The following is a 144,179-nucleotide window of genomic DNA, read 5'->3' as shown; positions in this document are numbered from 1 at the left end:
CGTCTGTTTCCGTGGCAGGAAGTAAAGGGCGGGGAGGGGAGGCTCACTTAACGTTCCCGGGTCTGTGGTGTGGGGGCCACCGCGTCAAACGCTCTCACACGTACACCCCTCTCCTCTCAGGACTCCTCAGTGTCCCAGCGCTAAGCTGTGCTCCTCTCTCCCACAGCAGCTTTTTAAAGGCAGCGCTAAGCCACGTCATGGAGCCCGGGCCGCCCCCCGGAGAGAGGTGCACGCCGGCCTTTTTACAGGCGCCCCGGGGCGAAAACGCGAGCAGCCATCAGTCAGCTCCTCGGACACGCCCCCAGCTCCACACTCAGGAGCTTCACAGCGTTTTTTTTCACTCAGGTGCGTTATTACCTGGATCAGTGTCAAAACAGAGCTGCTGCAATGGATGATGAATGTAAAAAAAGTTCCCAGCACCAAACTGCGGCCAAAAAAACAATGTCCGGTTTTGACAGGATGGTGTTTGTGTCGTATTTATTCATGCTTATGCCAGCTGAAATGCGTTGAGGCCTAATTGTTTAAAAGTACATCTTAGGAACAAACATGTTTGGAACAAACATTCATCCCTCACATATAAAGTACAAATATGTTATCTGTTAAGTGATCACTGTGTTCTAGAATTCCTGGCTAATTCAATTCCTCTTTGCTCTGTAGTTGGTGACACTGGTGCCTCATGTCACACCAGGTCTAAAATCATATTCATGTCCGGTAACCAGCAGGACATTCTCACTGAGTCCATGAATCACCCATAATGATGTGTGATTGCCTTACTGCCAGTGTAAGGAGACTTCGACTGTAGTGCTATTTAAAACAAGCTGACCACCCATCAGCCTCCTTACCACGTAGCTGAGAGGCAGACAATGCCTCTCTCCAGAGCCAGAAATAAAACCCAGAATTAAAAAAATTGCAGGATTATTCATTGCAGGTACATGTTCATTTGCTCTTAAATTCCCATTGGCTGTTTCACGATTTTATACTTCCATTCTTCTGGCTAAGGACCTGGATGACAAATTGCAGCTTTATCAGATAACTGGCATTTCTACATTTCCCTTTAACACCTTACACCTGATAAAAGCATGCCCTTATCTCCTGCCATCTAAACAGCAGGTATCTCCACGGCCACAATTAGCCGGGCTCTGTTCAGCGATAACCTGTCCTTCTGTGGCTCGGGTTTGGGGCAGTGTAATTCTGGTGTCTGCGCCGGGACCACGTCATAAATCTACCCCCAATGCCCCACAGGACAAGAACAGACAAGGGCCGCGACTTCAAAGCCGAGGAAAAGGAACACAAATATTTTACAATTATCACCTGTGATGGCTGTTGGTTCATGCGTTCAGCCCCCCGCGCCTAACCCCCTCCCCCCACGCCACCGGCAAGCAGAGGAGAGCGGAACTGTTTGTCCAAATTAATGGATTACAATATGGGCTAAATAATAGGAAACTTTCTAGGTATGATTTAGTGGGACCAGCCATCCCTCTTCCAGGTGCCACTTATCTCTTTAAGATCTGTCATTTTCTCCAAAATTCTTGCGCCCATTTTTTTTTTTTCCTCATCTTTGACCGCTTCGGTTTGTTTGCCAGCGCATGTCAAGGTTTAAGGGTTCCCGTGGAAACAATGCTTTGGCATGGGGCCCGAGCAAATCTTCACTTTTCACATCAGCTGGGATGCTTCAAATGGCATCTCCATGATAAAGTTTCCACAAAGAACAATAACAAGCAGAATGTCAGAATAAACAGTGAACCGAGATTAGATTTTTCCTTAACACTAGCATAAATAGCTTAGATTTTACATTAGTCCTTTATACAGCTCATTGTTCACATTGGCCACTCAGAAAAAGTACCTTGCTGAACAGTAAAGCACTAGAATATCCCCTAGGCTTAGAACTTGCAACCACCTGGCTACAAGTGTAGTTCCCAACGTTCAAAAGCACATTGGCACACATTCCCCATCCTGTCTCAGGAGCCAAATGACAGAGCCTCCTGTTTGCCATCCATAGTAGTGCCTTTACAACTGCTTTATTTGGCTTTACAGTGGTGCTGGGTATGTGACTCACGGTAAATATAGCACTATTCGGGTTAACACGGATCTCAGTGCATTTGAGTACAGTTCACTCACAAAAAAGAAACTCATTTTCTTTATGTCTTACGGTATTTTTCATCTTTTTTTCACTTCCACGGCACTGTTATTACAGCGGGGGATTACTGCTTTCAGGAACTTTTAAAAACAAAATTTACAGCCCGACTCCAAAGGACATGGCTCCGAGCCATCTTCGGAAATAACCCGCAATCCTGGAGACAGAGGTTAAACCATTACCTGGCAAAGCGCTGCTCCTATCAGGGCCGTTGCTGCCCCACCTGAGGTGACAGCCACAGTTGGATAGCAGAGAGGGACCCCGCAGCCAGGCCAGAGTTCGCCCCTGCTGATGCTATCAGTCAAATGGTGACCATGTCATCACTGTCACAGGGTGAAGGAGCGGTCATGGAGGACTTTGCTTCCTTCCTGTCCCAGCTTTACAGCCCTCCATATAGCGGGGCTCAGTGCAGGCACAGTCATGAGGTGTTCCTTCCAATTATTTCCCATTGAGAGAACATAAAGTCACATTGAAAAAGGGAAAAATGTGGTTGTTATGTTAACAACAATGCTCACCGCAGATTTGGAAGATATTGTGTGTGTGTGGGTGCATATTGGAGGTGGGGAGGTCCTATTTTCTGCATCACCATTCAAGTTAGCATTTTTCACCTTACTCTTTTAAATCAGGTTTATGGCACAGTGACTAATCCTCAATTCAAGATCAATATGTCCAGTAGCCTTGTGTTTCCCTTGTGTATATGCCATTCATTCAAAATGAGATTTTAGCCCAGATTTTAGACTGCAGTGCATTTAAAACCTGACATCCAGAAACACTAAGCCCAACCGACCCAAAATTCTATAATGTAATTACAGGCCCAAACAGGGTCCCATTGGGTCCAGGTTGGGTTGCAGGGATTTACTCCAAACCTATTCAACCTGTGCAAGTGTCAATCCCAGCAGTAGCACAGAAGCCAATGATCTCTGTTGCACAGCTCTATCCAAACAACCACTCAGCCTGCCACACCTAAAAACCCAGGCCTCTCAGACTGGCAAAGTCTGTCAGCTCTGTGACTCACCCACGCCAGAGGGGGGGTGACATCATTCTTGCCAGCACCAGCTCAACATTTCTCAGCAATCCCTGATCACCTGTCGCAGGTGCAGCGTGTCAGGAGGGTGACAGGAGGGCCACCTGTCGATGTGACTGGGTGGCACAGCTGGGAGCAGAGCTAGACCTGTGGCTACCACCCAGAAGGTTGAAGGGTCAAGCCCCAGATGAGTCAACCTGAACCAGATGATGGCACCCTTGAATAAGATCAGCAAAGAACAAAGAAGTTAATGCTGGCTTTAGAAGTAGGTTGGAATAAAAGTCAGAAATGATGAGATATCTCATTTCTTGATAAGATATAATGCACTAACACTGATCACGATCTTTATGTTTTGGAGCATGTTCTGCACTTCATCTCTCCATCTTTGACCAAACTGGTTTTCAGCACTTCCAAAACTCTTTCAAAATGCAAAAATGTGCAGAATTCACACACTTCAGCAGCACGTGTCGGTTGGAGCATCTCCCGTGTGCTGCATAGGACAGCGTATCACAGCGGGTCGACGCAAATCAGAAATAAGGTGTTTTCCACATTCTAGCACGGCAGTAAAAGACAAATGGCTTTTGGCTGATGGGAAAAAAAGTTGTTTAAGCGAACATTACAACACCGCTCTCTGCGTTTTTGTAACGCAATTAGAATGTAATTTGTAGGCTGTCTAAACACAGGGCCCTGCATTCCGTCACAGCGTTTTCTCTCTATAATTTGAAATTAGCTGTAAAACACATAACCTTCGCATGCTAATTGCAGGTTGTCTTTTTTTGAGGGGAAAAGGTGGAGGGGGCAGCAAAAAATATATAGTTTGAAATAATGTGAGCTTTCCCAGAGGAAGGACAAACAGGTACTGAACGCTCCTGCTCACTGCTCACCCCACTGAAAGTAATTTTTTGTTTTCGTGTGCAGAAGCAACAACGGAGACAGTATTTGACGCTGCCTAAAGTAGTCAGTGACAATGGCCATCAGTCCCCAGAACCCCTGACAGTGAGAGGGAGAGAACTGATTCAGAACAGGGAATTATTACTGCGCTTATGTTGCGATAGATCATTTCTGACTAGACTACTTAATTTTAATTTGCCTGCCATTGATATCCTTAATCAAACAGCAAAGTTGTCAATTTGGAAGAAAGAAAGACACAAAGAACAGGCTCCTAGGGTTTGGGATTGTTGACCTCCTGGAACACCGGCCCATTACAAAAAATAATTGAGAATATATTGAGAATATATTTCAGAGAACTTAAAATATATACTTTAAAAACTACTCTTAAAATATGCAAATTATTTCCCTTTTGGTATATTGTGATATAGTTCTGCTGTGCATTAATGTATTTGCAATATATTTTTGAGCAGAACAAACTGAGTTTGCCTGCTATGAACTTATTGACCAGGTGGCTGACTTTATCTCTGTTTGGGATGTTGGGGGATGTCTTCTCCAGGATAAGAGACTGCAGTGAACTGCGTTCAATACTTACCCCTCTCTGTGTGGAGGGCAGCTAACGTTCCACTGACACATTTTAATTGACTGTTATGTCCCTGGGATGAGGGTCAAGCTTGACGGTTGGTTTTAAATTAATAAGTATATTGACTTTTTTGATTTGTAGTGTCTAATTTTGACTTGTACCAATAAAAAGAAATGAGTTAAAAAGAATAGCACAATTAAATGTCATCCATTCATACACCAGGGTTCAGAGTGCACTGAAGTAATCCAGATTCAAAACTCTTTCGTGCAGTGGCAGTGCCCCGACTGGGAATCAACCCTACAACCATCTGGTTAGCCATCACGCCACACTGCCGTGCCAGACACAATCAGCATTTTCTGATTGTCAAAGTTTCAGATCATCTCTACCCAGCCCAGTTATTGTCCCTCACCTCTGGTCCCTGTCCCATTCTCTCTGGCCCCAGTCTACCCTACATCCCAAAAGCAAGCCAAACCAGGCTGATCCAAGCCATGACAGAGCATCAGGGGAAAGGGAGGGCCCTTGGCCAGCATGCCTGTGTAATTGTCTGTGCTGAAAGGTCTTTTCCTTGGGCAGGGGGGAGGAGTGGGAGCTGGGCGCCTGTCTGGTGGTCAGGTACGCTAATTGAGGGCTTGGCTCTGAGCGCCTCTAGCGTGGGAACGTTAGGGCCCCTGCACCTCTCTCCCTGTAGTCTGAGAGAGTGGGACACCACAGACAACACCCCCTACACATATACACCCACATTCAGGTTTTCTATAAACTACTGTGCCTCTGAGGTACCACACCTGAAGTCAACTATAACTCGCGGCAGTGTAGCATAGTGGTTAAGGAGCAGGACTCTTAACCAAAAGGTTGCTGGTTCGATCCCCATTGGGACACTGCTGCTGTACCCTTGAGCAAGGTATTTAACCCATACTTGTCTCAGTAAATATCCAGCTGTATAAATGGATAACATTGTAAAGAACTGTAACCTATGTAATTCGCTGTCTGCCAAATGAATAAATGTAAATGTACTTTCAATGATCTGAGAATGCAGGCCAAAAATTATGGAACTGATCTGAGCTGCTGTGCTACACCAGCAATGGAGGTGAGCAAGAAAAACTTGAACTTCAGTAAAACTGACTTCAGCCTCTTAAAGATACACACAGCATTCTTCATTCATTTGAGCACCCAGAACTGCAACTAGTGTTGAATAATTGAAAAATAATATTTGCTAATACATTTGTTACACCTTACAGTTAGGTTGGCACTCACAGTGTAAACCTCACCACATTAAACAATTACAGTAGGTTAACACCAAATGAATCTCTGTTAAAGTACCTGGTTGTCTTTAAGAAGGCCTTTTTTGGACAGAATTTTGTTTTCTGTGTCCCCCTGAGCAGCACAGCACTGTGGCATTGTGGCCAAAGGATTGACCTGTTGAAGGTAAGGTCATAGGTCAAAGGAGGTGCCCTTGAGCAAGACACTTCACACTGGGGTTTAAGTGGATTAGCCACTTAAAAAACATCGTTATATAAATGGCCTCCATGCTGAGAGTCAATTTAGATGAAAGCAGCAGTTAAATGAACGATTAACAGTAATGATAGCTCACCTCGTGAGCCCATTTGAGGCTAGGCGCAAAATTCACGCGATTTTACAACAGGAAGCTTTTGTATGAAGACGTGCATGAAAGTAACGCCTGGGGTTCACGTGCTCGAATTTTCAGCATTTACCGGAGCCGCTGCCACCAGCGATTCCTTCACCTTCCGCAAAACCACAGTCGGATCCGCCGGCCGGGTTCACCGGGAGGTTTCTCATTCACGGTTAATGTTTCATGTGGTTTGGTGCGGGCTGCGTCACTTTTTAGTTTAATTGCCGTGTAATCAGACCAGCGAGGGGCTGTTTGCTCCTCTCTGGCTGTGTAAACGTCCGTGTATGTTGTCCACGACAGGAAGTTTTGATTCGCAACGCCTGCACAGTCTTAGTTTGCACCTGTAATTACCGCGCTGCTACCACACGCTGTTTCTTTTGATTAATTTATAACGGAAAGGATTTCGCATCTTGAGCCCATACCACAGTATTGAGTAACGCGGCCCGGTGAGCAAACAGCCTTCCTCGGCGGGCAGTGATTTATGGCCGGGCTTGGCAGATTTATGGCTGCGCGTAGAAAGCTTCAAGTGTGTAGTTAGAAGCACCCAAGACCCGGTCTTTTGACAGACGGCAAGACACTAGTAATTATCAGTCGCCATGAATAAATCAAGTGCTTTATAGCGCCCTCAGTGACATCGTTGACGGTATAACAATTTTAAAAAGACGGCGAAACCTGCCCGACCACACTTTCCCGAGATGTTTAAATCTCTAGCCCAAGCTCCAATAATGAGTGGTTGTTAGCCGGTGGTTATTAGAGGTCTCTGCCATATTTTATAGATACATATTTCCACGGGGGCAATTAGGGTAATAAGTATGCAGAGAGACACGCGGTCCAGTTTGCCGGCCGCGGCTTTGCAGTGGTATGTTAATACATGTTCTCCATGAAGGGTAAACAGTGGAATTCTCTCACCTCGCTGAAGGCACGTAATTAAAGCGCGTCTCTTCCTCATGCGTCGGATTTTCCTCTGCCTTAATCGATCGTGTTTCAGCGAAATAATACGTGCTGTAAATAATATTTTTGTTGTTATGGAAACATGATGTGCATATAAGTGTATGGGCATTTATCACACAACACTTTTGCTTCTTGCTGTTATTTGTTGCGTATATTTAGTTGTATCAGTTGCTGAGAACCGTACCGGTTACCTCTCTAAAAAGATAAACAGTATGTTGGAGTGTTTTTGTGATTACAGAAGAAATGTCCACATTCATGACAGATAGGAGCTGTTATTGGCGATGTTATGAAGGTGCGTATTCATGGCAAACTGTCACTCACAAACATGCACCATGCATTTTAGTCACAAAATGTCCTGTACTTCACAGTCTGACGAAACATCATGGAATAATCACAGCTTCAGTTAGGCTAGAATTTGGTAATACATCTGCACTGAGACTACAGACGCAAATACACTGGGCATTACCTGCCTGTGGAAACATTAACCCTTACTGTAGCCATTTACTAGCAATGTAAATATTAACTGTAAGTTGATTAGAAGTTCAACCAGCCAGTGAGAATTATTGGTCCAGTTCTGTTTTAAAGTGATAAAACTCACACATAAAACAAAACAGAATGCACTCGTACCTCTTTTGAGAATAGGTGCCCCCAGAGGTAGTACACAATAGACAGTGCCTCTATGATCTATATCCAAAGTTTTGATCCCATCCGTACCATTTCAATAGTGGCTTGTTTTTCATGGCTAGGGATGCTGTGGTTGGTAGTGTGTTTTTGAGAGGTTGTTTACTGATATGTACTTTTAAGAACTGAAGAAAAGTCAATGAAATTTAATATCCATTATTGTACAGAACTGTTTTTAGATTTTTTTTAACGAAAAGAGCTTTATAAATGCTGTATAAATGCATTATTGTATGCATAATAATCACAACAATCATACTACTACTAAATGATGTAGTATGATATGATGACAAGCCATGTCTAAAACCACTGAGTGTGGCATGAACAGGACAGGATGGTGTGTGCCCCAGCATTTACTGTGTAGTACATGCAGAGTATAATGGAACCCAAATAGGTGCTAAAAATAGGCCTAGACACTTTAGCCCATACACTGTAGTTTTCAGTAAGGGTTCAGTGAAAGCAAAGTTCAATAAAGCATAGAGTGAAATGTCTGAAAGTGACAAGAATTGATATGTTTTATAATCTGTATTCCATATGTTGTTTATTTCATTTTATTTATTAAATAAATTGAAAGAAAATTCCAAATAGTTTGGATTTTACATGTCATCACATATTAGCATGTACGTGTCCGACTGTACTCTATATTTAAGCAACCAGTTCCATTTTCAAAGCAGGGCACTGCTGTTGTAACCTTGGGGAAGGCACTTCAGCTGAACTGCCTTCGTAAATACCAAGCTGTATAAATGGATAGCCTGTATAAATGCTAAGCTATGGAAGTTGTGCTGGTTAAGAATGTGTGCTGAGCATGTGCAATGTATGTTCTTATGGTGCTGGATCGGCAGGCTGCCCTGACAGAGGTGAGGGTGAGGTGTTTCCAGTTTTCATTCGGGTTTGTTGTAGGCGAGAACCCCCTCACGTCCTCCCCAGGGTGTGTCATATGCAGCTGAGGGGATAAATGCGTCATTTACTTTCTCAATTGTACAATAAAAAGCTTGAAAATTCCAGAATCAGGAGTTGCCTGGGTTCCCCCAAACTGCATTTTAAGTGGCTGCTATATGATCTTTTTTAATGGGTGAGAAGGCAGGCTGGTAATGTTCCTTTGCACAAATGAAGCTGGCAGCAGTAAATTACCCCAGTGCCTTTCAAGGCACCTTCGCAGAGCACAGTCCTAAAAATTATTATTTGGGAAAATTTCTGGCATGGCTCCATCAAGCCATAAATCTCTCAAAGTGAGCCTACTGTCAGCTCGATATTATATTACAATAGGCCAAGCTATGATTTTCTCTCTCTTTTTTTAATTCACCCAGGTGAAGGTGCTTGGAGGTTGAGGAAAATCTGCCAGTGGAATGAATTAGGTTGGGAAAGCGATAAAGAGGGGATTCAGTCCTTGAGAAGGTTGCTTGATCGAATGAGGTTGCATTATGTCTTGAGTGGCTGGCACATTGGTTTAAAGAGGGAACGTCTTTGACACACTGCAAGATTACAAGCCTGGGGAGCATTGTGGTGTAGTATTAAGGAAGCAGGGCTTTTAACTCAGAGGTTGCTGGTTCAATTCCCATGTGGCCTCCTGCTGTTGTACCCTTGCATATAGCACTTTACCTGAATTTCAGTATAATGCCCAGCTGTGTAAATGGATACCATGTAAAGATGGTAAGATATGTAAGTCACTGAAAATGAGTGTCTGCTAAGCAAATATAATTTTCACCAGTGGTTTCTCCTCCTGCTTATAGTGGCTAAAATAGAGTATCAACCTGTAGACTTTACTGTCATTTTCTTCCATAAACTGGGGGTCTTGTTTCTTGGCTGTCATTACTGGAAATATATTAATAAATTTTACAGTGAGCTACTCAAGTTCTATATTTTATTTTTATTATTGTTTTGAATCAGTGAATACAGATAACAAACAATCTGGAATATGAATTACTGCAGTATAAGTATAAGGCCAAAGCCTCTTTAATTCCTGTTCACTGTCGCATTGCTCAATACTATTCACTGGCTGTATAAAATTGCTGGATAACAGATTCCCTGTCATTATTACTTTGCATGCAAATTTCAGCTGTAAGACTGTTATTCGAGGAAAGAATTACCTTGGCAGATGAGTGAAATATTAACCTTTTCCCCCGTAGCTGGAGTGTAGAGTGGTACCCCTAAACTGAGGAGGACAGGGGAGATGGAGTGAGAAACACCCCTCTTCATGCCTGTGGCGTGGTGGTGAATCCGGCAGGGGTGCCCTGTCGGCACATACCGCCCCAGGCCTGGGGGTCCTTCCCCTGTCTGCTGGCTGGCAGCACAGCTCTGGCAGGGCTCCTTCTGACATCATCCGGACCTGAGGCTTATCCGGTCGGGGAAGGACTGCCCTCCCTCTCTGACTCACACACTGCCACACAGACACACACACACACACGCACATGAGCACAATCACGCACACATACACGCATGCGCGTAAACACATACACACGTGCACACACACACACAAACATCCCCGGGGCTGTCAACACTGTGGGCAATCTCTACCTGTGGAAAGAGAGAGTTGCATGGGCAACACGTGGTGAGTCACTCTCTGATTGGCTCATAGCAGCTCTCTCAATATCTCTCCCACTCTATATACTGTATGTCTCTCTACCTTTGTCCTTCCTGCCGTAGAGAAGCAAAATGGAGAGTCTGCACATGCTCAGTAGCTGCACCCAAGCCTGTGACTAGACTGCATTGCTCCACTTTCACTTCAGGAAAATGTTTTGCATGTCAATATGATCTGCAAGAAATAGATTTTCACAGTATATGTGAAATATGAATGTGGTGTATACGAGAAAATGAACTTAAATTTAACAAAAAATCTTTTTTTCCCCAACTTCCCAGTGAGGCAGCAAATAACTGAATGAATACAGCTTTGAAAACACAGATTCAAAGTTAAAACATACTGTAAGGTATTATCAACTACTATTCTCATGCAGTAACATGATGGTATTGCCACAGTGTTATAGAATTGTGAGATAGCAATGCTATGGTGTTATAGACCTATATTACCACAGTGTTACAGAATTGAGATAAGATCGCCAGTGTTACAGAACTGTGAGATAGCATTGCCATGGTGTTGCAGAACTATAACATTGCTACAGTGTTACCAAAATGTGAGATAACATTCTCAAAGTGCTACACAATTGTGTGATGGCATTGGCATGGTGTTACAGAACTGAGACAACATTGTCATGGTGTTACAGAACTGTGAGATAAAATTACCTTGGTGTTACAGAACTATACATTGCCACAGTTTTAGAGATATGTGATGTCAATATTATTTTTTATTGAATTTTGTTCTTTGTTTGTATACTTCAGACTTGCATGGAAATAAAACTTAAATGTTAATGAAATGTCTTACTTGCTTTCTCACCTATTTTTCCATTGCAGAAACCCTTTGTTTCCTTGTGGAGCTATAACATATGCAATATATTCATTTGGCCATGGGCTTTTAAAAGTTAGTTTTTACAAGATTAGTCTGTCACACTAGAAATGTTCATCATCTTTGATAGAAGATTGATGCCTCAATATTCTTCACTCAACTCAGTATGGCTACTCTCTTGTCTCTGTGTGTTACCTACGTGTCATGTTGGTGAACACATATGGGCAGCGTTTCACTGCAAGACACTTGAAAACAAATTTTAAAATCCAGTGTGTCTGTTTTACAATGTGACTTGTAAACACCATTCTGTGTTATGTTCTGTACAGTCACTTTTCAAAAAGTGAGTTTTTTTTAAACCTGTTCAGTTTTCTGGCATTTTTTGTAAAACAGTATAAAGGAAAAGGAAATCAATACAATGCTTGGTGCTTGGCTTCCAAAAAATAGTAATTTAAACTTCTGGAGTATGAAGTCCGCTTGAGTTCAAAATTTAGATGTTGTAAGTGCCCTCTTAAACATGCCATAAACAGTGCAGCAACACGACCGCGCTGGATGAGTTTTGACGCACCGCATCGTAAATCAGCGTGTGCGGAATCGCCTGCGATTACACACGCCTGTCTGCTGTAATATTTTTCAGGTAGCGCAAGATCCATAAAACAGAAATGCGCTTATCCCCCGGGGCCCTGCCCACAACGCAACTCAGTGCTAAAAAACTGACACAGAGAGCACATGCCAAGGTATCGCACATTAATCACGGAGTCAGTGACGAATAATGACGACTCCAGCTTAGGTTTGGCGCTGAGGCCGTTAAAAATGTCGGGGGGGGGGGGGGGCTTGTTGTTTTTGTGATACATCAGTCTCTATGGTGACGGCAGGCACTGGAATCTCCCAACTGGTGGTGGTGGGGGGTTGTAGTTCGCATGGGCACTCTTTTGTCTCTTCGTAATGAAAACATGGCAATGTGCTGAACACTAATGGTTTAACCTGTGGTATTGTGCTCATTTCAAGTACCAAGAATGGTTGGTAACAACAGCTGCACCCTGTGTGAAGAGGATTCACTGACAAACGATCACATGCGCCTTTGACTATTTAATAAGAAATTTTGCTCAAGTGTTTTGTTTGGCTGTGTGCACAAATTATATTTTAGCTTTTACCTGGTAGCTTTGTAAACATCCAGCCCTAGTTGGATCCAGCCCTACACATAGTTATCTGCACTGAAAATGGGCTGCATAACAGTTTCAGACTGAAAGCAGTTCAAGTGATTGTTGTGCTGTACAGGCGATCTGCCTCTCCACCCATCACTGTCTTACACAGTGAGACAACAATGCATTCCTGCTGCGTGAAATACGGGCTGCTAATAACGCAAGCGCTGACATGGATGCGAGTCTGTCATCGGCGCAAATCACCGTCTTTCCACAGACCTTTCCAAACGGAGCGCCTCGCTCAGGGCAAGTCAGCCTGGCTGCGTCCAGGCTTCAGAGATCCCGCGGTCTAACATTACCGCTGGCCAGCAGCGTGCAATTAAAACACGCTGCCTTTCACTTGGGGAGAACATCACTGGATGCACCGATCGGTGATTTACTCTTCGGCTGACACCAAGGTGAGTGCCTGGCTCTGTCGGGGAAAAAATGCAGAGGCACGTCGTACAGCTCCTCCCACTTACAGTGCAGGAATGCACGGTGGGTCTCCCCCTCCAGTGGGGTCACGTTGCCCGAAATATTTTGAGCTGGAGCTCTGCTTTGCGTGGGAAAGACAGAGGATCATGTTTCAGAGCCAGGCACTTGTGCGTGTTTACAGCAGTGATTTGGATAGCGCTTGGAAGCCTCTGGCATTGGCAACATATTGCCACTAAATACTTTACCCCACTGATTCTCAATCCTGCTCCTAGGGCCCCCCTGTTCAGCACGTTTTCCATCTTTCCCTGCTCTACCTACCTGACTGAACTCATCAGTGGCACTTTTGACTAGCTGAGCATACCTGATTTAATCACTAATTTCAATCAGGTGTGTCTGGAGTAAGGATAGATAGAAGATATGTAGGACAGGGGGGCTCAAGGAGTAGGATTGTGAAACACTGCGTCTACCCAGTAGCTACTCTACCACACTTGTAAGTCGCTTTGGATAAAGGCATCTGCCAAATGAAGAAATGTAAATGTAAATGTAAGATACATTACAAGGTGAAAAGACTAGGAATGTAGTTGCACCCAGAATGAACTGTGTCTCCTTTAGTTCTTGTTTCAGATTCTTAATATTCCCAAGCACTCTCTTCATAGGTCAAGCTTTTCACCAGAATATGTGTCTAAAACACTGATGTGATGCAACAGGGTCCTACTGGCCAGGTGTTCAGAGTCTGGGGAAAAAAAGTCATGCTTTGCAATGCAACACTGCCCCTGGCGGACACTTTGATTTCAGTGCTACCAAAACTAGGTTTATGTGGCTGTAGGCGAGAGATTGACCTCAACTCGAGGACTGTTGCGTACAGTTTTGGAGAACATTATCAGTGTGCTCAGACCATATCAGGATCACATGAAGGGGGCAAAACTAGTTGAAATACAGAGATTTATAGTTTAGAGTTTATAAAAGCTGTGTGGGCCTTACCATGTGGCTAGATGCCTGGGCTTCATTCCTAGGCTGCTATTTCACCCTGCAGTCAGTCCATGTACATCTGTACCCATGCCATCCGTGACCTATGAAAGCCATGAGCCATACCTTGGAGACTGTGTTAGGATTTTTCAGCAATGACATATTTCAGTTAAAGGCCATCATTCCTCTTCCTTCCAGGAGCGCTGGAGCACTTTGAAGGCGCATTCCAGTTTGCCGCAAACCGTAATTACAGGCAGGGCCGCTGTTATGACCCGTAACTATCGCACTAACTCAGGGGTCCAGGTGAGAGGTCTGAAGGCTCGTTCCCACACAAGGAAGAGAGAGGGCTGAACGTCTCAGCCAAAGACACAGCAAAGAGCAGTCACAGAGTGCCCACATGGAGGCCGGCACAGAAATAACACAGATTCACTTAAAAGGGATCAAAGACAGAAACACAGAAACAAAAAAACAGAAACACAGCGGCAACTCATATATCCAACATGTGAGCACACAGTGGTGTTGTAAGGCTTTGAAAAGAATCACCTCGACCTGTTCTTCAAATGGGCCAAGCCGCAGTGACACCACGGAGACTGCATTTGTGGTTTAATATTTAAGATTCTTTTGGAACAATAATAATAATAATGCATTCAATTTATTTAGCATCTTTCATGAATCTGGCGGAATTTTAAATTGTAGGGGGCAGCAGTGACTCAATCATCACTAATGTGTAGCCACCACCTGGGTAATGCATGGCAGCCATTTTGCACTAAAACCCTTGCCACATATCAGCTAAGGTGGAGAGGGAGGGATTGATTCAGCCCATTAAGCTGGGCAATGAGGACACATGTTCATCAAGTGTGTCAAGTGTGAGTAAGAAATGGGTTCTAAGTGCACAAATATTCTTGGAGTGACGTCAATTTGGTCCTGCTCTGACTCCTAAGAGTAAAAGGGATTTATCAACATTCTTTAGACTTAAAAGTACTCCTACCGACAAGTGGCCACATATAAGCAGCGTGCACGCACTCTTCGGGAGAACAAACACGTTTTGCATACATTGCATAAGTCGGTGCTGTTAAAAAGATATCCATCAGACAAGAAGAGTATTTTATTTGTCACCGACCTCGTCAAAGATATGCATTCAATGCGGATTTTCCATTCAACTGCATTCAATGCGGATTTTCTCAACGTAAGGGACGAACTGTGAAATCACTACCGTTCTTTTGCGGCACTTCACATGTCATAGTCTTACTCCCAGCTGAACGCAGGAGTAGGAAGCTTCATAAATATCTCCCATTTTCTACTATGAGGTTGGACTTCAATCACTCCTGAAAGTGCTTTTGGCAGTAGGAGGAGGAGTACCTCTCAGATGCTTGATAACCCCAAATCCAGATTGGGATATTAAATTTCAGCACAGTGTCCACTTCACTGCACGGGGGCATTGGATCTGTCTGTCCTCTACTGCACTGATTCTCAATCCTGCTCCTGGGGGCCCCCTGCTCTGCACGTTTTCCATCTTTCCCTGCTCTACCTACCTGACTGAACTCATCAGTGGCACTTTTGATTAGCTGAGCACACCTGATTTAATCAAGAGCATGCACATTAATTTCAATCAGGTGTGTTTGGAGTAAGGATAGATAGAAGATATGCAGGACAGTGGGCCTCCAGGAGTAGGATTGTGAAACACTGAAAGGCTGGTCTTCCAACACCACTTTCCAGCAATAGCCCATTTGTCCCAAGCAGCCCCTACACACACACACACACACACACCCTGCTGCTTCTCTGCCCGGAGGGACATGACCTTCTAGGACCTTGACACTGTGAGAGTATCCCAGCCAACCGAGCCAGTTCCCATTCTGGTCATCCACAGAAATGTCCCAGGGGTGACTGTGTGCTGTCTACTGTCTACTCTCTACACTTTGACCTTTCCCAGCAGTGACTAATTACAAAACTGGTCCTTCGTGCAGCTTTTCTGCATACTGTTGGGAAACCTCAGTAGTCTTGTAATTGAAAACATTCAAGAAGGTAAACCAAAGTAAACAGAAAACAATTTCTTGATACAATTTCTTTTGTTCTTTTGGAGTGAACTTGTTTGCATTATGTTTGGAGTGAAGTCATATTAGATAATTCCAATGTGCCCTCGGTTGTCGTGTCCCTACCAATGTTGAGACCAAACCTACACCCTTGGGTTTATATTTTGATTAAATGGAGGATCAATGTTCCATTGGAGGAGAATACTAACCCTAAATTAACAGTGCGTTGTGCATTGTAAAAAAAAATGTATACAGAGCTCAAAAGCACTGTCCAATCCACTCAGCATATGTGTATACTCAGTGACAGTACGCAAAGTGACAAGTAGGTTTGAGGTTTTTGGTGCCGTCTTGCAATGCTATGACCTGGCGCGCCCTCTAGTGGTTCAGTTCCTGGACTACAAGGAATTTCTTTTCTCTGTGAATTGTGTGATCTAAGCGTGGCAGAGTAGCTTTCATGGCAATTTGAACAAATTATCCAAATTCCGCCCTGGTATTGCAAAACATAGATATATAAAATGTTTTCAAGTCAGGGCACTTTTGCAAAGATTAATTGTATGCTCATGAGAATACATAAGACTTGGACAGGCAAGGGGATCATGGCTGAATAGGAACTGGGTGAACTGAGAGACTATGTAGTGAGCTAAAGAGCACTACAGATATGTCTTTGAATTTTAATGCTGACCATTGCTTTGTCTACAGGGGTTAGCTTCAGAGAAAAGACGCTGCTTCCCTGGCTTTAACAGGCAGCTGGTGTGGACGGACATGCAATTGCATTGGGCGAGTATGGTTCGACATACAGGGGGTGGGGCTGCTGTTGGACCTGAGGCTGCTTTCACACCTGCAGCCTTTAGTCCGTTTGAATCGAACCGTAGTGCGTTTGACCCGTTGGTTCGGTTCGTTTGCGTAGGTCAGAACGCAGTAATCGCACTCAGAGCCGCACCAAAATAATCGGCCCGAGACCCCCAAAGAGAGGTGGTCTCGATCCGCATCATCTGGCGAACTCCGGTGCGGTCCCACGGGTAAGAAAGCAACCCAAACCAACCAGGACCAAAACTATCCAATAGCTATGGCTGTATATATTGACAATCTGCTTATGCTATTTTATTGCCGGGTACGTTAATTTGGATTGTATATGTGTTTGAAATGTATTTTTAGCTAGCTAGTTCTGATATCCCAAGCTAGCTAAAGTGGCTAATGTATTTTGAGCTTTGCCAGGTAATTTTATATTGTTACCACAATGGGTTCTAGCAATACTGCGATAGCGTAACTGTACTGTGTAGCATTAAAACTATACGATCAATATGGAATATGTGATATGTAAAACTATACGAGCATAAGCTCAATATGTAACATGTAACTATATGGTCATTTTGTGCCCCCTTTCCTTATGCTGGCGACGAGTGTGGAGTCAGAGACGCGTTACATTATGGTACTATATGTAATGACAACCTACGCATGCTGTTTTATTGCCAGTGCTAATTAAACACGTGCTGTGAACCCAACCCATCCTGTCTGCCTGCGATTCCTGCGAGAGTAGCGTCGCATCAACACATTATTTTCCAGCCGCAGCCTCGCCTCATTTTCAAACTGTATCATTTGCCTAAAGTGATTAATGCAAACGATGTAATAAACGATGACCAGGGCCAAGATCAACCCGCGTAGTTGTCTCTCCATTGTGAAATTGGAAAGTGGCCCGTTAATCTATTTCCGGAACATAAACACCAAAGTGACCAATGAGTATGCTCTTCTTTTACAAATTTTGGTCCGTTTAGAAATGCCATGTGAAACCGAACCGAACTTACGTCATTATGCAGCATTGTAACAATTTTTCCCTAGTGCGGACCACAGAAATCGAACTGTAGGTGTGAAAAACGCCCTGAGTGATCTCTAGAGACAAGCCCTCATCCTTCCCCCTCCCAAAAACACATTAGACACTCACCTGTGTGTCTTAAAAGGCAGATACTATTTGCACCCTGGTGTCCATAGTCAACAACGCTACTTACACCCGGGTACACCTAGCCAAAATGGCTATATACACTCAGGTGTTAACCCAGTGTTAACTGTCTACACGTTTTTACAGTAAGGAATAGAACTGCATGGCAAAACAGCAGAGTATTTCTACAAACTGTAGGATATGTAAAAAAAATATTACATATCCAAGCCCATTTGTCCAAATAATGCTGACATTTACCATGATTACATTGTGGCTATCTTTCTAGTCTAAATGGTGTGTTCAACTGAGCTGGTGTTTTTACCGGTTAAGTATTATTTGCATGTAACGATAAACTGCGTTGTGTCTACCGCGCAGTTCAGCCCTGCATCCTGCCCAGACTCGAACCCACTACTCACAGCAGCTCGGATTGGGAGGCGAGTGTATCAGCAACTGAGCTCCAGGCTGCTAGCTTTCTTGCTAGCACGTCTCTTGAATCAATTTCAATTATACAGACATTGGGAAAATAGCCTGGAAAAGTGTATGTTTTTTGTTTACTGTAACCTACCTTGTATTGTTCGCACGTCCCTCCAAATTCGACACAGGTCCGCAAAAGTATGGGAACCACATACCAGCACCGTTGAATTTTGAATTTTCTTTTGGCGCCTGTCGCAGGTATACGATCGGCCATCCACAGCGCCATCTACGGATAGAGATGACGCTATCCACCTACATAATGAAATGACGTGCAACCAGGCACGCAATGTTAGGCTTTTCTGGAGCTGGGTGTAAATAGAAGAATAGCCTTCATTCCACTATTAATACCCAGGGTGCAAATAGACACTCCGTTCTTAAAAATGTTCTTTAATGTGCAGATTGTCCCCTCATACCCATCTCTTCAGTGAATCTGTCCAATGATAGGGGCAGGAGACATCATTTCAGCCACTCAGATTTCAGCAGCTCAGGTCCTATCCCCATCCCCAGCCAGTTCCTCTTTTATCAGTTCACGTGGAATTCTGCTTCCATTTTGGCCCACCCACTTTTCCAGTACTATGTGACACCTACAAATTTCACTAAGTAGTTTGAATATTAAATTCAGTTTTAGCTCGACTCAATGACGGTATCTATCAGGCTCCGTAAACAACTTTGATTGGTCATAACAAACTGAACTTTGTCCACTTTTTAATTCCCCTAGCTTTCAGGAAATTGCTGAGTAAACTGCTAAGAATTGCTGAGAAATTTCTGTATCTGTCAGCTTCCAGGAAATATGTCCAATAGCAATGGTTTTCCATTTCATGCTAAACAAACTGAATTTTACATCCCAAGTTCATAATGTAATTATTAATATGAGTAGGTGAGTAGCTTATTGTGATGCATATACATGAATATGTTTTACCTCTGTAATTTAGAGAATATCAATACTTGATTCATCATGTACCAGGAAATGAACTGAAGCAGAATCCTAAATCTGTTTCAGGTTCCAAAATCAATCAAAATGCATCCAAATTTCTCAATACTGGCACACATTTTAAAAAATCAGAATTGGCTGATGTCACTTCAACAAGCGCAGAATGCTACTGCCAGGATCCTGATCTGAGCAAAGTAATTTGACCGCATTGCACCAGTTCTAGCATTGATCCACTGGCAAACATTAAAATAGTGAATTTATTTCAATCCGCCACCAACAGCCGTTCTGATTAGCTTTGTTCACAAGGGGCTGGCTTTGCTGTTGTCCTAAGAATAGAAAAAGTGAAACCTGGTCCTGGGGCTTTCACACAGCTGAGTCCCCTCTTATAAGGCATCCCACCCAATCGTCCAGGAATTACATGCAGTATACTACAGTAAAACTGTCATTTCTGCCTGGTGCTTTTAGCTGGTTCCTGCTCTCCACAGGGCAGGACAGTTTCTGAACACCTTTATGGCCACAGGTCCTGTGCTTGTATCTTGGATTTTTTATTAGTTGCCATAATTTGTCTCCACTGAGGCTACAGACAGTGGTTATGACCACTTTCTCTCTCCTATCGCGCTCTCTCTCTCTCTCTCTATCTCACACATATGCATTGGGAGCAACAAGAGCACCTGTGTCCCTGCCCTTAGCTACCAAGAGGTCACTGTGAGCAGCATTCATTCTGACTCATTGCATAAGAAGTCTGGGCCATTGCTGGATTGGGGAACCCCTGATATCCCTGCCCCACCCACAGCCCAGCAGAGCCCACCAATGGCCATCCCTCTAGCCCAGTGTTTCTCAACCCTCTCCTGGAGTACCCCCTGCCCTGCATGTTTTAGATCTCTCCCTGCTCCAACACAGCTGATTCAAATGATCAACTCGTTATGAACTCCTGAAGCTGCTTAATAACAAACTGATCATTTAAATCAGCTGTGTTGGAGCAGGGAGAGATCTAAAACATGCAGGACAAGGGGTACTCCAGGAGAGGGTTGAGAAGCACTGCTCTAGTCCATGGCCACTTAAATCACACCTAAAAAGGAATCTGCACATGTGTTTAATATTAATGCCAATGATGATTACCAGTATGTTTCTGCTATACAAAACATTTTAAAATCTACATTTTAATGTGAGTTTCTAAACAAATATGGGAGATCTAATAGAAGTTTTGAATAGATGTTTTGTTTGTCTAGCTTGCTTAATGTTGTTCGCTCACTGAGTGAAAGATTTAATTGTGACCTGCCAGTGGACTGCAAATGAAAATTAGCCTTAGGCTAACTCTGGTACAATGCATCCAATGGTAACATTTATGTTTCATATTGTACATGGTCCCTTATAAATAAAATAAATAAATACATTTTGAAAGAGCTATTTAAATAGGAGGTACATCAGTCACAGAAACAGAAAAATTATGTAATGTGTCAAGGGGAACAGTGTTGCTCATGACCACTTACGCCAAACAAGCAAAAACTGCATCAGGGAAGAGGACCAGTAGAAGTCAAACACCTTCTATGGCCTCCCCAATTACCAGATCCGAACGTCAGTCAACTCTTAGGGGCGGTTGTGGACCACAGAGTGCAGCATAAGTTTACACCTTTATCTCTCAAAGAACTTGAGAGATGGATACTCTCCTTCTTGAGGAATGATGCAAAATCCCACTAGAAATTGTGTAAAACTTTCATAAGAGCATTCCAAGGAGGACTGAAGCTGCTCTGAAGGTAAAGTGCAGTGCAGCCCAACCCCTTATTAGTTAATAAATATTCATATGTTTGATATTATATGATGATGTGTGTTTGTTATCACAAATCCCTGAGCAGACTGTTGAAAAAGTACACCCAAAGTGTTCACTGGAGAATCATCCCGAATGCTGACAAAGGCAGTCAAGAGACTCCTGGAGAACAGTGGGGACAGTACCAATTTGTCAGTGCTTCAATAAAACTATTTATGTATGTGTAAAGCTTTACTAACTTTGAAATAAAAATGTGTTTGCTATAAAATCTTGAGGTTGCTCTGTCCAACATGATGAGTGGTTTATATTTTTGGCTCTTAATATTATCTTAATTGTTTTCAGCATGCACTTCCACAAAATCACATACCATTTAAATCAGATAAAACAGTGTTTAGCAACTGAGATAGGTCTTACTGTATAATTTCTTCTGGTGAAAAAACATCCCTTGCCAAAAAAATCTACTGAACTTCATGTTGACATGTCTATTTAAGGTGCATATTCAATGCTGTCAAGAATTCATCTATGCAATGTGAAGTATGTTGCAACAGGTTTAATAAAGCAAATAGTATCAGCATGACATCCTGGTTTTAACAGGTGTCTTTCACTTGCTCATCACTTATTTTAGAACTTATTTTGCCATGTCTATGTCATGCATCTCTCAAAGTATAGCATCAGTTCAGATTACACCACAGTCAGCATTGTTCATATAGTCTTATAGTTACACAGCTGGGATGACCAACAGTCTGTTTGCCCTGGTTTCAGAGATTCACCCTTTAATGGAAAATCAAGTTGCAACTATATTGATTATAAAATCAAATGTGTTGTTGTTATTCATTCTATTAAGATTTTTTATTTTGACAGTTATTACCATCGTCATTACTGTTGTTCATATGGATGATTTGATTATAAATAGTGAAATGGCTTTTTATTTGTTTTTATTCAAAAAATTTGTTGCAGTTTTGGTGCTTTCCCCATAGTTTAATTAGGTAGGCTGTCTGTACTGTAGTTCCATCTTTCACCACAGGGGGAGGAAATATCTTCAAATCAAAGTTAGCATTTTCCGAACATTCCACTACGAATCACACAAAAGTATTGCTAGAAAAGTCTCATGTGAGATGAACTCGACATCAAAATTTTATCAATTGCATGTCGCAGCTTTGGTGCTTAAAATTTGGAAAAACAACTTGGTCTTCATGTTGCTTCTTTAACTTTTCACAGAAAATGACTTGATTCTTCCTCGCTTGTTCATAATTCTCATGTTCATAATTCAAAAGTACACAGAAAGTCCACAGTCATATTACCTGACGGTTTAGTGGATAATGGTCTCACTACTCTCAAAAAAAAGTCAACACACACACAGTTAACCCTTAGACTTAAGGAACGCTTATCCATATTGGATTGTGCTTTCCAGACGGCTTTAAAAACGCACAAATCACTCTGTTGTCTGTCTACTTGAGGTAAACCTTGTTCAAGCCCATAGCAATGTCATCCGACCTGGAAAACTTTTCTTGCTGCTGTATTGAACATAAAAGCTACTAACAGACTTTGTAGACCTCCCGATTCAAGGTTGTAGTTCTGCTGATTAAACGTTATTGTTTCAGGAAGGAGCACCAAGCAGGAGATAGAGCATACCGGTGAGTCACAAGACTATGAGTCACTATGTGGCATGATACCAACATGAAAAAAAAACTTTCTGCGAAGAAAATTTAATCGCATATTGTACCTACTGGTCATAAGATATAACAATGCAAACCGTTGCAAATTTGACGAAAGTCGACTTTTTGTAAAACGAGAAGGTTTGCGGAGAGGCTTAACACTTTTGTTAACAGGAAGTCTACATGACAGTGGTTTATTGCACAACTTTCTTTACGTTCGGCTGGGTGGCTATCAATGGAGAATTCCGTGTAAGCTTCTGCCTTTTCTCTTGCGCCAAGCTTTCTACTTCGCCTTCCTATAACTGTGCTATGTTGAGATTGTGAAGAGCAGTTCTTACAATTGTTCCGTTCCCCCGTCCAGCCAAAATGCTGATCTCTGAGGGTAATGAAAACAAAACGGGGCCAAAGGATAGTTTCACGGCGGATCGCTGACGTTTATTCTCAGTCTTTACTTGGGAGGCGGTGGAACGTACTAAGTGCGACTGGCGGCGGGGTCGCGGTGGTTTCCCTGAAATCGCCGGCGTTGATTGGGCAGTAGAGCTGTCTCCGCAGTACTCGCTCGGTGCGCCGGAGTGCATGCTGGTTGGAGCCAGAGATTGTCCCTTATTGCACTTCAATGGAGGAACGGCCCAGCGAACGGCCACACGAGAAACGATACCACCATGGAGAAGAGAGGAGCCCGAGTCGAGCCAAAAAATCGCTGAAAAATGAGCCAAGCCAGTGCCACTACCAGAACCAGGAAACGCAGACGAAGAAAACAGGTCGGATTTGTGCACATGACTGTAAAACACTTATGCAGTAGTTAGCGGCGAGGGTGAACGCTGGGGGAATTGCTGTGCTGGAAGTTGTGCCGCTTGATTGGGGCGTGTGTCTCAGCGATGTATGCATGGATCGGTGGCTGGCTGGTTGTCTATGGACATTGACCTTGTGCACCGGTTTCAACCCATTCTATCTCAATTTTCAGTGTATTCCTAGACTATTAAATGTCGTCCGATTGTGTTGTTTGTAATGCATATGCATCTTCCCGGTCATTCACCTGGATGAGTTGAGACAAACATTAGTTTTAATTGACGAAAAGGGGAGTTTGGTACGCTCGCCTCCCAGCAACACAAGCCGGCTCCGCTGGAATGTTCCTGCTTTTGGTTTGCTCACTTGCTATTTCCTGTCCGCCATGTTGCAAGTAAAATCACACAAACTGCTTCTTTAATTAATTGCTAAAATATCTACATTGTTTTCGTCGCACAGAAATTACTTTAGAAATACCGATGATCATCTCAAGTATGGTTGAAACAGCGTCTGGGTTGTATTTTGTCAGCTTGCCACAGTCGCATGTTGTAGGTGGGCCCTGTTGCTCTGAAGCGTGCGTGTCACTGTCATACGAGGAGGGCCCGTTAAGAAAACTATCTAGCTAACGTTAGCTAGCAGTCCAGATCATCGCCACCAGCACGTTTTAGAGTAGTTATCCACTAAACATGTCCTAAACTAGTGTTTTCATGAAATGTCTGCTTGACAACTGTCGTGAGGAACTATATGGTCACGACCGAACTTTGTAGGTGGGTAGTTAGCTGGTTAGCCTGCTAGCCGGTGAAATGAGCAGCCGTGCATATCGCTGGCTGACTAAGCTAGCACACACACTGCTAATGTTGGCAAGCTAACCGCATAGTTTGCTAGTGAGCCAGCCCACCCACACAGAGTGACATTTTTTTGCCAGCAATCTACAAGTATTTTTGATTGTGTTGAAAACATTTATGGTCATACTAAACTGATCAGAATTGACTGAAGATCGTTGGGTGTCATGCCTATTTTTGTTGTAGCTAGCGAGCTATCTTGCTAGCCAAATGCAGGCCAGCCCGGTTTCCTCAGTGACCCACTTAGCCAGTGTCCCCAGTACTCGCTTTGCTAGCTGTCTAGTAGCGACAAATAAGCTAACCGAGTCGCGTCTTCAGGTCTTGTTAGTTACCAGAATTGATCATTTTTGATTTTCCTTTTAGTTGTTAGGACGATGACGCTATGCTTTAGCTAACGTTACGTGTCTAAGTTTAATGTAGTACCGAGACCCCCCTCCTTATAACGTTTTACATAATTCATCGAAACATTATAATTGTTGGTGATAGGTAGCTAATCCAGGTAATTAGACTATAGTGAGTTGCCACTCATTGTTCTGTTGAAGTGTTTGTATTTTTGGGAAAAATCAAGAAATTAACGATTAGTTAGATTAAATTGAGGCAACTTGCAAGCTAGCTAACAGGATTGTAAGATACCGTGTGAAGAATGTGCTGTTGGAGCAGTTCTGACTGGTTAGATTTAGCAACAGAGCAAACTTCACAACTCAAAGGACCAGAGATACTCCACACCATGAAGCAAACAAGCAAGCCTACGCATAGGTACTGGTTTGAAATCATCCTCACATACTACAGCTAAACAATTGAAACGTTTTATCACAAATGTTGACGAAAGATTGATTGAATGAAGCACCCCATTTGTGACACGTCATGCCGCCGAGGTTAAAAATAGGACACGAGGACGACTGCAAGCGGGGGCCTCGAAAAAGCACTCGAGTCGCGTCCCCAAAGCGAGCGCTGCCTCTGATCTCAGATCAGATCGCGCTGAATGACCATCACGTGCTGACCACTGAACCGGGGTCAGTAGGGAGTGCTTTGGCAGAAAGATGTTATTCGTGTAAAATATTTCAATGTGAAACGTTAAAGGTTTGGATTTGCCAGAGGTTGGGTTAGTTTGATGTCCCGCTTAATGTATACATGTATTGCCCAAGTGTTTCTGTATCTAATAATGTAATAATAATGTATCTAATAAGGCAATGCAGTAAAACAATATATAAATGCAGTAAAACAATATATTTACTCGGAAATGTATCCTCTGGTATGGTATGGTATGTATAGAAGCATGCAAACGTTTTGGTATAAACAGTCAACAATATGATCGCCATTCCTCTATTCATGCTTTAATTGAGTGTTATACGTATGGTCAGTAATAAAGGCATATGTCTACTGCCTGGTTGAAATTTAAATATTCTACCTGAATTGTCTGATTGGGACTAGTAGTAGTTCTTGTTTTTTGGAATGTGTTCTTTACAGTGAGTTCTCATCTCTGGATATTTTAATTGTAGTCCAATTCAGCATATTGATGTGGATGTCATGGTATGAGATTTTGACAGAATGATAATCTGGTCTAAAATGATATCTAAAAGTAATCCTAAAAATCACACATCAAATATATGTCATGTTAAATAAATATGATTTTATTTGGTTTCCATTAAATAGTTCACCATATTTAAATACTTAAACTTTTAGTAGTTTAGATTATTATTAGAATTAGATTGTTCAGACTTGAGCTCTTTTGAAAGTATAACACCAGTGCTGTAATGTGTTTAACCCTTGTATATCCCGATCGCTGATCATTTTGTTGAAGCATTTTCCCCCTTAAACGGTATTCTTTCACCCAGACCCAGGTAGGCTGGCCAAGTTAGCATGATGTATAGAAATGTTGTAGGTATGATAACCATAAAAGTCGCACCATGGTACACCGTCAGACCGGTGCACTATGACACAGGGCCATGATGTACTGTGATCTTGGCAGCAGTTCAGCGAGTTCAGGCAGGGTCAAAATGAGGCACACAGAGAGGGGGGGGACTGTGTACTCAGTCTGGGCCACCTGTAACGTGGGGCAGAGAGCTAGCGTAAAGGATAAGGCAGTGAACATTTGTGTGTGACTTTTTGTGTCAGGTCAGTCCTAATAGCTAATAGGCCTTTTTGTGTAATTTAATGTCTGTTGCCATGTTTTTTGCTGCTATATTAATGCACTTTGGAGCTCCTGGGAAAGTGAATCAAAGCCACTTCCCAAAGCTGCAAAGTTAATGAGTGCCTGCCCATTTCTTCTCAGCCTTTGCTCTAACTGTCTTTGTCACGGTGTTCAGGGCGCAGCTGGGTTGGTGCACACAAGTCAATAATGTTTGCTCTAAACTTAACGTCTGGGCGGCCTTTGCACCTTCATTTTAAAACAAATAAGTGATTATGAGAGGCCTCTAGCTTTAGCCCGCTTGTGTTAGCACAGTTTCTGTCCGGGATTCTTTAAAGAGGAGTGAGAGATCAGATATGGGAGTACCTTCAGCCACGCTTGGCCTGTTGCCACCCGACGCCTTCAGACTAAACAACCAGTGTCGCGCCACTCAGCCCCATGGAAACCTTGCCACGTCTCCTGTGACTGGGCTACAGAGCCGCTTCAGGAGCCACAATCTGATTGGGCAGGACGAGCAGCGCCGCACTGTAATGTTTGTTGTGACTTGTTCTGTCTCTTTAAGTATCGGGCATCGTGGCTCACCCTCCTGTTTGCTTGTGCTTTCTCGCTCTTGTCAGGCAATGGAAAAATAAACTGGAGCAGCACGGACAGGGAGAAGGTGCCTTCTGCCAGCGACACGCTCAGCGCCCCCTACCCGGCCAACGGCCATGGCCACAGGTCACAGCTAGACCCCAACTGGAAACTGAAGCAGCCCGGGAAGGTCCACTCCACTCTCTCCAAAGGGGGGGTCAAAAGCGGTCACGCTTTCAAGAACAGCATGGACAGCAGGAATGACCGGCCCTCAGACCTCAGAGCTCACGAGGGCAAGAAGGAGCCGGCGGCACCACTTAATGGCGTGGTGGCCATCAACTCTGGCTTCCTAATCAACGGTTATCCCGGCAAGCCAGCCACCGACAACGATGGCAGTGGCTCTGAGAGCGGCTACGCCACCCCAAAGAAGAGGAAGCCCCAGCGAGGCAGCGTCCGGGGGGCAGAGCCTGCTACCGTGACTCCAGAGGCGGTCACGCACCCGAAGCAGGAGGCAGAGCCCCCCATCCCCGAGCAGGTGGAGAAGGCTGTGAGTCCTTCACAGCTGACCGCGAAAGCTGAGGCTACTCCTGGAGCTGCGCGGGCAAAATCAGTGCCTGGCTCCACGCCGGGCATCCCACCACTGCCACCAATGGGTGAGCCGCAGCGCAAGAACTTGGACAGCAAGGCCACTGCTGCCTTCGGCAAGAAATACGAGGATAGGCCCGGTAAGGCCAAGCTCAACACCTCAATGGCAGCAAAAGAGGACTCGTGGACTTTGTTTAAACCCCCACCTGTCTTTCCTGTGGACAACAGTAGTGCTAAGATCGTGCCCAAGATCAGTTATGCAAGTAAAGTCAAGGAGAACCTCAACAAGGCCTCACAGGCTGCAGGGGAGGCCTCACCCGCCCAGCTCCCCGGGAGGCCACCGCAGGTGCCCATGTCCGCCATGAAGACCATCACCTCCCCGAGCTTCACCAACGGCCCCCTGCTCGGGGAGGGGAACGGCTGCCCGCTCTCTGGGTCCCTCTTCACCGCCGCCAGTACTGTGCCACCGGCCACCTCCCTCTCCGGAGCTGAGAATGTAGCGCCCCCCTTGGAGGAGGGCGGCAGCACCGCTGCAGCTGCCCCCTCTCCTGCGACAGGTGACCCAAGGAAGCACGGCCTTTTCATTTACCCCCATGCCCCATCTTCATCCAATATGCAACCCCCACTCCCCAGCGGGCGCCAAGCCGCTGCCCCCCCGGCTGCCCCAGCCAATCAGAAAGTCCTGGTGGACATCTTCCAGAACCAGTGGGGCCTGTCGTTCATCAACGACCCCAGTGCCGGGCCTGAGGGCGGCACAGGCAGCCGGTGGCCTGCCGGCAAAGGCGTGGTGGCTGAGGTCACCTTCCAGGGGGAATGCCCTGGTGATCACGCGCCACTCCCCAAGCCTCACGAGCTGGACAAACGGACTAGCCCCCAAACCCTTAGCAGTGTTTTAAAAGCGTGCCCGCCGGCAGTGCCGGGCCGGGAGGGCGCGGCCCAGGCCCAGCCTGCATCGCCGGATGGACAGAAGGATGCGGAGGCTGGGAGTCTAGGTGCAATAGTGTTCACTTCCTCTAAGGACCCTGCTGTCGAAGCCCTCCGGGCCTCCCCGACCAATCCCGCGCTAGCTCTCCCCCGAGAGGCCACCTGCCCCAAGGACATGGACAGGAGGTCTAGCTGGGGGTCATTCGATCTGAAAGCTGCTGTAAATTACCACACTAAAGGTAAGCCTGGGCTCCTGTTTACCCAGCGCCGTGCTTGTCAGAATGAGGGCGCTGTGCAGAAAGGTAGCACAGAGGATATCGCAGAGATGTGGAGTGCGAAGGGGGTGGCTATTAACTGTTTAAGACTGCTGCCCTCAAAGTCCCAGGTAGAAGTTGCAGTGTTGCTTGCAGTGGTTAGTTTATATCCAAACCAAGTGTGTTCCAGTGAAGTAATTTTGCTTTCTGTGAGTCACAAACTCACATAGGCCAAGCAGATCTGTTGCTTTGCTAACTGGTCAAAAACTGCTTTCTCAGATCATAGAAGAGGCAGGTCGTGGGACAGGGGACATCTCTTAAGCTGTTTTTTGGCCAATGATGTGTGGCAGTGAAAATTTTAGTTGGACAAGTTCTCTCTGTACCTTTGAATAATGTTCCTCATTGAGCTATTTTGCATGTGAAATGTAGATGGGTGAAGCCTAGCTTCAGAGCACTGATTTTGCATGTTACTGCATCATCACAGACACCATACAGCAGGTTTGGAGGCTCAGAAAGGGGGTGGTAAAAGTGTGGGGCTCGCTGCACCTCTCTGCAGCCCAACGAGCATTTTGGAGAGAAGAGAAGCGTTCTGCCTGCAGGATGAGGAAGCCAGCCTGAAAAATGCAATGTTTCCTTAACTCTGCATTGTCGGACTGACTTTGTTTTCTTTATCTCTTTCTCTCCACAGAAATGGAATATATTTTGAATTTGCAAAAACAAGGTAAGCATGGGCTGGCTTTTTAATCTCTGTGGCTTTGGCGTAATTGTTGTCCTGCATTGATGTTCCAGCAGAAATAAGAGGGTGTGTATTTTTAGATTTGAGCGGGTTGCTTGCGCTGGGGCAGGCTGTCCCAGGGCTCGGGTTCCTTTGCTCACGCGTGGCACCCTCTTCCCCAGGCCCACGAATAAGCTGCCATACCCATCATGACCTCTATGCACAAACTCCATGCCTTTCGCTGTGACGTCACAACCCAAACACTACCAAGCAGTGCTATCCAGTCGGCCGAGACTGAAGCCCTAGTGCATAGTACTTTAAAACTGACTGTGTTATGTCAGCATGGTAACTTGCCGTGCTGCTAACTCAAACGTTGCCAGCTCAATTGTCAAGTGAGACACCCGAGAACTAAACCCAAAACTGCCTCATTACATTACATTATTGTCATTTAGCATGCACTCCTATTCAGTGCAGCTTACATGGCTACATTTTTTTGCATGGTATCCATTGGTGCATGGTATTTTTTGCATGGTATTAAGCATCTAGCCCAAGGGTACAGTAGCAGTGCCCCGGCGGTGACTTGAACCAGCAACCTTTTAGTTACGAGATCTGCTCCTTACCACTATGCTACACTGCTGCCTCAATACACGTCCAGCCATATAAATGGATAAGTCGTTCTGGATAAGAGCAGCTGATAAATAGGTGATGTGAAAATGAAGATGCTGTTACTTCTCGGTAACTGAGTCTCTGTCTGTGTTGCTCCCTCCCAGACCCAAAAAGAGTAGTGTTGTACGGCGAGACCAAGGATGGGCCGGATCAGTGAGCCGCTGACTGAGGGACGCAGCCCGCCTCCAACCCGGATGCTGCAGGGAGAACTGACCTGATGGTTAAAGCCGCTCCTTTCACCAACCAATCAAATCAATCTATCTATCCGCCTGTCGATTCAGACTCAATCTCAGGCGTGACTGTAACCGTGGAGCTGAGAAAGGACGGTCCCAGGGGACAGACTGCAAAGCGGTAATCTGGAGGCAGAGAGGCACATTGGAGGGGGGAGTGTTCTGATCGAAAAAATCTGAAAAAGCAGGGAACAGCAGGGGCTCTGTGGGAGATCGAGTGCGGTACTGCCCATGACCCGTGACCCATCGGACCCCCGGAACACCTTGCGCTCCTCAGACACTGGGCTCACAACATCGTTGGCTCTTCCCAAAGTCGTCGTCAGAGGGGAGAAGCATCTCCTTGGGATGCCTCGGTCATTTCAAAAGTTTCTTTATGAATCCAGCTGGGTGCTTATACCTCTGCTTATTCACGCAGCAGTGTACGTGCACTAGCTTGAGTCCATAACGAGAAATGGAACCGAAATGGCGCAAAAGTAAAAATTTTTTTTTGTTGTTTTTTTTTTTTTTTTTTTTTTACGAAAGGTTGCCTTGAAACTACAAGAGAAAATGATTGGTGAATAAAGTGAACAAAGACAAGGCGGGGGGAACTGAATGTCCTACCTGGCCAAAGGTAAACTACAACACAGACTCCACAGGAGGGACAGTGCCAGGCCTCGGCAGAAACAGTTGTCTTAACTTTTCTTTGGACTAGAGGAGGGTGGCAGTGGACAGCGCTGAAATCAGCTGGACATCTCTGCATGGCGACATGTCTTTCTTTTCTTGTTTTTATTTTCCTGTTGTTGTGGGTTAGTTTTCTTCATTTTTTTGTGTTTTATCTTTTTTTTGTGACTAAAGACTCAACACAGAACCCAAACCTGAGGGTGGGGGGCTGGGCCGAGTGGAGGGGAGGTCGGAGCCAGCTTCACCTGACAGACGGCTCAAGGCCAAACCCCCTTCTCCCCAGGTTAATGAATGGTATTATCAAATATATCTTCACTTTTTTTCTTTCTTTTTGTTTGTTTGTTTTGTCTGTTAATTTAAGCCTTTGCAAACCTCAGCCCGGATATAGATTTCAGTATTTAATTAACTTGAATCAGGAGATGGTGTATTAATTGCCTGAGTGTGTTGCATCCCATTATAAGTCTCCCCCTACCCCACCGGCTGTTCGCCTGAGGGCGGTGGGAGTTTCTGTTTGTGGTGGAGTGAGGCAGTGTGGGGCCACAGAGACTGTCATATAATGCATTTTTTCCGTGTTGTGTGGTGTTGGAGGCCCTAAAGCTGACTTGTATGAATGACCTGCTTGTATTTAAATGCAACTTTAGCATCTCAATCTTGCACAGGCTTGGGTGCACCTCCCAGATTTAAAAAGGGCCAGGTGTAAAGGCAGCATCTGTCGCTTTCTTGCCAAATTTTGCAGAAAAGCTTCACGCTGCCCTTCTTTCTGCCCCACCTCCCTTTCCCACAATGCATCTCTGCACAGGTCAGAGAGAAGGCAGAGTGCCGCAGAGCTGGGTTCATGGTCAGGAAACCGTCGCGTACGAAAATCATGTGAACGCTGCACCGGCACATCCAAGGGGCAAGGTGCTGTTTATTGACCTCACTAGCAACCCTCTGGTTCTTTCCTGCCCACAACGACTGATCCTGAATCAGTTTACCCAGTCCCAATCCACACCCATCCCATGTTGTATAAAAGCTGCATACTGATCCAGGGTCAGCACCTGATGGCTTGTTCCGGTCTTGGCTCTCTGGGCTTGGTAAATTGGAGCTCGAGGGTGGCCCTTTAATGTGCAGTGATGTCATGAGCTCAGCCTCCCTAAAGACTGTTTCTGTCTCCTCCAGAAAAAAAAGTTCTCCCATGACAATTTTCCCAGACGGGTTTCATCATCATACGTGTTTTGATTATAACACATTTATTAGCACTTTAAATATCTAAACAAATTTTTTTCTTTTCAAAATAAATAAATATATGAATATAAAAATAGCCCCTGCTAAAATGGCTTTGGGCTTATTACGTTCAAAATACAAAAGTTCCTCAGGTAGACTTATGAAGGCGTACGGACACGTTGCTCAGAAAAAAAGAAATGAGCAGACCCTGATTTTACTGTCAGCCTTGTGAATTGGAGACATATGAATATCTGAGCCTGCCGTGGAAACGGCTTACACACAACATTGGCCAGCGCTGGAAACTATAGCAAGTCAAGCGGCAGCAGCGATTAGCACACGAGCAAGCGCACGCCGGAGGCTCTCTCCTGTCAGCGAAAGCGAGCAACTTCGACCTGAGTGGAATTTTTCGTTAGTGTCAGAAGCGTTTGAGAGCCGAATGCTCTAGTCTCACGGGTGGAGTTCTGCTGAAGCATGTGCCCCCACCCCCCATGTCTTTTGCTAATCGGGTATCTCTTCATTCATAAAAGGTTCATGCTCTCTGTTTTGTTTTTGTTTTCAGTAATACAAAGGCAAGGCCAGGAGTCTCGAGTAGCCTTCACCAGGGAAAGGCTTTGTTCCGTGGGGGGCCTCCACCACGTTGTTACGTTAATTGAAAGGAATTGGTGGTCAGCACCTCCTTTTGTCGGCGAGTCTATTGATGTGTTCCACTGTTTTTGAGCTCTGGGGCTCGTCCCTGTGCTGTCCACTTCCCTAGAGGCAGGTAGCCTCTTCCGTGGGCCCCCGAGAGAGAGATGGAGAAATATGGAGAGTGCTCCCTTTCTCCAGGCAAGATAAAGATGGCACGCTGTGGCCTGTTAATGTGTCATATTCAGTCCTCATAGCGTAATGACGACCAGTATTGTTTTTGACGTTTGTTTTAAATGTTATTTTCCTCCGGCCCCTAAGGAACCCCTGGTGAAGGTCCCCGTATTGAACCTTCCAAGAGGCTCCGCGCCAGCGCAGCGTTCCTGGCCTGGAGAGCACCGGCTCTGGTACCCGCTGTGGTACCGCATGTGGCTCCTAGGACAGAACACTCAGAATGCGTGCCACACCCATGTGTCACACACAGGCTGGCCATTGGAGGCACTTGTGTCCTTTTCAACCCTCTCTGTGTGTGTGTGTGTGTGTGTGTGTGTGTGTGTGTGAGAGAGAGAGAGAGAGAGTGAGTGGCAGATGTATATCCAGTGGCTTTCACCCCCCCCCCCCCCCCCCAAAATTGCAGAAGACAACCAGTTCAGTTTGCACAGAACAGCGATGTTGGTCTCGCAGTGTCTGAGGCCACCTGTGTGTGTGTGCGCGTGTATGTGAGTGTGTGATAGCATCATGCCAGCTTGTGACATGTTACACCACTTTCTCCATAAGCTGCACTTGAGACAGGAATGTAGCGGCATTTATCTTGTTGCCCTAGGCGGGTTTAACCAGGAAGTTTGTAGTCTGTACATTTTTCAGTGAAAAAGAAAGGTGTGGTGGCCATCCTTTGCAAGGGCAGGTTAGTTATGTAGAGACTGAGAGAGACCCAGCGCAGCCTGTGACACACAGACACACACACAGAGTGCCTCTGCAGGTCCTCTCTCTGTCCTTCAAAAGCAAATGCAGTCTCCCCTAGGGATCACCCATCTGTTGTGTACCAGGCAGTTTCCTGTCAGATTGTTTTAATGTGGAGAGATCACCGCGCTCTAATGTTAATGTATGGCAGTGAGTGAGTGAGGCTTCATCAGTCCTGTAGCGCATCGAGTTACCATGTGATGTCAGTCACTCACACCAACAAACTAATCAGAAGACTCTCCACACCATGAATGGTTCATGTCAGTGAGTCGCTGATGATAGTCTAGGTCCACCCATGTGGGGATTTAGAGGCGGGGTTAAAATACTGTGAAATCTTCATTTCTGTCTCCTCTTACATGTTGCCCCTTAAATACTTTTTTTAAAGCACTTATTCGATACAAACTTCAAGATTATTTTATATATGCAGAGCAAAGAAAAGACACATTTTGTCTTTCTAAATTGTATTAGAGTAGCCTACAAACCAAAAAACTAGAGAATAACTACTAAGAATTGAGTGTGTGTGTTGGGGGAGGGGTGGGTTTGACTATGAACGTCTGAGTGAAATGAGCTGTGTGTGTTGTAATGAGGAATGTGTCAGATGATGCTGAATCTGAGACTATTTGCATACTGTGGGGGACACCAGCTCACCTGACGCAGGTGTTTCCTCTCTGTGGTTGTGGTGCTCAGTGTCCTAGCAACAGGTCGGCAGCAGGTAGTGCTGGCGCTGTCTGACCTTTGACCTCCTGAGTGTGTACGCCTGACTGATTAGTGGAAAATCTCGATATGCAAGCACCCCTGTGTTGTTGAGAATGCTGATGAGGGGTGCCTGTGTTTAACATTTTTTAAAGTGATCCACTTGATAATCACTAGAGGAAAAATATCTATGTATACTTTTTGTCTTTTTTTTTTCTGCGAATCTTCATTTAGTGCCATGGTTTGAAGGTTTAATGATGTTTTTGAAATTGATGTTCAAATCGATTGGTTTTCTCCTTTTAGTTTCTCCTCATTTCCTGCAACGACCACAGTCAAAGAATAACATTGTCACGGAGATCTTAAATTGTCACTGCTAATAAACTTCTTAGAAATTATCTGTTTATTTTTGTTAGATGTGTCTGCATTGTTGCTTTTACATGAAAAGGACCTTTACCTGTTCAGTTAAACCGCTGGCTACTGGCATGTCTACCACAGAATCCCTGTATTTTTTACATTGAACCAATTCAACGTTATGTCACATTGATTCCTTGTCATCATGTGTTAAGGATGCTTGTGAATTGTCACTTTTTATTTATTTTTGTCTTAGATGCACAATGTAGATTGGAACTACACGGCTCGTTACAGAGTGATGGGGGAGGTTAGAGATTTATGTTATTGTCACACTTTTTTGATATAAAAATGTTTTAAAGGTGAAATTAACACTAATGATTAGTCAGTGTTAATAATAAATATCTCTTAACACCATTATTTTATTGCTTTGTTCAGCCCGTTGTTGCCGCTCTGTGTAGATGCTGACTGGCTGGCTTCGCTCTCTGTAGGAGTCTGGTTACATGCTCTCTTCCAGACAGGGCAGAGGAATGTGTGCGAATGCTATAGGTTAGTGAAGCAGCGCCTTCACACAAATACTGAGGGCAAAACACCTCTGATGGAGACTGAAAGAAAGCTAGAGTATATTCTTGCTGGGAATGTCCAATGCTCTTTTTCTTTTCTCTGAGCTGTGTTTGGCAGTGTTCCTGGCCAAGTTCTTTGTGAGGGAGGGGGTGGGAGTGGGAGGAGGGGAATTAAGGCAAAAGTTGAATAACATGCTTACCTCGGGGGTCACTCAAGTGCACAGGTCTCTTTTCCACCTATACTCTCATGCTTCAGAGCTACATTTCAGACATTTCCCTGACTTTCCTGCTGATCCTGGATCAGTCATCGGCAAGTGATTTTTTTTTTTTTTTTTGGCAGCAAGGACTGACCTGAGATCAGTAGGGATGTGCAAGGAGGTCAGGGGAAGGTCGGGGACATAGCCCATGATTGGTCTTTTGAGCTTGAGCAGTCACATCAATTTGGTCTGAGCCAATGAGCCATTTCCTTGGTGAAAGGGGCGGGATGATGTGGTGATGCAGTTGGCTGCATCAGTGCAGGAGTGTAGACCAATCAAAAAGTAGATGGCCAACAACAATTAAAAAAAAACTACATGAATGATTTATGAGCAATGGAAGTGCTGCTCTTTCAGCCAGTCATCGTCAGTAATGGGGAGCAGTGGCCTCAAAAGTGTGTGCTGCAGGGGGGGGGGGGGGGGGGGTGTTACCTGTTTGGAATAAGCACCGCATACAGACCCCTTTCATGAGTAACTTACCTATAAGGGAAGTGGCTTTATAGCTTTGCAGTCATGTTTTGAAAACTCTCCCCATGTTAGGAGTCCTTGGAACTCCACCACAGAGGAGCTGCTTTATTTGTGATTTTCTAGTGCCAAGTTTTGCTCTGTTCATCCTGAAAATGTCCATCCTGCATGGCTATTCGACATCATGGCCACCCAGTCTGACCTCTGCTGACAGGAGGGGTGCTTCACGAACCCCTCAGTGGGTGGAGCTACCATATGCTGCCAGTCACTGAGTAAGAACCAGTATAAAGACTTAATTGTTCACAGTGGGACACTGATTGGTTCAGATCAGATCAGTTCCGGGGGGGGGGGGGGGGGGGTTGGTCAGTCACGAAGCCTCACTGTCACTGATGATGTCTGGAATCAGAGGGTTGTGTGTGAAAACTAAGCTGCACTCTTTCAAGAATTTGGAGGCCATAACAGTCAGAATCTGTTTTTTTCTGGCATTGAAAAAAATGTGTGTATGTGTGGAGTCTTGATATATATACACATTCTTTTAGTCACTTTTCAGATTCTTCACCACACCAAACAATGTTCCTTTGGGGTTTTATTTTATTTTGTTTTGATTAGCATGAAAATGTCCTTCAAAATTCCAAACCAATGTAATAAATTCAAAAGAAAGAAATCTTATTAACTTTTTTTTTCCTTTTCCCTTTGTTTTGTTTTCATTAAATTGTTAAAGAGTTACTTACAAATCAAAGTGTTTGCGTGGGATCATTCGTTTCTTCTTTCCTGATGGCATGGTGTCCCCCCCCTCTCCGCCTTGTTGCTCGTGGACGTTAGAGGGCAGTTCACGAAAACCAAAAACATTTTTGCAAAGCAAAAGCAGAAACAAGAAAAGACTGATGACTTCTAAGAAGCTGAGTTGTTCCGTTTAATCGTGGCCGCTTGGGAGATCTGTGCGCAGGTAGAACATGGCCTCTGTTCAGTTCAAGCCACTTTGGACTTAAATTCGAACAACGAATTTATGTGAATGCATAGCTTGGTTTTTGCATTTCTTTGTCCAGAGAGTGCTGGACACTGAAATGTGCGCACTCATTTATTCATGACATTTACTCAGAGTTAAGGGCAACACAGGAGGTTGCAGGTAGATGCAGCCACCTTTAAAAACATGACTTGTCGCCACAGTTGCAGCTCTGCACGGGGCCCTGGAACAGACTGAGCGGACCTTAGACTTGTCCGGACTCGTTCTCTCAAGAATTTAGCCACAGGGTCAGTTTGTTTGCACATAAATTGCAAGTAGAGCAAACGCACCAGCTGCTAGAAACGGCAGAAGAGCTGTAAAATCTGCAGAAAGCCATTCTCAATTTTGTAATTGTAACATTTAAATCGATGTACTAATAAAATGCGCATCTGTTGCGGTCCAATTTTGAATGAAATGGAACACATTCACTACAGTGCTTTTTTTTAACTAGGAATCGGACTAGTGAAAATAAACGCTTCGGGCAAAAGTAAATGTACTCATTTTTTTTCAGGATTCATGAACTTTTTGCAACTATTTATAACTGATGTTGTCACGTGATGTACCCACACCTTGGTGCCTTTTTCTAATGTCAGATGGTTGACGTGAAGGAAACTGGGCTTGCGAGTTTTTCTTCTTGAATCCTAGAGGTAAAGCATATCGCACATGAGTGACTGAACTCATCCGTTATGGTGTGGTGTTTCTTGCCCGTTTGTGCTGTTACAATTTAACACTGGACAAACGCATTATTCAGTTTACAACAAACAGCACACCGTACAGTCATAGTATGTAAACACGGTATTATTGAAAGTGCAGTATATTGTGCTTCTTCAACACAAGCAAATTACTGGTTGGGCCTGCATGAGAGAGGAAACACTCCTAGATCTTTTTGAATGTATTTATTTTACTGTTCACTATAAATATGAGTTATTAGAACAGCACAGCAAGTATTTTCTCCTTGTTGTCAACCATCATTGTCTGGGGACTTAATGTTACTGTGGCTTATGTTTATTAAATATGTGTTTAAAGCGTTTTCCTTTCACTATTAACAGCCGTAGGTGATGAGGCCTGTAGGCTATGGATGGATCCTGCAGGATATCTTAGGAAGCCACCCATACGGAAAAGTCATAAGTGCTTTCATGACAAGGTGCACACTATTGTTGTGTCGCTGCGTATACTCAAGAGCTGTTTGGTATTTGAACGCGCACGTGCTTTTCTTTATCGCAGCATTTTTCAATCCTACTCCTGGAGCCCCCCTGTCTTACATATCTTCTATCTATCCTTACTCCAAAAACACCTGATTGAAATTTGATTAAATCAGGTGTGCTCAGCTAGTCAAAAGTGCCACTTCAGTCAGGTAGGTAGAGCAGGGAAAGATGGAGCAGGAGAATGTATGTTGGTTGAATGGATCGCCTCACTGATTCTCAATCCTGCTCCTGGGCCCCCCTTGCTCTGCACGTTTTCCATCTTTCCCTGCTCTACCTACCTGACTGAACTCATCAGTGGCACTTTTGATTAGTTGGGCACACCTGACTTAATCAAGAGTGTTAACTAATTTCAATCAGGTGTGTCTGGAGTAAGGATAGATAGAAGATATGCAGGACAGGGGGGCTCCAGGAGGAGGATTGAAAAACACTTAAACCATTGTTGCCAGTTTAGCTATTTTACTGAAAAATCACGTGTTTGCATAAAGAATTTAAAATTACCAACATGTTCTACAAAAATCGTTTCCGGAGTTTAATAGGAGAAGGGCTCTGGGGTTGCTCAAGGTCCTACATTTATCTTAATTTCTGCATGTTTCCGATACTTCTGTAATTTTTGAATTCTACATAACTTTTTAAAAAAATAAATATAAATTTAGGTATAATGTCGCCCCAAATGTATATAGGTCTAATAACAAAATGAAAGAGGTGGGAACAGTGTGCATTGAATCTGCCGAACACACGGCCACCGTACGGGTCATTCCTGTCTCCAAGAAGCGATACTAGAAATAGTTGCCCTAACCTTGACCCTTAATCCCCATCCAGTTGCTTGTGTGTGTAGGTAAAGAACTAAGTGACGATGGGTCAGTGCACGGGACTAATCTATCTACGCAACGAGGCATCCATTATAGTTCACGTGCATATTTTCGTACAACTGTGTGTGCCCAAGAGATATTCATGTTGTGAATTTAAGTTAACAGTAATGAATCCCATGTAGGCTAATGATAATTACCGTTGTTAGTCTACTATCCTGCAATAACCGACGACTTGATTTAAAGTCCTTACAACGTCTGCAGCTGGGTTTAATTAAAACGCAAAACCATTACAACGGTGAAGCTTAGCCGACTGGTGGTACGATCCACAGGCGCTTCTTGGAGTTTCACAATCTTGGGTCTCCGTCCTTAACAGTGTAACTGAAACCGCATGGAGAGATATTCCTGATATTCTCATATTCCCGAAAAGCAGACTTCTCCATAATGGTTTAAGACGAGGTCCAGCGGGCAGGCTTAGAGTACAAAATATTGTTTTCTGTTGCCTGAAGTCATTCCTAAGATTATACACGGCAGTCCGCAATGTAACGATAGGTTTTTGTTAAGGTCGTTGTGCAGAGAATACTGTTACTCCTGTTGATCCAATCTGTCCAATGCTGTTCCAGTACTGGATTTTAGCGTTTATTTTTATCTTTCTGCCACAGACCAGAGACCAGGACTTGCCTGCCCTATGGCCTGCGATGACTTTGGGCTCTCTTAACATTTAATTTGCGGTTTAAATGGGCAAGGAACTTTGTTGAAATGCAATTGTATATTGACGATCGACTGAACCTCCAGTGCCCACTCCATTTTTGAATTATTGAGTAGACACAACGACTTCCCTTGGTTATACCTTAAATATTTGAGGCCAAATATTTCAGTCTTCAACGCCAATTTGAATAATACACATTTCTTCATGTTTGCATTTAGGGTCGGGGTATTATGACGTCAAAATCTTAATTCACATGTTTACATTGCCTTTCCTTCTTAGTAGACACCAGAGGGATGTGTGCAAGGGCACGAAAGAGCAGCCGATAACGTAAGAACAACGCGACAGATCACATCTGAACATGTTTATGCAGAACTTTTTTGACATATACAGTGACATATTGGTTCATATGGTTGTGTGTTGGGTGTATCGAGAGGGAAATACACGACAACGTTTCCAGTTGCCACTCACGTTGATATTTCTAGGTAAATTTACGCTGTAACCCTCGAAATCGGAGTATTGCCTCATGGTCACTAGAGGGCCCCATTGCTTCAAGTGGAGCATCCATAGCAGCGACAGAGAGCGTTGATTGATGTCGCTGATCTGAAAACCTTGTACTGTAGTTGAGGCTGGTGTACTGACTTAAAAGATTTAACGTTCATTTATGTCACGTCAATTGACGTGGCAATAGTCCACCAGTACAAGCTCAAAGGAATTATTTATAACTGTTGGTCATATTTTAACACCTTGTTTTAGTTAAATCCGTCGATCAAATGCTGGATATATAACCATGTAATTTGGGTACATGGATGTTTACTTTACCTTGCAACAATTTCATAATGAAGGACCGTGATTAAAAATTGCTCGGGTCTAACTTTACAGATTTACTGCGGTTAAACGCTTCTTTTCAATGTTTTTGGTAGTCAACAGAAATTGTAACGATACAAAGGGTTATGTGAATGGGCCATGTTATGTGTACGTCCGCAGACGGCAGGCTATACGATCTGCACCGCATGGGGTCGACACTCGCCGTGGAGTTTTCGCAGAGAGAGCGAGTGAGCTGAAATATGTAGCGAAAGGAGGGTACACGGGGATGCTTGATAATACTGTGTTGTTATTGTTCTATGATTTTATCATTATTGTAAAAGTAGATGCAGCAACAACAGGCTTGATTGGTGAAAAACACTTTGGATCAATAGCTCAATCTCTGAGGTTTCACTTGAGTCGCTTCAATCACGTCCCCTGAAAGCAACAGCCACTTTAGCAAATTGTAACACAGACTCATTAGTTAAGCCATATTCCTGAGGGTTATCGAGGTCGAAGGAACGCTAAGCATAACCGCTAGCATTTAGCTAATTCATTCATCTGTGGTTTGGAGTCGATAATCGATGCAGGAGACAGACAACGTTTATTTCGATTGCAGCACTTGCAATTGTGCGGCATGACGCAGTATGTCCTAGTCTTTCGCGTTTGATTCGTGGAAACGCAAGTAGGAACCCCCCTCCCAAATCTACACCAGGCTCCATCTTTAATGAAATATTAAAATGCTGGCTTCACACAGGGACTGCGGCTCTGCTACCCGCTGACAGGGGGGCGGATTAAGTGTCACTCTCGCTCGCGATGTTAATACCATTCGTAACCCTTTCCTGTCTAGACCTGGCTTTTAGTTCACTGTGCCGGGGAAGATACACTCTAAGGGTGGGATTGAAAGATGTCTGCCAAGTGATTCTTTTGTGGGAGAGCCTCCAGGTGTCAATAAAATAGGAAGTCTAAATAGCTGAGGTTTATGTTGTGACTTGGACGCTCCCAAGTCAGAGGTGCTGAGGTAAACTGAGGTGCTGGGCTAAATCCAGATTTGCTGCTGCGCGGTACTGTGCTGCAGGCCTGCCATGAGACCGTCACTCTGGGCCGGCTGCAGTCAAAGGAAGTGCCAACCACTTAGCCAAGCAGAGCATGGCTGAGTCTCGGCCTGCTCGGAAGCAGCTGCAGGTGTCTGCCTGTGTGCGGGACCTATTCAATAACACTAACAGATAAATGTCCACGGGGACGCTCACGTGTGTTTTACAAGGGCTATTCATATGTATTTGTAACAGTATAAAAGCAATCAAAATGCACACCCTTCAAAGACCGTGGACATACAGCTGTTACAAACTTAAAACATTCGTTAAGGTAAAAATAATCACAGGTGAGGATAGCTGGCAGATCCCTCTCACCCCCATACATATACACACAGTAAGAATTCAGTCACTTTCATCTCATTATTGCAGAATCACTCATTTTAATTGTATGTCTTGCCAAGCTTACACGGACGGCATGTTAATTTAAGATGCAATTAAATACATATGATATATCACAGAGCCAAAGAATACATTTAAGTAGGCAATGTGGGAACTACAAAGGGAAATGTATGGGCTACTTTTTTGTTGTTTTGCGTTCTCTGAAACACGTTCCTGTCAATGTTTTTTAGAAAAAGTGGTTGTGCATGATTTGTTAGTCAAATGAGTTTCATGATATTATTATTATGCAAAACTCTCCATGGCCATAATCTGCATTTTATATGTAAATCCTTTGAAGTTTCATTTTGTGAGGCACTCTGTGCCCCCTCTTCTTCACAGGTGTGTTTTTTAATAACTTTGGATCCACACTCACATTTCCATCTTCATGAAAGGGGCCTCTCTCTTTCAGCTCTGCCGTTCTTTGATTAGTGCTGCCATTATTTAATTATGAAAGATCCGTTTTGTAAACAGAGAATGTGCTGGTTGCCTGACCTTAAAAGACAGCCGTAAAATGCTGCTAGTTTCCAGCCAATGCTGTCCAATGTGAACATTGATTTTTGGGAGATGTATTTCTCTCCCCCCTTTTGCCGGCTGAGTACCCTCCAAAGGCAGAGTAACTGTAAGTATCTCTGGAAATGGCACAGTATCTCTGTGAGTATATCTGCGTATCCTTATCACTGAGTACCTCTGCACGTTATAGAGTATCTCTGAGTATCTCTGCATGTTATAGAGTACCTCTGATTATGTCTGCACATTATAGAGTATGTCTGATTATCTTTGCATGTTATAGAGTGTCTCTGAGTATCTACATGCTATTATCTCTGAGTATCTCTGCATGTTATAGGGTATTTCTGATAATTTCTGCATGTTATAGAGTATCTCTGTAAATGGCAGAGTATCACTATGAGTATTTCTGCACATGGCAGAGATGGAACAGCAGCAGGAAGGAAGCCAGAGTGGGGTCACAGGTCTTCAATTTGTCCCTGATAGAAGTCCTTCTGCCTGTGTAATTTTAAGCAGAAGCCTAACCATGTGCCCCTCTTTCTGTTTGACCATCTATCTACGACCTTCACAGATGTACAGTGACTACAGTTCTCATTTGGTGTAGTCCACAGTTCATTCCCTTGTGTTTTTGGATAGTGATTGCTGTATGAACTGTCTGTACCTTTTCTACTGGTGCCCCAGCCTCCTGCTCTCTGATTGGTTGGGCAGCTAAAGGCTGTTTACTGTGGTCTTAAGTGCCTCAGTGAGTCCTCTGGCCTGGGTTCCAAACTGGCCATGTCATTTGGCAACAATGACCGGGATTCCATAGTGGCAGAGCACAGTGGCTTCGCTCCACCTGGGATAGAGGTGAGTAGTTCAGTCAGGGCTCAACTCACTGCTCTCAGGCACCCTGTGATTCATCAGTTGCCTGCAGGTTGCTCAGATGATGTCAGAGGAGGAGCACCTATCCTCCAATGAACACCTTGGATGACTTGAAGTTTGTAGTTATGTAAAGTACATTTGTAATTCAATGTACTCGCCTCTTGAATGTCACTCTGGATAAGGGTGTATACTAGATGTAAAAAATGTAAACTTAACATGACAATCACTCACACCTTGTATGTCTCTGTGGATAAGGATGTATAAGTGACCAAAAATGTGTAGTTGACAGCGTGTGAGTGTGTCATAGCCGGAGGGCTGCGTTCATCTTGCCTCAGCACTCCTGCACAAGTGTAGAGGTTGTCGCAGTGACACAAGCCTCATATTTAATTGCCAATTCCATAACAGTGTTGCATAAAAAGGAAAAAAACATCCTAAACAGGATGTTTACCAAGACACACTAAGACTCTGAATGTCGAACTGGAGGAGACGGATCCAAATTACATTTGATCATGACTGACTCGCGTGGAATATCAGGATGGTTTTTTTTGTGGCACCCGTTTCTTCGGCAGTTGTCGCCCTGGTCTGATCTGGCCTTAAGATCGATGTGGGGTCACGCAGTTATCAGATCAGCCTCTTGCTGTTTGTGTTGTGGGCTGCATTTGTCTTGTCTAACCCAAGTCAAAATCAATCATTTTTTTCCATTAAAATCCAGTCACGGCAATCCAGGCTGTTTGACATGTAAAGAAATATATTAATAATTTATAAAGGAGATTCGCAGGACTTTCAAAAGAGGCCCATTTTCTCGAGAGCGAATCAAACAGTGTAATTTTAGGCAATACCACGTCTCATTTCCCTGCTGAAGTGACGCTTGAGACACGCTTCTAAAAACAGACTGGGTAACAATCGCCGGCGCTCTAAATAGAGCAGGCTCCCCGTGAGCTGGGCTGGCAAAGCTCGGCCCATTCATTGTATCACCAGTAATGAGGTCCTCTACCAGAGCGCTAATCAGACAGGTGCTGTATAAAGGACCAGAGGCTCACAGCTGCAACCATTCTCAAACCACTGCTCCTGTCCTGATTGACATTACCTTACATTACCATCATTATACAGAGTTACACAGTGCATCTAAAAAAGTTGTGATGTTCACAGCGCTCATACTTCACTGGCCTGACAACAGACAAATAGAGCACAGACACATTATGTTACTTGACATTCCTCTCAAGGATATTTCTGCTTTTGAGTCATGAGACTGCTTTGTGGTCTGACCCTGTGTGCGCAGTGCTGTGTTGCACCAGAACTGGATAGTACAGAGTTCACTTTCTGCACTTTAATCAGAGCAGTGCAAAGCCATGACCTTTGAGGAACGCTGACCCTTGTTTTGCATGATGGGAAGCAGAGTGATTTTCATGGCAGGTGTCACTTGCATGTGCTGCTGGCACCTGTGGCATTCTTACAGGAGGCACATGGAGGGGTGGCACAGGAACACAACGTTTTACAGACGCATGGAGCATTGGGGACAGGAACTCAGACACAGTGTTTTACAGACACATGGAGCAGTGAGGATGGGAACACAGACACAGTGTTTTATAGACAAGTGGAGAGGTGGGGATAGAAACACAGATGCAGTGTTTTTCAGACGCGCAGAGCAGATTGGATAGGAACATAGATGCAGAATTTTACAGACGCGTAGCCCAGTGGGGACAGCAACACAGAGGCTTGCCTCCTTGCAGTGGTAGAACTTTTGTCTTGGATGAGGAAGGAAAGGTCCTTTACGCTCATGGCTTTGAGAGGATGAGAGAAAGGCTGGGTGGACTCAAGTTTATGTGGTGTAACAGTATGTACCAGAATTTTGTATACAAGAACCCCAAACGGTCCAAATGCACAACCAAAGTGACTGTAAAGTCACTCTCAGCCCATGGAGGCCAGACCACTGGTCTGCAGAGGAAAGGCATCCAGGAGTATTTACCAGCCCTTCCTGCAGAGGGCGATGTCACGGTCTGGGACTCATTCCATTACACTGGGAGCTTATTTTAGAAGGAACCTGTAGCGAAGGGCGAGAGCAGTCACCCCACCCAGCCTCAAACCTGGGTCTACGGGGTACCAAACTGCAGCTTTGACCACGACACCAAAGAGCCAGGCTCATTGGTATGGCAGTCAGAGCGCATACTCAACTGTAGTGACAGCACTCTGTCACACTGCCCTCCCCTTTGGGAAGCGTGCTCATGCACTTCACACACCAAGGCGTCCCTCACGCATTCCCCTGCCATACTTCTCCCATCCCAGGGTCCCCCACTCACCAGTGCTTTACCCATCTCTGGGGTCCCTCACACCAGGGTCAACCTAACCTGGAGGTCCCTCATACGGCTGACACTCTGGGCACGCCTCCGATGGCCTTGCGGCAAGCCATCCCATTCTGACACCATATGTAGCAAAGGGCGAGAGCAGTCACCCCACCCGGCCTCGAACCCGGGTCTACGGGGTACCAAACTGCAGCTTTGACTGAGACGTCAAAGAGCCAGGCTCGTTGGTATGGTCGTCAGAGCACATACTCAACGGTAGTGACAGCACTCTGTCACAGAACCCACCTCCCAACAATACTGTCTGACATCATCATTGAAGGAGCAAGAGTGGCATGCCAGTCCTGACCTTAGAGGTCAAAGAGGATGGTTTCCCTGGAAACCTTTTCCCCAGACAGCATTGAGTAGTGTGAGGGGTGTTTTCACCACTTAATCTTGCCTCATCAATAATGAGAGCAGAGCAGGTCATTATTCCATCTACTTGCTTTTTTACTTATTTTATGAGGGAGAGCAATGATTAAAATTGTTTTAAATTACTGGTGTTTTTTCAGTTGGGCTGATTGAAAGACAGTGCCTCAAATCCAAAATTCAATATGTTGCACCTTGCATATGAGTTTGGAAAATGCGGGTATATTGTAATCATTTTCACGGCAGAGAAATTTCATTTCTTTCCGCAAGAATGACAGGCTGTGACACCAGCATGAGATATCACACGTCTACTGAATGCCTCCTGACTCCCTGCTACAAATCGCGTTGTTTCAGTCTCCATCAAAGCCTGCCTTGGTGCCTGCTTTCAACCATTTTAACCATTTATATTTATTGAAATATTGCTTCCTTAAAGTCACAGCTGAAACCCAGCATTGTGCCAGTCTGCCTCCAGTTCCCAGAATGCACCATGAAGCTGGTCATGCCGTGTCTCAGGTGATGTTGTGCAGCTCAGGGATTGTGTGGCGCAGTGATCTGCCGCCCTTTCGCCACACCATTGCAGCAGTTATTTCCCCTGTGTTTTAGTATTTGTGACAGTCAGAGCCCTCTAAAGTGCCGCGGTCATTATCCTAACAGAACTCTCTGCTTTTCTGCTATGGATAACCCTCTCTACTCAAACTGACCATGGTCAATTAGTCTTCGGAAACCAGGTGCCCAGTGTGGTTCGGCTCGTTCCTAGAGCCCTTCCTGAGCGCTGTCACCATCGCAGTTCCACAGGGGCAGGCTGGGACGCCTCATTAAAATCATGTGACCTGATGTGGCCTCTGTTCTTATCTGTTAATCATTAATAAATTAATCTGTTCCACACTGGCAGCACTAGGGAGGCTGTCGCCGATCGATCAGGCTGGTTGGCAGACGGGGGCCTTCCTGCATGAGTAATATTTAGGTCACCCTCCCCATGCCAACCCCCCACCCCCCAAATTTGACCGATATTTTCTCAGTCTGTGCCAGTTCCCAGCTATCAGTTTTATGCTCCAGTTACAAGCAATGGCTTCCCTCCGTTCCATTAAAACACGGCATTTTAGTGAGCATGGCTGCAGCCCCCATACCCCTACTGCACCCCCCCCCCCTTTCCCACTGAGTTCTTACTGTAAATAAATTGGGACAAAATCATGCCCCGAGGTCCAGGGGCTGTCATGGTGAAAGACATGGAGTGGCCACCTTTAGTCATCTCCGAAAGATCTGCCTCTTTCAATGGCAGCACATTGCCTCTACTGTTCTCTGTCTCTCCCTCTATTCAAACATCATGAAATACATTATATTTATTTAGCACCTGGACTTCCCCATTATAGATGGTTTTTTATCCTTGATAATTTCGTCCATTTTATCATGTTCAGGTGTGCTGTTGATATATTCCAAAATGCTTGTTTTATTCTTAGTTTTGTTTAATCATACAACAAAATATTTTCATAATTTAAATCAAGGCAGTTTAAATCAAATCAGTTGGACGAGAAGGCCTGGCTCGCAATCTCCGTTCCAGTTCACCCCAAAGGTGGTCGATGGGGTTGAGGTCAGGGCTCTGTGCGGGCCAGCCAAGTTCTTCCACACCAAACTCATCAAACCATGTCTTTATAGTCCTTGTTTTGTGCACTGGGGTACAGTCATGTTGGAATAGAAAAGGGCCTTCCCCAAACTGTTGCCACAAAGTTGGAAGCATAGCATTGTCCAAAATGTCTTGGTATGCTGAAGAATTAAGATTGCCCTTCACTGGTGATAAGGGGCCTAGCCCAAGCCCTGAAAAACAGGTGTGGCCAAATACTTTTGTCCATATAGTGTATATTTGTGAATAATTTCATACACACTTTCATACACCCAGGAGTATGCTAATAAATCTCTGTCCAGGGGTGTTGTGGGTGCTTGTTACCTGAAATCTGAAAGGGAGATTGAAACGGTAATATTTCTGAACGGTGGTATGCCGTTCCCAGCATTCAGTGTGTCTCTTATTGTTTTATTTATCATAAATTCCACTTTACACTGCAAATCTCTTTTTCAATGGCTGCTTCTTTTTTTCTCAGAAAATATTTAGGATGCTTTGATAAAACTTAGCTAATTAAATGAGGTTTGAAAGAGCACAGTGTGCAGTTCTTTTAATTCTCTTTCGCTGACAAATTGACAATTTTCTGGACAATGCTCAGCTGCTCACTCCACACCTAATGCCCCCCACCCCACCCCCACCCCCCTTATGCTTAAGAAGAAGACATTTTCTTGACAATGACATCAAACAGATACATTATGCATGCTAGAGGAAGAGCATAAATTATACAAGCGCAGAATCATTTGCCAGAACCCAAGGACTTTAAATGTACTGTTTGCACACCACATCAGGAGGCAAAAGGCACTTAAACACATTAGGTTTTTGCGCAAAATCAAACTCCGCTGTGCACGGTGTTTCTGCCAGGGGTGTGGGCAGGGCCCTCCACCAGAGCCGGTTCCTGAGTGAGATCTCTGCTGTGAGGTTAAGCGTGCGTCTGCAAGCGCAGTCTTGATGTATGCGACTGATGTAAATCGCATGTAATCTTGGATGCTTATGTAAATGTCATGTTTATGTGTGAGAGCTGCTTTGGGCCACATCCTTGCATGACAAGTACAATGCGCACACCTCTCTGAGAAGGAAATGGATGAACCATGTCCTACACTGGGTTCTTTTCTGTTTCCTACTGTTCAGTTTCATTCTGCTCCTTTCTGCTCTTACGTTTCAATTGATTCGATTCTGTTCACTTCCATTTGGGTCATTTCTGTTGTGTTCTTCTCCATTCTTTTTCTGACTCCTTCCATTTGGGGCGCTTTTATTCTATTCGGTTCTGTTGTTCTGAATTCTGTTCCGCTGGGATGTATTGTGTTCTTTTGCATCCTGGCTATTTGTGTTCTCTCCTGCTGTACTCTGCTCAGCTCACTGGATGCCACTGATTCCCCCACAGCTCTCACATATCTGTAACTGGCTCTGTAAAGCGAACAGGCTGGGGCACATGGCAACAGGATACATGTGCCACTGACCAAAGCTGCCCCAGCCCTTTTCTTTAATTGCCCTTCATTATCAATGTGTCTTTTTATTGTTGGTTCAGATATTGTTAAAGACTGGCAAAAGTTAAAAAAAAATACTAATAATTTGTAGTTATACAGTACCTGTGATGCAGTTTTGCAGCCCAGATAATCTGTTATCTGTAATCTTGTCCTTGCCATTTTTGGGTAGCGGTCATTAAGCTGTAATCAGTAATGATGTGGAAAAGCAGAAAGACCTGTATTTAGATCTAGATCTGTATTTAGCAGCCCTTGTAACTGCACTTCCGACAGGATGGATTTAAATAGGTTTCACACATTTCCTAAGACATATATACTGGAAAAACATGAGGGATTCCTTCCAACCAGCTGCTAATCCATGTTGTTTATTCGTAGGTCTACAGTTAATTTCAGATCTTTTTGCATGAAGGGCTATTAGGTTGAAATCAGATGGGGTGGGGGTTGGGAAGGAGTGTAGGAAGGCATGAAGCATGGTCTAATTTAACCAGACAAAGTAAAAAAGGAACTGCATCTTAATTTATGCAGTTACTCTAGGATTGAAATTTCCTGCACAGGATTTGTGTAATGGCACCTTAATGATCATGATAAGACATTAGTATTCAGTGGTACAGTATAACACCCTCTCTGCCCTGAGGGGGGGGTTTAAAATGGAAAACCATTCCAGGCTGACAAAAAGAAAGGAGGGGTGAATCCTGCCGAACATTTCACAAATTGACCTGTGTTCGGAAACTGATATTCTGGAACACGAGAGGGGTACAGGAGGGGAGGGGGGGGTGGTACCATGTGAGACCCCACATCATGATGCTTTCATTGACATAATTAGAGGATCCCATGTGTAGGCCAATTTTCCTGACAGGAGGATTATTCCGTTGCTCCTGCTTATCTGAAGTCTTTTTCTTCTTGTTTTGTGCCTGTTTGCATTTAAAGTGGGGCAAGTCTCAATCATACCAGTAAAGTAGGCCTGTAGTTAAGGAGGACAGCCTCTTTATTTCCAGCTTGAACTGGGGATTAATTATTCCTTCTTAATTAGTGCCAAAATTTAATTAGAAACATAATTTATGTGGGCAGCCTTTTCTAGTGGCTCTGCCTGCCTCACACCCTTGAAATAGTTTTGGACCGTGGTGCGCAGGTTCTGCAGAGCGATGCCACTTTCATCGCCCTGCCAGGATCCCCCCTGCAGTTCCTCTTAATGGCTCCAGAAGTGGGTCAGAGGTCCAGGGGTGAAAGGTCAGGGATACCTCATCCTCAACAAACCATTTCCACTGGGAGGCATGTGGCCCAGAAGAGATGAATTGCTTGCACAGGGCTTTGTGAATCTGATGTCTTCTTAACATTGCTGTATCTTCTGTAACTGCAGCCAGATTCGACATCAGGCTTCGCAGATCTGAACAAAAGCGGGTATTTCATGGGGTCTTCCCAGCTGTTGAGTTCTGGTCTGAGGACAGCACCACCTCATTTTTCAAGGATCGATCAGGTCATCAGCTCAGTGCACATCACACTGAAAATTCTGTCAGCACGAGGACGCCCTAGACGGAGTACGGATGGAACACCACCAATGAATATCCAATTAAATATCCGTGCTGTAGCCATGTATGGGTCAGTGTGCTGTTAGTGCTCATCTACTTTGGTGAGGTCAGAGTGAATGATGTCACACCACCCCTGTCGCCCCCCCTCCATTCCCGTTCCATTTCAGGTTTGACCCTGTCTGATATTTTCAGCCCGATCTGCAACAGGTCACAAGCATATATCAAACCATCAATAAAGCTGTCAATGAGCCAGCTCACCAGGGCATGAGAGAGGCTGTTGTCTGAGCAGTGCCACTGACAGCGAAAACTGGGATATTGGGAAAGAGTCACGAAGCCCAGCATGGTATAAGGAGTGGGGGCTGAGTCATGCACTTTGAGCACATTGTGTAAAATGGTAGGGAGAGAATGAACTTGGTTGTGTTGGTCTGGAATGCTTAGCTGCAGGCAGCGTGTTCACGTTATCTCAGAACTGCTGACACGAGGATATTGGGGTTAACTATTCCCAAACATTATCAAGTGCCTAGCAATCCCCCCCCCCCCCCCCCCACCCTTACCTTCACTGGCCTTAGACACCAGGGGAAAGGAGTGAAGACCACAAGATAGACCATAGTGTCAAAAGATAGACCATTATTATTGCTACTGTTGTTGTTAGTGTCAAACACACAGTGTGTGAAATCATTTACAATTATTAATAACTGTTGTCATGACTGTAAAGATTGTAATATGATTATCATCATGAATGCAACAATTTATTTTGATGCAGCGGACAAGCATGTTCACAAAAACAAGTTCTTTTTGCATGTAAATAATGCTGAATAATTGACTATTATAATTGTTAGTATTTTTACTATTATTAGTAGTAGTTGTTGTTATTATGACTAATATCAATGTTAATTGTAACCATTGTAATACAATTGTCACTGCTATCTGTTTTGGTGCACTTGACCAACCTGTTTAGCACAGTTTTTTCTAAGGTCTTTTTCTAAAGGGAAGCTTTTAATAGACTTTCAGACCAAGGGTCAGCTTTAAAAGGAAGCTGCCCCTAGCAGCCAGAATACTACACAGCAAAATCAGATCAAAGTCTTCAAGGTGTGTTGTGTGTAGTGATTATTACAGATGTGATTATGTACAGATGTGTCCACAGGTATTCTGGTGCTCTCGGGGCAACTGTGAATGGTTTGGGTTAGTTTATTGCTGTTAGCTGTTGTCAGATTAAGTATTTAATCTATATATATAGAACGTTGGACCTAACGACCCCTTCTTGTGGTTTGCAGCTGACTGTTGTAGGAAACACCAGGGGGCGTGGACCCCCTTCTCCAACCCCTCCGCGCCAGGCCCCCGGGCCTCACTGCCTCACTGTTGACTTAAAGGCTCGTGTGGGGCGGATCGACTGATCTATCCATGATCGGATCAGAGCGTGGGTCACGCCTCTGACACTAGCCGTCTTTGTGCGTTCTAATTAAAGGGATGCATTGATTTTATAATTTCGTAAATCTGTGGAAAAATGCTAGACTTCTTCATCGAACGTATAAAAACATCGGTGCCTTTTTTTAAAGAAGATAACGCTACTTTGCCAAAATCAAGTGTGCAGTTTTACTTTTGGTACAGAAAAAGCGCTTAGCGGCCAGTTACCCTTGTCGTAACCCCAGCCCTTCGTGGTCCAGCGTCAGTAGTCATTGGTGATCTTTTCGTGGCAATCATTTCAGACAGACAGGGAGCACTCCCCTTTTGGCGGCCAACGATTGGCTTACTCTTCTTGCAAAGCCATTGAACGAAACTGGGCTTTATATCCGCCATTTCGGATCAAGAACTACATATATATGTGAGGGCAAAAATTTCAGGTCTGCAACCAGAATGGCGATTATTTCCTCTAGTCTAACCCTCAGATCTTCTGGGAAGGCCCTCGCTCCAGTCCCCGTTTATTATTGGTTTCTTTACTTCGAATGCGTCAATATCTCTGTTATGATTGGTGAAAAAAACTTCAATCACAGGAGGAATGGGCGGGTACCCAAGAATCTTGGGCTGCGCGTGTCCCTTCCTATGTTCAGGCAACACCATCCGGATGAGCGGAGTCGACTGTGTCGCCGCTTGTTTTGTGATTGTAAAGGCGCCGGCCGGGGAGTTTTACTTTAATTTCCTTTAATTGTTTTCAATGTCTGTGTTGTATAGGAATACAAATCGACAAGGAAGCTAACAAACACGCTGGATCAAATGGAAAAAATAAGTTGACTGCTTGGCTCCTGGGAGAGTTTGTTTTCCTCGCTCCAGGAGAAAAGTGTAGCTCGTTTTGATCAAAATGATTTGGATTTTTGTAAATAAGGGAATTCCGGAATAGTGTCATTTTCAGAGGACGCCGGTGACCCCAAATTTCAAGCAACATCGGAACGTCGGAACAACAGCAATAACAACAACGGCAGCAGCAGCAGCAAAACACCATCTTCATCCTGGCGCGCTGGGGTTGTGTGTGGCCCGATGCCGTTGTAACAGTTGCAGTGTGAGCTACATCATATCAGATTTGTCGTACGTGAAACATTTTTGTGCTTGTAACGCTGAAAACAAGCACCCAGCTCCTGTAACGTTAGCCTGTCCGTCGCAACGTCTACGAACTGAATGAAGCTCAAGCGGTGGAAAGCGGCGACGATGCTGGATTTTCAACCATGAGGAAATTTGAAAGATGAACACCATGTTTCCTATGTGATAAATACCGATTTCCCTTTTCGTTGTAAAAAGGGGAAATAATCTGACTTTTTGTGAGTGGAAAGGGAATCGCCACTTCCAACATGAGGGAGGTGTAGGGCCGCAGAGTATTTATTTATTGTGGGGGGAGCGGGTTTTTCTGTCGCATCAACATTTTTTTTTATTTTGATTACTTTTAAGTCAGGGCTAATCTTGCATTTGCGTAATTGTGATTGCAACAGCGCCATTTAAGATACAAATATCTATGCGAGGATAGGCTAGTGGTGTACACGAAAAGAACTAGGTCAGATCGTTTAAATGATACGGCTAGAGTATTATCGAGAGTGAGGGCGACTCTCGTAATTATGGCAGCTGTCACCTTTATTTGATTTATATCCCAATATTTTTTATTCTTTTTTATTTTGTTTGTAGGCCTGTGTCAGGTTTACCGTTGCCAAATGAGTATTTGACAACCACCTGCCCAAGTCCTCTCTACCAGGATTCTCACCCATCTTTTCGCTTGTAACATCTTAGAGGGAGGTGCTTCTTTTATTCCTCTTCCTCGTTTTCCTCTTGTTTTTCTTCTTTTGGTGATTGCTGTTGAGTTAATGGCTCTGTGCGAAACAACGGCCACTAATGCCGCAAAAATGATGGCTGCATACAACGGCGGCGCTTCGGCAGTGGCGGCGCATCACCCACACCATCATCACCAGCTACCGCATCTCCCACCTCCCCATCTCCACCATCACCACCACCCGGGCCAGCATCACCTGCAGCACCCCGGCTCGGCGGCTGCGGTGCACCCGGTCCAGCAGCACGCGTCTACGGCCGCTGCAGCCGCTGCTGCCGCTGCTGCGGCGGTGATGCTGAACCCGAGCCAGCAGCAGCCGTACTTTCCCTCGCCAGCCCCTGGACAGGCTCCCGGACCCGCGGCGGCTGCGGCACCGGCCCAGGTTCAGGCTGCGGCGGCCGCGGCTGTCAAAGCGCACCACCACCACCACCAACACTCGCATCACCTGCAGCAACAACTGGACATCGAGCCGGACAGACCCATCGGATATGGAGCTTTCGGAGTGGTCTGGTAAGCGCTTGTTAGCGTTGTTGTTTTGCCACACATATTACGGTGAATCAGGCGCTACATTTACTAGGTTGAATGGCTGAGTAAAAGCACCTCCTCATGAAGCCTGTGTGTTTGTGGGACGGCAGTCTTTTGTTCTCTCCAGTCGTGTCAGTTCAGCGGAGGTGAGCTGCCAGAAAAATGGTCTTCGTCTTTATCATGTGGTTTTAATAAAATATGCACCTCGAGGGGTAACATATCAAATAGTGCGTGCTCCCCAAACACTGTTATGTAATTACCCCGAGTGCGCGCGGTTTCCTGTCAAAGTGAGAGGGGAATTGAACTTGTAGGGAGTGGGAGGAGTGCAGAATGAAGGGGTCACTTGAGGATGACAAGCGCGTGTCGTAGGGAATCAAAAAACCACTGGTCTTCCCATTAAATGCCTTTGTGGGTAAAGTTACAAGTTGATTAACGTTATCATTTTTTCTTGGGAAATATTCAACCAGATGGACACCGTGCGCTCGCTTTAGACATATCCAATTTCTCCGATCGGATCCAAATTATCCTTTTCTACGTTGGTGTCTTGTCTTAGTTTTTCCGTCATCTGTCGTTTCCTCTTTCGTTCGTTGTGCCAGTTTGATCGTGGTAAGGAGCTTTAAGTTAAATGCGCTTGGCAGTTTGGCAAATAATGAGACAGATTATTCATAGGTTCCTGGACCTGTAGACTGACTGAAGACTGGGGGTGAGCTTTTGGCATACAGTAGCCCACCTGCACCTTTCAAATGGTACATCACTGTGCTTAACCAGTAAGCACTTTAAAAAACATAGGGGATTATAGCTTTCGTCAGTTTCTTCCCTCTAGAAGCAGACTTCCAAAACTGTTCGGTGTCTTTGACACAATTGACATTAACTGTCGAAATGTCCAGTCTCTATTTTCTTGGACATTTCTGAGGCATTGTTTTGACATCATTGCGATATAGCATTGTTATTGATCTCAGTCTGTGTGGGAGACCTTTGTTTTACAACAGCACGTTTAACACATCTGGCCATGGCGAAGGTGCGTGATGAGCGTGGATCTCGCTGAGGTAGCTCACCTGCCTGTGGGGTGGGTATCACGGGCTTAATCTCTCGCAGCCGATCTCCTCGCACCCTGTGAGGTCACAGGAATTTAGGACACGTGGCAGAGCCTCACGTTTCGTCCGTCGTCGTTTTCCCGTGTTCTGCATTGACGCCGCCACACGCAGGTGGCGAGCGTGTAACCTCCCCAAAACAGCTAAGTAAAGCGAGGAAGCGCTGCAGGCGTCCCCGTTTGCAGTGTCTGGTACAGTTCCGACTTAATGTTGAGCAGAGTGGCATTGTTTTGTCTCCAGACAGTCGGAAAAAGAGGCGGCTTAAATGATCCGCTTTCATCCTCCCCACTTAAACGTCTGACTAAATGGCAAACAACATTAACAGATCATCACTTCAAAACCCTACTCGATGACTTTTTTTGGGGGGCCTGTCTATAAATATCTTGCACGGTAAACATTGTTTCGTGCTTGTGATGTTTGGACTCGAATGCTGCTGTCGTGGACAAATTGGTTTTCGTAACGTTCCGTTGTGGGGGGAAAAACTGCAGCGCGCTCAGAGTAAGACGATTGTTTCACGCCTCACTTTGCAAATTCCACTGGCATACCAGGGAGCCTGTTTACTTCTGGAAAATGCCGTCTGAGATTATGGCATTATATGTAAGGGAGTACGTACAAGTATGGTGGGCATTACTGAACAGGAAACGAAGGGTAATTAAATATGCCTGCTGGCTTGGGAATTGACCAGCAGCAATAATTGAAGCCAAACCAAAGTCAAACTTTGGTTAAACTGAATCAGCAGAGGCATGTTGTATCAGGCAGCTCCTTTAACATGGTCTCTTTAAATTTAAATCACTGAAGTTACTTGAAAGATGCTATCTACCAGTCCAGGGTTGCCTACAGTTTAGCTCATGGTAATAAGTGCTTAGTTCAGAATAGGCAAATCATATAAAGCTGCTCCTCTCAGGTCAGTGTTCAAACATAGTTCTCCCACGTCTTGCATGATCATTCCCCTGGAGAGATTCCAGTGTGCTGAGGCCAGAGCTTTCTGGCCTTGGATAAACAAAATCATTATCAGTATGAAACGGCAAGGCATCATATTCGGATATTTCTATTTGGATCACCATTCTTACATATGAATGCTCTGTGACAGTCATATTGTCAAGAGCACAGCATCAATAAAAAATGGACTGGTGGATTGATTAAACATGGCTGTCACTTTTTTAATTATGAGCTGTCTCCTCTGACTGGCTCTGGCACTTTCTGCACTTGGCAGCTAACAACCTGGATCAGAATTTAAAAAAACAACACAATAAGTGGTTGAAGTTAGAATTGCCCTTGGACAAGATGATTTTAGATCTGTTAAGGGCAGAATTGCAGAGAGAAGGCTCTTTTCCACAGAGGGGTGCCCTGTCACCTCCCACTTCCTGGAACATACACAACCACTGCCGCTGTCACTGTAGTTTCGCCTGACCGTTCTTCAGAATCGCTTCCTCTTGCTCATTGTCTATGTCTAATCTGCAGTCCAGTTGTGTATTTTTAGCCTTGCTGATGGCAAGATGGACTAAAGAGCGATCACCCTCTTCACCCTTCTACCTCACACACACAGTGAGGAACACCAGCCTTCCCTCTTTCCGCACACAAAGAAGTTCAAAAAACGTATTAGTTGTTCGCAATCTGCGCAAGGAGTCTGATGGGTGACCTCGAAATTCGTGGGCCAACTGGATCGGCTTCAGAAATTGAGAACTGCATGTCGCGGGGACTGTCTGTCTCATCAGCAGGACGTGTGAGAGCCCGCGGTCCTGCAGCTGGTGCTTGCCAGCACGTGCAGCGGGGAAAACGTGGAGTAAATTGGCTTTGCCCTCTTCTGGACAGCGGGTCTTGTGTGAAATGGCACAGGACCCGAATAGACTTGGGCCTTTAAGGTTAAATATTAATTCCTCTGGCTTGAGTTGGAAACTCTAAAAATGAAACCACACATCGCTGTTGGTTGTCTTTGCCCACATTTCGAGGAAAAAAGCCATCATCGGTTTTAATGTTTAATCGTTTCATCTACCCAGCAGGGGAGCGAACTGAGGTCCACTGGATGCCACAGAATTGTAGGCATGGATGCATCCATTAGTTGAGAGGAGAAGGTTGAGATTTTTTTGTACCACCAGGTACAGTGGTGGGTTATAGAATTGCAGAAATGTGTGGAAACATAAAAGAAACTTGCCATTTAAAATGTATATGTAATTTTAAAGTCCTGTGAAATTAGTGCTGCCAAAATACAGTGTGGCTGTGTGAGTGACTGCTGTCATTTTTAGAGACCAAGCAAATATTTTTCTTAATGTAAAGGTTTTCCATATCCAAATGAAGTGGTTGAGTGTATGTAGGCCTATAGCATGCCATCAGTACATTCACAGTCTCCTGATCTTCTCCCTGCTTCTCCCTGCAAGTTTTTTGCATTGTGTTGTCTTTGTGTGTCTGTATGTGTGTCTGTGTGGTAGTTTTCCATAGCAGGAAGTCAGCGATAATGTTCCATTGGTCATTCAACCCTCCGATGAGTGTTTTTTTTCCAGTACCTCCTCTTACTATCAGAATACCAGCATGGTGGGAGCTGTAGTGCATGACCATGGAATGGGGCTTTGCAGGCCGTTGCTGTGGCTACACGAGGCTGTCGCTGTGGCTACACGAGTCTGTTAGGGCCGGGTGGGAGAGGCCAGGAGGTGCATAGCAGCGTCAGCCATCCCAGGGCCCCCACTTTAACCTGCATGGTGGCACGGCTGCCCCCCTCCCTCTCTACTGCTGAATGGGAATCGCCCTGTGAACGAAAACCGAAAACAACAATGAATGGCATGAATGTTCTATGCCACTGCTTTTGCCACAGAGCCGTGCTTTCAGAGCACCACCTTAGGTGCACCTGTAGAGAGCAGGATCCACACTCACGTGGAGTCGTTGATGTTACCCACCACTCTGTGGGATTTAGATCTAAATCCAAACCTGTGGAGCTGTAGCACAACTGTGTTTCTCGTGCTGGTGTGAAATCCCCTGTGTTGTTTCAGTGGTGCTAGTCAGATGGGATGGAGCAGGGCTTTTAACCCAAAGGTTCAGTTCCCAGGTGGGGCACTCCTGTTGTGTCCTTGGGCAAGGTGCTTGACCTGAATAACCTTGGCTAGAATCTGGCTTTTAAGAGAGTGGCGTGGCTGTTGAGAGAGGGTTTGGGCTATTGCAAGCAGGGCGGGACTGTTGGGAGTGGGGTGTGTGCGGTGCTGAGCATGGTGTGGAATGTGGAATGCATTATGGACAGCCTTGTTCGCAGAGCCTGCTGATGTTTGAAGTCCATCATGACGCCAACAGACACACACAGAGACACAGCAGTACACACCCAGACACACACGCACCCAACCTCACACACAGACACATATGAGCTTCTGTGTGGGGAGAGGATGTGGACTGTGTGACGCTGCGGAGCGTTACCTGGTGAGTGGCGGCAGTGTACAGCTGACGCAGTGTGGGGGTAGAGTTTCCCAAGCTGTCCTAATCCATTACAAAATGCTTATTTAAAGAATAGACGAGGCTACAAACCAGACTGCTTTCTTGCCCGTAAGCCAAGAGGAGCATGTCACACTCAGGTCCACATTACATCAGCCTTCAGTCTGGTGAGGCTCAGCTTGCGTCAGCTTCATGATCTGAACATCGATCCTGATGTGCTATGAATATGAATCGATATTCATAGATCGTGTGGATGAATGGAACTGTGACGTCTGCCCCAGATGTTGGATTGGGTTCAGTGCTGGGTTCACTTCAGTCCTGGTGCGGGATTGACCCCATGTCAGCCCTGTGTGGCACAGTGGTAGTAGTGTGGCTTAGTGGTAAGGAGCAGGGCTCATAACCAGAAGCTTGCTGGTTCGATTGCTGTACCCTTGGGCAAGGTAGTTAATCCTCAACTGCCTCAGTAAATATCCAGCTGTGTAAATGGATAAACTTGTAACCTACGTGTATGCAAGTCGCTCTGGATAAGAGAGTCTGCTTAATGGAAGTGGGGTTCAATGGAAATGCGAAAACCTGACAGCAAAAAAAAAAAAAAAAAAAAAAAACTACTGGACAAAAAACATGCTTTTATGACCTATCCACCCAAAACCCCTCGGTGTGAGTTTCTTAGCAACAGGGCAGACGTGTTGATTGGCCGGTGGGAGAGGGGCCTCATTGATCAGCCCCGAGGAGAGGGAGGGCTCTCGGTGTCCCTCGCCCACTGTGCCAGAGTATCCACAGTCAGAATGTCGCTCACGCCAGGGTTAGCTGTCATTGTAACAACATATAAGGGAGACTGCTGTTAAATGAAGTCAGTGACAGTGTCACTGTGGGAGAGATACACACAGAAGTATGGTCTCGTTTTATGAGGAAGGTGGGGTTGTGCTTATGTAAATGTCACTTTGTGAAGCAGGCTCATGTTTTTATTTATCTGGTCGTGTTGCTGTAGAGCCGCTGCGGGGACAAGACGTCCTGTACAGCGCTGCTCTGTTTCCAGAGGCCGCGCGACCCGATCTTATCCGCGCTGTTGACCTGCTCTGATTAATGGTGCGTAGAAGTGACATCACAGCCGCAGACTGACCCCAGGTCTGTCTTGTGCAGGGATTTGACACGGTGACTTGGAAGTGCTTTCTCGTGGCGCACAGATTCACTGATGTTGTTCTGAAAATCTGAAACATCTCCAAGCTAAAAAAAGAATCCTCTCCGTTGGATTACCCTGGCCGTGAACCCCCTGTGTTACTGTGTGCCTGTGTTCTGTTGCGGAGGGGGCGTTATGGTGGCGTAGGCACCGTGTCGGCTCTTAGCGCCTTCACCATGGAAGGCTTGGAGAAACACAGTGCTGTGGTGAGAGGCAGCTCATACCGAGGCCTGTGTTTGACACTCGACCCCATGTGGAGCTCACCGTTCACCTCAAGCTGCAGAGCTGGCAGCACCCACAACCCTACTGCTGTCTGTCTCTCATGCTCTCTTTTGCCCTTTCTGTCTGCTCCTCTCTCTCTCCCTCTGAATTCTTCTTTAGTCTTTTTCTAGTTCAATCTCTCTCTCTCTCTCTCTCTCTCTCTCTCTCTCTCTCTCTCACACACACTCTCTCTCTCTCTCACACTCTCACACACACTCTCTCACACTCTCTCACACTCTCTCACACACTCTCTCACACTCTCTCACACTCTCTCACACTCTCACACTCTCACACACTCACACACACACACAAACACCCATGTATACATATATGGAATAGACAGATAGATGGATGTACAAAAGTGTGAATGTTGTGCAGATTTTTCCCCTAGTTGTAAGAAATGAGGAACAGGCCAGCACTTGGAGCAGACCTGTCGCAGTGCCAGACAGGAGAGAGGAGTCAGACCATCTTTGCATGCATTGAAAGGCAGGCAGCGCCCACAAACAGGAAGTGGTTAACGTTGCTATTTAAATGCGTTTGACCTCCCCTGTCCCATTCTCTCAGGGCCAAGTCTCGTGCGGCTAATGCAAAGCAGGCCTCACACAGAGCCAGGTGCAGCCTACACCACTGACCCCAGATCAGTGCCAAGCAGCACAGAGGGCAGTTTGCCTTTCCCTTTGAAACAGCTGAGACCCACATGCAAGACAACATTAACGTGTGACCTGCTGTCTGCAGTGAGAAGTGCTAACAGGCCATTAGAAGGGACATGATCACGCTCAGTGCTGGATTTCCTCTCTGAGGCAACCAGAAGGTTTCAGGTTCAATTCCCTTGAAGGGATGAAAACAAATATCCTATGATTCGAATATTCCACCTAAAAATGCTGATTAGGGGTGGGACGATCGATACCGTGGGTTATCGATACACTGGCGCCAAATACTGATATTTTTATTAAAACATGCAGGCGCTCTAAACGGATTCCCCCGCCAGTTTTACTTACCAGAGTCACTACTTCACACTCCTCATGGTGGCGCTTATCAAATGAATGAGGGTAAACTTATGGTGAAGAAGAAGAAACTCATTGGGCGAAAATGGCGGACAGCACAGACAATGGGGGAAAGCAAATCAGATAAAAAATCGATAAAGACTACGCGATCTGCAAGAACTGTCTCGTGAAAGTAAAGTACACGGGCAACACAAGGAACATGTATAGCCACCTTGTTCTTCATCATCTTGATTTCATCGTAGAGAAAACGGCTAATGTTACCACAACTGGGAGTCAGCCTACATTGAATACAATGTTTAAAGCAAAGCTTCCTTTTACGTCCCTGAGGGCTGCCAGTATTACTAAGTCTGTCGCTGGGTTTATTTGCAGGGACCTTCGCCCATACAGTGCAGTTGAGGTTTTCACCGAATGCTTTATTGTTTTTTGAGAGAGAAATGTGTATTTTTTGCATTAATTTATTTGTTTTTTTAGTTTTCTGTCAACTTAATTTTCACAGATTGAAATGATTTTAGTGAGGCCTAGTTGTATCCTGCCTTTAAGCATTTTAACCCCAGAAATGTTCTGCTTTCTGGCAGTTTGGCCTTTTGCCAGTTTATGGCTATTTTACATTGGAATGATGGCACATGTGGACATGGACAAGTTGCGGTCTGTGTGTGTGTGTGTGTGTGTGTGTGTGTGTGTGTGTGTGTGTGTTAAAGAGGCACTAAGCTAAGACTATTCACTTTGTTGTACATTGTTTCATCTCAGTTGTCAAATTCTGTGAAATTGATACCACAATGCAGTGAATAAATACATAATTCCTGCATTTTGCCTTTTTAGTGGCATTTTTTCTTCTTCAGTTACACAGATATCGTGATGTATCGTAGATGATTGTCTTGCAATGTATCGAGTACTGCAGAATCGCTGTATTGTGATACCATCGTTATTGTGAGCAACATATCGTGATAGTGGGTTACTCTGTGATTCCCACCCCTAATGCTGATCAGTCACAGAATGTTTATAAATCATTTTTTTCCTTTCTCACTTCTCTCATCCCCTTCAGCAGTGTGCTCATATCATCTTACTTAACTAAGTAATCACCTGTATTAAGGGATGATATGTAAAAATGCAATAAGTATTAATGGTAATAATTAATGTAATAGTAATAAGACAAGATAAGATGAGATAAAAACTTTATTGATCCCGAAGGAAATTATTGTGCCGGAAGTTGCTCACTTACAATATCAAAAACAAAACAATGCAGCAATGAAGATACTAAATAAAAATAAAAATAAAATAGAATAGAATAAGACAGAATAGGCAAGCAATGCAATAAATAGAGTAAAATAATATATAATATATAAATAACTACGACTATATTCAAGTAGCTAGGTATTGCACAAGCATTAGCTGTATTTGAGTATTGCACAAGTGTTTGCTAATATTGGCTCACATATTGCACAGTATTATATTTCTGATAATAGTAATGGCCAGAATGGCCCATTAAGCACCCTAAATGGAGCTCTTTCACACCAGCAGTACCGGCAGCTTGCTCAGCCTGAGAACCAGGGAGTTGCAGGGTCACAGCCCGCTGTCCTTGCGCTTTCTGAGCCCCAGGCAATGAGGCACACACAGGGTTAACCGTTGGAGCCCGAGCTGGGCGGGAGTGTGGTTAGAGCGTCCTGAGGAAATGTGGAAGATGGCCGATAGAGCCATCGATTGGGGGGGAGTGAGGATGGCTCTCCCGCAGCTCATGTCTGAAGGGGAAGTGGGCCGCAGAGATAAAGATGTTTTCAGTTGCCCAGCGCAGACGTCTCCATGGCTATCCGGCTGGACGGGCCTGATTACACTTCCTGGCTGCCATTGCCAGGACTCTCCCCAAAGCGCACAGCTGTGCTCTCCCTGAGATGTGGGGCACCCTCGGAGAAACACCGCGCACACCTGTTAGCCCTGTTTTGGATCAGCTCTGCACTGATCTCCAAATCAGCTGGATCCCTCATCATACTCACTTAGGTCACACTGTCAGCCAATGCAAGTGCAGTTGTCCTCAGGTTGTGTTTGGGTTGCTTGCCATACCGGAAGAGAGGATACCCGTGGACTGCTCACAGGGGCTGTAGTCATCTTTTTGTGCCTCACGATTGACAGCCATTTCCCGCCAGGATTGGAAGGAGGTTATTTTCACCTTGTCGTAATGATGAATTTCCTGCACTCTAATTAAGACCGCAGATAAAGAACAATGGTACAGCGCTGGTGTAGAGAGGAAACCAGTCCCTCCGTTTGCACACTGTTGCTGTGGACTTCTATTAGCATGTCTCCTTTCCCATTTGGCATTCCTGCAGGTCAGCTTGTCCTGCGAGTGCTGACCTTGACATGTTAGATTACCTAGAACAGGGGGGGGCTGGCTTTTTTAGTTTTTAGTTCCACACGGTCAATCCCATGCTCCTCTTTGGGACTCTCTGTCCTCTCTGTGTGCTAATTTTCTAAAAGATGACTGCATTTTAAGCCTGTATTAGTTTAATGGAGGTTGTAAATAACATTACTGCTGGTCATAAATTGGATCTTGTGTCCCATCCAAATAGTGGCCTCATGCTGTTAATGAGGTCTCTGAGTTTTTCCCTTTACCCTGTGAAGAGAGTTTAGTTTTCACACTTTGAATTGCCACATGCAAACAGCTGTTTGTTGCTTGTTTAGTTTCAGGGGATTGAGGGAATATTCCTTGACTCCCCCGAGGGGGGAGCGAGTGCAAGGTGGCTCTCACGTTCAATATTCCCATGCGCCGTAGCACTCCCCACGCAGGGCGGCTGGGGACATGGGAGCATGTGCAGTTCAGCACCGCATCAGGTGCCTATCAAAGGGCTCCAGACTCATCTGCGCTTGCAGATAACTCCAGCCAACTCTGCCCCTCCACCAAGAGAGAGCGCGGGGCCGGGGAGTTGCGCTGTAATGTCATTTCGATAGCAAATGGCCCCCCTCTCCAGCACCTTGGCCATATACGTCACAGTCAAAAAAAAAATACAGTTTGGAGCACGCCCCCCACTTTCCCCACAGACTGGAGCGCTGATTGGCTACTGCGTCACACAATGATCAATTAATCACACGCACAGCGCACATCGCACGCTAATTAATAGCACTGTGTTTCCTTGCTGCTGTTGTGTTTGTAGCTGCTGTTGTCCTCCAGCGTTCAGCCTAGGTGCTAGTGTGTTGTCTTGGGCATATGTTCCAGTACATCCCCACCCCCTTAAACTGAAAATCCCACTCTGTAATTACCAGTGTTGTTAGGCTACCATATGGTTGCCTCCCTGATCCTATTTGAGAGGGTTTACCTTGAGGCTCGTGGGGGGAGGTGGGGAATGGAATGTTTTCCTGCTAATGACACGTGCTGTTGTTTCCCTGGCAGTTCTGCCCTGTAGTGCGCACACACACACACACACACACACATGCAGACGCACACCAGCAGTGTCTGTCTGAGCTGAAAGGCACTCTGGCTGGCTGCAAGACTGCAGCAACGTCTTTCTGCAGATGTCGTCACGTCGTGCCAGATCTTGGATCCAAGTGTGGACACACTTGGATCACAGATATGAGGAGAGAGAGGTGGACGGATGGATGGACAGGCTCCATCCATCAAGGGGAGATGAGATGAGGTCATACGTTTGATTCCAGCTGGACTGCAGGAGGATGTGTTAAGTCGTGCTGGATTTCGTGTTTGCTGTGCCTTTACTAGCATGCACCACCCCCCACCCCCCAACACTTGGACGGCAGCAGGAGCTCCGAGGCCCGCTCCCGTTTTTCTGTCACAGTGGAGAGGGACACAAAAGCACTGCAGTATCATCCATTATCTGCCATCACCCCCCGGGCCACCCCCTGCCCCAGACTGATCAATCCTGACATCACTACTGTACTGTGTCTGTGTGCTTGAACCTGTGTATGTGCCTGGATAAGTGTCTGTTGTCCTGTATGTGTGTGTGTGTGTTTGTTTCTGTGTCTGAGAACCTATGTGTGTGAATATGTGTCTGTGTCCCTGAGCCTTTGTGCGCCTCCTCTTGTGTCCGTTTTGATGCGTGCATGAGTGAGTGTGTGTGTGTGTGTGTCCATACTCAGTTCTTGGCCCTGGGGCCATCCCATTCTGTGACATTTCCATTCTAATTAACACTGAGTTCCTTCTCTGTTTGACGGATGCTATTATCAGCTGAAGGCCTTTAATCAAGGAGGGAGGAAGTGTCTGCATGTGGGTGTGTTTGGGGGTGGGGTGCATGTAGGTGCAGGGTCAGTAAGAGACAAGTTAACCCTCGTACCTTTATTGAACCAATATCCTTGTCCATGTCCTAGTCAACACCCAGGACTGTTACACTCTCACACCACCAAACCACAATATCACCCCCAAAATGAGAAATGGATTTCTGCCAACACTCATGAAGCCTCACCCTCCCGTCAGTACTTTAGAGACCACTTACACATCTTCTACACAAACTCAGCTCCACATACATTTATCCCGCACATACTCTACACACCCTCAACTACGTGCCTGCTCAACTCCACATACTTTACATAGACTTAACATAAACTCATCTCCGCACATTCACAACTCCACACACATACAGACACTTTAAAGGTCTGTTATGTATAATAGCAGTTTAGGGTCCTCTAATGGTTGCTGAGACTCCTGTTGCCTCTGGTTGTGTTAGCAGTGGTTTGATTCATTGTACATTTGCCTGTAGCCAGAGGATCACCTTCCTATAGCTGCAGCTGTCATGCTCTGGCAATGCATGCATTCTGGCCCTTTGGAACGCACACACCTTCGTTTGAAAAGAAAGGGAAAGTCAAATATCTTATTTTACCAGTATTGGAGAGTGCGTCCTTCCTTTTTAAAACACTTTCATTATCGGTAGCACCGGCCCTCTAAATTACTACGTTAAATGTTTTATAGTGTAGCGAGTGTTACTAGAATACGCAGGTGAACGTCAAAGTGCAACTGTAATTTAAGTCTTAAACCAATGAGCATTTGACTTTGATATCTGTCCATTAATTATAGATGACAGGGGTTGACAGGGAGGGGAAATGTATGTTTGTATGCTTCATCAATGTCATTAAAAAGCAGGAAGAAACCCTGTAGTTTTGTTTTTTCTTTCCATTAATTAATCGGTAGCCGCCAGATTCTTTTCACTGGTGACTCACAATGCTGGAACGACCAGCATGTGAAAACACAGGCAGCCGTGCAGCATTTTGGTTTGAGCTCGTAGCCATGCGTGTGTGGGGTTGACTCTGTTTGGACGCTGCTGGTGTTACTTAACTCAAATTGCTTTCGTAAACATGCTACTGTATACACCGGTATCCCGCGAGCTGGGGAAGTGGCTCTAAACGCGGGTGTCTGCTCAGGTGATGGCTGATGACCACACCGCATTTTTCCAGATTTGCTTGCTTTTAACTGCTCTTCCACACCACAGCTCCAGTATTGATGCGGATTCAGATTACACCGACGTAAAAGAGGCAGGCTCTTTAACATTCTGCATTAATCCTTATTTCTTGCTCGCGAAACAAACAGCGCGCAGCGGGTACACTGTCCGTTGCCCTTCTGTCGGTCAGAATTAGTTTGAACGGCAGAAATGCAGTAACACGGGTTAGCCCAGAGTCAGGACGCCGTGTATTTTTACTCCTCCGCACGGACTTTGGGAAAGAGGAGTTACGGCACAGGCCGTCGCTTTTAATGGCCACAGATTCTTTTTTGTCGCGGTGATATTTACGACGCGTGGCGCCAGCGCACCCCCGCACACAATCTCGCGGACAAATTGGTGAAGGGGGCAGAAATGAATGGCGCGCCGCATCATGGGTATTTTCTTCGCACGGAGTCCCACTCGCCCCCGCTCTCGTTGCCTCAAGCTCATTCGCTTTAGCGGTAACAGTTTAACGGCCCCATAAAGCACAACTGAGCTGAAAACGCGGTAGTGGAGCGCGTTCAGAAACGAAAGAGACACGGACCATTCCTCAGACCATTCTGTCGTCCTTGAAATAAGACCTCCTTCCTTGTGCAACTTCGACCCGTTATTATTCAGTCCCGGTTTTTGTCTCCTTGAGTCTCCTTTACCGTGTAAAACCGCCAGAGTAATATCCGTTTTAAGTGTACAGTTGGAGCTCGAAAGCTCTCGGGGAAAAGTCAGATATTTGACATGTACTCTGGAGGTGATTCGAACAAAGTGTACGGAGTAGTTGTTGTTTCAGAACTCCGTACATTTCTCCTGGGTTTATTTTTTCAGTCTTCAGTCAGAGAAGGACCCCAACTGTCCTTGATGACAAGGGCGTGCTGATGGTTGCGATATCTAATCTCACGACATAAATTCTGCTGAAGCCTCGATTCCTCCTCTCAGAATTCGGGCCGTCAGATTGTGTTTTGTTGTTCCGTCAAATAGCCTATTTTAGGTTATTTGAGCGCGGCGCTAACTGATTGGACAAAATAGATCTGGCTGAAAACGATAAGACACAATTTAGGCGCCACTGCAACAGTTCTCATTTCAGACGTCCGCAAGCACGAATCTTTTTTTAGTATTGTCTATCAAATGTACCTGTCTATCCTGTTATTTAATTTAATCGTCTTTTCTGACAGGTTTAAAGCACCACTCGTTCTATGAAATCATATCAGAAAATCTGTCTGTCTCTCATTTTGTCTGAACGCCACCACAGCCCTGGGCATGTTAAGATTGTTGCGGTCATGTGCGTGCCACACTTTCAAATTTAAGTAGGTCAGTGACTAAAATCTCTGGAGAGCTTTGACATGATCACAGCTTCAGAATCTATCAGGAATAAAAAGTATGTGTACGGTTTTACATATGCACACATGCAGTGTTGAGTGTGTGTGCCTACACAGGAAGTGTCTCTCTAATAGACTACAGAACTAGCTGGCAGTGCAGATTTACTCTGTTATGTGTGTGATGGGTCATCCAAATTTGTAAGGATTGGGTGCTTCAGTTTTTCAAATCTGTGGTGGGTGCAGCCTGGACCAAAAAACAATCCATTGATTGCCCTGTGACTCAAAAGCAAACAATCCTATGTATCTGTTCAATTTAGCATATGTTCTGAGAAACTCAAATGCTTCCATTTTGATGTGCTGTAGTAGTTTACCAGCCAGTTGACTAACAATATTAACAGTATTAGACATTGAATACTATAGTGAGAAGATCTGCAAATTAAAACTCTCCAATTTGGTGGCTACAGATTTCTTGTCTGCCAGCTGCATTGCTAGGATGTGAACATTTTCTGCCAAGATTTTGGACTTATGAAGTTAATGCAGTCTGCTTATTCTACCTGCAGTAATCTCCATTCTCTGCACATATAAATAGTACATGTTCTTAGTCAAACAAATTTTTGGGGGGAACACATCCCACCAAGTGGGCTTCTCTACAATCACTAAGAACTCCTTCTGGGTTGGTGTATGGATGTATGGATAAATTTTGTGCATCGGTGGGTGTTAAAACTTCTGAAACTTTGCCTTTGCCCGAATCCCAATATGAAGGCTTTTATAATGTGTATCTGTGGAGGGATGAGCAGTTAATGACAGAGTAAACGATTGTCACTGCTCTGTGAAGTCAGGCAGGGGAGCGTGGTTATGTATTAATGGGTTAATTGATAAAAAGGTTATGGCTTATACCATGGAGCCTCTCCACAGATCGGGGACATTCGCCAGACCCCGTGCCTTCCGGAGTGCGCAGCAGATCCACAGCGCACCGAAATGTGGGCTTCTGATCCTCCCTGTGCCAACTTTCAGAAATGCTTTTGATTCATTATGCAGGCATATGCTAACTCCTCCCTGTGATGCTAATTTAAACAGATTCTTCTAATGAGAGCTCAGTGATGGGTTTTGATGAGGCTGACAAGAGGCCAGCTCACGTCACTTTTCCAGTGGGAGGGGGCGGGAGCGCGGCGGGGGCAGTTGCCGTGGCAGCCATGCCGCAGGCTGCGGTCTGAAGTTTTCCACGGCCGCCGCCGCCTGGGCCGAGCACTCCAAAAGGGTAGCGGGTGAACAGGCAGAGCTGCTCAAATTAATTAGGGAAATGAAAGTGGATGTGTTGGGGGTGGTAGTTAAGTACATGGCAAAGCCAGCCAGAGCTGCCACTGTCCTCCTGTTTGGGTCTGTTCAGCTGCTGTTTTTCTGCTGCTTTCCTGCACATGTAATGCCTCTCTGAAAAAGGGGTCTGACTTTAACTTTATTTAGTTGTTAATGGGTTTCTTTAGTTTGTGTTTGTGTAATTGGTTGGAACCATTGTTTTGTAGCTGGATGCTGTTCAAAGCATTCCAAGGGCTTCCTGCCGCATTCTGTGACGTCCTGTTCCGGTATCCCAAGAATGCGACAATTACTGGACCCTCTCTGAAGTCTGCTGCAGCTAAAAAGGAAGACTGCGGTGGATGGGCTCACTCTTTGCACGTTAAGCCGATTTGAGAGAGGAGACAGGCCAATCTCTATAAGAGGCACATTTTTCCATTACAGAGCGGAGACTCTCAGGGCTTTAACCCGAATTCCCTGCCATAGCTGAACTTCTGGCAGAGATACAGTTTGGGTTGTACTGAGATGAAGGATTCCTCTGACTTGTATGTCATGATTTTGTCCCTGCTGTTGCTGGCCATAAAGAATGCAGGTGCTCATGTATATTCATTAGCAGTAAGACGGTCATGTATTTGTAATTGCAGTAAATCTGTGGAATAAAAATCATGAGAATAGCCAGTCATTCGGGGCCAAAATATGTTTCAGGCCTGCTTTGCTCATGAATATTCATAGAGAGTGACCCTCGTCAGAATTCTCTAGGGCAGAGACCGGAAACACTTTAGCTGGGACAGGGAAAGAACATTAAGTGCAGAATTCGGCTAGCGATCACCGGTCTTCAGTTCCGGTTACAGCAGGTGCTTATGATTATTCATTAGCGATGGGGCGTTACTTCGTCTTCGTTTCTGATTCCAGTCACTCTGAGCGCATGCAGAAACATTGCAGAATCCCGGCATTTAGAATCTCAACGGCGTTCCAGACCTGCTTTCTCATTAATATTCATGAGCACAGCAGTCCAGAGCTGCCAGAACCGGATTTCTTTAAGCGATGAGCAGAATTCCACAGCAGAGCTGGGAAAGACCCAGACGTGCTGGGCCTGACACCTCCTACATTCACAGCGCTGGAGAGTGTGTTCAATCTAACAGCAGTACCATTTTGTTGTAGCCCTGACTTTTGACTGAGCTATTTAAGTGAAGTTAGCATTCCTATTGAGTTCCTTCAAATTCTGTTTTGATTATTTAAAGGTGACTTCTGTGGAAATGTCTTGAAGAAAGAATGCTGTTCGAAGGGAAGGACAGGGGGTCATGGTGGTATAATTGAGAGCTCCCCTTGGACCATCTGTGGTGATTAACTGAGTAAGCCAGGTCAAGGCCTGGCTGGCTCAGGGGGTCAGAGGTCATCCCTGTTTCCGTGGTGTGATGCAGTGTGATGTACCACTGTAGGGGCATTTCCCACAAACGCTTTTAATGCGGTGTAGCAGGTACCGAACAGGGGCAGGTGGTACCACTTTTAAAGGCTGTGCCCTGACCTGCTTGAGCTGTAAAGCCGGAGAGTCAGGTTGGCCCCTCTGACCACGAGGCCGCTAAAGTGATCAGAGAAATGGCCTCTCACCTGTGCACAGTTGTATTATAACTGCACACTGCGTCCCCCATACAGGTGTGCTTTGTGCTTTATTCACACGTCACGTCACCACCACACGCCCCCTTTCAGAAACTAAACCTCCGTTGACAGAGAAATCAAAGCACCCTTGATTTTTAGACAATAGGAGGATTGTACTTAATTCATCCATGGAGACTCAGACCTGCCCACGCCTGGGAGAAGAAAGTTAAGGAAGTCAAAACTCTTTCTTTTAAACCTACCAGAGGAAGTTATTTCTCAAGGGGGCGGCTGTTTTGGGGCTCTAAAACGTTCCACTTCTATTTTTAATCTTAATGCCGAGGCATCTGGAGGGTTTCTTATACTCACCCTGTCTGTAGAAGTTGGAAGCTGTCTGTGTGACTCATCCTCAGGTACACCAGAGGAACCCTGTACCTGTGTGTGTGTGTGTGTGTGTGTGTGTGCAAGTGTGTGTGTGTGTGTATGTGAGCGTGCCAGTGTATGTATATATATAATTTATTATTTATTCTATTTATGTTTTTTTACATTTATTTTTTATGTTTTTTCAGTTGAATTTAAAGTTCAAGAAAATCCACTGTTAACCCTTTCGCATGTAACTTATTTTTATGCTGTGTAGCACGTGTGTTACATTACATGGTTCGTTATGTTTTCATTAGCGTTATTAAGCTTCTCATAGTTTTCAGTTAGCATTTGCTATATTTTTTAATGTTAAATCGCTGTTTCCTCAAAGCTAAAATTAGCTAGAATTTTTCCTTTCTAGTGTTCTAATTGCACCGGTGTTAGCATACACGCTAAACAGCTAATCACACCTGTGTGACTGTAGCGAAGGGCGAGGCCGGGTGGGGTGACTGCTCTCGCCCTTCGCTACAAAATCCGAGGCCATCGGAGGCGTGCCCGGTGTGTGAGCCGTATGAGGGACCACCAGGTTTGGTTGGCCCCGGTGTGTGAGGGACCCCAGAGATGGGTGAAACATGGTGTGAGGGACCCCAGAAATGGGTGAAGCACTAGTGAGTGGGGCACCCTGGGATGGGAGAAGTACGGCATGAGAATGCGTTAGGGACGCCATGGTGCGTGAAGCGCATGGGTGCGCTTCCCGAAGGGGAGGGCAGTGTGACAGAGTGCTGTCACTACGGTTGAGTATGCGCTCTGACTGCCATACCAACGAGCCTGGCTCTTTGGCGTCGCGGTCAAAGTGGCATGGTTAGTACCTCATAGACCTGGGTTCGAGGCTGGGTGGGGTGACTGCTCTCGCCCTTCGCTACAGTGACTATACGTGCGAAAGGGTTAAAAAGTCAAGATTTTTTTTTTAAAGTTCAATAAACGCATGATGTTTCCAAAGTCAATGAGTAATCATGTTAAATAATCGTGATCTCAATGTTTACCAAAATAATCGTGATTATGATTTTTGCCATAATAGAGCAGCCCTACGTCTTGGTCTAAGTGCAGGCGCAGGTGCGTGAGGATCAGGGCTGCAGACGAGCTTGGAGCAGGCGCAGCATCTGTCCCACTCAGAACAGTGTGGAACCGCCAGGTCGCCCTGCTCCGGCTGCTCAAACACACCTATCAGTAATACCCAGAGAGGCTGCCTCCCGCCCCCGCATCCTGTTAGGGGAAGGAAAACCGCGCACAGCCGCATCAGACTCGCTCAAAGAACGGGACGCAGTGCAGTCAGCCAGCTCACCAGGCCCATCGCTGTCTAATTCTGACACTAAAAATAAAAGCGGCGACATTTCAAAACATGGCCTTTGTTCCTCTCGACTAAGACACATTTGCGAGCGCAATGCCTGCTGAAATATTAACGGCGCTGGCTGAATGGGAGTCTCTCGAGTTACAAAAACAGTCATTGCGGACTACGAGATTGGGATTAAGGTGTTGCTTGAAAGCCTGGCCAGAGGAGAGAGAGTGGTGGTGTTCATTGAGAGACGAGGAGGGGAGAGAGGTATGGGGCATCACTCCCATGGGCTCATGATGAAGTGACCACCTGTTAATTTGAGCAGTGTTAATACACACACACACACAAGCACACATACACACACAGAGGCAGTCATACAGGGAGCGGAGCATGTTCTTGCAGACACTTGCAGCATCTGTACTGCAGGTGCCACATAACCCCATGGGGCAGGAATCACAATTTTCACCTGAATCGATGAGCTGGTTAGCAGCAAGCACTTGATGACTCCTTTGGGGATACCAACCCATGTGAGCGAAAACTGAAATCAGCTGAAATTTTCCCTGGAGATCAATTTATCAAGTTGTCAAGCATCAGCCCATGGTAGCCACACATGAAAATGTATGTGTGTGTGCATGTGCGTGTATGTGTCTGTGCATGTGTGTGTGCATGGTCCAGGGTGGATCTGAATGAAGTGGTTGTTCATGGGACAGGGTTTGTTTTGATCAGGAAAAAGCTTCTCTGTCACTTTGTCTTTCTCTGGCTGTTTCTGTCACTCTCCCCCTCTCTGGTTTGCATGCCGCACAGTGAGAAGTGGCATTTTCCTCTCTGAAAGCAGGTGGTGTAGAAGTGACAGCCTGTGTCTGAGTTTGAAGCCGGTGTTGGAATATGAAGTATGAGTATGAATATGAATATGAGAAGGACAGTGGCATGCTTTTACTGCTCAGTGATAACTCTAATTGAAGAGTCACTTTCCCTTCTTCCCTGCCCTTTATCTCTTTCTCACCCTCCCTCTCTCTCCTTCCTTGTCTCATACCCTATCTCTATTTCCCTATCTCTGTCTCTCTCTCTCTTGCTCTCTCACACTCCTTCCCCCCTCCCTCCCTCCCTCTCTCCCTCTCTCTCCCTCTCTCTCCCTCCCTCTCTGCATCTCTGTTTCTCTCACTCCCTCACTCCCTCCCTTCCTGTCGCCCTTCCTCTCTTGCTCTCTCTCCGTCACATCACTGCCATCTTCTCATCACCCTGGGCTGTTTTACTCAGGACACCCTCCCGGCATGCACTGTCCTCCCACCTGTGTTTAATGTAGAATAGAAAATGATATTCATAAAGTCCTGTTTGAGCGCACGGAGGCACTGGAACAGGTGGACCCTGCCCGCCCCACACGCTCACACGCTCACTGCAGACACGTGCACGCTCACACACATGCACAGAATCTGTGCTCGCTCGCGCACGCACACACCTCCTCCGTCCAGATATTTTTTTTCTGAGAAAAGCAATAGGGCCTAATTAGCCTTCCTTGTGTGCTCGCCGGTCTGCTCCATATGGCTGCTGAGCTGGGGGTCTCTGAGCAGCATGGCCACGGGTGCCAGCCGGTTTTAGCCAATTTCACCAGGATGCAGCAGTGTGTGTGTGTGTGTGTGTGTGTGTGTGTGTGTGTGTGTGTGTGTGTGTGTGTGTGTGTGTGTGTGTGTGTTTGTGTGTGTGATACAGAATATGCCACATTTCCCTGAAGGTCACACATGTTGTTAGACTACATTTCTTCAGAGTCCAGAAGGGCAGGTCTGCTGTGTGAACATGAAACCTGGTTATCTGCTGTGTCTGAAAACATTAATACGAGCACGGTGTGCAGGGCCTCTGTCTCAGCACTGGGCATGAGCTCCTTACCTGGCAGCTGTGCAGTACGTGGATTTGTGCATCAGATTTTTAACCACTGAAGCCTTGTGGGAAATGAAGTCCAGGTTTTGATTGCCTTGTTCTTAAATGTCCCCATCTGATGAGCGCACCCCTCGGCTCACGTTGGCCCCTCACCCACTCTCTCCAGGTCAGTGACAGATCCGAGAGACGGAAAGCGGGTCGCCCTGAAAAAGATGCCCAACGTCTTCCAGAACCTCGTCTCCTGCAAGAGGGTCTTCCGTGAGCTCAAGATGCTCTGCTTCTTCAAACACGACAATGTGAGCACCCGCCGGGGGTGGGTTCCATCTAACCACAGTGCACTCTGCCCTTAATGCTCACCCGCACATTTTAAGCCTGCAGTGTTTCAGCAAGCTTTGTTCTTTTCCCCAGTGTATACGCCATATTGTTTGCCGATGGCTAAAATTAACAAAAAAAAGTTGTGAAGGAGCTGAGAGAACAGCACACGGGAAGAAATTCATCACTCATAAGTGCTTTGAGGTTAGGTCAAATCCAAGGTTTAAAAATAACACAAGGATACAGTAATCCGTCTGTTAAGGCTCTGATTGTTCCACAGACCTCGTTTCTTGCCTGTTTCTGATTAAATGTTGCCCTGGTTCTAGTTTCCGCTGTCTGCAGATTGACAGTTTGGTGCGTTGTTATTTCTGATGCACCGTGTCAGCGGGGTCTTGGCTGAGCCGTAGTCCATGGCGAGGTTGCCGTGCTCGCGCCTGATCTCTGACCCCACTCCACACCTGCTAACAGGTCCTGGGGGATGCTGCAGAGCCGGGCGCCAGGGGTGCGCTCCTGGGCAAAAAGCACACCCTTAAAGAGGCGCGATGAAGCGTGCCAGCAGATGCCCTGAGATTGCATCTGCTGAGATCTCACTCTACTGCTGTCTCTCTCCTACACTCCCCCTCCCTCTCTCTATCTCTGTCTGTCTCTCTATCTCTGTCTTCCCTCTCTCCTCTGCAGGCTGCTCTGGTCAGAGAATGCCTTTTACCCCTTCCTTTATCATTCATGCTCTCATTTGTGATTTGCTGTATTTCTGTTGTGATTAAGCAACAGCAAAAGGTCAGGTATATGATTATCCAATACCCCTGGATATTAATCATATTTTGTATGTATTGGGAGATGTAGAGCAGATAGCGTTGATAATATTCTCACTTGTAGAAAGGCTCTATTCCTGTAACCTGTAGAAGGAGCTGGGGTCTTGCTCTCTGCTTTTCTGAAACACTCATGGTCCATGCGCACTCTCTCTCTCTCTCTCTCTCTCTTTCTCTCTCTCTCACACACAAACACATACCTACCTGACCTTTTCTTCTCTCCACAGGTTCTTTCGGCCCTTGACATTCTGCAGCCTCCCCACATCGACTACTTTGAGGAAATGTATCCTTCCATGCAACTCCTTCTGTCTTAAAACAGCTCCAGTGCCACAATTTCTGTTTTTACACAGCTACAGTGTAATCCAGTGCAGGGGAATGGGGCTTTGAGCAAGTCCAGTGTAATAGGGAATGCTGCTTGGGTTTGGGGGGGGGCAGAGCTCTGCGGGACAGGTTTATGGTGTAGAACGCAGCCTTCTTGATGTGCTTGGTTGATAGGTATCTCTTACAGCCGCGTTGAGCAGGGAGGGTTGTGTACATCACAGACGTTAAATGGTCCGTAACCGCACAACTCGCGGGTCGGCTGAGGTGAGCACTCGCACAGTACGTGCAGTTGCAGAGTTCCTCACATCGAGATGTGTTTGGCTGCCACTGGGGTGCTGTCTCAACGGGGAAAGGTGTAGTTACCTCATCAATGTCCCCTCCCAGCCCAGTTAAATCTGAGCCCCCTGCCCCTCTTTATGGGAACATTTCAGTACAGGTAACCTGAAGGCCTGAACATCGCAGACACTGTGGGCTCACTATACAGTGACACACACTCACGGCCAGAAGCAGGCTACACATGCTGACACATGCACACATACACAGGCATAGGGCATGGGTACAGGAGGCGGAGCAGCTGACCGTGTGTGCACTGCACAGTGGGAGGCACACCCCAGATCCTGAGGCTGCATTCTGCTCCTGATTGACTGGATTCATTTGCTGAGTTTTTTTTTTCCCAAGGAGCTGTAATTGCTGATTCAGGAGGAGATAGGTGGGAGGTGGGGGTGCTGATTCAGGGGGAGACAGGCAGCAGGGCGGGGGTGGGGGTTGGGGGTACAGAGAGCAAAGCAGGCACACAGGCGAGTCGTTGCAGCCTGTCCTGCTGGTCTCTCTGCATCCAGTACCCCCCCCCCTCCCCCCCACCCCCCCGCCGAAACGTTATCGAGGCCCATCTCTACGCCGGAGCTGCTGACAAGCACTCGAAAAACGGGTCCGTCTCGCTGGCGGCGCGCGATTTCCACTCACCTGCGCTATCTCTCCGGCGACGGCTGCGTCTCCCAGACTAATGGTTTGTTTGAGGGGAGGCTGATAAAATAGACCGCTTTGTGCTCTCTGGCATTCACTGTGCATCACTGCTTCTCCTTTTGCTCCTGTTTTTTCAGGTCGTTCTCATGAGGCAATGAAATTGTAAGATGGTTTGTTGGCATTTTTAATCTATCTTGTAATTTAATCATTGACATTGCACACTCCTCTGTTTTTAACGGCCGTCAAGCCACTTGATAAGAGCTCTCTAAGCCTCTTAGTTAATAGCGTTTTTTTTTGGAAATAGAGTTTTTAATGAAGTGTTAGGGCTCTTTCTTGTGAATTACGGATGATTTTGTCTTCAAAAAAAAGAAACTGTGAGTAGCTGTGAGGTCTATTTTCATTCATATCTCACTCAGCCTGGCTTCTCTGTGGTGTAACTTATTCATACTATTCATGCCATAAATACAATTTAGTGTTTATCATTTAAACATGATATTTCCTGTGGTTTGGGCTCCCAAGTAGCTCAGAATGTACAAATACTTGTTTCAAGTATACACTGAGCCCTACAACCCGTGTCTTCTGCCAGCGATGACTGGGAGCCCAGAGTGGCAGGACAAATTGGCCTTTTTATGCTGGGGGTAGGGCTGGGCATGTCAGCCAGGATCCCCCCCTTCATTCCCTCCTCGACACCCTGGGACGGATGTGGATGCCTGTGAGTTACTCACAGCGTCAGGAGGATGCCCATATCCCATCTTCCAACAGTGTTTGCCACCTGGGACTTGTAGTGTGGGAAACAGTCGCTATGACTACTAAAGTTGGTTGAAAAGGAATTTCAGCCTTTCTGTACATACTGATTGGGTGTTTACCATTTTATGCGCTGTGCATGAAGGAGGCGCAAAGTAAAAGCACGATTGTTGTGGTGAAAGACCAGGGCTCTTATCCCAGAGGGCGTGGGTTCGATTCCAAGAAGGGGATCCCCTGTTGTAGCGATGAGTGTGCGAACACCCAGCTGTATATGGGGTGCTATATATGCTGAGCAAGCAGATGTCATTCTATCAGGAAGAGGCATGTCTGAAGCACTAAAGCTTCTGACACCATCCTACAATACACCTAGCAAAGCTGGGGGAGGATGATGATGATGATGACGAAGAGCAGCTTGCCTCTCAGGCATAGCAGGAGTGTTGGCAGCGTGGATGGGGCGGAAAGCGGGGTGCTGAGGAGATCGAGAGGTCAGAACGCAACCTGAGGCTGTAACAGCTTGCAGCAGCTCCGGGGGAAAAGGCCTGGCCAGGGAAGAAAGCTTGCTCCAGAGTGGCGGCCTTGGGTTCGGAATAAGAAGGATCACTGTTTAAATGATGATGAACAGCCTCCCTCACTGGGGCTCCCATGTGACCTGTTTATCTCACCAGAAAGCACACACTTCCCTGTCTTAGTCTTATGAAGTTTTACAGCTGTTCAGATCCCTGCAGAGTCTGTGGGGTTCGGAAAGCTGAGCTCTGAGTAATCACTGCTGGCTGCTGTCCACTGACCGGCTCTTTAGCAGGCGAAGCAGCTCTCCAGTTGAAAAAGGAATGTTTACAGGTGGTCGCTAGTTTGTCATCAGTAGTAGCAGAACAGCGGATACATTTTTGCTTCTCAAAGCATTTAATCTTTTAAACCATGGGGTTTTTTTTATTGAGAGCTTTTTGGCCTAAGATGCAAGCGTTTTCTCATTTAGTGGCATTATTTGTGAACCTTTGCAGAAATCACAGTTAAATCCCTGATTTGTGTTCTCCATTATGCGGCCCTCATTTGGCATTGCTAGTTGGATGTATTAGATTTGTCTTATCGTAACGGCCGCTGCATTCGCGCAGGAGTGCAGGGGCGTAATGAATGCAGTCCAGCAGAACTCTTGCACTCTGGCTGCAACTGTTTTTCATGCTGCAAGTCTACAGCCTAAACGCACTACGGTCAGCCAATTGGAGGGTGGGCACAGTTTCACTGGCTTCATCCAAGCAACCTGTAAGAGCCTGATGAGACACAGTGTGCCTGAGAGTGGCAAGATGTACATACCCTCAGTGTACCTACTGACATCCCCTCCCCCATCCCAGTAGAATTAAGCCACCTACAGTCATTTCCACCGCTGTGGGTTTCCTGTCACCGTCGGCTGATGATACGGCAGGGGTAGGGGTTGAACTTGGCCGTGGAGTTCAGCTTACACTCAAGGTGAGTGCCGTGACCGCTGAGCCGCTTTGAGCCCCAGTTAAACCCTTTTGAAAAGACGTTCGGGCATGGATTGTCAGGTCCAGTGCATGTGACGCCTCGCGGTGAGCGGGACCGATACCGCAGCCCGCGTCTCACCTGCCCACGGTGGAGCAGTGATGTCAGCGGCCCCGCGCCGAGACCTGACAGGTCGCCATTGTTGTGTGAAGATAGAGCGGCTCTCTGACAGACGCACGCATCGTGGCGTGGCGGGTGCCAGCGCTGTGCGCAAGTGTGCTCATGGCAACCGTTACAATGGCTTCACTGTGTCACCAGGAATCGGCTGGTCACGCACGCACACTCTCAAACACACGCACACATTCACACACACAGGCATACGTGCACATACACACACTCATGCACATAATGCCCAATTAATCATTCATGCGGGCACGGCTCTCTGCACAGGCTCTCTCCATGCCCCCCAGGACAGCATAGGTAATTTCATACTTCCTGAGGTGGATGTTTCCTGCTTTACCGCGTGTGTCTTTTTCTTTCCACTAGCTGAGCCGCCACCTTGTATCCAGCAACCTTGTGACCCTGTGGAGGGAGCTAGCTCTGAGCCGTTGAGAGGCAGTTATTTTTAGTTCTCTGAGCTGTCGCGGTACGCTGCCTTCCTGCCTTTTCTGCTGGCCCCGTGTGGGTCTGAGTGATATCGCGTGTGTTTATTATTATGTGTTTGTTTAAGCTGTGAGGTGAGGGTGGGACTCCCACTTTGTCTCAGTGTAGCAGAAGCTCTGTGTTTAACCCATCTGTGCAGCAGTGCTGGATGCATAGCTAGAGGCACCCACAAATTTCAGTCCAATACCTGTTATCCATTGGCCATTATTGTTACTATTATTGTAAGGGTGACTTGCATAGCCTATATTTTATATTGTTCATTTTTGTATGAATATGTATGGAAACAGCTGAGGGTGAGTTCCTGTTGTAGGATGTAAAGGTGGTGGGCTGTTCCAAGACTCAAATTAGCAACCCTCTGGGTGTAGATGGTTCTTCAGCAGACTTTCCTGCTGATCAGCCAGGATGGCAGCCCCTACTGGTGAGTTACCTGTGGCTGTGATATCGCATTCTCTCGCTCACCGTCACTCACACACACACACACATACGCACACATACACTCTCTCTCACATCTCCCTGTAGGCAGTGGAGGTGAGAAACGCTCAGCAGCTCCAGCGTTGTGAATTCTTCACTCCTTGAGTGGAGGCGACTGTTTCTCACACAGATCTGTGCCTCTGCACTGCTGTGGGGGGGTCGTCACGTCACAGGATCACAGCACAGAGAGCACAGTAGGTATCACAGGAGCAGCCTTATATGTTGCACACTGGCTTGGCTTTCCTCATGGTCTTTCACATGCTGAGTCAGCAGCTTTCCTGGGCCAGAACTCTGAGTTAGTTACTATAGTAAAATGGTTGCTATAACAACCCACACTGCCCACAGTTACAGTGCTGGCCAAAAGTATTGGCACCCCTGCAATTCTGTCAGATAATGCTCAATTTCTCCCAGAAAATGATTGCAATTACAAATGTTTTGGTAGTAATATCTTCATTTATTTTGCTTGCAATAAAAAAACACAAAAGAGAAAGAAAAAAAAGTCAAATCAAGTATCAATTTACACAAAACTCCAAAAATGGGCCGGACAAAAGTATTGGCACCCTTTGAAAAATCATGTGATGCTTCTCTAATTTGTGTAATTAACAGCACCTGTTACTTACCTGTGACACATAACAGGTGGTGGCAATCACTAAATCACACTTGCAGCCAGTTAAAATGGATTAAAGTTGACTCAACCTCTGTCCTGTGTCCTTGTGTGTACCACATTGAGTATGGAGAAAAGAAAGAAGACCAAAGAACTGTCTGAGGACTTGAGAAGCAAAATTGTGAGGAAGCATGGGCAATCTCAAGGCTACAAGTCCATCTCCAAAGACCTGAATGTTCCTGTGTCTACCGTGCGCAGTGTCATCAATAGGTTTAAAGCCCATGGCACTGTGGCTAACCTCCCTAGATGTGGACGGAAAAGAAAAATTGACGAGAGATTTCAACGAAAGATTGTGCGGATGGTGGATAAAGAACCTCGACTAACATCCAGACAAGTTCAAGCTGTCCTGCAGTCCGAGGGTACAACAGTGTCAACCCGTACTATCCGTCGGTGTCTGAATGAAAAGGGACTCTATGGTAGGATACCCAGAAAGACTCCACTTCTGACCCAGAGACATAAAAAAGCCAGGCTGGAGTTTGCTAAAACTTACCTGAGAAAGCCAAAAACATTTTGGAAGAATGTTCTCTGGTCAGATGAGACAAAAGTAGAGCTTTTTGGGAAAAGGCATCAACATAGAGTTTACAGGAAAAAAAAACGAGGCCTTCAAAGAAAAGAACACGGTCCCCACAGTCAAACATGGCGGAGGTTCCCTGATGTTTTGGGGTTGCTTTGCTGCCTCTGGCACTGGACTGCTTGACCGTGTGCATGGCATTATGAAGTCTGAAGACTACCAACAAATTTTGCAGCGTAATGTAGGGCCCAGTGTGAGAAAGCTGGGTCTCCCTCAGAGGTCATGGGTCTTCCAGCAGGACAATGACCCAAAGCACACTTCAAAAAGCACTAGAAAATGGTTTGAGGGAAAGCACTGGAGACTTCTAAAGTGGCCAGCAATGAGTCCAGACCTGAATCCCATAGAACACTTGTGGAGAGATCTGAAAATGGCAGTTTGGAGAAGGCACCCTTCAAATCTCAGGGAGCTGGAGCAGTTTGCCAAAGAAGAATGGTCTAAAATTCCAGCAGAGCATTGTAAGAAACTCATTGATGGATACCGGAAGCGGTTGTTCGCAGTTATTTTGTCCAAAGGTTGTGCTACCAAGTATTAGGCTGAGGGTGCCAATACTTTTGTCCGGTCCATTTTTGGAGTTTTGTGTAAAATGATAATTGATTTAATTTTTTTTTCATTGTCTTTTGTGTTTTTTCATTGCAAGCAAAATAAATGAAGATATTACTACCAAAACATTTGTAATTGCAATCATTTTCTGGGAGAAATTGAGCATTATCTGACAGAATTGCAGGGGTGCCAATACTTTTGGCCAGCACTGTAGTTTACTATAACAACATGCCTACAATTAGTTTACTATAACAACCTGCCCTGCCCTATCCACACTGAGCAAACACACGTACCTGTGTGTATGTGTGGGGGGCATGGAGGAGAGGCCTCCTGCTACTGTCTGAGAGGCCCCAGCAGGGGTTCCCCACAGTGCTGCTCCCGTCCCTCTCCTGTGGCAGCCGCTGGCTTCCGCTCGCCCCCTCTGTGTCTTAGCGTTGCGCCGTGTTTGCGCCTTCGCTCTGTCTGCGGCGCACGGTGGCGCGTGCAGGTTTTATCAGCGGGAGGAATGCGAGGCGCGCCGTGCCGCCACAGCGGGTTAGCGCGGAACTGCTGACGCAGGGCCGTGCTAAACGCGACTAATCAGCCGCGCGCTGGAGAGGACACGGGGTTGCGGTGCGCCGGGGTTTAATTAAGACTTAAAAAACACACTACCAGCACTTTCCCACTCCCACACAGAGCGGGGCAGTTAGCAGCAAGGCATGCTGGGAAGACTGCGCTTTGGTTTCCTGCGTGTTTTACGCTTCTGTCGTGAGGCTTATGCAAGACCAGAACGCTGCAGAGTACGTCACTATCACAGCGCATTTGTGGGCACACTGTCAGTAACACAGCGGGTGTCTTCGCTGTGCACCATACTGAGGCTAAAACACCAAGAGAAAAAATACAAAAATAATGTTAGAATATGCTTTCACTGATTTAGGTCTCATGTAGTAAAACTCCTATCACAGTCTCAGCCGAATCGAATCCCTTTCATTTGGGCTTATCTGTACTTATCATGTGTGTGAGTGGGTGGAGACGGGGCGGAGTTTTTTTCCAGGAGGAGGGTCCTCAGGCAGTCCCTCAGCACGTAAATCGCTGTTGTGACTGTTTGAAATCTGTGAGAAATCGAACGGGGCGTGGTGGTGATGGGTGTGTCCGCTGGGGGCGAGCACCCCGGCAGCGGGGAGTACTGCTGAGTGCGCACCTAAGCACACACAGGGTGACTGGCCATGAGGCCCAGTGGGTGCGGCCCCATCCAGGCGTTGAGTGCCACCTGTCAGGGCAGGTGCGGCTTTGTTGTCACCTTGCCCTTCACACCTTGCCACAGCTATCATTGGCATGGGGAGCCCGTTCAGTTGGCAGGTGTGTTTCCAATGGGGGCGGGCTCAGGGCGCGGACGTGGCCTTTTACTCAGCTGAGAGCTGGATGGAGAGTACATGCAAGCTGTAGGTCACAGAGGCACTCGAGATTATACAGCTCACGCACACCTGCACGCCCCTGTGGTCAGAGCAGTAAGCACAGAACAGAGACTCTAATGAGACTCATTTATACTGCACTAGTTCTCCTTATTGCACTGCAAATATGCCTTTTAAAAAGGTTTCATTAAATAAAGAGGTCATTTATTTTTTGGCAGATCAGGCAGGGAGAATTGCAGGCTCCTTGTTGGGCTCATCTGAGTTCATCTCCATCTGTCTGTTTTAGAAGTGTGAAACATGGACTATTTAAGCAATTACAACATTGCTGACTCTATGGCAACTGTTTGCCTTACTTTACTTGGAAACTGTATGGCTTTACAAAAAATAGAAGGGAAATCCAAAGTTGGGAAGAACAGAAATGGCCAAGTCCACCCTCAGCCTTGGCTCGGAGGAGCATGTGTGCTCGGTCTGTGTGGGCACAGTGATGGGTGTGACCATGGGCGTGTGTGTGAGGACATCCTACTATACCAACCGCCAGGCCTTCTCAGGTACGAGGTCATTACCAGGGGCTCCCACCCAGGGCAGCGTCCTGTAGTATTATAGTCCTGTAGCAATCAGCACGGCTCTCTGTCTCACGCAGGCCCATGCGCCCGCCCACCAGCCTCCCCACGGCCATCCCGGGACAGCCTGCGGGTGTGGAGCAGCCTGCTCCTGCTGACGCTGCAAGATCGCGGGATTAGACGTGCAGATGCAGGCCAGTCGGTCCAGGCATGCGCCATGTCATGCATTATTTATCGCGGTGCTCCGAGCGGCCAGGATAAAGGAAGGGGACGATTCGGAAAAAGGAGCAGAACGTGAGTGGAGGCGAGGGGCCGCCGACAGCCAATCAGACAGAGGGTGCAGCAGCAGATTTGCAATCTCCCAGCAGGCCTTGCTTCCGGGGTCAACAGGGAGAGTCCTGCAGTCCAGACGTGTTTGTGCTGCATGTCGCTACATGTCCCAGTCCCGCTCAATGCTGCCACTGTTCCGTGTTCTTAAGCCTGGAGCATGGACACACTGGTTGCTCTTATGTCAGCAACTTTTAGAAATCACCACAGCCAGCCCCTCGGCAGCTTAAGTGAGCTTTCGCTGAAATTTAATGTGTCAGCCAATTAGATTCTATGAAATTTATTCATTCTTTGTTTTAGCTACCCTCACTCCCCCTGCTCAAAGCCTACTAGCAAAACCCACATAAGTGGCTTTCATTGTCAAAGCTGATATACATATATATATATATATATATATATATATATATATATATATATATATATATATATATATACACATGTTTATATATATATGGATAAATATATATGTGTATATATATATATATATATATATATATATATATATATATATAATGTATGTATGTATGTATACTTGAAAAAGTATTCAGCCCCCATTAATTACTGTTTTCATAATTTATTGTCTCAGATTCCAAATGTAAAATATATTAAAGTAAGATTTTCTTCCAGCAGGTCCACACAGTATTGTACATCATGAAAAATCAAAGAAATGTCCAAAACCTTACAAAAAAAGTAAGTTAAAAATAAATAATCCTTTGCTCAGGTGCAAGATATTGTCTTATAAACTTATCCAATTTGTTGATGGTCCCCACCTGTGTAGGAAGTTAGTGGATCACCTGTTTTGAGTTACTTCATGGGCATAAATACCTTTTCTCTCTATAAGATGAAACAGTATGGTTGGATTTTCCATTAAACAAACCAAAATGAAGAGAAAAGAGCATTCAAGTGAGGGATATAATTGTGGAGAAACACAAATCTGGGGAAGGATACAAGAACATTTCAAAGGCACTGAACATACCTCGGAGCTCAGTGCAGTCCATCATACAGAAGTGTTAGAAATATGGAACTACAGCCACACTGCCTAGGGCAAGCCACCCCCCTAAAATTAGTCAGTGAACAAGAATGGCACTTGTCAGAGAGGTTACTGTGATGCCAACTGTCACTCTAACTGAAATATAGAAGTCAGTGCCTGCAACTGAAAATGATGTCCACGGGTCAACAGTCTCCATGCTATTGCACAAAAAGGGCCTTTATGGAAGAGTGGCAAGGAAGCAGCCCTTGTTGGAAAAAAAGCACATGCTTCCCTGTAAAGATTTTGCAAAAAATCACTTGAATGATACTGCATAGATATGGCAGAAGGTCTTGTGGTCTAATGAGAAAGTGGAACTTTTTGGCTCAAACACTAAGTGGTATGTGTGGCGTAAAGCTAACAGTGCACATCAGAGAGGAAACACCATCCCCACAGTGAAATATTTTGGTGGTAGCATCATGTTATGGTGGTGCTTCTCAGCAGAAGGGACTGGCAGTCTGGTTAAGACTGATGGGAAGATGAATGCTGCACAATACATGGAGATTCTGGATAGAAACCTACTCCCCTCTGCTAGAAAGTGTAAACTAGGGGGGAAGTTCGTGTTTCAGCAGGACAATAACCGAAAGCACGCTGTCAGAGCAACACTGGATTGGCTTAAAATGAAGAAAATTGATGTCCTTGAGTGGATCAGTCAGAGTCCTGACCTTAACCCCATGCAACATGTGTGCAAAAAAATTGCTGTCCACCATTATTCCACAACTAACCTGGTTCAGCTTGAGCAATTTTGTAAGGATGAATGGGCTAATATTGCTCCATCACGTTGTGTAAAATTAATAGAGACTTATCCGAAAAGACTGGCTGTAATGGCTGTGAAAGGTGGTTCAACCAAGTACTAAAGAAGGGGATAAATACTTATTAACTGTTGACATTTCAGTTCTTGAATTTTTGTATTCTTTAACGGTTTATAATTTTCTTTCTTTTTTGGGCTGCACTGAAAGAAGGGTTGGGGGCTGAATACTTTTTCAAGGCACTTCTGGTTCGGACCCCAGTGCTTTAAGCACTCCCTTTACTGTGCTGCCTCCGTACTGTAAGCATGGTGAAAGGCATGATTCCTCTCAGCTCCTCAGGTCTACACTGGAAGGCGTGCCAAGCATGGGGGCATTATGCAGTAAAGTGCCGTTGGCACAGAGCTTCTTACGCAGGGGAGATCCTTCCCATCCATGCTCTTTCCTGGCCTGAGGAAACGTTGGGAGAAAGGTATTAACCTCACTGACAGTATCGCCAGATAGCTGGACCGTCATCATCCTCGTTGGCATTAATTAACTGGATCTTCCTCATTCTCATTAACAAAGCTGCTGTCGTGGCTCAGCATCCGTCTCCGTAGCAACTGTGACTCTGCATGCAGTGAGGGGTAGTGAATGGGCCCTCGAAAATGCCTTTTTTTTGATATTGTTTTGTCTCAGTCTCTAAGCTGTAGTTGTGTGTTCTCTGGCTGGTGTAGTTGTGTGTTTTCTGGCTGGTGTAGTTGTGTGTTTTCTGGCTGGTGTAGTTGTGAGTTTTCTGGCTGGTGTAGTTGTGAGTTTTCTGGCTGGTGTAGTTGTGAGTTTTCTGGCTGGTGTAGTTGTGTGTTCTCTGGCTGGTGTAGTTGTGAGTTCTCTGGCTGGTGTAGTTGTGTGTTCTCTGGCTGGTGTAGTTGTGTGTTCTCCCTGTGGTGTAGCTGTTTTCTCTTCCTCTGGCGTCTTTGCTTTTTTTGGGTTTTGCTCTGGGTTTTCCTTGACTGGACTCATCCAGATACGTGGTGACAGAGCTCATGCAGAGTGACCTTCATAAGATCATTGTGTCGCCACAGCCCCTCAGCTCCGACCACGTCAAAGTGTTTCTGTACCAGATACTGAGAGGTAAGTGCCCACACGCACGCAGATACATAAGCATGCATGGGCACACACATGGATGTAGATCACAGATATACGCATGCACATGGATATATATATATACACACTTGCATACACACGCACACAGATGCACTCAAATATATATACACGTGCACACATGCAGATCACAGATACACACAGACACAGATCACACATGCACACATACAGAAACGCAGGCGCAAATGCATATACACAGATGCACACATATACACACAGAAAAACCTGGATATTTACACACGTAAAGAAGCACACGGGTGTAGCTATAGACACGAGACAGACAGGTTAATTGGCAGGAAATTAATTGGCAATGGACAGATGCAAAGCGCACTGATGCAGGGCTGATTGAGCTTAATTGAGACAGCAGATTAGAGAGGATGGGTACTGACAAAAACAAGTTGAAGAAACTTGTTCATCTGATCTTTTTAATTAACACAAACACACCTCCAATAACCCATTTCTGCAAAGGATTTACATCAGATAATTGTCAAGGCATAAAATCCAGATCAGTGCTCAAGTGAATTAATTCAGAGAACAAAAGGGAACAGCTTTCAGTGCCTCCAGAACCTGCATCAGGAAACACTAGATTTGCCACCTAAGATATAAATCATGTTCAGCTGTCAGTCGGAGCTCTCCAGATTTCATTGGCTCAATTGGTTGCATTAGCTCGTTAATCACACACCTTGCTGTCTGCTTTTTTCAAAATGCACTGTAGTTAGATTCAAAGTCCATGGCTCAGGTACAGTCTGAGAGGAAATGGATGGGCTATATAGATAGTAAAGAGCTGAGCCGGAGGTAGATCCCAGCATGCACCTCTCATTCATGCTGGTTTAGAGAGAATTCAACCTTCCCTTTCCCCTCAGCATGTACCCAAAGTGCACTCTGGGAGATGCTCTAATCTGGCATGTCTGTCCGCAGGGCTGAAGTACCTGCATTCTGCGGGGATTCTGCACAGAGACATCAAACCTGGCAACCTCCTGGTCAACAGCAACTGCGTTCTCAAGGTGAGTTTTCCAACCTGATCTCCTGATGCTATCTCTGGTCCCATTACAGTCTGTGAGCACAGTCTGCTTACTGCATTCACACTAATCAGTGACGGGCCTGGCCACTGATCAGCCGTTAGGGATCATTGCCCCATGTCTTCTTTTCAACATAGTGCTTGAAGTGTGGGAGCCACATTTTGTTGTTGTTGCTATCGCCCAGCAGTGCACCGGTGCACCTGCTGTGAGTCGCATTATCTCCCAAATTCCTGGTTTGGATAAACTGTGTAACGAGCACTCATGGCCGATACGTCAGCATCCTCTTTGCATTCCATTCCTGGAGCCCCAGCACAGGGATACACTCTCTTCCCCTATGGTATCTGGCCTTTCTCTCAGATTCTCACACGAACCTTCATCCTGAAAGTACAGAGTCTTCCTCAGCCATGCCCGCAGCCAGCTCCTAGCGTGCCTTGCTGCAGGGGGAAGCGGGGACTTGATTAGCGCATGGTCTCAGGCTCCTGGAGACGGATCTGTTTGGTGTTTATCTTTCCACTTAGGCTTTTAATTCCCTGCTCTGGAAACCCAAACTCTCTCCTCATTTTTATGCTATTTTTGGAACATCCCATGCCTCATTGTCTTGGCTTCCTCTGTGCATGGAATTAGGTTTGTGTTTGTGTGTGTGTGTGTGTGTGTGTGTGTGTGTGTGTGTGTGTGTGTGAGAGAGAGGGTGTCTTTGCGTGGCTCTGCATTGCTGCGTCTGTGTGCGCACACACACATGCGTGAATGTAGGTGTGTGTGCGTAATTTATTTCTCATTTATACAGACTCATTTATTTTCTCAGTTTTTTTTTTTCTAAAATTCTATTTAAGCAACATTGGTTAAAGCTGTTCTGTTTGGGTGCATGCATGGATGGGGCCCAGCTGGGAGTAGAGTGAACATGTGAAACCTAGCGCTGTGCGACGTTGATTTGCTTCCCCCGATTCACTTCCTGTCATTCGCTCAATTCAGAGCTTATACATGGCTGACAGGAGGAGATCACAGTGACTGTAGGTAAACATGTTAAGCATTCCGTCTGCTGTTAGATAGACCCCAGCGGAATCAAGTGCCTCTTTGGAGAAAATGGAGGAAACGCTGTTTCTGTGGCTAATTGAGTGTGATTCCATCAGAGGGTCATTAGTAATGCACCACGTATCCTTTAATGTTCTCCCTCCTGACTGCAGAGATGGCACGTCAGAACTCTCCAAAGCCCCGATTTAAAAAAGGATACAGCCTCTCCCTGTCCATTGGACCCTTTACTTTTCATCTGAAATTTCAGCAATCTGCCTTTTCTGGCTGAACTAAGCATTTGTGTTTATTGTCCTGTAATTGTTATATTTCATACAATTTCTACAATTCTTTAATGGTATTCTACACAAAAATACACAAGCGTGTAGAAAAAAGCAGTTAAATTTTCTTACATAACAGTTTTCCTGGGGCTTTGGAGCTGGTCACCTTTCAGAGTGCCTACTCAGAGTGCCTCTCAGAGTAGGCTTATGGCAGTGCAAACTCAAATGACCCACACTTTAATGTTAATTTTTATTTTGCATGATATGTGGATAGTTTGTCATCAGGCAGGGAGATGTTGGCAGAGAGAGCATTGTAGCAGGACATGTAAACTAGTGCCACAGTGGCTAACATGACTGAGGCCCCTTTTCCACCAAGGCAGTTCGAGGGCCGGTTCAGAGCCGGTGCCTAATCTTGAACCAGTTCTTCGCATTTCGACAGCCAAAGAACCAGCTCTCAGCCAGGAAAACTGGTTCGAGAGCGGCACCAGCACTTTGCTGGTCTAGAACCAAGAAGCGCTTACATCAGGGGCTGGGGGCGGGATTATAGTGACCAACAAGACCAACTAAAACTTTGTGACCGCCATTTTTTAAAAAAACCAGAGCTAGTGTAGCATCTAGTCTGCCTAAAAAGAAGAAGAAAAACCAGAGTTTTATTTTTTAAATGCTTCGGCTTGTTGCCAGCCAGCTATGTATTTCTTAGCTGTTTAGCGAGCTACTAATTTCTCACATCAATGTTATGTTCGACATTCGTTAGCTGACCAACAGCTAGCTAGCCAGTTACCATAACTTTGGTAACAGTAGCTAACGTTAGCATGCTACTTTCTAACATTGCCACCTACCAACATCACTTAACATTTGACTTCATGAAAGGCTAACATTGTATAAAGTGTAGTGGTCAAGTTTGTTTTTTAAAGCACTGTTCTCTTGCTTTTGTTGTTGCACTAGCAGGAAAGCAGAAACGTATACAGAGTCTGTATACAGACTGTTTACAGACGTATACAGTGACAAAATGACGTGGCTCTGTGGTGGCACTCTAGCCCGTGGAAAAGCAAACCGGTTCTTAGAAGGTTCGCAAGTTCGCGTTGGTGGAAAGGGGCTATAAATGTACGCGCTAAGGGATGCCTCAGTGTTTAGCGTGGAGAATTAATCATGTCTCCCACCACGCCATGAGGCCAGCGAGAGTTGTGTAGCACAACTTAAGTTACCATGGTGCAGTGACCCAGATGCCTGTGGGATTTCCATGGTTAGCAGAGTTGCTTAACTGCAGAGTCCGCTGCAGAAAATGACGACACCCCCCCCAGAACCAGAACAAGAGTATGATTGGTTCCCTTCCCTTTGGACCTGGGTCTTTAGTATCTGTTAATGTGCTGTGGGGGTGACAAATGCTGGGGTTTGAAACAGGCAGACTTACCCCCCCCCCCCCCCCCCCCCCCCCAGGTCTCACTCCTCTCTGTGACCGCCCCCGCAGATCTGTGACTTCGGCCTGGCACGTGTGGAGGAGCCGGACGAGTCACGTCACATGACCCAGGAGGTGGTGACGCAGTACTACAGAGCTCCTGAGATCCTGATGGGCAGCCGGCACTACTCCAACGCCATCGACATCTGGAGCGTGGGCTGCATCTTCGCCGAGCTGCTCGGCCGTCGCATCCTGTTCCAGGCCCTGAGTCCCATCCAGCAGGTACTGCCTGCCACACCTGCAAAGCCCCCACACCCCGCCCATAACACCCTGATATAAAGATCTACCCACACCCTGCTTCCGCCTGATGCACTGTTCAGAAGATAAGAGAAAATATATGGTCTGGATAGATGATCTGTGCTTGCTGTCATAACATCCTGTACAAGTATGATTTTAACTGTATGAATTTCCATATTGTGCTGAAAGTCAAAAACTGGCTTTTGAAAATGGCACATTTGACATTCAAAGCATTTATCTGACAGCCCTGGCAAGGAATTATACCTACTCTATCTAAATGCTTTCCCAAAACTACATCTGGGCACCTGTGTTTATGAATCTAGGTTGTGGGCAAGAGAGATATTGATAGTTTTCTAGAGGATTCCAGTGACATCCCATAACTCTGGGCTTTCCTGGCCTTGGTAGATATGGACAAACAGGCCTCGTCCTTGTCTTTGTCTCTCTCCCTCATGTGTGGGTCGTTTCAGGGCAAGCAAGGGGGGGTTGCTGCGTTATTAATACCCCTGCAGAGCACCCCCCCACCCCAGCATTTCCACAACCGCCCAAAAAGCTGCATTACCAGCAAATCTCCTCATGCCCTTCTTTATGGCTTTCCCTCCAGTACTGAATTTGAGACTGTAGGAATATGTTTTATTTTAATACATCTGTAGTCGATGGTGTTTTCTTGTCTCTAATCCACTCATATTTTTTGGGGGTGGACTTGGATTCCCCATGATGGGATTTTGAGAGGCTGAAACATTCATTAGAAGAGTACAGCATGTGGGGTATCGATCGTGCCCGCAGCCCCCCCAGTTCCCACGGGCCCCGGTCCGTTTGCTGAGAGGTTCTCTGCTCTCTCTGCCCCCCCCCCCCCAGGGACCTGCCCCCCCACCCCCCCCCCCGATCCCTTCCTATCTGTATTTGCTGTAAATGGACCTCAGTAGTGGGTTTGCAGATCCCCTGTGTCTGTGTGTGTCATAGCTGGATCTGATCACGGATCTGCTGGGAACCCCTTCTCTGGAGGCCATGAGGACAGCGTGCGAAGGCGCCAGAGCTCACATTCTCAGGGGACCCCATAAACAGGTAAGCACAGCCAGGCCACACATGCAGGTATTGATCTCACCAATGTTGCTCTTTTAAGACGGAACTGAATGGGGCAGAGCCAGTTTTGAATAGAATTGAGGTTGTACCCTGTCTGGAAGTGTCAAGTGTCAATCGAGCCGGGTGCGGTTTGGCTAAACTGGGCAGCACCAGTGTTGAGCTGGGTGGAGCAATTGTGTTTTTTTTTTTTTTTCTTTCTTTCAGTATAGCTCCACCACTGTCTCAGGGGCTGCTTTTTGTGTTGACAGTTGATGGCTGCTTTTGACATTTTTTTGTCACGGCTGTCGTATTCTGGGAATGTGCTGATGCAGCTCCAGCAGCAGGCGCCTCCTCAGCGTCCTGGATCTGAGCTCAGGCAGGTCGCGCTTAGCAGAGCAGGACTTCTCCTACCCGGCATCCTAAGTAAGAACCCCATTGATTTGCCTTAAATGGATAGAATCTGTGTTTTTATTGGGCTAATGTACTAAGCTGCATTTCTCTTTTTTGACCCATTAAGAACGAAAGGGGTCCACCGTAACTTGAACACAGGGTCACCGGTCCTCACAAAGTTTGCCGCTATGTAATACTCGTGGCATGCTTCAGGAAATCCATCGGAGCCTTCGGAGTGACAGCATGAGGTGTCAGCGTAGTTTAAATAGGGAACACACAGACACAAGTTGGGCGTCAGATTGGTGTGCGGGCTCAGCACCCCTGTGGTAGATTGGTATGGGTGACATGACCCCTGGGGTCTGCTCCAGCAGCAGTGGAAGCGTGTCTGATGTCCTGATCTCCATCTCACACACACATACACACACACCCACCCAAACAGGTCCTCAGTTGCGACTAGGTGCCCCAGTCCCTCCTCAGGGCTGACCTTGTCCTCACCCCCCCCCCCCCCCCCCCCACCTCCCCTGCCACTAGCATCAGGCAGCAGGGTTTTTATCATGTGTATTGACTGCCGTTCAGATTACCCAGCACCCCAGGGATGGCGGCGGGGGGGCTGCCTCTCTGTGATGGAGGCAGGACCAGCTCACATTTTCCTGTGCGCCACCATGGACACAGCCGAATAACAGAGGGAGGAGAGGCCTTTAGTGCAGACTGAAAAATTAATGACACAGAGGGAAATGTCCGGCAGATCTTTCAGCATGCGTTTCAGGAGAGACGCGTAGGCACTCGATTACAAGGAGCCACGGCCACAAAGGATGCGGGACGCAGCCTGGAGATGGGCGATGTCAGTGCTGCAGAATAAATAAATTTGATACACTTCTTTTGTGCACAGTATGAAATAGCAGAGATGACATAGATGAGAGGTACAGCATAGACAGAAGCCTGCTTTAAGGTGCGAAAGAAGGAGAGCTGTTGGAAAGGGTTAATGGGTGGGGGGGGGGGGGTAGCTTGCAGTGGAAGGAGTTCTTTTGTATGAAAACCAGAAAGAGGGTGATAATTGGCGCAGACTGTGACAGCAACAGACGGTGACTGCTGAGCCCCCCTTTTTCTCTGTTATTTTCCTCTATTCTTTCTCCTCGTTTACCCCTCCCTCTGCATGTCTGTCTGCCTGTTTTTTCTTCCTCTCTATCCCTCCCTCTCCTCCTCTCTCTCTCTCCCTCTGGCAGAGGTGAGGACTTCTCAGATTAGAGGCAGAGAGGGAAGGATCAGAGGCAAGCTTACGTATTTCAGACTCCACAAAGCGGGGGGTGATGGAGGGTTGAGGCCGAAGTCAGGCAATAGCCAATGGTTGGGGAGGCTGGAGCAACTTGGAGGTAGAACTAGCCTCAGGAAACTCCATTAGGATGGAGAGGCAGGAAAGCAGTGGGAAAGGAGTCCTGACTGCTGCACCTGCCAGGGAAGCTCCCACCAGCTGTCAGGGAGAGTAAGCCAGCCCTCAGACAGCAGAGGAGAAGGGGCGTGGCTACATGTTTGGGGTCAAAGGGCACTCGCCCCCCAGTGAAATGTATAAGAGTAGTTGCATTAGCAGTGTCTGGCTCACTCTGCCTGGAGCTCCCAGGCTGGCCCTCTGCTGCAGTCCGCTGTGGGGTTATGATTGACAGTCAGCCTGGTGAGTGGTTGCTGTGCGCACTGAGGGCTTTGTGTGCTCACGGGCGTTTCGGAGGGGGCTATCAGGTTACCTCCTGCATTTTCTCTTTTGACACAGCACAGGTGGGCTGGCATTAATCATTAAAAAGGTTGAAGGCGGGAGGCAGGTGGTCAATCCTGCTGTTTGAGACAGTTATGAAACCTGAGTGGCCTGCCTGCCTTCCCTACGCACAGGTGGCCACCTGTGCAACCCCAGACCTCAGCCCCACCCTCCTCTAAACCCTGAAAACAACAAGGTTTTTAAAGGGGCTCCAGTCATTATTCATCTCTCTTCATTTGCCATGGAGACATCCACCATCTCTCTGAGCTCAGGGCAGACAGTCCACTACTGCAGGGACCTCCGCCCTGTGGAGATTCGCCTGTCACTCCTCTGTGGAGGTTGCTGCTCCTCTCTGTGGAGAGTGGTGGTCTGGTCTGTCCTTCGAGAGGTCTGGAGTGAGTGCTGTCAGCTCCAGTTGGCACAAGATGCCAGGGCGCGCGCGCGTGTGTGTGTGTGTGTGTGTGTGTGTGTGTGTGTGTGTGTGTGTGTGTGTGTGTGTGTGTGTGTGTGTGGCTGGGCTGCTGCTGCTGCTGCTGTGTGTGTGTTTGCGTGCTTATAGCATGTGTATAGCATTCTATGGAGTTGTGTGTTGCTCTGTTCTATGTTCAGGTTCTCCTCCCTGCACAGGGATCAGGGCAGCTAGCACCGAGCAGGACTAGCAGAGATGAAAGCTTCCCAGCGTAACATGGATGTCTGCTGATAACTTACAGTAATCACCATCATTCTGTTTAAGCGAACCTCATTCTGACTGCCTTCAAACTCCATGTGGCCTGCCACAGCTGGGCCTACCTGTCTCTGCTCTCAAAGGCTGTCACACAGTCCCAGTTCACATCATAACTGCCTGAAACGTCTCTTCGGAGAGGGAAGGTGGATTTTATTGGTTGGAGCATTTCGTATTATTAAAGCTAAGCGTTCTGATCATTCGCTAAGCATTTGCCCTAACCCATCAGCACGTGTAATTAAATCTGAGTGAGGATGCTGCTAAAAGCGAATTTTCTTCTCCAGACAGTTCCAGGAAGCCAGCCCCACCCTGGCTGCAGGACACCATTGTGCGGAACACTTCGTTGAATTAGCGCCGGAATCGCAGACGGCACAGGACGGCGTTAAAAGGGCCCCGTTCTGAAACAATCACTAAGTGCTGCTGTTTGCGCTGATGCGGGAAGCTAGGGGGAGAGGCTGTGTTCACCATCACCCTCTCTTTTCTGTCTTTCTCTTTGTCTTCTTTTTTCTTTCACTTCCTTGCTCTCTATCTCTCTGCCTCATGTTTTTCTCTCTGCCTCTTTTCTACCTTTGTTTCTTTCTCCCTCTGTCTCTCTTCTTCCCTTCTTCTCTCCTCTGTATCTCTCTCTGTCTCTCCTTGCCTCCCTCCCTCCTTCTCCATCTCTCACTCCCTCCTTCCTCTTCTGCCATTCTCTCCCCCTCCCTCCTTGTCTATCCATCTCTCCTTCCTTTTCTCCCTCCTTCTGTCTCTCCGTCCCTTCTTCCTTTTCTGCCTCTCTCTTTCTCCTTCTGTTCATCTCTCCCTTTCTCTCTCCCTCCTTCCATGCCTTGTCTGTCTCTGTCTTCTTCCTTCCTTTTCTGCCTCTCTCTCTCTCTCTCTCTCTCTCTCTCTCTCTCTCTCTCTCTGTTTGGGGAGCAGTCTGGGCAGCAGGTAATAGCGCTCCTAGTCTGAGCCCTGACTTGGCCCGCCACTCTGGCTCAGTCCATCAAACCGTAGAGTCTGCTCCTTCCCCTCCCTCTCCTGCTCACAGCCACCTCTGTACTTCATCTGTAACGATCCGTTAGCCCCTTTTATGCGCAGTAAGAAGCGTGTTTTAAAGCGCTCTCAACTCTTCCCACCGTGCCCCCCAGTGAAACGCAACTAAACCCGCTTCAGCCTCCTTCGGTTTTAAAGGTGTCTGCTGGTGACAGTAGTCTGGCTCTTCATAGCCAGGGCGAGCCGTCCTCAGCGCCGCGATCTGGGTCACAGGGCCTCAACCACGCAGGAAGCCGGAGACAGACCCCTGTCTGACTCAGATCCTCACTTCCTGTCAGCACATGCTCATGTATCCCCCCCCCCGTCCCTTTCTGTGGTGGCCGTCTGCTGTGCAGGGGGTGGAGTCACCATGGCTTTCCACAGGGCAACATATCCTTATCACTGGTTCTCTCACTGCGGTCACATCTATTATTTTGGCTCAAGGGTTTGTATTTTGTATAATGCAGATCAGTCTTTGTGAGTTGAAATTATAATCTCAGTTACTGATAAGAGGCAACATCAATTTATATAATCAACAAAACATGAGGCAACATGATGTTTGGCGTTGCCTGATGGAGCATGAGGGAAGACCGGTGCTCCCCTCTCCTGCAGCTAATCCCAGGTTAATGCACACTAATGCCAGTGCACTGTCATGCCCCCACTTACTGCACGCTAATGCACTTAACTGCCTTTAGAGAGAGCACAGCCTCCTTCTGAACGCACTGCCTTCAGAGCACAGTAACACACCAAACACACTGCCTTCAGAGCACAGTAACATACCGAACATACTGCCTTCAGAGCACAGTAACACACCGAACATACTGCCTTCAGAGCACAGTAACCCACTGAACACACTGCCTTCAGAGCACAGTAACACACTGCTTTCAGAGCACAGTAACCCACTGCCTTCAGAGCACAGTAACACACCGAACATACTGCCTTCAGAGCACAGTAACACACCGAACATACTGCCTTCAGAGCACAGTAACACACTGAACACGCTGCCTTCAGAGCAAAGTAACACACTGAACACGCTGCCTTCAGAGCACAGTAACCCACTGAACACACTGCCTTCAGAGCAAAGTAACACACTGAACACGCTGCCTTCAGAGCACAGTAACCCACTGAACACGCTGCCTTCAGAGCACAGTAACGCACTGCTTTCAGAGTACAGTAACCCACTGAACACACTGCTTTCAGAGCACAGTAACACACTGAGCACACTGCCTTCAGAGCACAGTAACCCACTGAACACACCGCCTTCAGAGCACAGTAACCCACTGAACACACTGCTTTCAGAGCACAGTAACCCACTGAACACACTGCTTTCAGAGCACAGTAAAGGACACTCCCTTTTGGACCATACCTGCCACCACAGTGTGTCTGCTGTCTCAGACAACAAGGGTAAACTTCACACCTGACAGCATTGTCACTGTCGTCAAAGCGTTCTGACATGTCTCTGCTGGTTTGGACGTCCGCCGTGCTTTACATTGTATGGAGTGAAACAGTGTGAGGATGTGGGAGATTCGCACTTAGATTGAACTGGGCCCTGAGCGTGAGTCACCAGCCCCGGCCTGCATCTGCGTGCTCCGAGGGGAAAGAGGAGTCAGAGAAGACAATCCATTACCGGTGGGCTTTTTCACTCACAGTCTGCGGGGGGCTAATTAGAGGGGTTAAAAATAGCTCTGTCTGTTCCCCTCGTCCTCGCGTTCGCCCTCGGGTCGGCACCTGCTTTCATCTCTGCAAACCGGCTGTGCTTTTGTGAGACTCGTGTTTGTTCATGTAAAGACCATGCAGAAAACCATGCAGACTGCCAGTCTGTTACTGTAGCTATCATTGTGACTGTGATGCTGAAACCTCTCGCGACTGCTGCATAGGTGTGGTCCGCTGCAGCGTGATGCACAGGCAGAATGGGTGTGTACGGGTGAAGGTGAGGACGAGGAAACCCTGTCTGTGAGTGTGTCCACTAACCAGAGTGCCCCACTTCCTGTCTCCACAGCCATCACTTCCTGTGCTCTATACCTTGTCCAGCCAAGCCACGCATGAAGCCGTGCACCTCCTCTGCAGAATGCTGGTGTTCGACCCGGTGAGTGCTGTCGCAGAGGCAGGGATGCCGAACCGTGCCCAATCAAAAGTCTGCAAGCTTGGTGTGTCACCGTTGGCTACCCCTCCCACGAGGACCCCATTCAGCTCTCTGAACAGTGCTCCACAGCAGATACTGATGAGGGTGGCTTTTTCCCCACAGTCAGATCAGAGTGTTTTATTGGATGGGTCACAGTCATTGGGTGAGGAAGTGATCAGACCAAACGTCAGAATGCTCCACTAATGGCAGGCATCACATTCCATCTGTTTGGTTTCAGTGTGCTATACCCTCTGCTACTGCAGTTTTCTCTGAGACCCTCTTCTGACGCAGTCAGCTTGGCGCACTGTCTCCGGGTATACTGGTAACTCATGCCTGGAAGATGTCAGCGGCCTTTGCAAAGAGGCCTTTTTCCTCTGTACCATCTGTATGTCTATGCATCATAGATAGACATACAGATGATGTAACTGAAGTAGACCCATTGATATAGTTTCGTTTAGACCCTGTGATCAGATTACAGTAGTCCAGAGTGCTTCTGTGCACGTGTGTGTGTGTGTGTGTGACTGGTTTCTCTCGTGCGCAGTCGAAGCGGATCTCTGCAAAGGATGCCCTTGCTCACCCGTACCTGGACGAGGGGCGGCTGCGGTACCACACCTGCATGTGTAAATGCTGCTACACCACCTCGTCCGGACGGGTCTACACCAATGACTTCGAGCCCGTCACCAACCCCAAGTTCGACGACGGCTTCGAGAAGAACCTCACCTCCGTGCGCCAAGTGAAGGGTGAGTCCCGCAGTTGGTGCTGTAGGACCCTCTCCCGTCTCCTTGATGCTAAGGAGCTGCAGCACAGTCCCATAACTTTGAGGGCTTTCCCCAGGGGGCTGGGTCTGGCTTGGATTCTGGTTTTGGTTTTTGGTCAGACCCCAGATATTGCCGTGGGTTGTCTGGAGGCAGGTCCTGATCTGCCCAAGTCCTGCTACCCAGCGTCCTTATTTTATGTTAACTATCCACAGTGCCACTACACTTTCTTCATTTCCGTCCCAGCCACATCATCAGCCAGCGATGACCGGGAGCCCACAGCAGCAGAACGAAACTAATTTAGCAAAAATAGGCTTCATTCCACCGTAGATAGGGGTGGGTATATTGTCAGGGGCTGCTCGTCTCACCGCTCTCAGGCACGCTGTGATTTGTCAGTTGGCTGCCTGTAGCTCAGGTGACATCAGCACCTGTCCTCCAATGAGCGCCCACTCCATTGGTCACCTTCGTCTTACAACAGAGCTTGTTGCAGTGAGACAAAGATACTGTATAATTGCCAAGTCCAAAATAGGGTTACGTAAAGGGCAGAAAGAATGGGGGGAAAAAAAACTTTTCGATTACTAAATAGAATTGTAATAGAATTCAGTTTCCCACCCTTGCTAACCAGCACAATGTTTCCCTCTATGTATGTTAATCAAATTCTGTAATTTAGCCATTTAATTTAGCACCATCCCATTCTGTCAGTGCAGTATTAGAGATGCAGTGGGTTCAAGGCATGCTTGCTACTGCTGAAGCCAGAAATGATTGTTACCACTACAGGTGGAATTCAAATAAAAATTTACCAACCACATTGATATGACTACCAGATCATGCAGATTCGCGCTGTACAACATCAGGAAAATCAGGCCCTACCTATCTGAGTATGCTGCGCAGCTCCTTGTCCAGGCTCTGGTCATCTCAAGACTAGACTACTGCAATGCTCTTTTGGCCGGCCTACCTGCATGCACTATGAAACCTCTGCAGTTCATACAGAACGCGGCTGCATGTCTGGGTTTCAACCAACCAAAAAAGGCTCATGTTACACCTCTCTTGGTCTCACTCCACTGGCTCCCTGTAGCTGCCAGCATCATGTTCAAGGCCTTGATGCTCGCATACAGGGTGACCAACAAAACTGCACCTAAGTACCTGAACTCACTGCTGCAACCCTATGTTCCCACATGACCGCTATGCTCTGCCACCGAACGGCGCCTTTTGGTCCCGTCGCATCATGGTTTAAAATCACTATCCAGGACTTTTTCTGCCGCTATCCCCCGATGGTGGAATCAACTTCTGCACTTCATCCGTTCTGCATCTGAAGACACAGCTCTTCCACTCTCACCTGAGCACCTGAAACACTTCCCCCCTAAAGGAACTTCTCATCTCCTACTAAACTGAAAAATAAAATTTTTAAAAAGAATCTGATGGTTTAACGCATTTGTTAGCTTTACCTGTTAGTTTGTACCTTGCCTGGCCAAACTTTGTAACTTTGTCATGCAGTGCTTCTAATATTGTTGACTCTGTATGGTTTTCGCTTGTGTTGTATTGTACCTCACTTGTAAGTCGCTTTGGATAAAAGTGTCTGTCTAAAAGTGTGTAAATGTAATGTAAATGTAAATAATTTTCAGTTGAACAGTTTTTACAGTTCAACTCTTTACCTGAGGCAGTACCAGGTGACAGCAGTAGAGGGCGACCCTTTTCCAATGACTGCTGTGCTGACCTGTGCAGCCAAGTGGAAATGAAGGCCTGCCCATTTTGTTGAACTTCTCTTGGCCATAAAATACAAATTTTGTGTTGCCATGTAGTGGGTTGTAAAACATGGGATTTTGAGTTTAGCGTAAGGAGAGTGGCTGTTTTGTTTTGACTCTGCTCAGTCATATTCGGATGACAGTGTTCTGTGAGATCCAGCTTTATGTGACCTCCCCTCTGTCCCATCTTGGTTGCACCCGCAGAGATCATCCACCAGTTCATCCTGGAACAGCAGAAGGGAAACCGGGTGCCCCTCTGTATCAACCCCCAGTCAGCTGCCTTCAAGAGCTTCATCAGGTACCCCTGCCACACCCGACACCCACACCTGCTCTCCACCTGTCACTGTCCCTGACAGGGCAAGAGGGCATTGCCACAGACAGTGTGTACCTCGGTGCCTACAGAAAGGGTTCTCTTTCTTCTCCCCATGTCATCAATTTAAGCCTCATCTGTCAGTTTTTTTGCTCCACTTGTCTGGGAGTGGATTAGCCCACCGCATTAGGCTAATTGTCTGACTGGCAGTTAGTTACACTGCACTGGGAGCACGCTCAATGCGGCTCACAGGACAGGATGTGGCAGTGATGTGGTCTGTCTCTCTAACAGTGTTCTCTTCTCTTTCTCAAATATTGTTCCCTTCTTTTTTCTTTTTTATTTATCCCCTGCTCTCACTCCTCTCTCTCCCTAACATATTCTACCCCCCCCCCCCCCCTTCTATCCCTCATCCCTATATCCAGCTCGACAGTGGCACAGCCCTCAGAAATGCCCCCCTCTCCCCTGGTGTGGGAGTGACCAGCGAAGGCCGTACCCACCGGCTCACCCGCCCCCACGCGCCTGACTACTGAAGACACGGCTTCCAAACCTACGTAGCATTTCACTGGAGTCTAGGACTAGCAGCGTTCGATCGTGTGTGTACTGTAACCTTAACTAATGAAGTTTGTCAAGAGTCAACCACTGCTGAAGGGGACGGGGGGGAGGGAGGGGAGGGGGCTGCAGGCGTGCACTCGTGTGCAGGTGACTGCTGCAGACAGAGCATGCGGGGTGGACCGTGACGCGTCCCGCATGGAAGGAGCCACTCGGGCCCCCGCCGCCCGTCACCACAGGCACCGTAGCACCACCACAGGCCACATGTGTGAAGCTCATGTTGACGAGTGACTGGATTAGAGAGCGGCATTCCTCTCAGCGGGGCCGTTCGGGCCGTCCCTTCTCCAGGGCGCACCGTGGTGGACGTGCGGGGCAGGCAGGTGGCGCTGTGTGTGTTTGCCATTTGCTCTTTGACGGAATACCGTGCGTTTCCCTTGTTCTGCGCTTGCTCCGTTTCCCCTTCCCAGGGCGTGTCAACACCATGCCCCACCCTAATCAGGTGTGCACACCTGGGTGCCGGGTCAATACTGGGCCTGGGTTCCTGTGTGCGTTGAAACTGGGAGTACACACACACACCCACACATAAACGCGTGTGAACAGTGTCCCTGGAGAAATGCAGGCAGGCTAGTTTTTATGGAAAAATGTGGCCATTTGTAATTTCCTTTCTTGTCTGTGGCTGCTCCAGGGTGGCAAAAACAGAAACTGAAAGGAGAAAGATTGCCCCAACCTGTGGGGGGTCCCCAGAGCTGGGTCAGGGCGGGTTCAGGGCTGCGGTTGGTGAGCTGGGCAGCACAGAGAGGTGCAAGGGCGGCACAGGCCCTCTGAGTCACTGCTGGGTCAAAGAGAGCTGGCCAGGGTTAGCAGGATCAGTAGGAGTTGGCAGTATGTCCTTTGGGAATGAGTGCCTAACCCCCCCCCCCAGCAAGGAGGCTACAGCAGGACTACATGTGACAGTTCAGCTCTTTCCCAGTCTAGATATCTGTACCACTCAGAGCAGTCAGTCACAGAGTCATTCCAGAAATTGCTTTCAGCGTCAAACCAAAAGAATTATGTCATTTTAAGACAAAAAGAAAAAGTGAGAGGACAGGTTCAGAGGTTTTAGTTAAACTTAAGGTTCTAAAAATGAGGTTTATGTGTGTGACAGACAACTGATATCACAAGAGGATAGGTGTTATTTTGGGAGGTTTTTAATCATATGAGTCTCCCCCTTGCAGGGGCCCATTTGGCAAACAGTTCCAAAGGAGAGATAATTGGGAGCATCAAGCAGACTTCAGCTCTCTTTGCTGTGAGCACCTGTGGCAGTTTCATCTTACCTGCATATACACACACACACACACACACAACCTGCCTGCCTGCACCTGCTCAGAAAACCGTCACAGAGTAAATCTGTTTAATATATTTTTTAGATTATTATTATTTCTCTTCACATTCTATGGCATGCATTCTCATGGGCCACAGAATAGGCATGTAAATAAGTGGAAAAATTGATAGATTTAAACAACTTTTAGAAATGGATTTAAAACAAAAAAATTTAAACAAAGTGAAAAGTCAAACAAATCTGCTGTATAGAAGGTGAATTAGCCTACACATTTTAGGGCTGTGAATTTGAGTTTATTTTTGAGATATATATAAATGTATAAATATATTTTTTTCTTTCTTCTTTAATTTTTTTTCTTTCTTTTTTGGTTCCCTGCACTGGAAAGTGTAAACAAAAAGAATCACACACAAAAATATTTTAAAAACAAAAAACAAGGAAAAACACATAACCAATTATGTTAATTGTGTCTTGTGTGATATGAATATTATACTGCAGAGCTGTGGATAATGAATATTGAAGTAGAAGCATTTCTGTTGTTTTTTTTTTTTTTTTTGCTTTATCATTATTATATTTTGTTATTATTAATAATGTTATTTTAATTTCTCCTGCGTTAGAGAAACACTGAACTGTGTGTGTATATGTATATAATGGATTCACAATGTTAGTCTCTACCTCCTGAACTCAATGACTTGGTTGTTTACCTCCACGCCTTTTTAATTTAATGTGGAGATTTAAAACTTGAATGTCCCTTCCAGCTTTTATATTTAACTCAAAAACAGTTTTTTCACTTGTGCGAAGAAACTCACTGGATTCAAAAGGGGTGGGGTGGGGTGAGGGGGGGGGGGCAGAGTTTTGGGTGGGCATCAGGGGCATTTCCATCACTGTATTTAAAAATATGATACCCTGTCAGTGGATTTCTGGACTGTTAATTACCATAATCGATATCTGTGTGTAGACATGACAGAGCACCTCTGATATGTGGGAGAAGTGACTGTGTGAAGATTGTGTCATCTTTTCTTTTAGAGATTTTAAATGAAGTAAAAACTTAAAAAAAAAATAAAAACAATTACTTTTTTGAGGAGGTGGGGTGCCAACAAACCAAACGAACACTTTGTTTGCTGTGAGAGACTAGCTTGAATTCTGCTACTCCTGTTGGACAAAATCTGAACTGGTACTTGCATTATCAAGATTTTTATAAGACATTTGAAGTTTATACTCAGAGGTAAAGTTATTTGAATACATTTAAAGATAAACAAAAGCCCCGCTTTCGACCACCTGAAAGCAGTGGCGAAATGACAGAGGCCGAAGAAAACAGCTCGTCGGTTGCATTTTACTCTGTGTGGCAAAATGCCAGTCACTTTCTATAAAGTGTAGATTTGAAGTACAGTGGTGAAACTCATTAAATGTGACAGTTAAAGAGAACAAAAGTAGCGTGTTGGCTCTTGTTGTTCATATTCCTGTTTTGCAACTGTCTCAAAACATTTGATGTGGATTTTCACACACAACGTTGCTTGTGTTCACACCGAACCATACCTCAGTTCAGCGTTTCCCAAACCTCTCCTGGAGTACCACTTGTCCTGCATGTTTTAGATCTCTCCCTGCTCCAACACAGTTGATTTGAATGATCAACTCGTTATGAACTCCGGAAGCTGCTTAATAACAAACTGATCATTTAAATCAGCTGTCTTGGAGCAGGGAGAGATCTAAAACATGCAGGAGAAAGGGTCCTCCAGGAGAAGTTTGGGAAACGCTGCCTTAGTTGTTTTGCTGCCACCTAGTGGACATTGCATGCTTCAGGATGCTCTGTGCTCCATAACTGAGTTGCTTTATAGAAACCAGGCGCATTCACACACACCAACACCACCAGTTGAAAATCCAGCCTGAACACCAAGCTGGACATCGACAGTTGCTAAAGAATTTAAGCAATCAGATATTTACTTGCTTGGGTCTGATCTTATCAGTATCGGTATGTTCACACGAAAGGGCATGTACAGATTTTAACTGCCATCTATGATCTGGAACGGTCGCACAGCATGTTTCTAAATGTGTCTTTCGTGCTCAACCCCTCTGCCTCTGTCTTACCCTTGCAGGTAAATCTAGTAGTACCATGACAGTCCACAAGGTGGATGTTGGAGCTAGTTTGCTATTGTGTTGGTGAGTGGGTCAGCTGTAGGTATCTGCTGGCTGTTAAGGTACACACCATACCTCATAACTGGGTTATGGGACCTAAAGGAAGTGTTGAGGGTCGAGGCATGGACTGAAAGTTTGGCGTTAATGGTTTGGGTTAAGAGGCTTACATTGCATATTACAGTGCCATGCGAAAGTTTGGGCACCCCTGGTCAAAATTTCTGTTACTGTGAATAGTTAAGTGAGTAGAAGATGAATTGATCTCCAAAAGGCATAAAGTTAAAGATGAAACATTCTTTTCAACATTGTAAGCAAGATTAGTGTATTATTTTTGTTTCATACAATTTTAGAGTGGGAAAAAAAGGAAAGGAGCACCATGCGAATGTTTGGGCACCCCAAGAGATTTGAGCTCTCAGATAACTTTTACCAAGGTCTCAGACCTTAATTAGCTTGTTAGGGCTGCACAATCATCGCTAGGAAAGGCCAGGTGATGCAAATTTCAAAGCTTTATAAATACTCTGACTCCTCAAACCTTGTCCCAACAATCAGCAGCCATGGGCTCCTCTAAGCAGCTGCCTAGCACTCTGAAAATTAAAATAATTGATGACCACAAAGCAGGAGGCTATGAGAAGATAGCAAAGCTTTTCAGGTAGCCATTTCCTGAGTTCGTAATGTAATTAAGAAATGGCAGTTAACAGGAACGGTGGAGGTCAAGTTGAGGACTGGAAGACTGAGAAAACTTTCAGAGAGAACTGCTTGTAGGTTTGCTAGAAAGACAAATCAAAACCACGTTTGACTGCAAAAGACCCTCAGGAAGATTTAGCAGACTCTGGAGTGGTTGTGCACTGTTCTACTATGCAGCGACACCTGCACAAAAATGACCTTCATGGAAGAGTCATCAGAAGAAAACCTTTCCTGTGACCTCACCACAAAATTCAGTGTCAGAAGTTGCAAAGGAACATCTAAACAAGCCTGATGCATTTTGGAAACAAGTACTGTGGACTGATGAAGTTAAAATAGAACTTTTTGGCCGCAGTGAGCTAAGGTATGTTTGGAGGAAAAAGGGTGCAGAATTTCATGAAAAGAACACCTCTCTAACGGTTAAGCACAGGGGTGGATTGATCATGCTTTGGGCTTGTGTTGCAGCCAGTGGCATGGGGAACATTTCACTGGAAGAGGGAAGAATGGATTCAATTAAATACCAGCAAATTCTGGAAGCAAACATCACACCGTCTGTAAAAAAAAAAAAAGCTGAAGATGAAAAGAGGATGGCTTCTACAACAGGATAATGACCCTAAACACACCTCAAAATCCACAATGGACTACCTCAAGAGGCGCAAACTGAAGGTTTTGCCATGGGTCTCACATTCCCCCAACCTAAACATCATCGAAAATCTGTGGATAGACCTCAAAAGAGCAGTGCATGCAAGACAGCCCAAGAATCTCACAGAATTAGAAGTCTTTTGCAAGGAAGAATGGGCAAAAATCCCCCAAACAAGAACTGAAAGACTCAAAACCTACAAAAAGTGTTAACAAACTGTGATACTTGCCAAAGGGGGTGTTACTAAGTCTACTAACCAACCAACACTGATGACATTTTATTCTTGTATATTGAATTGCGTCGTAGCCTACAATTCAGTAGGTGTTATCATCGTATCTACATACATCAAACGTCATGTCATACCCAAGTTTATTAGATCCATGTCGCACAGTGTGGCTTGCAATAAACGTATAAGATTGCTGAAATCTCATAGTCTGTAGGTGCCTTAAGGAGCATTGGGGGATTTTAGAGTTCGAGGCCATGTAGAATGTAGAGGGTGGTAGGTGGTAGGCAGGGATGTGAATGTCACATCCTCCATAAATATTAATATTTACCAAAAACAGTCATACTTTTCCACCTGGTCATCCACAAAAAGATGTCAAAAAAAAAAGCCACAAGCCGCTTTTGGAATATTGTTGTTGTTCTCTGCCAAGCCTCACGGTGTCAGTAGAGTGTCACCTGACTTGCTCTGTTCTTCCTGCCTCCAGGCTCGAAGAGGAGATCAGTGTTGCCTAAACATGTTTGTGACTAAATCCAGGGACAAGGACAAGTGGACAAGTGGCATATCTGTTCAGAAGCTGATAGATCTTGTTTATAAGATTTTATAAAATAACGAGACCTACAGTTGTGCTGGTCAGACATGAGTGCCCAGAATCGTGAGAAAATGTTCAGGGCATGAGCTAAACCTTCTGATTCTACCCCCACCAGCAACTCCTGTCAACAAAAAGCAACTTTTTGAGAGCAATGTGGTGACTCTACTCAATAGGCCTTGCGTCACAGACATGCACAGCATTTCAAAGGATGCTCAGAAGACTTTGGAGCAGTGCCATAGCAACACAATTCTGATTGTTTGTTTTTTTTTTTGTATGCGCTCGTGCAAGCTCGAGCAAAACAACCAGGTCAGCTGCGCTTCAGGTCAGTGCCATGCATCTTCTGACCGTTTAGAAGGAAAACGTTCGATCAAAACACCTGCTGTTTTCAATGCAAGACAACAAGGGTTCGACCCTACGTTTCCGAGATTTGCCAAAGTTATGAACCTGACCCCTACAAACCCAGGACAGTGAAGTTCAGAGGACTCAACTTTGAATTCCCCCAAACTCAGGTTATGACTCAGGTTATGACATCTTACAGCTCAGTGGAGCCGGATAGGTTTTGCTGAAAGACCTGTTGTAAGATCCAAAGTTATTCAAAGTTCATTGCAAGTATATTTCTTATTTGGGAATCCACACATTTTTAAAAATGCGCTGGAATTCACCTGTATGGGTTTTGGGGGGAGTCCAGTAAACGGGCGTTGACGGATGGCACTGGGTCAGGGCTCAGGAACGCCGCATGGGGAAGTTCACGGTCTTTCGGAATCCCGTCCCTTTTCCCATGGCCACAATGAGAGCATTCATCCCCTCCAACAGCGGGGGCGCGTAAGCTGCCAGCTGCGCGGGCATGACTCACTCTGAGAGTGGGGTGCGGACAGTCGCTCGAAGTTCCAGTCAGCACCTCGCATTTGATAACTAAATTATGAAACCGATATTGAATGTAGTGACGATGATCGGGGATTTCTCTCTTACATGGGGGTTGCTCTCGGGTATTCGTAATGGTGTGCTCTGAGATCGGCGTGGAGGGGGTTCACGCTATTCATAGCAAATATCGTAAGTGATGTACAGCATGCTCGGAATGTAATAGGTTTGGCACTGCTGAGCCACTGTGTGAGGCACCCAGGGAAATTGGGCTAAATGTGTTCTATTGCCGGTTCGAGGAGACAATGGCCACACCCCTCACCCACTCCAACTCACACCTGGCACCAGCAATTATGCCCCCACCAGCCCCCACCTGCACCAATTCAAACCCTGCCCATACAACAGACTACACTGAGAATCTGTGAAAAGAACGTCCGCAGACTCTTTCAGAAACAAAAGATCAGGAAAGCACCAGGCCCAGAAGGAGTGTCACCCACCTGTCTGAAAGTCTGTGTTGATATACTGGCTCCTGTCTTCACAAAGATCTTCAACAGGTCATTGGAGCTATGTGAAGTTCCCTCCTGCTTCAAACGCTCCATAATTGTACCAGTCCCCAAAAAACCTTGTATCACAGGACTTAATGACAAACAGCATTCAAACATGGTTCTGAAAGAGCGCCAGAGAGCTGCATGGCATGAGCAGAAAGACAGACAAAACGATCTGATCATCTTTTTTTTACTTAATGACCCAGTTGTCTATTATTTTGTTGATTTTAGCAGTCATCTCTCAGTGCTTAGAATCATTCGTAAACTCTATTATTTTGCATCTTGTAGACCTACATTCCCAGTTGCTCCAATTCCCTAAATTCCCTAAGCCAGGTTTAATACTGGCTTCACCACTGCTGTGAAATAAATGTATTATTTGATTTTGTGTTGTTATTTAGCCTTTCAGAGGCTATTGCATGGTTAAATCAATGAATTTCATTAAACCTACCACCAGATCAATTTTAGGTGGTGGCCTGACAATCTGCCCCAAATATTCCTATTTCATATTATGGCAATGACTTACAAACACATGGAAAAGGTAAGGTAGGGAATTGTTCGCATCTAGTCAAAACACCACTATATTGCCACCCGCAGAATGAAAAAAAATGCAGAAATAGGCACAGCAGGATGATAACCTACTGTTTTACTATATAATAAGATTTGCCCCTTCACCATTCCTTTGAGACATTGGTGCTGGCCCACTTGAAGGAGATCACAGATCCCCTGCCAGACCCCCTACAATTTGCGTACCAGGCCAACAGGTCCGTAGATGATGCAGTCAACGTGGGTTTACACCACATCCTCCAACACCATGACTGCCCAGGGACCTACGCAGGGATCTTATTTGTGGACTTCAGCTCGGCATTGAACACCATAAAACCAGAGCTCCTCCACTCCAACCTTTCCCAACTCACTGTGCCTGCCCCCATCTGTCAATGGATTTCCAACTTCCTCTCTGACAGGAAGCAGCAAGTGAGGCTGAAGAAACTCACATCCACCACCTGGACAATCAGCACTGCCGCCCCACAGGGTTGTGTGCTGTCCCCACCGCTCTTCTCCCTGTACACAAATGACTGCACCTCCAAGGACCCCTCGGTCAAGCTCTTGAAATTTGCGGAAGACATAACAGTCATTGGTCTCATCGGAGATGGTGATGAGTCTGCATATAGATGGGAGGTTGAATAGCTGACCCTATGGTGCAGCCACAACAACTTAGAGCTGAACATGCTCAAAACAGTGGAGATGATGGTGGACTTCAGGAGGAATTCCACACCCAACCCCCCCTCACTATACTAGGCTATACTAGTGCTGCCTCAGCTGTGGAGGGTTTCTGGGAACTACAATCTCCAAAGGCCTGAAGTGGGAGACCAACGCCTTCTCCTTGGCAAAAAAGGCCCAGCAGAGGATATACTTCCTGCGCCAGCTGAAAAAGTTCAACCTGCCACAAGAATTTCTGGCAAAGCTCTACACAGCAATCATCGAATCTGTCCTCACCACCTCCATAACAGTGTGGTTTGGCTCTGCCACCAAACAAGACATCAACAAACTACAGCGCACCATCAGGACTGCAGAAAAGATCATTGGCATTATCCTGCCCACACTCCGAGATTTTTTCATTACCAGAGCCAGAAAATGGGCAGGCAAAATCATTGCTGACCCCTCATCCTGGCCACCACGTATTTGAACTCCTTCCCTCCGGTAGGCGCTTCGGATCACTATCCACCAAAACAAGCCGACGCTGGAATAGCTTCTTCCCACATGCCATCACATTCCCAAACTGTTAAACTAATGACTCACAGTGCAATAGGTGTACAACTATAGTTGTACATACCCATAGCCTGCACTCAGGTACACTTTATCTCACACTTATTGTGCAATAACTGTATATAACACAGTGCAATAGCTGTCTAAAACAAATTGTTGTACAGACCCACAGCTTCCACTCATGTACACTTTAACTGTAGCTGTTCATATTTATTTTTGTATATACCGCATTCATTCAGTCCTTACACCATTCTATGTATGTGTCCTGCACTACTCTTGTTGTTTGTTGTTCCACTACTGTTGGATGGTATCTGTTGTTGTTGTTGTCACCTTTTAAATCATTGTGTGAACACACTATGAGAGACACTGGATCTGGAGTCAAATTCCTTGTATGCGTAAAACCATACCTGGCCAATAAAGACTGATTCTGAATCTGATATCGCACGGAGAGTAGAGCCCAGGGGAAGCACAATGCAAGGGGGCCTTCATTTAGCCATTCAGCTCGTGTGTGCACTAATTGGTGAAATAATTAATAAGAATTTAACAAAAATGACGCTTACTGAGGGGGACAATGTTTTAGTAACTGGCTTGTCTAAAAGAACAGCTGCTTGTGGCCTTCCATATTTTCATCTGGATCAGTCAGCTGGATAGTCAGCTACTTCAGAAAGATCAAGTTAGAAATATGTTTGTTGTTTTTGTTTGTTTGTTTTATAATAAGAATTGATGTCCTGCGTTCCGATGTTTAGGCTATTCTATTTCGTTTTAGCAGGAGCACGTTACTAAATAAAAATGTATGGCCTGCAGCTAGGTATACAGAATAGAGGTGGACAGAACACGATGGTGTGAGTTTGTAACAACGCTGCCTTCACTTTTCTTTACCCCGGCGAAAAAGATTTGATTGACTGATCTTTCATATGCTAATTTGTACATGTATCAATGACTAATCCCTTCTGTCAACTGGAAGAATTGACGCCAGACATGACGGAGGTTAATCGGGAGGCTCACTGAAAAAGAATCCCGTGTACACAATTTTGGATGCCATTTTACATTTTTGCACATTTTGCAAATACTTTCTTACCTCTTTCCATGATGGGTTTGAGGAAGAGAAATCCTAAGGTGTGTGCAGTCTACAACAGACGTATTGTTTCTTAACCGAGCTGTTATATTCGACTAGCCTATATTTTCACGTTCTTCCTGATACTGTAGTATTTGCGGTTTTACTTAGTAGGCCTTCTGAGGAACAGTTCCGTGAGTTACTGTCATGTCCTGAAACGTATTCGGGCCTTTAAAGCCAACATTGTGATAAGAATTTGTTTTAAGTACAATTTTTTTTTAAGTCTCATAGTTTTTAGAATGAAACTATACAGAAAATTTAACATGGGTTCAGCTGAATTTTTCCTTTATGTTCCTTTATATGTTCAATATTACTTGTGCATTAAAATCTAAACACAAATTTGCTTTGAGAAGCAAATTAGACTATTTTGAGACGAACTTAAAACTGTCTTGGAACCATGTGTCTTTTTGTTTCCTCCCGTGCCGTTTAAGGGAGGGACAATAATTTTGTAATGCGGATGAAGCTGACAGCGTAGTTGAAGACAGTGGGAATAATCTTGCTTGTAAGTCCGTTTGATTAAGGTTGTTAGCTGTAGACTTGTACGCCAGTATTTTTGATTCGGGTGTTGTCGTATAAATTTATTTGCGACGGCAAATGTTGAGGCAGCAGTAGTTACCCAGGCTAACTGTCCTTGTATTGTGTTACAGTATGACATGCCCCCATTACCAGGCGCGGAGATGGTTCAAACGCCGGTACATTTGTACCGCTACCTACTAAGGTGCTGCAAGCAGTTACCCTCCCCTGCCATGCAACAACACTACCGACATGCTGTCAGACAGGTACCGTCGCCAAATGATTAATGTTCAGGTTGCACAGTTGCGGGAAAATCAGCTGCTTTAGCCAATACAAACATAACTTTAAATGTCATGCGTTCAGAAGCGTTCGTCCCGTGTTCAAAACCCCGAAATATTTGGATCATTTAAAATGCATATGTAACGTCTTAAACGGAGCTGTTGTGACCTGAGGCATTTGAAGGTGCGGTTGAATGTAGGTCGTTAGCTGTTACGCACTACTAAGTAGCTAACTGTGGCCACAATCTGACGTTGCCCACATAGGCTCCAGAGCAATTAAAGTTGTTTTGTTAATAATAAATTAACAGTGTGTTCATAACACGGAAAAGGATGCATGGCATATATTGCAGATCAGACCTTTAAATTAAATTTCTAGAATAGGTAGTGCATGATGAGAACAAGACGGGAGTCTTGCGACTGTGTTTGCGAATCCTATTGTATTTATCGGTACACTTTCACCATCAGCTATATAATGAACATGCTGCCTAAAGGAGCTACACAGTACTGCTTACTTACAGCCAAAAGTGACATTTATTATACTGCATGAATTATTTTGAAAATACCCATACAGAATGATCAGTTGTTTAATCTCTTTGCTGATTTTTTTTTTTTTTTTTTTTGGTCTTCGCACTATACAGTAGTCTCAACTCACTAAGTGCCTGAATAGGCACCGTCACCAAACTGAGAATCTTTTTGGGAAATGTGAACTCCATCTGTGTGGTCAGTATTGTTTCTCTGGAATATCTTCAGGGCTACAACAGTCATGCAGATGAGGAGGACCCAGAGCGGATTCGGCAGATCATTCAGCGGGCTATAGAGGATGCCGACTGGATCCTTAATAAAGTTGGTAGCAAGCCACCCACCCCCACCCTTCTCTTCAAAGCTCAGAGCTTCTCAGAATAGTTCAGTGGTAAGGAGAGTGTAAAAATGCATTAACGTGTGGCTGTTTTTTTTCTGCAGTACAAGCAAAAATAGAGGGAGCAAACAGAGGAGTCCTTGGAGGATGGGAAAGGAGATGCAGCCTGTTGCTTTTGCTTCAGCTTGGCGATGAAGACATTGGGACAGTTATTGTAGGCTGGTGGTCAAGGCAGTAAAAGACAGAAAAATGACCAAAAATGAGGGTTGAAATTGTTTTCAAATGGAAAGTGATGGGGCTAGTACCTTTGAGGAGAGAGAAATACTTCCTGATACCATCTGCTGTCAGTAACTCTCAAACAAAAATAAGTCTTTGCTGCCCATAGCCAAACACTGTGATTGGTTCAGATGATGACACATAATGGCATAAAAAGAGGGGGTGTCTCTCTTTGAGAGGGAAGGATGCTCCCTCTATCCAGCTGGAACTAGAATAAAGGAAAAACACCTCAATGTCAGGTCAAATAAAATCTGTATCTTAGATTATTGACCTGAGGCGTTTGTTTTGTAGAAAACTTCCAATTAGGAAATTGATACAAAGGTTACGTTTTACCTAGATTTTTCACCTAGATTTTCACCTTTCAGTTCACCAAGATGAACTGAATTGTGAAGTGTCAAGAAGGTGGCATTTCTGCTGTGGTCAGACCAGCTTTAAATGTCTTGCACTTCCTGGAAACAGGTGACTTTAAATGGAAAGCATGCCTGTACATGTATGCGTGTGTGTCTGTATCAGGTTTTAACCATAATAAATTTGAATGTTGGTGTTACTTGTCTAATGTTTCATGTCTCACTTTTGTAAAATTCTGTTCACATATGAGCTGAACAATAAAAGCTCTGTCTGATTTTGTAGTAAATTATTTTATATCATTTTGTCATTGAAGGGAGTTTTGCAAGCCTGTCTAGACATAACTTTTTAAAACTGGTCTATTCCACCAAAATAAAAGGAAAAATGACCTAGACTATAAAGTCATATTTAGACCTTAGTTTATCATATCATACTAATGGTTGTAGTAATTTACCATGCTATTTTGCGAGAATTTGTTTTACAAAAAAGCTCTGTAGGCCCATTGTGATTATTGACATACTCAACTAAATTCTACAAGTTTCTGTCCACAATTATTTTATTTATTTTTTTTTTATGAGTGGAACGTCTGCAGGAAAATTCCTAGCAAAAACTGGCAACCTCGACAATACTTAGCACGTATTAGCAGTATGAAGTATCGATGCGTGTTTTAGAAACAATGGTTTTACTTTGTGTTTTGCCAAAATTAGAAAGCGTATCAAATGAAATATGCGAAAAACTTTTAACAAGTACGAAACCGAACAGATAAAGATTTCTTCCAGTTCCAGGGGAAAAGGACGTCTTTGTCTCTGTGTTGCTTGGTCAACATCAACATGTTTTCATCATTGCATCTCTTCACCGGAGGGATGAGATGTTCCTCTTGTACAGCAGGGTATTTCTCAATCGGTAACCTACAGCTAATAACTGTCTATTGTCTTTAGTCGGTGTTGTATTACTCAACTATGGTGTCGTCTGCCTTTAATGTCGCGGCGGAACCACACGGAGATTTTGTGAAGTGCGTGCGTGCTTAAACCGTGCGCGCTGACAGTGCAGAACAGTTCTTCATAACGCGAGTATCTGAAAAAGCCGCACAAACCATCCGTAGGGAGATCGACGACCGAAGCGTCAAATGGAAACGCGCGTTTCTGCTGATCCCCTTCAACCTACGCCGATCCAAGTTGCGTAAAGCACGTCTATAACCTTCTCGGTTGTATTAAGGTTCACCCAAAGTACTCACAAATTCAAATAATACACATTTTGTAAATGTGAGTATCAGTCAGGTATTAGTCAAGTATTGGTATCAATAAAACACCAACTTAAAATGAACACATTTGCCCACCTTGCTTCACACATTTACGAGGCACTTCCAAACTTTACGACAACCATTATTTTTTCTGTTCTTCCAGATAATTTGGCCCTAAAGTATCATTTGATGCAGCGCACTGTATGTTTATGTGCATGCATCTACAGTTCTTCATACGCACTCAGGAAACGCTCATGGAGTATTGAAATTAAGGGGGCCGTTTTTGGATTCTTTTGAGGAGAACGGGGATTATTTTAGAAAGATCATGCCTGTATCTGATGAACAAAACTGGCAGGCTGTCAGCCAGTTGAAGTGGACAATTTTAAAGCCAGTTAATGCTACTTCCAAGAGGTAAAAGTGAGAACGGTACTTGTTATGCAGCTAGTTTACCAGTTTTTAACTAGAAATGGTTTCTGTAGTATGAGAAAATGGCCAAGCAAGCTAAAACGTTACCAATGTCTGTGATTCTGCCATTCGTTCGCAAAGTTAGCCAGCAAGCTAGATCTGTCAGTATCCTATGTAGTTGTAATTCGATGTACTGACACAGCTATGGGCACTCAGGGTCGCAGGTGCCCTGAACATTCACCTTGACAAATCTCAAGCTGTAGATTTAATTACTCTTGTGGCATCCTTCGACCTGAAACCCCTGCACCCCAGCAACTCACAAAGCTATACCAGCTAGACCCGGTCCTGACACGCAACTGCACCACAATCTCCATGTCACCCCTCTACACATTCAATCACGTCTTCATTCAGTTTTCTGTGTATCTCCCTCCATGTTAGGGATGTGCATCTCCATCACTGAGGCCGATGTGATACACATCTCGATGCATTGCCAACGATCCGATACATTAAAGATATATATAAAGCAACTACTAATGCGATACGATATGATTCACCCCTATTGTGATGCAGTACGATTCGACACGGTTTAATTCCATGCCTGTAACCACCGATGATTTGAAGCTAAATACAAGTGGATAAAAAATCAGTGGTTGACAACTTCTCCTCCGAGAGGAGTGCATGCTTAATTCAGTTGAGAATTGTTATTCGGTGTCCGCTGTGTGTGAGAGTTGCATCATCAGCACTTCCACTGACAGCAGCAATTGGAATTTACGCACGTTGGTAGCAGCAGGTGGCTTGTATGTGAACTGGCAGCATACCATTCGGTAAGACAAAGCAATGATTGTTATGCCATTATCTGTAAGAAACGTTCAAAACAGTAACCTGGTACAGCGTCTGGAGTAAAGGCAATTGCATGAAACGTGTTGAAAATGCGTACTCTGGCTATGATGGCTAGGCTATTTCTTTCATATTCATATCATAACTCCATTGACTAAAAACAGCTTATGTCGGCGACGGTATCAATAATAGTAGGCCTACGAAACATTTCAAAGGCAAATTTGGAAATGAATATAAGTGTTTAATGACGTTAGTCATGTAATGGTGTTACTCTCAAGCATTTTTCTTTTATTTTTATAGCTAGCTAAGGTTACAAATAACCTTAGCTTAATTATCATGCTTGATACCGTAGACCTATGTATTTTGATGCTCTAGATAGATGATGTCCTAGATGTCCTTACGATTTATTATAAATTCAGCAATGCATGCTAATATGAAATTTCAATTTTAAGCTCCACACCTACCTTACAGTAAACTATCAACACATTGATAATGGGTCTAATTTAACAATGCCTATCCCCACAAAAAAACAAGCAGCACAGAGCAGAGCAGAAATGCCAAAAGGTTAAAGCAGAATACTTTACATATCTTTCTGACAAAGAAGCCAAATTTAAAACAGCACCATGAGGGGAAATCCTCAAATACAGAACCCACATGACAGGTTATTCAGTACAATCCAGTTCAGATGGTGTACCTTACAAATAAAATTTGTTTCTTGTAAATAGCAGCAGGTCATGAATGCGATTGTGACAGAGTGCCGTCACTACGGTTGAGTATGCGCTCTGACTGCCATACCAACGAGCCTGGCTCTTTGGCGTTGCGGTCAAAGTCGCATGTTTGGTACCCCGTAGACCTGGGTTCAAGGCAGAGTGGGGCGACTGCTCTCGCCATTTGCTACAAATGGTGTCAGCAGTGGGATGGCTTGGCCACGAGGCCATCGGAGGCGTGCCCGGTGTGTGAGCCGTATGAGGGGACCCCCAGGTTCAGTTGACCCTAGTGTGTGAGGGACCCCAGAGATGGGTGAAGCACTGCTGAGTGGGGCACCCTGGGATGGGAGAAATACAGCAAGAGAATGTGTGAGGGATGCCATGGGGAGGGCAGTGTGACAGAGTGCTGTCACTACGGTTGAGTATGTGCTCTGACTGCCATACCAATGAGCCTGGCTCTTTGGCGTCGCGGTCAAAGTCGTATGTTTGGTACCTCGTAGACCCAGGTTCAAGGCTGGGCGGGGCGACTGCTCTCGCCCTTCACTACAGAGATTCAACCCGATACGATGCGATGTAAAAGAATAAGATGCTATGCAATATGGTACAGATAGTTTGATTTTATTTCTTTGGTTCTTACGCAGACGTGAACTTTTGCATGCGTCTTGTCAAATTGTCCGTCTCTCTTGAAAAATCCGAAGTGTCGCCAAACATCTGATATGTAGCAATTCGGTGGAACATGTAGCTCTTCCTCCTCTATGATAATCTGTGACTCGCCTGGACACGCCTCCAACCCGCGTGAGACATGCCGGAAGACTTGACGAGAATTGGCCACTGACAGCAGTGGAGATGAGAGAGCGCACTTGAGAAACAGTTGAGGGAGGAGGAGTCAATCTAAATGTAAAATTATTGGTCACATTTCTAAATAATAAAGGCACGGGGCCTCTACTAATAATTATGTATAAATAAATCGGATTTTGACAATGAAAAGATGTTAGAAACGATGCATCCCGAGTTCATCCCAAATTGTATCAGTCAACCACCAGACACTAATATCAAAGCTGTCAGAGATGGGCATCTCTGGGACTGCCCTCTCTTGGTACAAGTCCTAGCTGAGTGGTAGATCCTCCCAGATCTACTGGAAAGGTTCCACCTCTGCACCCACCCTTTTCACTGCAGGAGTTCCTCAGGGTTCAGTACTGGGACCCCTACTCTTCTCAATTTATATCAACTCACTTGGCTCAGTTATCAAATCACATGGCTTCTCCTATCACTGTTACACTGGCGACATCCAACTCTTTTTCTCTTTCCCTCCCTCTACCCCCAGGTCAACAAAAGGATTTCCGCATGCCTGGCTGACATCTCCAAATGGATGTCATCCCACCATCTGAAGCTGAACGTTAAAACTGCTCTTCATCCCAGCCGGCCCTTCCCCCCTGCAAGACCTCTCCATCACCGTCAATGGCACCACAATACCATCCTTTCAGTCAACAAAGAGCTTGGGCATCATCCTCGACAGCAACCTGGACTTCAAGGAGCACATTGCTTGCACGTCACGGGGCTGCCGATTCCTCCTCCACAACATCAGAAGGATTCGTCCGTTCCTGACAACATATGCCACGCAGCTCCTTATCCAGGCCACAGTGCTCCCTTGCCTGGACTACTGCAATGCTCTCCTCGCAGGCCTCCCAGCCTGCACCACCCAGCCTCTGCAGCTCATCCAGAATGCAGCTGCCGACTAATCTCCAACCTCCCCAAATTCTCCTACATTACTCCCCTGCTAAAATCCCTCCACTGGCTTCCTGTCGCTGCCAGGATCAGATTCAAGACCCTGACCTCGCCTACTCTGCAATCAACAGGACAGCCCCTACCTACCTCCAAGACCTCATCCAGCCCTACACACCTGCCCGGCCCCTGTGCTCAGCAGCAACTGGACGTCTTGCTCCTTGCACGGACAAAGCAGGAGGTTCTTGCTCTGCTAGGCAACGGCGCTTCACCTACATCACTCCCCAGTGGTGGAACAAACTCCCTGTCCCGCTACGGACAGCTCCATCACCCCATTCCTTCAGACGTGGTCTGAAGACGCATTTCATCAGACTCTACCTGGACTGACCCATCACACAATCGCTGCCCCCCCCAGATCAGTGCTGTTGTAAACTGCTGATTGCTTTTGTGTATTGTTTTCTTGTCACCGCCTTTACTCTAGCACTCATTGCACTGTTTGAAGTTGAAGTTGCTGTTTGAAGTTTGAAGGTGTATCTTATTAGTTGCCCTATACCCTGTAGTTGTACAAATTGGATAGTGAAACCGAGGGGGCAGTTTCACCCGTAACTAGGTTCAGGCTAATTTGCTGTCACAGTGGGGTGTCGGTCAGGACACAGGAGTCAGGTTCCGGGTTCAGTTGTTTATTGGGGATTTGGAATGGGTGGATGTGAGGGTTTGTGTTGGATGTGTGTGTGGTTTCCTGTAAGGAGTAAGCAGGGAGAATGAATCAGAACTGATGGTTACATGGCGAATGTGCAATATACAAACAGGCATTCAAGCAGTGTTGCAAAGTACATTGCACCGGGATGACATGTATGGGACATACAGGCTTTGACTGCATTAATGGGTATGGAAACATTTATACATCAAGGACACATTATCTTAATTAACATGCACACACACCCTTCTCTCTCTACAGGCAATTGTATTACAACCAGTTGAACTTAGGCATACTACTTACTTTGGCACAGACGCACACAACAGCACAATGCTTGGTCACCAAAGGCTTGGTCTCCCCAGTTCTTCACTTCCCAGGTATTGTTGCAGTACTGAGGTGGGGGAGGTCACCACCACCTTTACATTGTCCCGTATCCTTGGCCCTGTTGAGGCCCTGATTGGTGGCCGAAGGATACGGGCAGGTCAGAGGGCAAATGGTGACCTGGGGGCCGTCCTTGAGGGTGCGCCTGTGCCTCAGGTTACCTGTGGGGGTCCTGCTGATAAGGGGAGCAGCAGGACTGGTTTGGGCAGGTTTCAACTGAGTTGTAAACAAGTGCCTGTGAGAGGTGGGGGTTGTGCGCAAACAAAGACAAAGACAGAAACAGAAATATGTGGCCCTTTTCTACAGATAGTACTGTGTCCTCCAACAGACCTTGCTCTCAGCTGAGAACTACTGTCTCATTGTGGAACTGTACACATCCTGTCCCCATACTGTCGCTATACTTACTGTATGCATTTTTGTACATCGCTTTGGATAAAAGCGCCTGCTGAATAAATAAATGTAAATATAAATGTATCCGGTGCACACTTTTTTAATCAGGGCAATCACATTGTGAACTTTTATGCCGGTGCACCGATGCAAATCGGTGAATCTTACCATCCCTACTCCATTTCCACCACCTTCTTCTCCTCTTGTTTGCTTTCTCCACAACCTCCATTCCCTCTCATCCACTCACTCTTCCTCCCTGATCTCTGCCTCCCTCCCCTCTCCCAACCGCTTCTCCTCACTTGATGTTCACGATGCCACTGACACTGTGCTCCACTCTAACCTCCTGCCTTGACAGCATCTGCCCTGTCTCCTCCTGGCCAGCACGTATGTCACCCTCCAGCCCCTGGCTTACTGAGCTTCTCCACAACCATTGGACCAGGCTTATGGTGACCAGACGTCCTGGTTTGTCCGGGATTGTCCCAGTTTCAAGTTGGGTGTCCCGAGTCCTGACAAATATCTGTAAAATGTCCTGGTTTTCAACATTCACTACCAAATTTTCCTGGTTTTCAGCGCTTACATAGACGTTTATCATGTTCTGTCCCACTCATTATTACATAACCCAATCAAAAAACATAAACAATGCACCACACGTCAGAATTCAACACTGATTTGTCTATATGTGTGTCAATCAATCAATGTGTCATTGTCAAGGCTGTTGCTATGCTATGATGCTTGTGACTCTGTCTGACAGAATCTGTCTGTACGCTAACGGTTAGCTGTCATCATGCCAAAGAGACGGTGGAACGGTGGAAATGCCAACATAAAAGATCACATTAAGACGGTGTTAAAAGGTGCAGTCACTAGGTGTGCCCTGAAATAATTGTCCCCCATCCTGATGAAAAAACTTATTGTGTGTATAAGCGCATACATGTGTGCATGCATGTGCATGAACGTACGAAGGGTCCCAGTTTGGGGGTTTGAAAATCTGGTCACCCTAACCAGGCTCAGAGCAGCTGAGAGGAAATGGTGCAAATTGAGACACCCCACTGATCTGAGCAAGTATCAATCTCTCCTCTCCTCTTTCTCCTCCAACATCTCCACTGCGAAGGCCACTTACCACAAGGACAAGATCAACAGCACTTAAGACAGCCGCAAACTGTTCAGGATATTCACCTCTCTCTTCTGCTCTCCACCGCCTCCACCCACCACCTCTCTGACTGCAGATGACTTTGCCACTTTTTTAACTAAAAAGGTGGAAGCAATCAGCAGTCAGTTCTCCACTCCACACACTTACAGCCAGTGTCCACCCATGCACAATACTTTACTGTCCATGTTCTCCCCTATCTTTGAGGCTGACGTCTCCCTTTCCTATCTCTTCATTCTACTAGACCTGTCTGCCACCTTCAACATGGTGAATCACCATATCCTTCTGTCCGCTCTTGCTGATCCGGGCATCACCAGCACCACACTCCACTATTTTGAGTTCTACCTCACAGGTAAAGTGAAAGTGAAAGTGAAACTGAGGGGGCATTTTCACCCATAAACTAGGCTCAGGCTAATGTTGCTGTCACAGTGGGCTGTCAGTCAGGACACAGGAGTCAGGTTCCGGGCTGAGAATTTTATTGAGGATTTGCTGTGTGTGTGTGTGTGGTTTCTTTGGCACAGACGCACACAACAACAGAATAATCAGTGTCCAGGGCTTGGTCTCCTCAGTGATTCACCCCACAGGTATTGGTGTAGTACTGAGGTGGGGAAGGTCACCACTACTTTATATTGTCCTGTATCCTTGGCTCTGTTGAGGTTCTCATTGGTGGCCAAAGGATACGGACAGCTCGGACGGCAAATGGTGACCTGGGGGTCGTCCTTGGGGGTGCGCCTGTGCCTCAGGTTACCTGCGGGGGTCCTGCTGTTAAGGGGAGCAGCAGGACCAGTTTGGCAGGTTACAACTGAGTTGTAAATAAAGTGCCTGTGAGAAGTGGGGGTGGTGTGCAAACAAAGACGATCACAAGTGGTCAAAATGCAGCTGCATGTCTGGTTTTCAACCAGTTGAAGAGGGCCCATGTTACACCTCTATTTGTCTCTCCCCACTGGCTCCCTGTAGCTGCCTACATCAGGTACAAGGCCTTGTTGCTTGCATTCAGAACAGCCAACAAAACTGCACCTACTTACCTGAACATGCTACTACAAGCGAATGTTCCCTCCCAACCACTACGCTCTACTACCAAACAGCATCTGGTGGTACCATCATAACATGGCACAAAATTTTTCAGAAACATCTGAAGAATCAGCTCTTCCACACTCACATGTTCACCGGAATCACTACCAACTAAAGCAATTTCTTATGTTCTAAACTCCTTGTGTCTCTTTCAGCTAGCTTGTATTTTGTCTGGCCAACTATTGAAACTTGGTCATGCAGCACTTCTAATATTGTGACTCCTTGTGAAACCAGTGTCACCCATGAACTAAGTTCAGACTAATGTTGCTGTCACAGTGGTGGGTTGGCCAGGACACAGGAGTCAGGTTCCGGGTTGAGAATTTTTATTGAGGGCTTTTCGTGGTGTGGAGTATGTGTGGTATGTGGTTTCATTGGCACAGACGCACACAACAACGGAATACTCAGTTTCCAAAGGTTTGGTCTCCCCAGTTCTTCACCCCGAAGCAGGGCCGGCCCTTGGCATAGGCTGTATAGGCGAATGCTAGGGGCGCCGTCCATCCATAGGGGCTCCCCAAATGAGGGAAGAAAAAAAATCAAAATTTTAAACTTTTTCTATTTTTTACTAATACTATTTTAATACTATTATTTTGAAATATTAAAAAAGCCCACAACAACATAACTACTTAGCCTATTTTCTAGGTTGCCCGCAGCATCACCCTGGCGCATCACCAGACCCTCTGGTGCCCAGGGAAGAAAAAGAAGAAGACAAGAAGAGGAAAAACAGGAAGCAGACAGAGGTAATGTGATGAATGAACAGTTTATCTATTGCTTAGTAATACTAGTTACCGTTGGAGCAGGGTGTTACTAGCTTACTTTGGACAATAGTAACGGTCGCTAATTTAATAAATAGCTAGAGTTAACGTCAGTTACTCCCACCTTAAATTCGTAGGGAAAGTTGGAAAGAAAGTGTTTGGGGAATAACCTACAACAAAATTTTGAGAAATACACTTTTTCTTTTAAGTGTGCTGCACGAACCATCCACTGTCTGCCTCAAGAAACCAGTCATACATTTTTATTGACATCTTAGTCTAGTTAGACAGTGTTAGCCCTGCTTGTAATAGTCAATAAAAAAAAGCTTTTCCTTTTCCATCACCTTTTGTAATTAATAGTTGTAAGTAGGGCTGGGCGATAAAACAATAACAATAATTATCACAATATAATTTTACTTGATAGAAATATAACAAATGTTCGATATAATTAATTTCCATGCTTAGCACGCACAGAAATGAATCACGAACTGCCAATCATATCGCATGAATAGAGGTATGCGGTGCACAAGTTAGGTTGCATGGTGAGAGGTATAAATTCAGGCCAGCACGTGGTATTGTTTACAGATACAGTGGCTGACAGGCTTGTAGTTGGAGTGGATTAAGCAAAATGAGCGGCACCAAAGAAAAAGCAGTGCCCATGACCAGCTCGAAGGACGAAAACATTGTCAACAAGAAAGGTCACTCAACTTCAGTAGATTGGAGATATTTTGGCTCTGGAGATATTAAGGGCTCTGCATCGAACAATTTCCAAAGATAACCAGCTGGGTAGTGTTTTCCGATTTCCGGGTGATCAGCCTCGGTGAACAAGAGAAATTCTTCACTCATTGATACAGTTCATTGATTCTGCCATGCGTTCAGTGCATCTTTCACTTCCCACAACCCATACGGTCCAAAACGTGCTCCCATGCTGGTGACAATTCACGTTTACAGAGTAGGTACAGTTGACTGCGCCGGCTACGATTTAGTCATGGCTCATACACCACCGTTCAAAAGTTTGGGGTCACTTAGAAATTTCCTTGTTCTTGAAAGAAAAGCAAATTTTTGTCCATTAAAATAACATCAGATTAATCAGAAATACAGTGTAGACATTGTTAATGTTGTAAATGACCATCGTAGCTGGAAACGGCTGATTTTTAATGGAATATCTACACAGGCGTACAGAGGCCCATTCTCAGCAACCATTAGTCCTGTGTTCCGATGGCACGCTGTGTTTGCTAATGCAAGTTTATCATTTTAAAAGGCTAATTGATCATTAGAAAACCCTTTTGCAATTATGTTAGCACAGCTGAAAACTGTTGTGCTTATTAAAGAAGCAATACAACTGGCCTTCTTTAGACTAGTTGAGTATCTGGAGTATCAGCAATTGTGGGTTCGATTACAGTCTCAAAATGGCCAGAAACGAACTTTTTTCTGAAACTTCTTTCAGAGTTTCTTGTTCTGAGAACCTCTTGTCCTCTATTCTTGTTCTGAGAAATGAAGGCTATTCCATGCAAGAAACTGCCAAGAAACTGAAGATCTCATATAACGCTGTGTACTACTCCCTTCACAGAGCAGCGCAAACTGGCTCTAACCAGAATAGAAAGAGGAGTGGGAGGCCCCAGTGCACAACTGAGCAGGAGGACAAATACATTAGAGTGTCTCGTTTGAAAAACAGACACCTCAAAGGTCCTCAACTGGCAGCTTCATTAAATAGCATCCGCAAAACACCAGTCTCAACGTCAACAGAGAAGAAGCGGCTCCGAGATGCTGGCCTTCTAGGCAGAGCTGCAAAGAAAAAACCATATCTCAGACTGGCCAATAAAAAGAAAAGATTAAGATTGGCAAAAAAAAACACAGACACTGGACAGAGGAAGACTGGGAAAAAAGTGTTATGGACAGACAAATCTAAGTTTGAGGTGTTTGGATCAAAAAGAAGAACATTCATGAGATGCAGACCAAATGAAAAGATGCTGGGGGAGTGCTTGACGCCATCTGCCAAGTATGGTGGAGGCAATGTGATGGTCTGGGGCTGCTTTGGTGGTGGTGAAGTGGGAAATTTGTACAGGGTAAAAGAGGTCTTGAAGAAGGAAGGCTATCACTCCATTTTGCGACGCCATGCCATACCCTGTGGATGGCACTTGATTGGAGCCAATTTGCTCCTACAATGACCAGACACAATGACAATGACCAAAAGCACAGCTCTAAACTATGGAAGAACTATTTAGGGAAGAAGCAGTCAGCTGGTATTCTGTCTATAATGGAGTGGCCAGCACAGTGACCAGATCTCAACCCTATTAAGCTGTTGTGGGAGTAGCTTGACCATATAGTATGTAAGAAGTGCCCATCAAGCCAATCCAACTTGTGGGAGGAAGCATGGGGTGAAATCTCTTCAGATTACCTCAACAAATTGACAACTAGAATGCCAAACGTCTGCAAGGCTGTAATTGCTGCAAATGGAGGATTCTTTGACGAAACCAAAGTTTGAAGGACACAATTATTATTTCAATTAAAAATCATTATTTCTAACCATGTCAATGACTATATTTCCTATTCATTTAGCTATGTTTCCTATTCAGACTCATTTCATGTATGTTTTCATGGAAAACAAGGAAATTTCTAAGTGACCCCAAACGTTTTAACAGTAGTGTACATACATACATACATACATACATACATGCCTATATGTGGTTGCATTTGACCGTAATTGTTACCTTCAGTATTGTGACTGGCCCATTTGTTTGCATGCATTATGTTTCAATTCAAGCGCATTAAGCAATGATTTCCATATTCCAGGTACGACCGTATATCTAAAAAACAAACGGAGTTTGCTTCAGGCAAATTGCAGTGGTACAGTGATTGGAAGGTGTGTTTGCAAGATGGGCAAGCCGTACATTCCTCCACTCTGCAGCTGGCACTTGGCCCGGCTACTTGCACGACATACGCAAGCTTTTACAAAATTTACATTGAAAGCTTCTTATTCGTCAAATACATTTGCGGATGGTTTGGACATTATACTCAGCAATTGAATCTAAACAAGTAATTACCACGAAGAGATGACAGAGAATGTCTTTTGAACCAGAGACTATGAAATCGCAAAGTGTTTAATTTTAAACCATTTTAGGAAGTGTTATCCTGTTTTCCATATCAACAGATCTCTCTTCGTAGACGTTACACAATAGTGCAACGCATAAAAACACATGCAACAATAATAAATCACTGGTGTTGAGCTGTACATGCATACACAATGTTGCATTTATTTTTATTGCGTTTACGTTTTTTTCTTTGTTAGCGTTTACTTAAACGCTGTGGCTCTATCAAGTAGTTTTTTACTTACTTACTTATTTATCTGTTATTGTTATCAGTCGAGGATGTGTAGATGACCATTTAGAAGCCTTTATCCCAACTTCTGGCTAAATTAAATTCATAAATGTTATAAAGCAAAGTAGCTGCATTAAGCTACTGTATTATGTATTATGTATTATCTATTATGTATTATTTTGAAGCATTTTACTTACTGTGTTTACAGTCTGTGTCTTAGTATATTAAAGAGGTACATCACCAAATTTACAGATTTATTTTATTCCCAGATCTTCGATTTTTTAATTATTTTATCTTCGGTGATTCCCCTCCTCAACCACTGAAAAAATGTTTTTGTTATTTATGTTATTTACGATGGGCTGTTATATGATTGCGCTTTATTACAATCCCCTACCACCCCCGGACAGTTTTTACTTTTAACAGGCGTTTGCATCCTTGGTTTTCAACCGGTGTATTATTTTATTTAAAAAAAAAAAATGTTATTTTCTCAAGTCAGCTGAGCTAAATTATATTTATGTATTTATGTATTTTCCATGCAGATATTTTTCATGCACTAAATAAACGCTATAGTTTTTTTTATAGCCGTGTTATCTTAGCAATGAGATGTCAGGTGGAAACATTCAAAAATGAACAAATGTAATTAAAATGCAACAACGGCACAAACTACAAATGACAACGCTTGTCAAGTAAAGTACGTGGCAAAATTAATTATGACTACTTTCGTTCATGTTAAAAGTTCTTTATTTTACCAGATTATCGAACGAAAAAAAAATATAAATGTGTCCCCCATTTCAAACGACGGTTGTTACTAATACCTCTTCAGCGCGTAATGGAACAAGTTTAACCTGTGAACAGCGCGTTTCTCTTCAAGTCAAGATTATTTCTGATTAAAAGAAGGTGGGACCGAGTTTCAACCTGACCGGAGATGTGGCATTGTTTCTGACCGCAACAAGGGAGGGTTTTCCCTCCAACCAGGGCGCTTACCCGTTTCCTTTTTGCCAAGGTACTATAAATACAGGTGGACTTTTGGATAGAACACTGAATCACGTCACACCCTGATCCAAGACATAGTTCAGGTAAGGACAAGGACAATCGATTGGAAAAGGATGCTGGCATAGGCTAACTATGGTTGGAGAACTGTTATGACCTCGTATACAGGGTCCTGAGAGAGCCTGCGTGAGATGCTGGACTGAAATTTGATACATTTATATTTATTCATTTGGCATACGCTTTTATCCAAAGCGACTTACATAGATTACTGTTCTGTACTGTAATACAGCTGGATACATTTATACAGCTGGATATTTTACTGAGGCAACTGTGGGTTAAGTACAGCAGCAGTGTCCCAGCGGGGATCGAACCGGCAACCTTTCGGTTACGACTCCTGCTTCTTAACCACTATGCTACACTGATACTGATTGTATTTGCACCTTAATAGTGGAACAAATTGTGTGGTTCCAATTTTATCAAAACCATTTAAACTCGTTTTAATTGTTTCATTTCGTTTATCGTTATATGTCGTTTAATATGACGTCTACAGTAGACATAGTATAATGTAACATTCTTACCATCTTCGTCTCGGAATACTTCTCCTTCTGCAGCGTTCGAGGAAATGAGAGTTACACAAGATGAGAAATCTGAAACACTCTATCGCCATACTGAAGGAAAAAAGGTACTTTGCCCGTGTATGTCACTGACTATATATAATATAGAGAGAGTGAAGTTTGTTGGTAGCAATTTGAAAATGATTGTTTTCGGTTTATATCAATCATCCTCAGACTTCGGGGCAGTGGCGCGAGCCTGTCAGGTGTCCGTCTTCTTTGCGTGTGCGCAACTTCATCGATAACTCAAGTCTACAGGACACACTGCATCACAAAGCTGTGAAGGTATGGTATTGTTACAGTCCTATATTTCCGTTGAAACAAAACGTGTTTTGTGGTCTCTACAAATATACTAAGACTGGATGTACATCCTTTAGGCAGGGAAAAATAAAAGGTTTATTGTTTTGTCATTAAAGCTCACCTTAAGTAAGATCATATTTCCAGAAAATCTAGTCTGGAGTTTGCTTGTCTGCTTTGATGTCTAATCCAAAATGTAAAATCTTTGGTAAAAATATTTTGCATGCATGACTGATTTTTTTAAAGATTTATTTAATTTTATTCAGAATCAGCCTTGCAAACCAAAGGCATGCCTGGGCTCCACAATGACCCCCAAATGTCTGACCCGGGCATCGCTGGGGGGCCCCAGCCCACCACAGGACCTCCTGGTTCAGGCTATTGACTTCATCAACCAGTTTTACCACTCATTCAAAATGTAAGTCTGCTTTTTCCTTTAAACCCACTTTTAAAAAGGCAAACAATGGATTATGCTTTTGTTAATTATGAACTGTGCATGAAGTAATGTGGAGAGCGGTTAATCTGGAAGGGCATCTTGGCTTCTGCACATATCTTACTCTTTCCGCAAGGTATTCAATGCAATGTGGCAAATGCAAAAAAGCAAAAAAAAAAAATGGTATGGTCTCTTTCACTAGTATGGCCTCTAACACATATCTGCACGGTCTCATAGCGATCTGCACTAAAGTGTGGTTTGGGCAAGTTCAGTTCACTGCATGACTTTTCAATCACATCTGTGTGCAGCCCGCAAACCAAAGACCACCTGGCTCGCGTCAATGCCATTGCCATGGAGATAGAGACAACGGGAACCTATCAGCTGACTGCGGAGGAGCTGGAGTTTGGGGCCAAGCAGGCGTGGCGGAACGCACCCAGGTGTATTGGCAGGATACAGTGGTCCAATTTGCAGGTAATCTATGGTTACCTCTCTTGGGATCTGAACAGCCTCTGGTGTTTGTGAGTGTGTGTTTGCAGGTGCATGCACAGGAGTGAAAAACTCACCCGCCTTGTTGTTCAGGTGTTTGATGCCCGACAGTGCACCACAGTCCAGCAGATGTTCCACTTCCTGTGCGATCACATGCGGTTCGCCACTAATGGAGGAAACATACGGTGAGGAGACCCTGTTAATCCCAGCTCTATTGCTAATGCTAAAAACCTGGCATCCTCAGGTGAATCCTGTTTTTAACTTAGCGGAGTCTAACTTGGCAAAGGCTAACCTTGCTCCTTGTGTTTATCCTCGCAGATCAGCGATCACCATTTTCCCACACAGGTGCGAGGGCAGGGGTGACTTCAGAGTGTGGAACAGCCAGCTGTTGGGGTATGCCGGCTACCACATGCCTGATGGGCGCATCCTGGGGGATCCCTCCAATGCAGAGTTCACAGAGGTACCCCGATACTCCAGTATCAATGACTGCATGGTGTTTTTGAGGTTCAGCATTGGTCATTTTGTTGCCAGAACTGGAGACCTTTACAGCATCCTGGTGATATTTAAATACACTACAATTTTTCCTTAACAAGTAATCAGAAAACAACATGCACTGTATAGATAAATGCCACCAAAAATGAGGGAAATATGCAGAAAATGTTACATTTCTCTCCGAAAGACAACCTCAGAGTCCTTCGGGATTAATAAAGTATTTCTTATTTTGGAGGCAAAGCCAGGAGACCCACACCAAGGGATGAGTTTTTTTTACCCAGCTAAAAAAACAGTGGCACTCCTCTGTAATCGACTATGTCTTCTGTACCACCCATGGCCTCTCTCCTTTCCAAGTGATTGTGCGGTTGCTTTTAATTTTAGTTGGCTGCTTCACAATGTCTACCCTATCAGGGTAGAGATCCAACAAGGTCCAACCCACACACCTGCCTTGAGGTCACATGCCCTGAATGATTCTGATATAAAAACACAATGTCACTATTACAGCTGCCATAAAACACCTGGACCATCTGAATTTAAGTGTGAAAGTATGAACTTTATGTCCCAGAAAGCTATAATGAATTTAATAAGATATACTATATTCTTAAATATACTTTCTAAGTAAAAGACCTACAATATACCTCAAATTCCTTCTTGCACCTACTATGGTACTTAGCACAATGCTGTGTGTTATGTAATGATTCCTACTATCTACTGCATAACTGTTATTCTCTTTCTGAAGCTGTGCATTCAGCTGGGATGGGAACCCAAGTACGGTCTCTTCGATGTGCTGCCCCTGGTACTGCAAGCCAATGGAGAGGATCCTCAGATCTTTGAAATCCCCCCTGAGCTCGTCCTGGAGGTCCCCCTGGAACACCCCCGGTCAGTTTGACACACTTCCAGGAACAAAAATCCATTGTGAACATGTTGAAATTCCACTAGAGCAAGAATGCTGGCCTGGCAGCCCCCTGGTCCTTGGTTACAACACAGTTACAAAACTGCAGATTTTGTGTTATGCAAAATGAAAAACAAAAAAAATATGGCCCAGAGCCAGTCCACCAGTTTGTGCTCCAGTTAGAAAATGTAAGCATGTGTTGCTTTTTTGAGACCGGACAATTCATTTCTGTGAATGTTCTGAACCTTTTCTGAATTTGTTAACTACAAAACTACAACAAGGAATCTTCCTCAAGGCATTGAATCTTCCTCTTGCACTCTTAGATTTGCATCATTTAGTATATTCCTGATTTATGCAGGGCATTTGTACAGCAGGTCTTTATGGTAACACAGGTAAGTAGGAACTAAGTAAATACATGAATAACAATAATCTTTCCTTGCCCAAATCCCCTACTTAGCTGGACACTTGGCCAATGCTCCACTAGTTGTTCTCTAAAGCCACACCAATAAACAGACAAAACACAATGGAGTGGGGTGATGTGGGAGATATGGAGAGACATCATAAGTTTGTGGTGCCCGTAGCTGTTCCATTTGCATGCATGCACACCACAGTACAGGATTTGATTTACTAAAACCATACTCAACTTCAAACAAATAAGTTGTTGTCAATTAAACCTTCAATGGAATAACTGCCCAACAAGTTAATGTCTCACTACAGTGGTACTAGTCTATGTTATACCCCCACACTTTTCTGTTTAAAAACTACCAGTGTTGTACAATACACGTTTATTTGGTTTTCATTCCATCCAGTGCCTCCGTTACCTCACTGAGTGAGTTGGGATTTTTTCTTGATTGGATAAGTTGCGCCGCTCCTCCTTCTCTCTCGAGGGTTGGGAAATAAAATGCACCTTTAAGAGCTGCAGTGCCGCGGTCCTCGAAGTTCGGCATTGACCTGAAGAGCCCTGGACCTCGAAGACTTTGTTTGTTTGACACACACTTTAATCTCTGTGTCGGCAAGAAACAAAGGCGTCTCCCAGCCCCGGCGCGGCTAGCGAGGCTCTCCGCTGCTTTAAATAACTCCCCCTCCAACGCGGGAGACTCGTTAGTTTCCACAATGCACAATAAGACTCGCAGTCAAGTGTTTGAAGTGCTCGGATGAAGTTAAAACCCACAGACGGTTTGGAATCACGGGCGAATTCCCAAGCAATAACGAAGGTGGGAGGAGACGACAGACACGTTGCTGGGGTTACGTTCCTACAGAGTTCTGCTTACTCGGCCTCTTCGGATTGTCAGAAAGTAAATTAAATAAGCAGTTTTTTTATGTTGTCGCAACACGATTAAGAAACATTTTCGTACCGAATGCGAGGTCTCTCGTGGAAGCAGTGTCTCATAGACAGTTAATGATTCAGCATATTTTGATCACTTACTTTCATTGTTGCCTCTGACCGTAGATCTCTCTACATGATTTGGCCCTCTTCTAAAATTATGCATGTGCATTTTTTCTCATTTAAGTATTAATTGTTGGCCCTTTAGATCGAGACTCATTTTTTCCAGAGACTTGAAAAATGTCTATGCTGTATTTCCTTACCACATCAAAATGTGCTCCGTTCATAGCTTTAGTTTCATCCTGTGATTATTTGAGAATGTTGTGTAATATAAATTAATAATGTATAGGTGCATATTATTGTTGTTTTATTACCCAGCACCTGTGGAAATCTATGAGTGTGTGTTCTTTTTAATTGAGTCTTTTTTGTGTACTGATAAGGAGCAGGGCAGCAGTGTGGTTTAGTTGTAAGGAACAGGGCAGCAGTGGGGTGTAGTGGTAAGGAGTAGGGCAACATTGTGGTAACGTGCATAATTCTGTGTTAGTTGCTCTGGATAAGAGAATCTACTAATACAAATGTAAGGCAATGTGTATGTAATATACACAGAAAGGCATACTACTGAGGAAAATCCTTGATGCATCCTCCTCTGCCCTGCCTTGCCCCACCCAGATACGAGTGGTTCCGGGATCTGCAGCTGAAGTGGTATGCCCTGCCAGCTGTGTCCAACATGCTGCTGGAGGTGGGAGGGCTGGAGTTCAGCGCCTGTCCCTTCAACGGCTGGTACATGGGAACGGAGATCGGGGTGCGGGACCTATGTGACACACAGCGTTACAACATCCTGGAGGTGACGGATGCAGCCCAAAATTACCCCCACTGCTTTTCTTTACATTATGACACTGCTGTGCCTATACAAGCATGAGATCACTGCATGCTGTCTATAATTCCAGCAATGACTCAGATGAGATGTACTAGTCCCATTCAACATGGAAACTGTTCCAGGGCACTTGTGCAAGGCGTGACATAGAAGACTAGCTGAGGAATTGAAGTGTAAAAATGTCTGGTTCTGTTATGTGTGAGGAAAGTTCTTACATACTGTACATGGGACCATTCAGAGTGACAGAGAACCCCATGACTACTCTGTTTTTCCCATGGCTCCCAGCCTGGAAATAAGACTGTTCTTCTCAGTGCTGTCCACACTCTAGCGCATTACTACTGAACCAGAGTAAGAGTTAAAGATTCAAACAAGAAATACAGAGCAGACAAAGCTGTCAGAGAGAGAGAGACAAAGAGACAGACAAGAAAGGGAGAGGACGGGAGAGAAAGAGAAAAACCATTTTACTCTGGGCAACTCTCTAAAAAGAGATTACATTCTGGCAGAATATCTGACCCTGGTTGAAAATACAAAGTAAAGGCAGATCCTGGCCAAATATTGCAATGTGATCACAATGTGATCACAACATCACCATTGAAAAAGGCTGACACAGACAAACTTGGCAAGCCAGGGAAGACAGGCTCTGTGATCACTACAATAAAGGAGGGGTTGAGACAGAGATCCACTTTCTGCTAAAATGTACTAAATACTCCTATGCATTCATATGCATTCATATCACATCTGTCCTCCCACATTTCAACCAACTGACTGACTCATATGTCCTACTGGGGAGTTGCTGGCCCACAGCAACACAGCCCAGTTTGTGGCCTCAAGCCATACCCTGAGGGACAGTGGGTGCCCTGTGCTGCAGCACCAATAGTAAATTGAAACATATATATTAATCATAATAATTAATCAAATAATAATTGATCAATTTACAATTTACTGTTGGATGTACAATATAGGACTGAATATTGTTTATTGTTTATCAATTTAACCTGTATGGATATGTGTTTTCTTTGAATTCATATGGTTTTATTCAATTATTTGCTGTACTGTTTGTCTTTTTGCTTAGGCAACATAGCAATTGTCTATCCTGCCAATAAAGCACCTTTAAATTGATTTTGAAATTAAATATTGATAAAGAGAGAGGTAAGTGCTAAACCCTTGCTGTTGAGCTCAGCGGTTCTTCCTGTCTTTCTGCAGTGTGTCGGTATCCGGATGGGTCTGGAGACGCAGAATCTGTCCTCTCTGTGGAAGGACCAGGCTCTGGTGGCTGTCAACATCGCTGTCATCCACAGTTTCCAGGTAGAGTGAAGGATAACTGTCATTGACTGTGAGGTGTGTGTGTGTGTGTGTGTGTGTGCGTGCGCGCATGTGTGTATTGCTGTCTCTCTCACTGCGTGGTGTGTGTGTGCATTGATGTTTCTTGCAGAAGCACAATGTCACCATCACAGACCACCACTCAGCGGCCGAGTCCTTCATGCGCCACATGGAGACTGAGTTCCGTCTGCGGGGCGGTTGCCCGGCTGACTGGACCTGGCTAGTTCCACCCATGTCGGGTGCACTCACACCCATCTTCCACCAGGAGATGGTCAGCTACATCCTCTCACCCTTCTTCTTCTATCAGGTGCCCGGCTCGCACAGCCCACCCGGTTTGACCCCAGCTGAGCCCTTTACTTCTGCAAAGAAAGTAAAGGGCTAGTGCATTAGCACTAGCGTTTTAGCCTGTCTTGAGACATGCTTACTCTTAAATCCCCGCCTACTCATCCCCCATGTGAGGCAGAAATTCATATTTATTCACTCTCATGCTTTTTCCTTGCTTAAACCCTCTATGTTTATGTTTGCATATTTGTATAACTATGCCGGAATTTGGCCTGTACAGGAGGCCATAGATATGATTCTGATTATTGTTATTGATATTGATAATAGCTGTGCCATTATCCTTTCCAGGCAAATCCGTGGTTGGATCACATCTGGTGTGATGAGAGGAGACCAAAGAAGAGAGGAATAAGTTTTAGAGCTGTAGCCAGGTATGTCCTCTGGACAGATAGCAATATGCTTTAGAGCAGTGGCCAGGTGTGTCCTTTAGGCTGATAACAATAGGTATTAGAACAATGGTCAGGTGTGTGCTTTGGAGCAATACTTCTCTCTGTGGGTTTACTGAAACTCCAGATATGTGTTGACTTCTGTAGACAGACAGACTGTATGAAAACTGCTGTGGAAACCGCAGATAAGTGGTGCTGTTCACACTGGCATGATGTTGCACTCTTCTTCCCACAGGGTGGCGGTGTTGTCCTGCTCCTTGATGAGCAGGGTCCTGGCCAGGAGGGTGAGGTGCACGGTGCTGTTTTCCACAGAGACCGGTCGATCAGAGACCTTCGCCCGGAGGCTGCACACCATGTTAAACCACGCCTTTAACACCAGGGTACAAGCTCCGCCCCATTCTTGGCCGATTTTGTTGCCAGATTTAGAGACTTTTCCATAATCTCACTGTAGCAATTCTTACACACGACAGTGACCAGATTTTACCTTTTTTCTACCACATCATGGAAAAAGCATTTGATGATTTAGATATAAGCATATATTTATTATATAAAATGTCTCTCTCAATATGTCTCTCAAAACCCTGCAACTGATATCTGATCATATCATTTGAATCAGGTCTCTTTCTCTGATGATGTCATTTTCTGCTCTCTCTCAGGTACTGTGCATGGACAATTACAACCTCAGTGACTTGGAGAATGAGACTTTTCTGGCTGTGGTGACCAGTACCTTTGGGAATGGGGACTGCCCAAGGAATGGAGAGGTGTGTGTGTGTGTGTGTGTGTGTGTGTGTGTCTGTGTCTGTGTCTGTGTGTAGTACTTGTGTACTTGTTTTTTCACTCAAATCTTCACCATAATCTGCTTCATTGTTCTGACTCTTGTCTTTTTTCACTTCCAGTCACAATACTGAAATATTTCTCCCTCACTGTAGCATTTCAAGAAGCACCTCTTCAGCCTCCAGTGCCTCACACACAAATTCAGGTTGGTTTTTTTTGTGCTGGTCACACATGTTACTCAGAGAAAGTCCCCGTCCCCAGGGATTTGTGGTAGCCCTGCTCAGCCTTTTAGGTGCATTTAGCTATGCAAACATTTGCCAAAGTTTGCAAACAAAAACTATAAGAACTACTTTTTCTTCTTTAAGCCTGGAAACCTGACAGATTGTTCCTTGGCTTCAAAACAGCAAACAAATGAAGCAACATTATATGCACACAGGTGAGGTAATAGGACTTTATGGTACTAGCTACATGTACAGTTGGTAGGTTGTCCATACTGGGTGGTTTATTACTGTTAACCATTTCCTGACAGTAAAGCATTTGCTTCTGCAGTGGCTGCTATAAGCCACATACACTCACTCCACTGATTACTGGGCTTCTTACAAACTTAACAGAATGCTTATTTCAATTAGTCCACTGTTACAACACTCCGAAACACAGTAAGGATGTGTGCGCAGCTGAATAGTGGAACGTCTATTTCCTGAACAGATATTCATGTCTTGTCACATTCATAGTTATATCGCATGACTACCTATGTAGTCCTATGTAGAGAGTACAGCCACAGCTAATGCAGCAATGTAGACTGCACCAGAACCTTCCAGACCTGAGAGAAGGTGGAAGGAATGTAGCGCATAATATCTGTGCTGTAAATATCATATCTATGTTGTATATAGCGTATCTCTTCTATAAATAAGTACATATGTGCTGTAAATAGGATATCTGTAGTTGACGGCACCTCAGATCAGGAATGGGCTCATCTGTATCTAGAGATATTCACCTTGCTTACTTTTACACAGCTGGATTTTTTCTGAAACAGTGCAGGTGACAGTGCCTTGCTTGTGTGTCCAATGACAGCAACCCCCCTGGAAATCATCTGAGTGTTTTGCGTCCTAGGCCCAGCTCATCGGTCAGCAGACCGCAGACACCCCATTCCCGTGCTGGGAAGCGGCCCTGGGTTCATGCACGTTTTTTCCTCTCGCTGGACAGGTACTGCGTGTTTGGGCTGGGGTCACGGATGTACCCACAGTTCTGTGCGTTCGCCCGTGCTGTGGATGCCAAGCTGGCAGCGCTCGGGGCACAGTGCGTGACGCCCATGGGGGAGGGCGATGAGCTGAACGGGCAAGAGGACGCCTTCAGAACCTGGGCCAGAGTCGTTTTTCAGGTGGGCTGGGTGGAGGGGCAAAACCTGGGGGGCCATACCATAAGGCATTATGCAGTGTTGTGTAGACCAGGGGAGTGGGGTGGGGTTTTTGTTATACTTTACTGAAAATGTGTTTATTCTGACAAAACTGTACAAGTAATGGTGTTTCTGTAGGTTACTTCTGTTCTGTCCATGCAGGAATTCATCCTCATTGATTTGATTATTACATAACTTCCTGTTCACTTGTGGTTAAGAAATGTAATTAAGCAACTAATTAAGCTTACAGAAGAGGGGAAGGTGGTAATATGTGTGTCTTTTAGAGACTTTGTTGTTGTTTATCAGTGGGAAGACATAGAACATAGACATAGACATTATCAAATCGAATATAAATATAGAATCTTCAAATGCAGAAGGATTCTCTTTGTCACTGACATGTCATTCTCTGTCTCCTCTGTGTGCTGGATCTCCGGGTGCAGGATGCATGCAGTGAGTTTGGAATTCAAATCGACAGCCAGCTCCAAGGGACCAATCAGGAGGTAGACACCTGGGACCCCCTGAGGTACAGGTTACGACAAGAGAGCATCGCCACGGACTATATCACAGGTACAGGCAGAGATCATTAATCCCTGGTGACAGCGCACTACGTCTTACTTCCTGTCCTGACTACAGAGAGTTCTGGTTGCCACCAAAAGACCTAAAGGGGCTGCATTGTGTGGGCATATCACCTATGACAGGAGGCCATTTTCCTTCTGAAGTTCTGGTAGAAGCATCCCACATTTCCACAATAATTACAATCAGAGCCAATCAGGTAACAAATATTATCAACTGATCCCACATCCTTCTTGGTTTTCAGTCTCTTTTATCCTGATATATAGATTAAGCTGGTTACAACATATATTTCAACAAGCCTGAGGCAGTGCCCCAACAAACATTGAGGACTTCCCTTTAAGATGATCAGATGGTAAAGAACACATTATTTCTGTTATTTAGAGGTTAATATTTTGCTGAATCTAAACAGAGTATTTGGGACATCAGGATTTATGTGGCATAAAAAACTATACTATACTATAGTATAGTTTACTATATACTATACTATACTATACTATACTATACTATCACACACTGCATGCCTTAATGGTCACTTGGGAAAAAGCAAAGAAAGAGAAGACGCAAAGAAAGAAATTCCCAAATCTTTGGTGAAATCCATGCAGGACACATCTTTATATGTAATAAAGGGAGACACAATTCAAAATATTACATGGCTCAGAGGTCCTCAGGGTGTCTAAAGTGTGGAAGAAAGTCTGGTGTACATACATACCTGTTCTGGTCCTGCCCACCGATAACCCCCTTTTTGTGCAAGATTAAAAGGGACCTGTAACAATGTTTTGATTGTGTCATTGAAAAAGACCCATTCTTCTTTACTGGGCTTGATCCATGGTTACCCAGATCATGTTAGCTGAAAAATGATAATTTGCTGTATGCAAATGTGTGTAGATCAGCTGGGTCAAGGGTAAGCCCCCTACAGCTGGTTTGTGGTGTAATGAAATGTTAAAAATCCTCCACTTAATAAGAATTAGCTCTGTCTAACCAGTGTGGGGGGAGGGGGGGTCCTCTAAGATACAGTAACATAGGTAAACATGCCCTGAGGGGACCAGATAAAACTATGACAGGAAATGTCACTTCAAAGTGAAATGTGTGGCTTTATTGTATTGTTTAACCCATTTTTGTTTTGCTTTGTGATTATTTGTCTTTGTAGTGTGTGTGGTTTGTCTGTTTTTTTGATAACTACTTTTCCCCCTTGTCACAATGTTTATTGCTGCTAACGTGAACTTTAATAAAAGTTCTCATTAAAAATCGTCATAATAACAGTAGTAATCATAATGTCATTCCAGCATTATCTCGCCTCCTTGTGGGTTTTCAGTCACTGTTTTCTCTCACTTCCCCAGCACTCTCAGCCATGCACTCCAGACAGATCCTTCCCATGAGGCTGAGAGGCAGGCACAGTCTGCAGAGCCCCCTCTCCAGGTACCCCGCTGTACATGAATCTCCCCCTTTTTTCACCAAGCGCTCCCGCGCTCCTGCGCTGCTTTCTTGCATAGGTTCTGGCTGTTACCAGGATGTGCCAGTGTGCTCTGCTTTTCTACGCTAGCAGTAGCTGCTCTTTTGTAGACCACACCCCTTTGAGGATGGGCTGAAAAAGAGAGAGCAAATCAGAACACATTGCCTCAACAATGGCAGAGCCTTCAGTGTGAGAGAGAGGTGTGGATATCTGGTCCACATATATAATATCTGTAACCATTATGGAAGGATGTCTATGTGTGTGTCACTGTTTGGTGCCAGTGCCATGTAGGGCACAAGATGATGACTATGATGATGATGACAATGATGATTGGTTGTCACTGTGCTTCCAGTTGTTCAACCATCCTGCTGGAGCTAGAGTTCGACGGGGACAGGAATAGTGTGCGTTTCTTCCCAGGGGATCACATTGGAGTGTTTCCTGGGAACTCTGCCCAACTGGTCGCTGGTATTCTCAAGCACCTCCCCAATGCCCCTCCAACCAATCAGAGCCTGCAGTTGGAGTGCCGCTCCAGCACTGATACTGGTACAGCCCATCCACGGTGTCTCACAGAATACAGATTCTCTTAATTGTATTGTATGACTGGTGGCTGTAATGAATAAAAACTACATTACCCAATAGTGTCAGTGGCCCTGCATACAGTGTCTCTAAAAATAACCAAAGGGGAACTGCTTATTAATGTATTCATTGGTATTTCCCAAAGTAGCATTCAGTTCTCTGCATTGACTGAGATGAATAAACCTGGAGATGCCTGAGCAATGTAAATGACCAAGGCTATGCAGCTTCAATGCCAAAGAAGTGACTTTATTGAATTACCAGTGGATAGTAATCTTACACTGCTATTTATAATGCTGATCACCATGGACTGTAAGGATTCGGTTTCTCACAAGACAATACTTCTTATAATAGGGTTTATTTTTCCTTTACACTTTTGTCCCAGTTCAGTTTTATCTAAAGATGTATCTTAGTAGGAAGGTACTTCCTCTTAATATAATAAGATATTATATTATATTATATTATATTATATTATATTATATTATATAAAAATATAAAGAAGTATGTTGGGGAACAACAGGACTCCCTAAAATTAGGTTATTATAATAATCTTATAACTACTCTGACTTTTGGTTCATTCATTTGTGCATCAAATATTCCTGTTTAACATTAATGATGAAAACACTGCATTTATGATGTCATAGATATCACTGATGGGGGTTCATTGTTTTCTTCAATTCATGTGCTCACTAGCAGATGATGCTAAGACCTGGCAGCTGGATGGGCGTATCCCAGCATGCCCCCTGTCCCAGGCTCTGACCTGCTTCCTGGATATAACCACACCTCCCTCACAGAGTCTTTTACGCAAGCTGTCTCAGGTGGCAACTCAGGAGGCTGAGCAAGAGCGACTCGTCATGCTCGCTGAGGTATACACAAAGCTGTCACGCACACACATACACACGTGCACACACAGGCTTATATACACACTCATACACATACATCCATACGCGCACACACACACACACACACACACACATAGTGTACCTCTGTGGGATGATCACTTTACCACAGAGATGCAGATATGAAACTGATCATTTAAAGCACAGTGTCTGTGGTGTCGCCGCCCTGCAGGACTCTAAAGAGTATAGCACCTGGGTGGCGTTTCGCCGGCCCACCTTCCTGGAGGTTCTGGAGGAATTCCCTTCCCTAGAGCCTCCAGCAACCTTCCTGCTGAGCCAGCTCCCACCCCTGAAGCCCCGCCTCTACTCTGTCAGCTCCTCCCCTGACCTCCATCCTGGGGAGCTCCACCTCACCGTGGCTGTTGTCAGCTACCACACGCAAGGTACAAAACAGCTCTGCCCAGATCCACACTCCTGAACTCACTAGTGCCCCCATCAGCCAACAGTAGTGAGCATACTTAAGAAGCATACTCAAGAACTGCTGATTCCATAGTACATGTGTGAACAGGAGGTGGAATATTAATACTACAATGAATATGATTTTTATTTATTGTCTTTTGTACAGCACTTTGTTGTTTTTAAATGTGCTTTATAAATAAACTTGACTTGACATGACTACAGCTTGAGCTAGTAGTGATAATGTAATAATGTGCATAGAAACCATGGTTTGATTTACAACATCAGTAATTAATAATGATAACAATAAAAGTAATAATAGCATAGTGAAATCAGATCACACCTTTTGTATGGAAGCATGAGATAGGTGTTGATTCCACAGTGTGTGTGTGTAAAAGTGACCTCTGACCTCTGACCTCCAGATGGGAAGGGTGTGCTGCATCATGGTGTCTGCAGCACCTGGCTGAACACCATCAGGGAAGGAGACATGGTGCCCTGCTTCATCAACAGGTGAGAGAAAGCAGTGCATTGGCCAGTAATGCAGACCAGTGATGTGGGCTGGTAATGTGGGCAGTCTTTTTGTCATTGTTTCCCTTGTTTATGTTCTCTTTTTTTATTTTGAATCATTTGTGATTCACTGTCTTCATAAATTGCTTATTGCCTGATTGAGTTTCAAAACCTCAGAGCAAACCATTGAAAGCAGTAGCACCATGATCTGTGTGTGTGTGTGTGTGTTTGTATGCGTGCGTGTGTGGTATTTAATTGATGCTGAGTGGGCTGTTTTTATAATTGCAGTTCCGACAGCTTTTGGCTTCCTCCAGAACCCAGCACTCCAATCATCATGGTGGCAGCTGGCAGCGGTATCGCCCCCTTCAGGGCATTCTGGCAACAGCGCCTTCACTATATGCAGAGGACAGGTAATGTGTGTGGGGGCCATTGGTGACATCATACTCAGTACACACCATATCAACCCTCAGCCTGACTGCACCAGTAATGTGAGAGCTAAGATTACGTTTTAGCAGTGATGGCCTTGACAGAGGAGGGCACTGTGTGGGACAGCAGTGCCTCCCTTCACCCTCTGACCTGTGTGTCACTGGCTGTTGCAGGGGAGACAGGGATGCCCATGACCCTGGTATTTGGATGCCGGAGCTCCGATATAGATCATCTGTACAGAGAGGAAGCCCAGGAGATGAGACGGCTTGGAATTCTTAAAAATGTCCTCACGGCCCAGTCATGCCAGATTGGCCAGCCCAAGGTACAGGCGGCAGGTTCACATCCCCAGCAGGGGACACTGCTGTTACACCCTGAGAGCAAGGCACAGTATATCTTCAGCTGTGGGAATGGATGATATGTTTTTAAAAAGTGTGTCCCTCTAAATGAGTGGGGTCTGATTAGCTCATGTTTAATCTGGAGCAGTCTTCCTAGAATATAGAATGAGTGTGATTCACTACAGCTCTCCTAGTTAACCCTAACTCTAACCCTAACCCTAACCCTAACCCTACTTTAACATAACTGTAACCTAACCCCTAACTCCTATGCCCCTCCCACCCAACTGTAATGTGCCTTGCTAATGGGCATGCTGCGCCTTACCTATGCTTTCTGTGATCAGGTGTATGTCCAGGACATCCTGAGGCAGCAGCTGGTGGAGGAGGTGTTCAAGGTGTTGCACCAGGATGGGGGTCACCTGTATGTCTGTGGGAATGTGTGTATGGTTCAGGACGTATCCCAAGCCGTACAGGACATCCTTGGCCACCAGCTGGGCATGAGTCACGCACAAGCGAGAGAATACCTGGCCCAGCTCAAGGTAAAGAGAACCCCCTGACAACAACCTTCACTGTCTATAGTCTATACTAATACAGATGAACTCACTGATGCAGATAAACCCATCTCTTCTCACAATCTCACGCATTGTATAGTTAAACTATAGCTGTACAGTTAAACCCTACTCTCTTAAAATGGCAACACTGAGTAGACAAACCCCTCTCCCCTTCAGTCTTTCACAATGACTACTCAGGTAAACTCCTCTTCTCCTCCAGTATAATTCTGCTTTTGTGAATTTACTCAGAGGTGGTGAACTAAAGCTGCACAGCACCACCTGCTGTACTTTCTGACAATCTTTGACAATGTCTGTACTGAAAATTCTCTTTTCTTCTGATGTCCAAGATGTCCAAGATGACTACTTCTTCCAAAAAAGAAGTAGTCAGTTAGAAAGAAGCTTGCAAGGGGGTTCCATCTTTTCCCACTTTTCTGATATTCTCAGACATTCAGAGCATTTTTCCTCTCATTTTATGTCTCCTGTGCTGGCAGTCTGAGAAGCGGTACCATGAAGATGTATTCGGAGGGACCGTTGAGAAATGAGACGGCCAGTTTATGGTGACGGCAGGCTGGCAGTGAGGTTAAGATCACCTTATCAGTGGCGGAGCAAGACAAACACCACCTGTCCAGTCAAAATCAGTCATGCCCCAATCTGGTCCCTACCCTCTTTCTTTGATTGGCCCTTGGTGTCATGTGTTGATGAGTGATGTGACAGCGAGAGCCACTCATGAGAGTGGGGTTTAGACTCAAAGGGGTATAAAGATGCTCAATGAGACACACTTCCCCAATGAATAGAATCTGTGCAGCAGAGATGTGTATGCAGAGTTCATTCAGAGTATGAAGTTCAGCAGTTCAGCAGTGGCAATTGCCTTCACTGTAGTCTCCCACTGATGCAGAAGCTCCTACGCCTGAGGTGCAGGAAACTAATACTGCAGGACTCCTTCACATTGAACTGAACAATGTTAAAGAGCAAGTGTATATCCTCTGGCCTATATGTATTTAATGCTCATTCGACCATGCAGATACAGTGGTGTGAAAAAATATTTGCCCCCTTCCTGATTTCCTCTTTTATTGCATGCTTCTCTCACTGAATAGTTTCATATCATCAAATAAAATGTAATATTAGACAAGGGAAACCTGATAAAACACAAAACATAGTTTTTAAATCATTATTTCATTCATTTAAAAAAAAGTCACCAATTACCCATATTGCCCCTGTGAAAAAGTAATTGCCCCCTTAGTTTTGAAACAAAGAAATCAACAAACTTTTAGTTGATAAT

At 45.3% G+C, this 144,179-nt stretch overlaps 4 protein-coding genes across 4 annotated transcripts; all 4 read left to right on the top strand.

The window, feature by feature from the left end:
* Positions 1 to 22,876: 22,876 nt before the first annotated feature.
* On the top strand, positions 22,877 to 30,883 carry LOC118783575 (nuclear fragile X mental retardation-interacting protein 2-like). Its single transcript, XM_036537505.1, has 4 exons — positions 22,877 to 23,410; positions 27,023 to 28,723; positions 29,427 to 29,459; positions 30,224 to 30,883. The coding sequence occupies exons 1-4, from the start codon at positions 23,266 to 23,268 to the stop codon at positions 30,274 to 30,276; spliced, it is 1,932 nt and encodes a 643-aa protein (XP_036393398.1). The 5' UTR covers positions 22,877 to 23,265; the 3' UTR covers positions 30,277 to 30,883.
* A 21,986-nt stretch (positions 30,884 to 52,869) lies between these two features.
* nlk2 (nemo-like kinase, type 2) lies at positions 52,870 to 103,660 on the top strand. The gene is made up of 11 exons (XM_036536808.1): positions 52,870 to 54,564; positions 74,856 to 74,985; positions 76,038 to 76,093; positions 87,260 to 87,366; positions 88,315 to 88,400; positions 91,170 to 91,379; positions 92,355 to 92,456; positions 98,322 to 98,408; positions 98,986 to 99,184; positions 101,146 to 101,239; positions 101,674 to 103,660. The coding sequence occupies exons 1-11, from the start codon at positions 54,092 to 54,094 to the stop codon at positions 101,726 to 101,728; spliced, it is 1,599 nt and encodes a 532-aa protein (XP_036392701.1). The 5' UTR covers positions 52,870 to 54,091; the 3' UTR covers positions 101,729 to 103,660.
* An 8,422-nt stretch (positions 103,661 to 112,082) lies between these two features.
* lyrm9 (LYR motif containing 9) lies at positions 112,083 to 113,805 on the top strand. The gene is made up of 4 exons (XM_036537552.1): positions 112,083 to 112,161; positions 112,307 to 112,438; positions 113,201 to 113,293; positions 113,411 to 113,805. The coding sequence occupies exons 2-4, from the start codon at positions 112,313 to 112,315 to the stop codon at positions 113,423 to 113,425; spliced, it is 234 nt and encodes a 77-aa protein (XP_036393445.1). The 5' UTR covers positions 112,083 to 112,161; positions 112,307 to 112,312; the 3' UTR covers positions 113,426 to 113,805.
* Positions 113,806 to 126,042: 12,237 nt separating this feature from the next.
* Positions 126,043 to 143,442, top strand: nos2b (nitric oxide synthase 2b, inducible). The gene is made up of 25 exons (XM_036536517.1): positions 126,043 to 126,060; positions 128,364 to 128,471; positions 128,750 to 128,898; positions 129,222 to 129,384; positions 129,493 to 129,584; positions 129,718 to 129,859; positions 130,631 to 130,770; positions 132,777 to 132,951; positions 134,185 to 134,286; positions 134,414 to 134,608; positions 134,932 to 135,011; positions 135,262 to 135,406; positions 135,683 to 135,787; positions 135,956 to 136,005; positions 137,004 to 137,178; positions 137,634 to 137,760; positions 139,104 to 139,182; positions 139,569 to 139,759; positions 140,486 to 140,655; positions 140,861 to 141,071; positions 141,507 to 141,594; positions 141,880 to 142,001; positions 142,191 to 142,339; positions 142,694 to 142,888; positions 143,392 to 143,442. The coding sequence occupies exons 1-25, from the start codon at positions 126,043 to 126,045 to the stop codon at positions 143,440 to 143,442; spliced, it is 3,222 nt and encodes a 1,073-aa protein (XP_036392410.1).
* The last annotated feature ends 737 nt before the right edge of the window (positions 143,443 to 144,179 follow it).

The sequence above is a fragment of the Megalops cyprinoides genome, chromosome 9 (assembly GCF_013368585.1).
Source record: "Megalops cyprinoides isolate fMegCyp1 chromosome 9, fMegCyp1.pri, whole genome shotgun sequence".
NCBI classification, from domain to species: Eukaryota; Metazoa; Chordata; class Actinopteri; order Elopiformes; family Megalopidae; genus Megalops; species Megalops cyprinoides.
Note: the sequence above shows the minus strand (reverse complement) of the source record. Positions and strands in the feature narration are given on the sequence as shown.

Bases quoted from the DNA above. Each gene is read 5' to 3' on its own strand.
- nlk2 (XM_036536808.1), top strand. From the start codon at position 54,092: ATGGCTCTGTGCGAAACAACGGCCACTAATGCCGCAAAAATGATGGCT. The intron at 76,094-87,259 runs GTATCCTTCCAT...GGACTCATCCAG, and splicing joins ATCGACTACTTTGAGGAAAT to ATACGTGGTGACAGAGCTCA. The intron at 87,367-88,314 runs GTAAGTGCCCAC...GTCTGTCCGCAG, and splicing joins TCTGTACCAGATACTGAGAG to GGCTGAAGTACCTGCATTCT.
- LOC118783575 (XM_036537505.1), top strand. From the start codon at position 23,266: ATGGAGGAACGGCCCAGCGAACGGCCACACGAGAAACGATACCACCAT. The intron at 23,411-27,022 runs GTCGGATTTGTG...CGCTCTTGTCAG, and splicing joins AACGCAGACGAAGAAAACAG to GCAATGGAAAAATAAACTGG. The intron at 28,724-29,426 runs GTAAGCCTGGGC...TTCTCTCCACAG, and splicing joins TGTAAATTACCACACTAAAG to AAATGGAATATATTTTGAAT.
- nos2b (XM_036536517.1), top strand. The intron at 135,407-135,682 runs GTACAAGCTCCG...GCTCTCTCTCAG, and splicing joins ACCACGCCTTTAACACCAGG to GTACTGTGCATGGACAATTA. The intron at 141,595-141,879 runs GTGAGAGAAAGC...TTATAATTGCAG, and splicing joins GTGCCCTGCTTCATCAACAG to TTCCGACAGCTTTTGGCTTC.
- lyrm9 (XM_036537552.1), top strand. From the start codon at position 112,313: ATGCCCCCATTACCAGGCGCGGAGATGGTTCAAACGCCGGTACATTTG. The intron at 112,439-113,200 runs GTACCGTCGCCA...GAATATCTTCAG, and splicing joins ACCGACATGCTGTCAGACAG to GGCTACAACAGTCATGCAGA.